This window comes from Hemitrygon akajei, chromosome 11 (genome assembly GCF_048418815.1).
Source record: "Hemitrygon akajei chromosome 11, sHemAka1.3, whole genome shotgun sequence".
NCBI lineage: Eukaryota > Metazoa > Chordata > Chondrichthyes > Myliobatiformes > Dasyatidae > Hemitrygon > Hemitrygon akajei.
In genome coordinates this window covers 32,638,727-32,782,905 of record NC_133134.1, presented here as the reverse complement: position 1 = coordinate 32,782,905, position 144,179 = coordinate 32,638,727, and the positions used below count along the sequence as shown (strand labels likewise).

The 144,179-nt window shown below is 41.1% G+C and overlaps 1 protein-coding gene across 1 annotated transcript; it reads right to left on the bottom strand.

Moving 5' to 3' along the window:
• Positions 1-31,951: 31,951 nt before the first annotated feature.
• On the bottom strand, positions 31,952-120,864 carry LOC140735085 (transmembrane protein 114). Its single transcript, XM_073059883.1, has 4 exons — positions 120,434-120,864; positions 120,146-120,226; positions 106,317-106,454; positions 31,952-33,875 (listed from the first exon to the last, which is right to left on the bottom strand). The coding sequence occupies exons 1-4, from the start codon at positions 120,615-120,617 to the stop codon at positions 33,646-33,648; spliced, it is 633 nt and encodes a 210-aa protein (XP_072915984.1). The 5' UTR covers positions 120,618-120,864; the 3' UTR covers positions 31,952-33,645.
• Between the last annotated feature and the right edge of the window lie 23,315 nt (positions 120,865-144,179).

Here is a 144,179-nt window from a genome sequence, read left to right as displayed (position 1 = left end):
TGCCTGTGCAACGTGACAGTGAGTATAGGAATAGAATGAGGTGGAGGATAAATGCGTGGCTGAGGGATTGGAGCAGGGGGAAGGGATTCAGATTTCTGGATCATTAGGACCTCTTTTGGGGGCAGATTTGACCTGTACAAAAAGGATGGGTTGCACCTGAATCCTAGAGGGATCAATATCCTGGTGGGAAGGTTTGTTAAGGCTATCGGGCAGAGTTTAAACTTGGATTGTTGGGGGGATGGGAACCAAACTGAAGAGACGGAGGAAGAGGCGGTTGGCTCACAAATAGAGAAAGCTTGGAGACAGTGGGAGAGGGAGGATAAGCAGGTGATAGAGAAGGGACGCGCTCAGACTGATGATTTGCGATGTGTCTATTTTAATACAAGGAATATTATGAACAAAGCGGTTGAGCTTAAAACGTGAATCAGTACTTGGGGCTATGATGTTGTGGCCATTACAGAGACTAGAATGGCTCGGGGCAGGAATGGTTATTTCGCTTCAATAGAAATTCAATAGAATTTAAGAGACGCGATGTAATGATGCAACTCTATAAAACTCTGGTTAGGCCACACTTGGAGTACTGTGTCCAGTTCTGGTTGCCTCACTATAGGAAGAATGTGGAAGCATTGGAAAGGGTACAGAGGAGATTTACCAGGATGCTGCCTGGTTTAGATAGTATGGATTAAGATCAGAGATTAAGGGAGCTAGGGCTTTACTCTTTGGAGAGAAGGAGGATGAGAGGAGACATGATAGAAGTGTACAAGATATTAAGAGGAATAGACAGAGTGGACAGCCAGCGCCTCTTCCCCAGGGCACTAATGCTCAGTACAAGAGGACGCGGCTTTAAGGTAAGGGGAGGGAAGTTCAAGGGGGATATTAGAGGAAGGTTTTTCACTCAGAGAGTGGTTGGTGCGTGGAATGCACTACCTGAGTCAGTGGTGGAGGCAGATACACTAGTGAAGTTTAAGAGACTACTAGACAGGTATATAGAGGAATTTAAGGTGGGGGTTATATGGGAGGCAGGGTTTGAGGGTCGGCACAACATTGTGGGCTGAAGGGCCTGTAATGTGCTGTACTATTCTATGTTCTATGTTCTAACTAACATCGGCCATCTTAAATTCATTTAAAATAAGTTAGTCATATATTCAAAAAAGGATAAATCCAACCAATTAATGTGTTATGATTGGTGCTAGCCACTTACAAGTCAATAAAAAAGTAAGTAAATATTTGAATATTAAATCCAAAACTATATTAAGTATGAAAGTTTTTCCCATTTCAACGACTCCCAACTAAGGATTAATTGTTCAAATTGCTTGCGAGACGGATTTGAACTCCTTCATGAATCTCTTCTGGAGAGTCAATCCATTTGGGGCAATCAAAAGGTGGAGAGATTCTCAGACCATAGAACCATAGAATATTACACGCACCGGGAAACGCAAAGAAGGACGACAATTATTCTTATAAAGTTCAGCCATCACTTCCCGAAATTTAACTCTTTCAGCATAAACCTCTGGAGCAAAATCTTCAATTATGCAAATGGCTGCCCCATTAAAGATTAGCTTCCCTCGCTTCCTTGCCTCTCGGAGAATCACTTCTTTAGTTGTAAAATAATGCAGGCATAGTATCCGTTGCAAGGTTTCATCTCAGGTGAAGGCAATGGGTGGAGAGAACAATGGGCTCTATCTATCATCAGAGGGGCTTCAAGTATTTCATTAAAAGTGAATGTAACATATCTGTAAAATATTTTAATGGCTCATCACATCCCATATTTTCAGGCAAACCCAGTATGCGTAAATTCATCCTGCATCTTCTACTTTGCAGATCAACTGTTTTCTTCTTAATTCTCGATATTTCTGAAGTAGCGTCATTTATTTTCTTTTCCATAGCCGATATCTTTAATTCTTGTTCTTTAATAACTTGATGCATTGCCTCCTGTTCTCTTTTGATTTTGTTAGTAGTCTTCTTGAGCGCCTCAAATTGGATTTCCCGATTGCCACAAGATTCCTGGACGACGGAAATATTTTTTTCAAACTTCTCATTAGCCTTCACCAAACTATCTATCTTAGTATTCATATCTTCCATTAAAGCGAGCATTCTTTCTGAAGTAAGGACTTCCACTGATTGCTCTGTTGGGTTGGTTTTAGCAACGGTTTTTCCAGCTTTTTTTTAAATCCCTGCCATTGTAATTAAATCGTAAAACCTTCAGTAAAAGTAATAAATCTTCAAACTTTAAACAGATCTAGCAGTGTGAAGTAGGTTATCAAAGTTAGGAGCAGCGCACACATGTCCTACTCCATGGACTGCCGACAGGAGACTCCCCTTTCATCATGGAAATAGTAGGTAATGAGGGTGTGGTGAACTACATATACCTGTCTGGACTGCTCCTGTGGCTCCTCCCACAGACCCCTGCTGACTGCTTCTGTGGCTCCTCCCACAGACCCCTGTATAAAGGCGATTGAGGCCTGATGCCCGGCCTCATTCTCCAGGATGTAGTGTTGTTCATTCTTCCAGTCAATAAAAGCTGATATCTCGCTTCTTACGTCTCAGAGTGAGTTATTGATGGTGCATCAGAGGGCCCATTCCATGCCCAAAAAGATCAGGAGAGAAGGGGCAGGCAGAAATCGAGACGGTGGGGAATTCCCAGGCAGCCAGCATTGCTACGAAACAAAATACGTATCTATCTGGTTCACTGAGAGAAGGACATTGTGATGTACAGAAATGCAGGTATTCCCAGTGGATGGAGTATGGACAGAGACTGAGACCCAAAATGAAACATCCCCACTCCACTGACTGCCTAGAGATGAACAATGAAAGGAAGGGTACGGGTGGGAGGGGAGAGCAAGAGATCTGGAGCAGAAACTGGAAAAGAGATGGTGAAGGGGCAGACAAAGAAGAGAAGAGAACATAGAACATGGTACAACATAGGAACAGGTCCATTGGCCCACATTGAACTCATTAAACGTACCATTAAATGCCTAATTAAACAAACTGCTTCTGCCTTCACAATGACAACATCTCTAGATTCTAAGCACATTCAAGTGTCTAAGAGTCTCTAAAACTAACACACACACACACACACACACACGCACACACACACGCACACACACACACACACACACACACACACACACACACACACACACACACACACACACACACACACACACACACACACACACACACACACACACACACACACACACACACACACACACACACACACACACACCCTCTCCCCGAGTGGGGCTGGAACACCGAATTAAACTATGGGCCATATTAAAGTGACAGTGTCTAATGAGGCTAAATCTCCAGTAAAGAGAACAAACACGAGAGAGGAAATTATCCCATTGCCCACAGACTTAACACCAGAAACATAGAACAGTACAGCACAGTATAGGCCTTCCAGCCACAATGTTGTACCAACCCTTTTAACTTTAACCAAGATTCATCTCACCCTTCTTTCCAACAGTTATCCATTTTTTTCTTTCATCCACGTGCCTAAATACGAATCTCTTAAGTGCCCCTAAAGTATACATAGCTCACTTTACCTTTCCTTATAAGTCATGCCCTCTAATACAGGCAGCATCCTGATAAATCTCTGCACCCACTCTAAAAACCTTCAAATCATTCCTGTAATGAGGCAACTGCAAAATGAATACAATACTCCAAGTGGGTCTAACTAGAGCTTTATAGAACTGCAACATTGCACCACAGCTGTTGAATACATTCTCCTGACTAATGAACACTTTATAGAGCTGCAACACTTCATATATCTTCTTTAACCACCCTATCAACTTGCAACAATGGGGATCTATTGTCATGGACCAAATGTAGTATCAAGACACTTTAATGAGAGCAAGATTTCTCTACTCTCGTACTTAACTCCTCCTGAAATTCGTGTCAACATGTCGTTCTGTTTTCCAAACTGCATGCTCACTCCGCATCTTTATTTTTCATGGTTCATACACAAGGACAGTCAGGTTTCTGAACATCAAGACCTTTCAATCTGTCACCACTTCAAAACTACACTGCCTTTCCCTTTTGTTTTCTATCATGGAAGATAACCCTGTACTTTTCCACATTATATTCCCTCTGTTTCCTCCTTGTCCACTCCCTTCATCTGCCCATATCCCCCGAAGCCCTTCTGCATCCCCTCAACCCACACTGCCGCTTAACTCTGTATCAACTCTTTCTGCAAGTTGTACCTTAGCATGCAGAATTGGGTTATGCAAATTGCTTCATATTGATTCTACTGACTTGTTTAATTGAGAGCACGTGGGGACAAGAAGCAGATCCAAATTTATTAATTCAGTCTAGTAAATTTTGATTCTGTACACAAGTGTAAATAGATAGCTCTCCTTAATTCTTTGTCAGTAACAATTTCCATACTGAAGTGACCTATGAAGCCCAATATCTCTATTGAGCGACAATGGGTTGGGCAACACTGAGAGAGCAAGCCTTTATTGCCACTTAATCAAGAGATTTGCCAAGCAGTGAAGTGAATGGTCTGGAGTCACATAAAGTCCAGAATGAATAGGGAGAGAAAATTCCTTTCTTTAATGGCCCATGAGTTAACCAGATGGCAACCATCAGATTTTAAATTGATTAACTTAATTGAATTTAAATTCATTGCTTTGGCAGGATTTTAACTTGATCAGTAATCTGAGCTTCTGGATTCCATATCTCTCCACCTGATCTACCCAGCTCATTATCACCCTGTTTCTTTCACATTATGCATCCATTCCATCTGCCTGTGACCCATTCCCTCTTTCGTACTGGGCCACCTTCACCCACAACACCCCCTCCCCACAATCACAATGTTTCCGTTCGCCCTCCCAACTCCTTTATTTGGTTCTCTGCTCCACCTTCCTTTCCTATTAAAATCAGTCACCAACCCTCTATCACCTCCACCTCTCACCATCCAGCTTCTGTTGCTGTTTTCACTCTCCCATCCTCCATCTGCCTGTCATCTCTCCTCACTTGCCAGCTCTTGCTCCTCACCTCGAGACTGTCCAACCCACACTGCCCCGCCCTCCATTATTCAGTACAAAAGAAGGGTCACATCACCTGCCCAGTTCCCTCTCCGCATCTGTTGTCTGTTCTGCTGAGTTTTTTTGGTCAGCTTGATTTCTATTTTGCTTCATTTTCCAGCACCTGTGATCTCTTGTGTCAAATCCAGCATTACCCATGTGAATACTTGGAATTAGGAGCAATGAATACAATTCTGTCATCAGAAAGGTGACTGCCTACTCTGCACAATGAACTAATTGTCTTCAAAGTCAGAGTGATCCACGCACTCTTTTATCCAGTACATTAAACTGTGCCTAGTTTGTGTTTTTCTTTTAGAGCATAGAACAGTATAGCACAGTACAAGCCTTCCAACCCACAGTCTTTTAATCTGCTCCGAGTTCAATCTAACCTTTCCCTCCCACATAGCTCTCTATTTTTCTTTCACGCATGTGCCTATATAAGAGTCTCTTAAATATCCCTAATGTATCTGGCTCTACAACCACCCGTAGCAGTACAGTCCACATAGAGGGCTAATATGAGAGGACATAATTTTAAGGTAATTGGAGGAAAGGGTAGTGGGATTACAGGATAGGATTTTTATACCCACCCTGTATAAAAATCCTACCCTGTCATCCCACTGTCCTTTCCTCTAATCGTCTTAAAATTATGTCCTCTCACATTAGCTATTTCCCTCTGGGAAAACTCTGTCTGTTCATTCTATTAATTCCTCTTGTCATCCTGTACAGATCTATAAAATTCACTTCTCATCCTCTTTCACTCAAAAGAGAAAAGTCCTACAGTGTTCAACTTCTCTTCATAAAACACTCTCTAACCCAGGTAGCATCCTGGTAAATCTCCATGTGAAATATTGTGCAGCCAGACAACACAGGAACCACTCAACAGCATTACCTCTGACATCCTCCCCTGCCTTTTATTTTAAAAATATGCTCTCTTCTATTAGCCATTGCTGCTCTGTGAAAAAGGATCTGGTAGCTGTGAGGCTAATATCAACAATGCTGGATGTTGTTTACAATTTAAATTTTAAAATCTAATTACTTCACATGAATTTCATTTCCAAAGCTACGCTGGTGAAATTCTGACTTGTGCTGCATAATTCTAACTGATAAGACAATCTTTTAAACAGCTCCAGGCTGCAGAAGGTCTGTTCAGACTTCCTCCTTCTTCCAAAGCTCTCTCAGTACCACCTCGCTCTCTCAACCAGCCCCAAGCTCCCAGTGCTCCTCTCCCTTCCCTACACCTTCTGTTCTCACCATCATCCCTCACCTTCTGACCTCATGTCCCACCCTCAGAACTCACACTACACTTACCACTTCTTCATCCCTCTTTCCAGCTGAGGCCCCCTTCCTTTCACCTCACTTCTTTATTTTACGTTCCCGTTGCCCTCTCATTTTCCCCCTTCTGATCCTTATCCTTGCGCCAGTCTCTGATGCTGATGAGCAGTCTCCTCTGCAAAGGCCCCACCTTTGTACCTCTGAGCCTATAGCCCACAACATGGCCTGTCATGATGTGAAGTTCTTCCTTCCATTGCCTTTGCTCCATGTGAATTTCTTTGGCAGGAAATTCTCACCAGACCCCAACACCTCCCTCTGCTGATGATCCCCTTCTCACATTTCAAATACTCCCCTTTCTCTTGGACACCCGTGCCCCACCCCCTTCTTCAGCGTTTTACTCTCTCTTGACCTTTTCCTCCCCAGTTCTCTCGTGGGATCAATAAATTCAGCTTCTCCACTACCCTGGCCGGTTCTACCCTTACTCTTTTCAGAGACCAGATGATGGATCTTGAATATCTCTTCTTACTAACCCCTGGATGATAACCCCTCCAACAAACACAAGGTCGTCATTTACCACACTGTCACAGATCTCACCACATCAGGAGATCTCTCTTCCTCAACCTGTAACCTGATAGTTCCTCAAACCCACACTTCCTGCTTCCACCTCTTACCTAGTATCCACAAATAGGACTATCCTGATAGGGCCATTGTTTCTGTCTGATCGTGGCACAGCAAACTTAGCTCTTCATACCTTGACTACATCCTAAGCTCCAGACACACAATGCTGGAGGAACTCAGCAGGTCAGGCAGCATCTACGGAAATGTATAAGTTTTAGGCCGAGACCCTTCTTTAGGACTGGAAAGGAAGAGGAAGGTGCCAGAATAAAAAGGTGGGGAGATGGGAAGGAGGATAGCCAGAAGATGGTAGGTGAAGCCAGGTGGGTGGGAAAGTTCAAAGGATAGAGAAGAAGGAATATGATAGGAGAGGAAAGTGGACTATTGGAGAAAGGAAAGGAGGAGGGGACCCAGGGAGAAGTACTAGACAAATAGGAAGAGGTAAAAGGTCAGACTGGGGAATAGAGGAGGGGATTGGCAAGAATCTGTTTACCAGAAGGAGAAATCAGTGTTCATGCCATCAGGTTGAAGGCAACCCAGATGGACTATAAGGTGTTGCTCCTCTACCCTGAGGGTGGTCTCATCTTTGCACAAGAGGAGGCCATGGACCGACACGTCAGAAGGGGACTCCATCCTCTCTCCCTTTATCCAATTCTTTTGCCCCTATATCCAGGACACTTCGCATGCCCTTGACAATTTAGGCAACTTCTGATTCCCCAGCGCCAACCACTTTATCTTCACTATAGATGTCCAGTGTTTATGCATCTCTCTCTCCCATCAGGAATGTCTAAAAGACCTCCACATCTTTCTACAACAGAGGGTCAAACAATTCCCCTCCACCAACATACTCACCCACATGACCAAACTTATTCTTGCCCTAACCAACATCCGTTTTGATTCCTTTCACTTATTACGAATCGAACGGGTAGCCATGGGCACCTGCATGGTCCCTGGCCCTGCCCGTCTTTTTGCTGGCTACGTGGAGCAGTCTCTGCTCCAAACCATCTCTGGTACAACTCCCCAATTCTTTCTCCATTGCATTGATGAATGCATTGGTGCTGCTTCTTGTACCCATGCAGAATTCATCATTTTTATCACCTTTGCCAACAAATTCCACCCTGCTGTCAAATTTACCTGGACCATTTCTGACACTTCTCTCCCTTTTCTATTTCTCTCTGACTCCACCTCAGGAGAGAAACTCTCCACTGATATTTACTATAAACCTACTGATTCCCAGAGGCATTTAGACTAAACTTCTTCCCTCCTTGTCTCTTGTAAGGATGGCATTCCTTTCTCCCAGTTTCTTAGTCTCCACCACATCGGGTCTCAAGATGAGGCTTTCTGGTCCAGCACATCTTCTGTGGTTGATGGAGCCTGATCTCTTCTTGTTCTTCTCACACCTCACTTTCTCATAGAGGGAGCAGAGACCAAGGGAGCAGCCGGCATAATATCATTCATCAGTTTCGCCAACTGCAACGTGATCCCAGCACCAGCCGTATCTTCCCCTCAACCCTTAACCCTTTCGCAGCGGGCACTCCCTCCACGATTTCTTGGCGTGCTCATTCCTGCACACCAATCCCGTCTGTAAACCCTGCCACTTCCCACTCCCCTTGCAATAGGTGTAACACTTGTCCTTATACCTCCTCCCTCACACTATCTAGGGACCTAAACAGGTTCACATGCATCTCCTTCAAACCTGTCTACTACAATAGCTGCACTCAATGTGGTCTCTATATTGCCAAGATCATGCACAGACTCAGCGACATTTTGCATAACATCAAACCTTAGTCCACGATGGCCAGTTGTAGACCATCTCAACTCCCTCACCCATTCCCACATTGACCTATCCATCCTTGGCCTTTTCTACTGTTAGGATGAAGCCGAACATAAACTGGAATGAACAACCACTTTCTATTCCACCTGGGCAGTCTGTAACCCGATGCCAGAAATATTGAGATTTCCAACTTTAGGTAACTCTCTCCTTTTCATTTTTTCACTCCCTCCATCAAGTCTTCATTTCCCTCCCCTCTCCCTCTCTTTGTGATCCCCCTGTCTCACTCTCCCCCAGCCTCACTGCACCCATCTTCAACCCCTTCCCTCTCCTGGCTGCATGGACCCCCTTCGCACTGGGTTTAGCTCCCATCCATCCTGCTATCTGGTTGCAACTGTCGTTCACTCTTTCCAATTATTCCCATTCTCTTCTCATCGCATTACTTATCTAAATGCAATTCTGGTAGTGCTTTGCATTCCTGCTTATCTCCTTCCAGCAGCTGTCTCTCCTTCTCTGACCTTGCTCCATCTGTTTATTTTTTCCTCTTTCTCTTTGTCTGCCTCAATCTGTCATCCACTGTCTTCCTCCTCAACCCTCACACACCCCTCCTCTACCAGATACTACCTGTCAAATCATCTTCCACCCCTCCTCAGTACCGTATCAAATCAATCAGCCATTGTGCTTGCTGCATGCATATGTAACAGTTGCCACATCCCTTTATATTGACCGTCTCTCCGCTCCACTCTCAGTCCTGATGCGGGGTTTTGATGCAAAATGCCAACAATTTCTTTCTTCCTACAGGTGCTGTGTGACCTGCTGAGTTCCACCTGCACATTCACCCTGCACAACCTCAACCCACCCATATATTTTCCTGTCTGCCCTTCCTCTTGCTGCCACCATTCAAACAATTGGATGTGCAAGGATAGAAACTTCGAAGCACAAAAAAAAAATGCTAAATTTGGTTCAGTTATGGAATGGGTCATTAGAATCTCCGGGATCTTCAATCATCAGAGTTCAACCAAAAACTGAGTAGTGCAATTAGATTGAACAGTCAGAGTGCAGCTTCCACCCTATGATTTATTATCACCAAGGGATATCTTCAAGCCCATTTGTTGTTCTGAAATAATTAAGTTACTTGTCTTTAATCAGTGTTTGTGCTGCATCTTTTAAGAAGCTGACAAAAGTTGAAAAATGAGTACATTAAAAACAAACCATTGGGCAAGGTTGATACACTGAAAGTTCAATTTGCAGCAATCCATTTTGTAAGTGAAATTACCTGTGAAATAAATAAAAATATATTTTCATGCTGTAAATCTTTACTAAAAAAACTTACCTTTAAGTTGTAAAGCATCATATCTATCACAGAAAAGCAAAAAGCTATCACCGCTACAATTGTTCAGTAGTTCAATTTAATATCAGAGATTGTACAGAGAACAATTTGAAATCCTTATTTTTCATAGACAACCATGAAATAGAAGAAAACAGCCCCAAAGACTGAATGGGAGAAAATGATAGCACCCCAAAGCCCCCTTCCCCACGGACAAGCAGCGGCAATAAAAAGCATTAACCTTCCCCCTACTTGCTCCAGCAAAAGCACCAGCCCCCACCACCCACCATGCAAGCAATAACAAAGCCCAGAGAGAACATGATCTAGAGTCCATCAAAAATTACTGTCCATCCCAACACTTTGACATCTCAGACAAGCTCTTTCTCTTTCATTAGCAAAGGAGACAGAGATATCGCTCCTGTAACTGGCCAGAGGGAGACTAACAGCTTGCCGTTTCGATGTTACAATCTGCAGCGTCACTCACTCGAGTTTCCCTGACTCGAGGGCCTTCTTTCATCAGCAGCATACACTGCTATCTCGATGTTTCACTCTCCCACAACACTGGTGAGGTATCAGGTGGCCCACAGAGGTACACACCTTCCAGGCTGCACCTGGAGGTATTGAAAACGTCAGGCTGCTCAGCAAGCTCCGAGAGCAAGAACCTACCAGCATGAAGAACCGCAGTTTGAATGCAGCTGTAGATCATGGGCTCAAACAGGAACCCAGCCATCTTGAAAAGGAAATAAAAGAAACATTAAAAGAGAAGAATTAAACTGTTTCACCACTTTGACCACTACAACTCTCACATGCCCCAACTATTTCCTGTCACATCCTCTTCATAAGGCTCATTGTAACCTATTGCAGCTAGTATAGGTTATGCAAACAACACACACACAATGCTGGAGGAACTCAGCAGGCCAGGCAGCAACTACGGAAAGAGTACAGTTGACGTTTCAGGCCGCAACCCTTCGGCAGAACTGGAGAAAAATGGCTGAGGGGTAGATTTAAAAGGTGGGGGGAAGGGAGAGAGAACCACCAGGTGATAGGAGTGTTAGGCAAAACCTGGAGGCGGAGGGATGAAGTAAAAATCTGGGAAGTTGATTGGTGAGATGAGGTGAGAGAGGGAAAGAGAGTGGGAAATGGAGAAAGGGAGTTGGGGTTGGGGGTTAATACCAGAAGTTTGAGAAATCGATGTTCATACCATCAGTTTGGAGGCTACCTGGATGGAATATAAGGTGTTGTTCCTCCAACCTAAGTGTGGCCTCATCATGACAGTGAAGGAGGCCATGGATGGACATATCGGAATGGGAATGGGAAGTGGAATTAAGATGGGTGGCCACTGGGAGATCCCGCTTGTTTGGGCGGACTGAGTGTAGATGCTCAGTGAAGCGGTCTCCCAATCTACGTTGGGCCTCACCAATATACAGGAGGCCACACCAGGGGCACCAAACACAGTAAATGACTCCAACAGACTCACAAGCAAAGTGTCACCTCACCTGGAAGGACTGTTTAGGGCCCTGAATGGTAGTGAGGGAGGAGGTGTAGGGGCAGGTGTAGCACTTGTTCCACTTGCAAGGACAAGTGGCAGGAGGGAGATCAGTGAGAAGGGATGAATGGACAAAGGAGTCGCACAGAGAACGATCCCTGCAGAAAGCAGAAAGCGGTAGGGAGGGAAAGACGTGCTTGGCGGTAGGATCCCGTTGGAGGTGGTAGAAGTTTCAGAGTCCTGCCAAAGGTTTTCAGCCCAAAATGTCAACTGTATTTTTTCCATAGATGCTGCCTGACCTGCTGTGTTCCTCCATCATCTTGTGTGTGTTGCTCAGATTTCCAGCATCTGCAGATTTTCTCGTGTTATAGGTTATGCAAATGAACATAGCAATAGATTGCAGGGATCGTAAATCAAGAAATGAATTACCAAAGTTGTGTGTTCAGGTACATTGCTTTCCAAACTATAAATCTTGTTAATGGATAATAATTCTAAAGATATTGAGGACAGCATACATACATACATAATACAGTTTCTTGCAGATCCTGAGTGATCAGGTTTGTTTTCAATATCTCGCTACTCAAGGAAGACTTCCCTCAAATATCTACAGAAACTAGTTCTAATGAATGGACCCAGACCCCAATGTGTTAACTCTTTGCTTTCCATGGATGCTGCCCAACCTGCTGTTTTCAGCATTTTCTGTTTATATTTCACACCTATTATAGTTTGAAAAAATCTCAGGATGAGAACAATGCTATGATTGGGCATTTTGAGTCAAAGCTGAGAAAGTTTTCTTTAGGAAGCATAGCACAAGCAAATTCTAACAAACACTTTTTTAAAATCTTCTATGTAAGTTTATCTAATGTCTCCTCAGGTTAATCCTTTTAGCTTTGATACTATTCTAGTAAAGCTGTGCTGAAACCTTCCATCCTTGTTCTGATGGAATGCCTACAACAGAATTGAATACAGGATCAAATGAAGCACATGAGGAGCATAAAAGGATTCAGAAAAGAACTAAAGAAGGGAATTGGAAAAGCCAGAAAGTGCCATGAAAAGCCCTTGGCAAGTAGAATCAGGGTGAATCTCAAGGCATTCTATGCATACATCAAGAGCAAGAGAATAACTAGGGATAGGGTGGGACCACTCGAGCATAAAGGGGGAAACATTTGTTTGGATGCAGATAATGTGAGTGAGATACTAATAAGTACTTTGCTTCGGTATTCACCGAGGAAAAGGATATGGAGGACCAGGAGATCAGTGCTGAGTGTAAGGAGGAGGAAGTGTTGGGCTTTCTAATGAGTATTAAGGTGGATTAGTCCTCGAGGCCTGACGGGATTCACCTCCGATTATTGAAGGAGCCAAGACACAAGATTGTTGGGACCTTGACCAGAATCTTTGTGTTGTCTCTAGCCACAGTCAAGGTCACAAAGGGAAAATAAGGGAAAATCCTGGGAACTATAGATTGGTGAGTCTCACGTCAGTTGTTGGGAAATTGCTGCAGAAAATTCTTATGGGTAGGATATATGAGCATTTGTAAACCCATGGCCTAATTAGGAAGAATAAGCATGGCTTTGTGAGGGGTAGGTGGTGTCTTACCAACTTGATTGAGTTTTTTGACAAGGTGACAAAAAAGTTTCATGAGGGGCAGTGGATGTTGTCTACATGGATTTTAGTAATGGGTTTGACAAAGTCCCTCACGGGAGACTAATCCAGAAGAATACGATGCACGGGGTCCACTGCGAATTGACTGTTTGGATTCAGAACTGGCTTACGTATAGAAGACAAAGGGTAGTGGTTGAAAGAACTTATTCAAGTTGGAGGTCTATAATTAGTGGAGTTCTGCAGGGATCTGTACTGGGACCTCTGCTATTTGTAATACATATAAATGACCTGGATGAAAATGTATCTGGGTGGGTTTGTATCTTTGTGGATGATAACCAACGTAAAGTTGAGATGTGTTGGTGGCAGCCTGCAAGTGTTGCCACACATTCCAGCACCCCTTTTGATTCTCCTAGAGTAGGAGTGATTTGCAGTTATCGATGAACTTAACAGCATGATTTTGGAAAATAAATGTTGCCCTGGTGAGAGAGAAAATAATCAGAATCAGACTCAGCTTAAAATGACTGGCATATGTCATGAAATTAATTGTTTTGCTGTAGCACTGCAGTGCAATACATGTTAATGAAAAAACTACAAATTACAGTAAGTATATATATAATTGAATTCATTAAGTAATGCAAAAAGAGAGCAATAAAAAGAATAAAAATAGTGAGGCAGTGTACGTGTGTTCATTGCCCTTTCAGAAATCTGATGGTGGAGGGCCATGATTTGGGCCCAGCAGTGGTTTAGGAACATTTGACGCGCACCCCAAAACTGGTTCACGTGCGACAAGGAAGGGAACCTTCTCGTGATGTTAGGGTGGTTTTGTAGGCCATCTGGTCAACCAGTTATAATATCCTTCTTTCATGTTAACTCTTTCTTTGTGCTTTTTGTAGTGATTCATGTGCTTTGCTCCAACAGCCATTCTCTCACTGATTTGGTAAACGTGAAGTGTCCCAGCATTTTTCCCTCCAGAGGTTGTCAGTCAGTTCTGAGAATCGATCAAGCTCATCTTGAATATGGAAGCGAAGGCAAGATTGTATAGGGGCTGCTGCTTCTCTGGCTACCCTTCCTGACCAATTCTCACTGCATATCAACTGATGTCCTCTGTTGTTTTACTTTTATTGGTTGCTTTGCTATAAGATAATGATATTCACAGGTGTCAGTTTTACATGTTTGAAATCTGTCCTTGTTGTAAGAAGATAAGTCGAATTCAGTGTCATGTTGGGCACTGGCTACGACTGAACCCAGGTGCGGAGCAAAGACAGACTCCCATGTAGAGATGGAAACAAAAGTTTATACATAGGAATTCCAGCAGAACATTACAACCAGGCAACACTGTAAGACGAATCATTCTCAACACAAAGTCCACCCCTACAGATAAGCACAAATCTGGAGTCTGCTTTAAGCAATCACAGAGCGCGGAAAATCCATGCCAGTCAAAATAAACCTGACAAGATTAAACAAAAAGCACAAGAGCTTAACACCTCTAGTTAAGACAACAATTACTGAATACAGGTCCTCAAGAAACCTAAAAGCCCAATTCTTTATGGCTCACCACAGAGGCCCACAGGGCTCAAGGCATTCAGTGTGTTTACAATGGACATGTGACTGCCTAGACCAGGGGTGGTGAACCTTTTTGAGAGAGTGTGCCTAAATTGGCAATAATCTTCTAAAAAATTCCCTTGCATGTTATTGATCAAGTATCAAAGTACATCCACTGTTTGTCACCATACTGTATACTACATTCAGCTTCATTTTCTTGCAGGCATTTACAGAAAATAAAGAAACAATAGAATTTACGAAAAACTATATATAAACAAAGACTGACAAACAATCAATGTGCAAAAGAAGACAAGTTATGCAAATAAACAAACAAATAAATAATAATGAGAACATGAATTGTAGAGTCCATGAAAGTGAATTAGTAAAAACTTAAGTAATGAATTATGGACATTTGTAAGTAAAAAGAAAGAATCATGTTATTATTTTGGTGTATTATTTATTGTTTTACTATTAATAAAAGCATAACAGAAACAGATTGAAATAAATGAGGGTTTTTGAAAACCTGTTCAAAACTATTAATTGTAATATTTTTAAAAAGAGCATAATTTTTCAATAGCATTTGGGAGGGTACAGAACCGAGGGGGGTGTATCTGGGACACCAGGTAGCACCGTTGAGCCCTCTAGAGACGTCGTGGGCTTATCAACGAAATGCCAAAGGAGGGTGCCCACCTGATGACCCCGATGACGTAGCTACCCTTCTCGTCACCACTCCAAGCCTATTGCCAACATCGAGAGTGCCGACTTATCATAGGGATTGAAACATCAAGTCCTATTAGCTCTACTAATAGTGTGGGACTTCATATATAAGAAATGTGAATGTGAAATTACAAGCTTTGGTGAATGTTCATAAAAGATGAAGGAAGGGAAAAGAAGCACACTTTACTGTCAGTGAGACCTTTGTTATTGCACTAGTGATGACAAATATTTTACATCCAACTTGTTCTTTTGAGAGCCATGCATTTAGCACTAGTTTCATCAGTAAGTCTACTCCTATAATTAAATAGTTCATCACTGAAAACAATGACTTACATGACTATTCATGAGGGCACTGAACTACAGACAATATTTACCTTTATTATCACTGAATATCTAATGTTCACTCACAAAGGACTGAAAACAAAGTTTAAGCAGCGTGAAGCCAATGCCAACAGGCCCTACAGTTTATTATCCAAATATTGATGTGCACACCAGGTCTGAGGGGATTGCAAAACACATCACCCAACGTCACTTGTTCTCACAACTATCAAGCTGGTGAAAGTATCTGGCTGCTCTCTGGTTATAAAACAGTATTCACTGCTTCATTTGGTAGTAAAGATGACCATTGGGTATCCTTTTATTATGGGTGGGGTTTAAAGAATTGAGAAGTGGCACTGCATGCTGTATGCCAACATATTTTGCACATGTCATCTCAGGCACATGTGCCATAAGTTCTATACTCCTGGTTTAGACAAAGTCGTACAGTCATTCAGCACAGAAAATGTCCCTTCCATCTATGCTAACCAAGATTCCCACCAAACTTAGTCCTATTTGGCCCCTATTTCTTTACACCTTTCTTATTCATGTACCCTTCCAAGCACCTTTTCAGTGTTGTTAATGTACCGACCTCAACCGCTTCCTCTGGCAGGTCATTCCATATACACAATATTCCATATGAACCATAGATGGCACACCAGTTTGTACAAAATGGTTTAATTGGGAAAGTTAATGATATGACCATGCTGGTAAAAACTGTCTTATGTCACAAGATCACAAGACAAAGGAGCAGAAGTAGGCCATTCGGCCCATCGTGTCTGCTCCGCCACTCCGCCATGAGCTAAACTATTCTCCCATCTAGTTCCAATTTCCCGCTTTTCCCCAAATCCCTTGATACCCTGACTTCCACCTCTGTTAATATAGTTCCTTTCCTGATTTTGAATGCATCAGAACTTAAGAGCTAATTAAGCATTTTAGAAATAGGTATCGAGGTTGTAATTTTGAATATGTGACAGCCAATTTGTCCTTGGCACAATGCTACAAATAACCTTGGGTTAATGTCTAAATCAATTGTTGGTGTTTGCTGGAGATATAAATTGTCTTGATGAATGCATAACTGGTTCAGATCTCATCCAGAATATTTATCACCTGCAATACTAGAATGTACTCTTCATACTGCACACTAGTTTCTGACTTACTTTCTTGAATTCCTGATACAGAGCTTTATAGAACATTACAGCACAGTGCAGGCTCTTCAGGCCACAGTGTTGTACCGACCTTTTAACATACTCTAATATCAATCTAACCCTTCTCTCCAACATAACCCTCCATTTTTCAATCATCTGTCTACCCATCTAATGCATCTGCCTCCACCACCACCGCAACACTGTGTTCCACACACCCACCACTCTCTGTGTAAAAAACTTAACTCTGACATCCCGCCATGCTTTCCTCCAAACATCTTAAAATTATGCCCTCTCATATTAGCCATTTTTGCCCTAAAAGTGTCTGACTATCCACTTCATCAATGCCACTTACCATTTCATACACCTCTATCAAGTTATAGCTTATTCTCCTTCACTCCAAAGAAAACAGCCCTAGTTTTCTCAGCCTATGCTGATAATATATGCTCTCTATTCTGGGCTGCATCCTGGTAAACCTTGCCTGCACTTTCCCTGAAGCTTCCCCATCCTTCCTGTAATGAGGTGACCGGAAGGGTACACAGATGTAAGCCACATCCTCCTGACTCAGAGGTAAGAATGCTACCTCCAACCCAAGGATCATGTTGAAAAGTGCAAGGTCTCCCCAACCTCCCACACCCACCCCAGACCTATTCTATCCCACATCTGACGGCTTATCCACCCAATAGTACAAAATGATCTGAGTTACATTTTTTAGCAGCAAAGATAATTAAATTAATTCATAAAGTTAATTACTTTACTATTAAGTGCCTGAAAAGGAACAAGTCAATCATTATCTTATCACCCAGCTCTTGGTTCCTTTGTAATTGTCTTCAAAGATTAAAAAAATCCAAATCCAAATATTTGAAGTATGCTCATAGCTTTGCCTTTGATCCCCATCCCTGCATCAATATCATTGTAACTTTAGTGTTCTGCCTTTATCTATAAGCGTCCTTTAAAATGAACTAGTCTTCCAGTTCCAACAATACACATATTTCCTTTATCTCTGTTCTATCGCCATTTCAGCCCCGGAAACCTTCAGATGGTCCCATGCTGTCGTGCAACATCTAGTATTGGATGAGTTACAATTTCATCCAGTTTAATAACAGAAGAGCCACATCAAAAAATCCAAATCTACATCACAATTTACTGTTCCATCAAAATAGTTAACATTTCAGATATAGGACCCTTCATCAAAGCTGTTATATGGAGAAAACAAGCTTGTTTTACATAGCAGGGAAGGTGGGGAGGGGTGACTGGTAGAACAGAGGGAATGTCTCTGGAGGGGTCAGACCAAATAACCCAATATAACGGTTAAGTAGCAGTTAAAATCAGATTATTCCTTTTTTTGTGTGTAATGTCCTGCTCATGGTAAGATCATGGGATATTCCCAGCAAGCCAAATGATACAAGAAAAATGGAAAAATGATGATAGGCAGAAATGTCCATTTGGTGCCAAGGCTGGTGGTGGAACGAGATTTGCAGAAAATTGGTAAATCTTTCAGCAAGCTGGTGGCACGTTTCAATGCAGCAGGCTCTAGGGGACCAACCAAAGGGTTTTTTTGTTGTTAAGGGTGTTTCTTACGATCACAAGACAATGCTGGACTCCAAGAACTTCAGTACTCTAAATCTACCCTATCAGGGAGCTGTTTGTTGATTGGAGTAGCCGGACTGGGTTTCGGCGGAGTCAGCCAGGGTGCCAGAGGAGCTGTCCTGGGAGTTGGAGGAGCTGGCTTGAGAGCAGACCGTGTTGCTGCCGCTACTCGAAGGCATCAGATTTGGGGCACGAAGGCGGCATGGAGTGTAACCATAGGTGATTGTATTGGATGTTTTTCTTGTGATTGCAAGACCCTGTTGAACATTGTTCCCCTTTTTTGGTGGGTGACAGGTGATGGGGAAGCTGCATAGCCTCAGTTGTAGTGAGGACTATGCCTAAAGCCATGGGCTTGCCTGCTGCTGCAGTCCTGGAGAGGAAACGCCAGAGGCTGTGCAAAGTGGTGTCCATGCTCTGTTGGGGCTGGCCTCTCCCACTAGTGAGGCCCTCTAGTGTTCAAATGGCAGAATGACAGACTGGATTGCAGCGCGGGGAACCGTACTATCAATCTGCGGGACATGTCAGTCAGGGTCTTGCGCTACATATGTGTTTTTTTTTTTGCATGACTATGTTTTTTTGCTTGTTATTTTGAACGTGCTGTGTACGTTCTGCACCTTGGTCCCAGGAATGCTGCTTCATTCGGCTTCATTGATGTATGGTTGAATGAAAATTAAACTTGAATTTGAGCATTCGGCATTGAGACATGAAGGCTGCAGTGTGCTCAGAGAGAAAGTGAGGTTTTGTTTCTCAATCCCGCATTGTACTTCCCTGTACAGGAATCAAAATCAGAATCACAATCAGGTTTATTATCACTGACATACACATATAATGAAATGTGCTGTTTTGCAGCAGCAATTCAGTGCTATACATAAATATATTATAAATTATAATAAGAAATATATAAAAATTAAATAAGCTGTGCAAAAAGAGAGCAAAAAAAGTGTTCGTGGACTCATTGTTCATTCAGAAAAATGTTGGCGGAGAGCAAGAAGCTGTTCTTAAAATGGAGCTCTTGTATCTTCAGGCTCCAATGTCTCCTCCCCGATGGTAGTAATTAATGGAGGGTAGGTCCTGGGTGGCGGTTGTCCTTAATGATGGATACCACCTTTTGGAAGATATTCTCAATGGTGGGTAAGTTAGTGCCTATGAAGGAGGCCACAGCGAAAAAAGTCAGAGTGGGTGTTCGATGGTGAATTAAAGTTATAGGCAAGCAGAAGATAAGTTTGAACACAAGTGCTCTGCAAAGCAATCCTCAATTTGCATCTGATTTCTCCAAAGTAAAGGAGGCCACACTGCACATATCAAACTGCTGAGCACTGGACCAGAAGAAGTGCAAGTGAACGGCTGCTTCTCCTGGGAAGTCTGGATGGTGAGAGGGAAGATGTGAAAGAACAGGTGCTGTACCTCATGCGACTGCACAGGAATATGCCCTAAGGCAGGGAGTGGTAGAGCAGACCAGGGAGTCATGAAGGGAGTGAGTCCTTCAAAGTGCTGTCAGGAGAGGGGAGGAGGACCTGTGTCCAGTGGTGGAATGTTTTCAGAGCTGGCAGACGATAACAAAAGATAAGTTGTTGAGTGAGGAGATTGCACACCTGTTCTTGCTCTGTCCAGGATAGGAGCGGATGAGAACCGAGATGCAAGTAATAGTTGAGGTCTGGTTAAAGGCAATGTCAACTATGGTAGAGGAGAAGCCATGGTTCTGCCAAGTACTATTAGGCTAGAGGTGTATTGTGGTGATTGAGTGTATTGAAGATATCAAGGCCGTTACACTGGCCAAGATATCCTGCACTCTGATGCTCCTGAAGTAAGATCACTGGTTTGTTTCACAATCAGAACAGATAACCTCTTCTTCCTTCGTGTTCGGGAGGATGCTTATTTCAATGCTTCATTGCATATGCATATCTCTGTGACTGATAGCCTCCCAGTGAATCCAGCAATTTAATAGAATGACTGCTGTAGGCAACCAACGTGAAATGAGTCAGACCCAAAAGTATGAAGCTCTTTTTATGTACTATATCAGCCTGTTGGAGGCGAAGTTGGAGGAGGCATTTGAATAGACACAAAGATTGAAAATTACTTTCTTGTTTTTAGAGAAGGACAAAAGAAAATATGCAATAAAGGCACAAAAAATCTTGAAAGACACTGAGAAGTGAGGACATGTATGATTTTAAACTCAGTTCTTCTGTTTTTTGTCCAGGCTTGATTCCTTCTCTTTGATTTTGGATGTCTGTTCGATATATTGGACCCTGGCTGCATGGTGTTTGTATTAATAGTTTGTTTTCTGCACATCAGCTAATTTCTACCATTCAGTTCTGGGAAAATGGAGTTGATTGAGGGCAAATACTTGCATAAAAGCAATTTTGTTGGAAGCAAAAGAATAAAGTGAAAAGTAGAAAATGTTAATCCAATAAAAACAGAAATTAAACATATAAAGACATGAACTATAGGCAGATTTGTTAACCAGGGTTAAATGTGTAAAGAATTATTGAATAATATTTATACTCATGATTGGATATTTGTTTAAGTTCAACTTTATTGTCATGGGTATTTAGACATGGGGGATGAATGCCATGAAAATGAGTTTCTTATAGCAGTGCATTACAAAAATTGTTGCTTCAAATGTCAGTTAATCACTGCAGCCATCACAGCTGCAGATTTTAACATTAAAGGATGAAAAAGGGAATATTTTAATGTTCCAGTAGAAGTTGGTTTCAAAATGTCATCATATTCCAGCACTATCATATGACAATTATGCATTTGATGCCACTGACTCAAATTTGGTGTTGAGTAAAAATAACACACAATGCACACATTCAGCTCTACAGACCGCAAGCAGATTTCTTCCCTGGAATGTTCCCACTGCTATCTATAACTGACGGATACTGATCTGTGGAAGACTGTAAACTGGATGAAACAGCCTTAGGAATGTTAGCCAGCATTCTTTTGTCTCTGAAAAGGAAGAATATGGTTATCTACTCTTCCATCACAACCTACCAACCTGACAAATTCATAAGCTCAAGTGATGTGGTAGAATTTATTGTGAAACTGATGGTTTCAAAGAGGCATTGCCCAAAGGTACACAAGATATATACAAAATTTAATACAGAATAGTCAAGTTATTCTTATCTTCATGAGCAAAACCAGAGAGATGCCAAGCCAAAAGGATGTATAATGTATATGTTGTGAGGCATAATGGAGGCAGTAATTATCCTTTAAACTGGCATCCATGAAAATTCAGTGTGATGGTATTGGGTTTTCTATCTGCAAAGTTCTGAACTCAAAGGAGATCTTAAGCCCTATTCAATATAGATAGGTATGTGTACCCTCACTAAAAGGAGGTTATTATATAGCTACCTACTCCTCCAAGGCGAGATATTGTCATTGTTTACTCCACAGTGAGTTTAGCTACTAATAACTACTAATTGAGCCATAAGTTCCCCTCTCCCTAACAAGCTTCCAGCTAATGAAGTAGGTTAAAGGCAGTTCAGTTATTTTTAGTGATATGCATTAAACTTAGATATAATTCTTAAAACACACTTAATCTTTTCTATCTTACAAAAGATTTCCAAATTACAAACAATTTCTAAAACAAAAAGGATTTACAAAACACAGGTACAATTCCTATAAGCTAAAAAGACATAGCAACAAGTTACAGACAAAAATGTCCTTCACTGAAAATGAAGATAGAAAAATGGATTCAAGCCACACTGTCTTTCTGTCATTCTTCTTCTCGTTCTTTGACCATTCCTAATAAGTTTGTCTATCCTCTAATGCTTATACTGCTTCTTAGCTACTTTGTAACATGACACACACGTGATATTTTTCAGACTCCTTTTCCTACAGATGGTCTAAAATCTGGGAACAGATATCCTAGACACACAAAATTAATACTGTGAGGGCTGAATGCCTGAGTACACAAGTGTCCCAACTATTGATAGAAACATAGAAAACCTACAGCATGATACAAGTCCTCCCTTCGACCCACAATGCTGCGCTGAACATGTCCTTACCTTAGAAATTATCTAGGGTTACCCATAGCCCTCTATTTTTCTGAGCTCCATTGACCTATCCAGGAGTGTCTTAAAAGACCCTATTGTATCCACCTCCACCAACGTCGCTGGCAGCCCATTCCACGCACTCACCACTCTCTGCATAAAAAACCTACCCCTGACATCTCCTCTGTACCTACTTCCAAGCACCTTAAAACTATGCCCTCTTGTTCTAGTCAACTGGGTCAACTATTTGAGGTGCTAAGTGATAGCATTAGACTGGCCTGCAAGATTCCTTGGAACTAAATAACTTAGCCAGTGTTGTCTGGTTTGTTGGAGGCCTAATTAACATAACCCCGTTCTATGGCGCTGCATCTTTTGAGCATCCAGTCCCATGCTGTGTGCCAGCAGTCTGTGCTCCATAGACAATACTGTTTGTTTTCAAAGCTGGCCTTTTATCTTCAGACTGATTATTGTTTGCCATTTGCATTAAGAACTGAAGACTGTTTGTTGTTTATAACAAGAAACTGAGCAAAGAATACTGTTTTTTTAATTTAGAGTTACAACATGGAATAGGCCCTTCCAGCACTCTGAGCTGCGCCACCAATAGCCCACCTGTTATGCATTTAATATTTCAGTAACATTTGAGTAATGTTGTAAATATTATCTTTGCTTAAACAATCTTTGTTGTTTACATAATGCATTGTGAGTTATATGTAAAAGTACGTGAATGGCATCCACCATCACGCCACCACGTCATAAGTGGGTGCCTCGCTAAAAGTAAAATGAACAACATACACAGGTTATCCTGGCTCCAAGTGTTCTCTCAAACTTTTTAATGTTTTGGAGTTGAATGAAATAGCCAATGGAAAGTGAATGCCAGTTTTGCTGAGTGTAGTTAGTGGAAATGCATACAGTTTGCTTCAAAGTTTAACTACTCCAACCAAACCAGCCAAAATGAGCCTTGCTGATATCGAGAAAGTAATGTTGGAACATTAAGAACTGAAGCCATTGTTGACTGCAGAAGGCTTTAGGTTTCGTAAGTGGAATCAAAAGGAAGGGGATTCCATTTCAGCTTACATGGCTGAAGGGAAGAGATCGTCTGAGCATTTTCATTTCTGTGATGGGTTTAATGGCTTAATGCTGTAGTCACAAATTGATCAAAGTTGCAGTGTCAGATGGAGGCCTGCCTGGCTGAACAAATCGTGTTACCACGGTGGCCGAATCTCACATACACCTGACCAAGGCAGGTTTAAAGGTGAAACCTGTAGAAAATACAACAAAATTGGACATATACAAAGAGCATATCAGGCAGACAAACGGACTGTACAGGGAAGAGAAAAAGATAAAAAGTCAAGTTAAGGTTTCAAAAGGAGCACTAATCTGCATGCTGTTGATGAAAAATCTGATCACGTCAAGAGTGACCCAGGACTGAGTAACCTTGAGGTTTACAATGTGAAAATGAACAACAGACCAGCAAAATGGCTTACTCCAAAAATGAACAGCAAAGTACTTAAAATGGAATTGGACACTGGCTCAGCTGTTCCAGTCATTCCACACAACAGGTTTCAATGGCATTTCAAAGGTACTAAATTGTGCCTGCTGATATCCAACTGAGAACTTATAATGAAGAAAAGTTAACCCCTGTGAGGTTATTCGTAATGGTGAAATACAACCACCATCTAGCCACATTGGGCTTATATGTGGATAAAAACAGGAGTGCCAGATCATGGGGGCATGATTGGCTGAGGCAACTATAACTTGATTGGAGATCTGTCCCCACCAGTTGCATGCCACAGCCCCTGCAAGAGAGTCAACTGAAAGTGAATCAAGACAGGTACTGAGTGATGCCACAGGAATGGCATTGGAAAACTCAAACATAGTAAGGGTGAAATAGTATTAAATGAAAATGCTACATCCAAAGTTTACAAAGCCCATCTGGTTCCTTACACCATTACATGATAAAATAGCCAGTGAGTTAGATTACATGGAAGGTGAAGGAATTCTTTCCAAGGTTGGGTGGAGCCCATGGACAACACCAGTTGTCCCAAATCACCAAGGAGAAGGGGTCTGTCAGGATCTGTGGTGATATTAAGGATACCATCAACCCAGTACTGACAGTTGAAAAAAACCCTCCGCCAAGATAGTGGATATCTTTACAAAACATTCTGGAGGGAAACACTTCAGCAAGGTGGACTTAGCTGAGGCCTACCTACAGATGCAGATGGAAGAAAAGTCCGAAGTGTTTCTCATTATAAACACTCACAAAGAGCTTTATCACCATAATAGGCTTAATTCTGGAGTAACATCTGCACCTGCACTCTGGCAGAAAGCTATGGATCAGGTGCTGAAAAACTGCCCATATACTCAGTGTCACCTGGATGACATCATTGTTGCCAATAAGGATGACAACAACTCCAAAATCTCAAGACAGTGTTAAAAAGATGTGAAGATTACGGGCTTACAGCAAGTCACAACAAATGTGAATTCTTTAAACTAAGCATCACTTGCTGTGGTTACACTATTGACGCTCAAGATTTTGACAAGTGTGCTGAGAAAATCCAAGCAGTGGGGAATGTCCAAGACCAAAAAATGTGTCACAATTGTCATCCTTTTTAGAATTCATCGATTACTGTAACAGATTCCTGCCAAACCGGGTAACAGTGCACCACCACCTGAACTCATTGCTACAGACAAAAGAATGGTGACATTAGACACTGTACTCACGCATCATGATCCATATCATCCAGTGAAGCTTGACCGTGGTGCCTTCTCCATATGTTATGAGTGAATTAAGTGTACGCCCAATGCCTTTACATAATATTCTCTTGCCACTGCATGAAAAATTATGCACAGGTTGACAGAGAGGCCTTCGGTCTCGTTTGGGGTATAAAATGTTTGAACCAGTACTTGTATGAGAGTTAGTTAACCTTCATTACTGATCATCAACCACTAATGTCTATTTTCAATCCACAGCAGGGTGTTCCACTAACAATGGCAGCAGGAATGCAGCGATGGACTCTGTTTCTTGGAGGACACAATGCTTAGATCGAAGTTAAGAGGGCAACTAATCACGGAAATGCTGATGGACTATCCTGCTTACCTTTGGAAAAGAAAATGCCTGAAAAATTTGCAAAAGAAGACATTCCTCTTGATGTATTCTTCCTAATGAAAATCAGAAGTCTCTCTATTATGGCAGAGATGATCCAAAGGGAAACCAAAAAGGTCCCTATTCTGTCTCAGATCTACATGGCCTATAAAAATGGCTGGAATGTGCAGCAGAAACTCCAGCTCCCCCGTTTTTTCCAGCGCCGGGATGAACGCATTTTACGAAGGTTGCCTTATGTGGGGATCGAGAGTCGTTGTACCATTCAAGCTGAGAGCTAAAGAGTTGGAGGAGCTACATGCTGGTCAAGATGAAAGCTTTGGCTCAAAGCTTTGTCTGGTAGTCTGGGGTAGATCAGCAGATCGAGCAGCTTGCCAGGCACTGTTCAGAATGCCAACACGTCCTGAAGAAAGGTGCCCAGGGTTGTCAGAAGCACAGCTTGCAATCGCAGAGTCAACTCCAACATGGAGGAGGACCCAGAACCTGAGATCGTTTCCCAGCCAGAAGTCTCACCCCCAGCCTTGTCAGAAAAGAAGTCCTCAGCAGCAATTAAGTCTTTAGGCCTGAATGGGACAATTTAAAATTCACTATGCTGTGGACGTCTATACAGTAGTTTTATTGTTAGTATACTGTATGTATGGAATGCATCACAACTTACAGTATATACAGATATATATCTGTATATTTTGTAAATTGAAATGCATTCCAGATTGCATTGGAATTTAGAGCTAAGCAGGGAGGAGTGATGTGTATTTATTATCTCAATAATATTTGAGTAATATTGTAAACATATTGTTTGATTAAGCATTCATTGTTCACATAATGCATTGAGGATTATCTTTAAAAGGACGTGAATGGCATACGTCATTATGCCATTGCATTGTGAGTGGGTGTCTCGCTAAAAGTAAAGCTAAGAAAAATTAATCCCAGCTCCACGTTTGTCTTTCATTTAGTGTCTATGTTTTGGAGTTACAAAACATAACACCACGCATTGAACCCTAACCTAATAACATGACAATTTACAATGATCAATTAACCCACTAAGCAATGCGCCTTTGGAGTGTGGGAGGAAACTGGAGCATCTGGAGGAAACCCGTGCAGTCATGGCGAGAACGTACAAACTCCTTACAGATGACATCAGTATTAAAGTCTGAACTCCAATGCCCCAAGCTGCAATACCGTCACGCTAACTGCTACACTCCATGGCACCCTGGCTGGAGATTTAACTTCCTCAAAAGCAGATCTTTGATCCCTGGAAGTTTCAGCTGCTTTGCTAGAAAGCTGAGCTTTGCAAACAGGCCCTCAAGGCCCTGGACAGTGAATGTCTATCGCAGCAGAATCCCTGAAAAAAGATGATTCCGGAGCCTGGCGGTGCCTTCTGCAACCTAAGCATCAAGAAGCAAAGCATTATCAACTTCTTGTTCAAAGCACAAAATAACACGATTGAAAATGTTCCATAGAGTGGCTGGTGTTGAAAATGTTCTGTGGGATGGTCGGTGCTGTAATTTTTCCAGTGCATTTGAAATTATTGTTCCTCTGGGAATTTCCATCAATACTTGTTATTAGGGATGCATTATGTTATGCACAGCTACAGAAGGGAACACAAGAGACAAAAGGCACAAGAGGTAGATTTTTTCAGCCACTCATCCTATGCTACCGGTATATTCAGCAGAATATCAGAAAACACATTTATATATGTAAGCCCTTGTATAGAGTGAAACTACCCTGAAAAAAAATTCACCAGTCATGTTCATCTGCCAAAAACTTGTTTATAGTAATACTGAATAGCATTGCAATACAAAGTAGTCCAGATTTCTGCCAAATCACATAAGACAATCTATACTCATCAGCTGGCAGTGTCTTTCCTTCAGAAACAAGACAACATCATTGCCAAAGTATAATAATGAAATCCTTAGAGCTTGATACCCTGTAGATCAGATGATTAATATGCCTTTGATGGTGAATAAAATTCTCATCAATACTAGAATCAAGTAGTGTCTGCTGTTTCTTCTGCCTTTGTGTGTGTTCCCTAGTTTGCAAACAATAATTGATTGTAATTATCAGCTAGGCACTCCATCAACCCTGTGGCTTACGTAAATCAAAAAAGCTTTCATTTTCTAATATGAAGCTGGTCAATTATCATCAGAAGGCACTTCCTGTGCTACCTTAATGTGCAGCTGTGATTTAATAGCAACTAAGAGGTACTCACTGCCCCTCATTTAAAATCGCAAGGTGACAGGTGTCAAAAATAAAATTTCTTGGAAATTATGAAACTGACATTAGCAGATACAGGTTACAATAAACCAACCTTCCATTGTTAACTTTATCTCCAAGGTAGTGAAATATTTCTTCCAGTAGAAGTACGAGTAACATTTTTAGGGGAAGCGTTATTTAACACAGGCAAATGGAACTATATCTGATAGGTAAACTGGTCAGTATGGACAAGATGGGCTGAAAAGTCTTATTCTGGGTTGTATGGCTCTAATAGCAATACAAGCAAAAAATGCAGGAATTGCTCAACAGGTTAGGCAGCATCTGTAGAGCCGGAGTTAACATTTCATTAAAGAGCACCATCTCAGAACATTAACTCTGTTTCTCATTCCACAGATGCTGTCGATCCTGAGTACCCCCTGCATTTTCTAATTTTTGTTGTTTCAGAGTTCTATGTTGTACAGTACATCATGTACTTCATTTATTTGTCGCTTATTTGTTATTATTATTTCTTTCTTTCTTTCTTTCTTTCTTTCTTTCTTTCTGTGTTTGCATAGCTTGTACACATCTTTTGTTGAAAGCCCAAGTTGGTGCAGTCTTCCATTGATTCTGTTATTGTCATTATTCTATGGATTTTTTGAGTGTGCCCAAAGGAAAATGAATCTCAGGATTGTATATGGTAAGATACACATAATAAATTTACTTTGTACTTTGAGTTTTGCTTTTACATTGCTGACTGGAAATTAAATGCAATGCTTTATTTTATGTTTTTTTATGTTTTATTGAGTACGTCTGAAAGTTCCACTTTCTACTTTACCACACAAAACATGGCGCAGGTCACAAATTAGTATACAATCCATGTCCAATGCAACTTGCAGGAATACATGCAAACACGAGGAAATCTGCAGATGCTGGAAATTCAAACAACAACACACACAAAATGCTTGTAGAGCTCTTACTATCTTTCCTTTCGGTTAGTCCTGACGAAGGGTCTCGGCCTGAAACATCGACAGCGCCTCTCCCTATAGATGCTGCCTATCCTGCTGTGTTCTACCAGCATCTTGTGTGTGTTGTTGTTGGAATACATGCAAATTGGCTTTAACACAGCTTTCCAGTTATGTCATCCCACTCTGCATTAGCAAATTTACTTCCCCTCTTTTTGCAGCCCATTGCAGCTCATAATTGAGATCAGTATAAATAGCACAAAGTCAATATGAACTTGATAGTCTTTATCTTTTTTATACTCCGCAGAATATCATCAGACAAAAACATTTGACTGCTCTGACTGTTACTTTACTATAAGCAGCACAGTAGTGTAGTGGTTAGTAGTTAGCTTCATGTTAATACAAAGCCAATGAGCCGGGTTCAATTCCACCACTGTCTCTAAGGAGTTTGCATGTTCTCCCCATGACCATGTTGGTTTCCTCCGAATGTTCTGATTTCCTCCCACAGTCTGAAGAAATCAGGGTGTGGTAAACTATGTATACCTGTCTGGACATGCCCCTCTGCTGACTGCTCCTGTGGCTCCTCCCACAGACGCCTGTATAAAGGCGATTGGAGGCACTGCTCCCCCCCCCTCAGTCTCCGAGATGTCGTGCTCCCTTTTGCTGCTAATGAAAGCCTATCGTTCACCTCCCGTCTTCGAGAGTTATTGATGGTGCATCATTTTTTTTAGCAGCAATTTTAAAACATGGAGAGCATTTTACGACCCGACAGATTGGATCTCGACCCACAATCCCAGGAAGCCGGCGACACTTTCGAACTCTGGCTAGCATGCTTCGAATCGTACCTGGAGGAGATTCATGTGACCGACCCTACCACGATGTGCAGGGTTCTCCTCTCCAGAGTCAGTGCAAGGGTCTACTCCATGATCAGAGACCAAACGGACTACCAGGGTGCGATGGATGCCCTCAAAAGACAGTACCTGCAGCCGGTGAACACCGTCTATGCAAGACATCGCTCAGCGACACGGCGGCAGCTGGCCGGAGAGTTGAGCGCTGAGTTTGTCCGGGCCCTACAGACACTCATGCGGGCCAGCGATTGCAGGAGGCTGACGGCGGAACAGCATGCGGAGCTCCTAGAAAGGGACGCCTTCGTTATGGGGATCAGGTCAGTGTACGTGCGCCAGCGGCTGCTGGAACGCGCCGATCTTACCTTACATTCGGCGATCGAGCTGGCCGACATGCTGGAGGCCACTCTGCACAATGCTGACGCTGTCCAGGCGCGCGATCTCCCGCCGGCCTCATGGACGCTGCAGACCCCGCCACCCACCGGCGAATCGACCTCAGCTGCTGCCAGTCGCGAGTCCGTGAAGTCCCCGCAACCCACCGGCGAGTCGACCATGGCTGCTGCCAGTCACAAGTCCGCACAGTGTTACTTCTGCAGACTTGAAAAGCACCCCCGAAAACGCTGCCCAGCCCAAGAAGCTACCTGCTCCAGCTGCGGAAAGAAGGCCCTGAAATTCGGCACTCCACAGTGGAGAAAGAAGCCCAGGCCATAGTGGAAGCTATTTGGCACTGGCGGCACTATCTCACCAGCAAAAGGTTCACCTTGCTGACCGACCAGCGCTCAGTTGCGTTCATGTTCAGCAACCAACAGCAGGGTAAAATCAAAAATGATAAAATTTTGAGGTGGAGAATAGAACTCTCCACCTACAACTATGACATCCTGTACTGGCCTGGAAGGCTCAATGAGCCCCCTGATGCCCTATCACGGGGAGCATGTGCCAGCGCGCAGCTCGATCAGCTATACGCCCTCCATGCAGATCTTTGCCACCCGCGGGTCACCCGATTTTACCATTTTGTAAAACCCAGAACCTGCCTTACTCCCTTGAGGACATCAGGACGATGACCAGGGACTGCCAAGTCTGCGCTGAGTGCAAACCGCACTTCTACCGTCCTGAAGAGGCACACCTTATCAAGGCCACCCGCCCCTTTGAGCAACTGAGTGTTGACTTTAAGGGCCCCCTTCCCTCCACTGACCGCAATGTCTACTTGCTCAACATCATCGACGAGTACTCGCAGTTCCCCTTTGCCATCCCCTGCCCCGATAGCACTGCCACGTCCGTCATAAAAGCCCTGCGCCAGCTCTTCACTCTGTTCGGATATCCCTGCTATATCCACATTGATAGAGGGTCCTCGTTTATGAGTGACGAGCTGCGCCAGTACCTGCTGGCTAGGGGCATTGCTACTAGTAGGACCATGAGCTATAATCCCCGGGGGAATGGACAGGTGGAGACTGAGAATGCCACGGTGTGGAAGGCCACACTTTTAGCCCTTAGGTCAAAGGGATTGCCGGTCTCTCGATGGCAGGAGGTCCTCCCCGAGGCACTCCACTCCATCCGCTCCCTGTTATGCACGTCCACCAATGCCATCCCTCATGAGCGACTCTTTTCTTTTCCCAGGAAGTCTGCCACTGGGACCACCCTACCAGCTTGGCTGACGTCCCCAGGGCCAGTGCTGCTCCAGAAACATGCGAGGAGCAATAAATACTCCCCGCTGGTCAAGAGTGTTCACCTACTTTATGCGAACCCCCAGTATGCCTACGTGGTCTTACCTGATGGGCAGGAGGACACGGTCTCTGTCCGTGACCTGGTGCCCGCAGGAGCACCAGACCCCTACCCCGAACACTCCACGGTGACTATGAACCCCGTACCCACCAATGTATATACCCATGAGACACCATGCACGCCAAGCCCTACACAGACACCTCATGACACTCCCATACCGGGTGCCACGCACACGCATGAGGGATTACTGATGCCTAACGGGCTGGCACCTCAAGTCAGGCCGGAGCCAGCACAACCACCGTCACCGGTGCAATCACCACCGGCACTGGTGTAATCAGTCTCTGTCTTTCTACTGGTCCCCACCCTATCACAGACACTCCCGTTGTTCTTGACACCTCTCCCCATATCTGTAACTTAAATCAAGTTTCATTTCTTATTTTTCTTGGTTTGAATGAAGGATCATTGACTTGAAATGTTGACTCACTTTCCCTCTTCACAGATGTTACCTAACCTGCTGAGTATTTCTTATATAATTTACTTAATGAGCATTTTAACAAATAAATTAATAATATTTTCAATGCTTAATACTTTTCCTCTAGGATGAATGCATCTTGGGATGACCAATGATTTTATGACAATACTGCACCCTCTTCTTAAAATCAAGTTGTCAATGTCTTGCACCATTTGACTTAATAATGTAAGGTTTTCACAAGGAGTCACAATTATTTATTCTTTTGAATGTTGATGTATTACAACTGGTCAGAACATTATTTATCATAAGCAATAAAATGTGAACCCAAAAGACTGTTTCTTCAACATTTTGTACATACAAACCACAAGTGCCTCTACACTGTTCTAAACATCAAATGGCAAGTATTAACATATAATAAAATAAATCAAATAATGAAATATTATTGTGTTCCAAGTAATCCCAATTTGTCTACAGCAAACTATTCACTTTCTTTTCTGTACTTACTAGAACATTAACTAGATGGCTTTCACCAATGGCTCAGCATTTTTGCACAATGAGCTGCTGAATCACAGTCAGCAGAAAGATCATAGACTGGATCAGCTGCTGTGGTAAGCTAAATCAGCACAATAGGAAACTGATGTGGATCAGAATGAATTAGAGAGCAGAGAGACAGTCTTAATCCTTCATAAAATCCTGTCAGAGTTGTGTATGTGATGACAGCATGGTGGTTATGACTCTCCATGGTTTAATTAGCCAGTCTTTGTCCCTCTCAGAGCTCTCAATAAACACTGAAAATTTGAGCAAGATGTTGAAAGGTAACAGCTGTGTATGGAACAAAATCCATGGAGGTAATAGAAAAGTATTGATGCAAACACAAAAAAAAGAATTGATTAGCTTTAATTATCAGATCAATTTTGAATGAAATGTGTGTTTATCTCTAACATTCTTGCAGTCAACTACTTAAGAGTTGATTACCATTTCCTCAGGCCGTTTAAAATCTTTAAAGAAGGGATTATTCAAAAATAAAAGCTTTGTATTTATATATGAACTTGCACTTCTCTAAAGGGTTTTGAAGTCTGACTAGTATTAATGTAGTAAAAGAACAAGATCTGCACATAGGAATCTCTCCACAAACAGCAAAGTAATAATAATTATTGTTTAGGATGCTGGATATTAAAGCAAGGGTGTTGGATCTATTATATTTACCCAAGAGAAAAAGCAGGGCCTCGTTTTAACTCTAATCAGCCTTTCTAAACTCCTTCATATAAAATAATCATTATATAGATCCTTAATTCCAGCTTTTGGGCTGGTCTTTGAGCTCCCTTAACACCCCAATTCTAAAACAGGGGCGTTATCAGCTGACTAACAGCTAAATCCTAGTCAAGCTTGGATTGTGATATTCAGTCTAATTAACCTTATGCCCTAGTAAATACTGCTAGCTATAGACACGTAAGATTGCTTATATAGCTCAAAAATCTTTTGTGACTTGGTATTTTTTATTTAACAATAAACAACTGTATTTACAACAGAATGGAGTAACAGTAAAAGTTGTTCTCTGTACAAAAGAAAATCCTTATCATTTGACCTGAAATTTCAAGAATGTTTCTCTCAAAGTCATCACACATAAAGCAGCTACAGTAATCTTTTTCAGCTGGAAGTTCTATTTGCAAAGACATTTTGATCTCATTAGCAGAAACACGGCATCTACTAAGCAGCATTGAAAAGCAGAGTGTTCTCATTTTTAAAAAAATCAGCTACTAATATTTATTTCCAAACTTTTAGCATTGAAACTATTTGTAAACAATACTGATTTTGAGAGAATTACATTTAGGTGGGTTCGCCAGATTTGCATGGTTTCTATATCAGTTATTTTCGGAGACTGCTCTTGCTTTCCTTTGTTTCACCTCAGTTCTGAGCTCCAGCAAACCATGAACATATTAATTAGCTTTATGGTGATTCTTCGTGACTTTCCTTCATGCCTGTCCATTTTGCAGCCAGTATGAATGCAACACCTGTGAACGCCTCAGCGGTGAGTGAGATCCACGCCAGAGCCAAGGACCATCCAAACCCGATGTTAATATCTTCCAGTATGTCATTTCCAGACAGGTTGACGGCTTCCTTGAACGCTGCTGCAGAATACCCGACGTACACACTGATTCCAGCAAGTGTTACCAAGGCTAGGTGAAGCAGAAAGTGAGATACCTTCATTAGATACAGCCACAATTATGATCTCTGTAGTCATTCTTCCTGGCTATGCCTTTTTCAGAATATTGATCATGCAACATTTACTAATGTGATATCATATTTATAAAAGAAATAATAAATAAATAAATTCTGTGCTAAACGATGTGGAAAAACAAGCAATTCACAGAGGCACAAGGAACTACAGATGGCCGAATCTGAAGCAAATGAAACCAACTGCTGGAGGAATTCAGAGGGTCAAGTAGCTACTGTAAAAGGAAATGGACAGCTCTACTACCATCTTTATCCTTTTGTTGTCTTTGTCTCCACCAATCTCCTCTCAGCCTCCCAACCTCCCTGTAACTTTTTTCCATCTTATCTTCCCCCACATGACTCTATCTGCCAATCATTCCTCCTTACCTCATCACCTTTATTCACTTATCACTTGCGAGCTCTTGCTCCACTCCCTCCTCTGCATCTCTTTATACTGGCTATCTTCCCCTAATCTTCCAGTCCAGATGAAGGGTCTTGACCTAAAGTGTCAATGTGCCAACCGTCCATTTCCCTCTGACAATGCTGTCTGAACCATTCCATTCCTTCAGAAGTTCACTGCTTGAAACATTTCTTGTAAACTGGTTACTTAGAGTCAGAACCAGTTTGCATTTTCATTTCGAGGAAGGACAATGGTCAGGAGCCTGATCAGTTGCAGTTCGGCAGTAGCGTTGGCTAGAAGCCTAAGCTTTCCTCAGGGATGTCATGCTCTCAGCAAGGTGGCATTGTTGAGCAGGTGCTGGAAGTCATCCTCGATCACTTTTGGAGGAGGACATTCAGTTTGCATGTGCCAACATTTAAACAAATACTTGGCAACAAAAAGGAAGCATGCTTCAGGAAGGAAGGAGGATTTTTCTGTGGAATCCTCCATTGCATGGTGTCCTATGCAAAATAAGAGGAAAAAAACCTTAATCCCCAGAGGCTTACTAGAATTATTGGCAAAACTAATTTCTTGAGATATTGCTGTTCATTCAGATAACAAATTCAACCAAAAAGCAGCATGCCATTTCACTATGGTTTCCAACATCTGGTAAACTCATCAATGGGTGAACAGAAGACTACCACGCAGGCAACCTAATAATTTTATAATGTGGGGATGATCTGGGAAGTAACAGAGGAGGAACCTCAGTTAAGTAAAGTATTGTAAGCACCCTGAATGTCATTCTAATATAACTGTGAGCTGTGAAGGTTTCTGATTAGAGGAAGTCAACAAGAATGTGTGGGAAGTGGGAATCGAGAATTGTTCAGGAAGTTGGACTCCACAATAACTTCTTAAATGTAAGAAAGGAATCAAATGAACAGTGAAGTAACTTGACCTGTTCTATAGCAAACTGATTGAAGTTGTTTGCAAAGCAAAGTTTGTGGCTGTGATTTTGTGCCAGCCAGTGATTTTACTGCAGCTGGGAAATAATAACATGCAAATCAGAGTGAGCAGCATGACTGCAAATGAAACACTGTAAAGAATGAAACCACACAATCTGTGCTGAGGTCTGGCTGCTTTGCAATGTAAATATTTCTGACACCAAATCCGTGGGCTGGTGTGTGTTTGCTTTAAGAAAGGGACAGAGAAAAAAAACCTAAATAAAATGTCTTTAGAGAAATACATTAATAAAATATGATGATAATAGATAAATAGATAAGTGGAATAACAAAAGAGGATAATGACAGGAAATGGAAATAAATGGCAAGAGAATTGGGATAGAATTAGTTCATAATATAATCCATAATAATGTAAGTCATGCTGAACTAATGTAAGCTGAGCTGTTTGAATGGTCAGTCAAATGGTTTATTGCTGCTCAATGTGAAATGTAAGCATGGGACCATATATCATTTTAATCTCGTATTTTAAAAGTATGACACAAAATTAGAATGGTATGATTGCTAAATTTGCTAATAACAAAAATATACTGTATACCTGGTAAAAGGAATATATAACATGAGGAAATGTGAAATGTACCATTTTATCAGGAAAACTTTAAAAAAGCAAACTATCTAGATGATGAGAGATTGCAGAGCTTTGAGATGCAAAGTGATCTGGATTATGATAGCAAAAGGCCAATAGCAAGTACAGTAAAATCTGAACAAATCTAATGTTCCAAACATGGAACTTGTTCAATGGATCCCAGAAACTGCATAGACCATATTTACATAAATACAAATGCTATGAATATCCAGTATGATGCAATAAGTAACAGTTTGATACTCTTAAAAAATACTTCAATATGTACTGATCATATAACTATGCCATTTGGTATGATCTCTGGAAAGCCATCTCACAGGTGCAGTGGAGATTCCAGACTAGACTGGAATCAACAAGGGATGCTTGACAAGGGTTTGAATGCCATAACCTCCTACAAAATTAAATCTTGTAACACAGGAGACAGCAGAGCTTCACTTACAGATGAGCTCAATGCCTTCTATGCTTGCTTTGACTTCCAGAACAGGGAGGAACCATCACCCACCCCCATGTCTCCTGATGATGCTTTGGACTCAGTATCATGCAGGCTTTCTTCAAGAGAGTATATCCAAGGAAAGCATCAGTCCAGAGTACCTGGTCAAATACTGAAGATCTGTGCTGATGTATTCAAGGTTATCTTCAACATCTTGCTCCAGCAGTGCGTGGTACCCACCTGCTTCAAGCCGGTTTCAATTAAACCAGTGCCAAAGTAGAGCACGGTAACCTGTCTAAATGACTATCACCCAGTAGCACTTGCATCCACAGTGATGAAGTGTATTCAGAGGCTGGTGTGGAAGCATATCAGCTCCTGTCTGAGTGGCAACTTTGATCTGCTCCAATTTGCCAAAGGAAGCAACAGGTCTGGAGCAGATGCCATCTCATTGGCTCTTCATGCAACCTTGGAACATCTAGAGAGCAAAGATGTATACATCAGGGTTCTCTTTATCGGATAGAGCTCAGCATTCAATACCATTATCCCCTTAAAATCAATTAGAAAACACCAAGACCTGGGCCTCAATACCCCCTTGTGTAATTAGATCCTGGATTTCCTCACTTGCAGACAGACCCCAGTCAGTTGGGATTGGCAAAATCATCTCCTCCACAATCTTCTTCAGCACAGGAGCACCACAGGGATGTGTTCTTAGCGACCTTCTCTACTCGCTTTACAGCTATGGCTGTGTAGCTAAGAACAGCTCCAACACCATATACAAGTTTGCTGATGACACCACTGTCGTGGGCCGCATCAAAGGCAGTGATGAATTGAAAATTTATTGAAAATTTAGCTGAGTGGTGTCATGAAAACAGCCTTTCACACAATGTCAGCAAGACAAAGGAACTGACTGTAGATTTAAGGAGAGGGAAACCAGAGGTCCACAAGCCAGTACTCACTGGAAGATTAGAGGTAACTTTAAATTCCAGGGTGTCACTATCTCAGTTGACCTGTCCTGGACCCATCTTATAAATATAATTGCAAAGAAAGCACGACAGCACCTCTACTTCCTCAGGAGTCTGCAGAGATTCGGCTGACATCTAGACCCTTGGCAAACTTCTAGAGATGTGTGGTGGAAAGTGTGCTGATTGGCTGCATTGGGAACATCAATGCCTTTGAGCAGAAAATCCTACAAAAGGAAGTGGATTCAACCCAGTACATCACGGGTAAAGTCCTCTCAACCACTAAGCACATCTACATGAAACATTGCTGTAGAAAAGCAACATCCATCATCAAAGATCCTCACTAACCAGGCCATGCTCTATTTTCCTTGTTTCCATCAGGTAGAAGGTACTGGTGGATCAGGACTCACACCACCAGGTTCAAGAACAGTTACTACCCCTCAACCATCAGGCTGTTGAACAAAAGGGGATACTACACTCATTCTATTTCTGGTGTTCCCAGTAAACATTGATCCAGTTTACTGTTCTATAGATTTGCTAGGTATGACCCCAGGAAAAAGAATCTCAGGGTTGTATGTGGTGACTTGTATGTACTCTGATAATAAATTTAACTTTGAACTTTTGAACTTTGAACTTTTTGTATCATGCTAGTAACTGCTATTTTCTGGTTTAGTGGTAACTACTAACTACCAGCTGCCGTGGATAGTGAGGAAAGCCAGAAACCAGAAGGGTCTCGTCCCAAAACTGTTCATTCATTTCCACAGATGCAACCTAACCTTGTGAGTTCCTCTAGCATTTTGTGTGCGTTGCTCAGAAACCAGTCAATCACTTCTGTCAGAATGCAGTCAATCAAAAGTAAGCTCTGCTTATTTAGACAAGCTGAAGCATACAGGTCACCCATTAAGCAACCAGTATTGATAGGAATGCTAGATGGAAGAACGTCATTTGTTGTAGAGTAATCACTAAAAAACCAGGAGTAAGGAAAATGAACAAGGTCATTGATCGATCCATTAGTATTTTTTAGTGATCATTCTAAACAAGATTTTCTGAATGAGAACATTTAATCTTGGCAAAACCACAGGTTCTCAACAGATATTGTTTCAATTTTGTTTTTTTTTATTCTGGAAGGGAAGGGAAGCCAATACTAACCATATGGTTTTCTTTTTCAAAATTTACTGTGTTTGCTAACAGGAGATCTTGTTAATTTTTATTACATTGTTAAATTTCTACAATTTGTTATACGCAAAATTTAAGGGGTTTTTGTGCATCAAGTAATTAGGAAAGAATGTTATCATTTATTGCTGGGAAATTTAAATGAAGTAGAAATGTTATTTGTGTTCAAATGTGGTTGCCTCATTATAGGAAGGATATGGAAATATTAGAGAGGATGTAAAGGAGATTTTACTAGGATGCCGCCTGGATTAGAGGACATGTCTTATGAGGAAAGGTTGAGCAAGTTAGGACTTTTCCCCTTGGAGGCAACGGTGCAGGTATATAAGATCATGAGAGCCATTGATAGAGTGGACACCCAACACATTTTTCCCAGGGAGCCAATGCCTGATATCAGAAGATATCCATTGAAGGTAACTGGAGGACATTTAAGGGAGATGTCAGAGGTATGCTTTTTACACAGAGAGTGGAATGCACAGCTGGGGGTTGTGGCAGTCGCTGATACAATAGGGACATTTAAAAGGCTCTTAGATAGGCAGATGGATGAAAGAAAAATGGAGGGTTATGGACTGTATTAGATTGATCGTGAGTGGGTAAAAGGTCAGCATAACACTGCGGGCCAAAGAGCTATACTTTGCTGTACGTTCTGCGTTATGCTTCAGTTAAAAGGGTCAATGATGAAACCACATCTGGAGTGCTGTGTACAGTATTTGCTCTCATTATAACAATATTAATGAATTGGGAGCATTTTAGAGAAGATTTATTGGACTATTCCCTTGATTTGGTGGGCTGTCTCGTGAGGAAAGGCTGTACCAGCTGGGTTTATATCCCAAATGGTAACTTAGAAGAGCAAGAGAGAGAGAGAGAGAGAGCTTGATTATAAGATCCTACTGGTTTTTGCAGGGTGATTGTAAAGAGGATATTTCCTCTCGTAGGAGAATCTGGAACTAGGCATCACTATTTTATAAATGAGGAAGTGCCCTTTTAAAACATCATGATGCAATTTTACTTTCTTACAAAGTAGGTCATGTATCTTTGTAACTACCTTCCTCGAAGGGCAGTAGAAGCAGTCTTCTAATCTTTTCTTCAAGATAGAGAGGGATGAGCACTTACAAAGTGATGAAAGGTTAATATGGATATACAGCAGAGTGAATTTGAGATGGTTTGAACAGATTGTTATTTACTCCTGTGTTTGGTTCATAGGTTTGAATACATAAATGGGAATGATAACAAAAAATACTGATGAACATTCATTGAAACATTCAGTAGTAATGAGGGCTAACTAGAGTTTGGAACATAGATAAATGCAAAATCCTGCAAATCTGAAATAAAGAAAAAAGACTTAAAATTCTGGGGAGAAAAAATTAATATTTCATGCTGATTGTAATAAATTTAAGCATTAACACAGAATATTACAGCACAGTACAGGCACATGATATTGTGCCGAATTTTTAACATACTTTAAGAACAATCTAACCCTTCCCTCCTACATAACTCTCCATTTTTCTGTCATTCATGTGCCTATCTAAGGGTTCTTTAAACATCCCTAATGTATCTGCATCTACCACCACACCTGATATCACACATTCACTATATATTGCAGAAACAGAGAGAAAGGGAATATCATCACAGGTCCTTGATAGAGTGAAGGTGGAAATGACCCTAATGACCAAAAGAATGATGGTGCAAGGTATTTGGAAGTGATCATGGGAGAAGGAAATACTGTGACTATTAGTACACCTGTTCGTCAAAGCAAATATCTAATCAGCCAATCACCTGGCAGAAACTCAATGTATAAAAGAATGCAGACATGGTCAAGAGGCTCATTTGTTGTTCAGACCAAACATTAGAATGGGAAAGAAATGTGGTCTAATTGACTTTGACCGTAGAATGCTTGATAATGCCATACGGGACTGTCTCAGAAACAGTTGGTCTTCTGAGATTTTCATGCACTACAGTCTCTAGGGTTTAAAGAGAATGGTGCGAAAAACAAAAAGGAAACATCCAGTAAGTGGCAGTCCTGTGGACAAAAATGCCTTGTTAATGAGGGAAGATAAAGGAGAATGGTCAGACTGGTTCAAGCTGACAGGAAGGCGACAGTAACTCAAATAACCATGCATTACAACAGTGGTGTGCACAAGAGCATCTCCGAATGCACAACGCGTCGAACCTTGAAGTGGATGGGTTACGGTAGCAGAAGACCACAAATGTACATTCAGCGTCCACCTTATCAGGTACAGGAGGTGGCTAATAAAGTGGCCACTGAATGTAAATAAAAGATGGATCGAGAGCAGACATAATAGCTGCAGGAGTATTATTATCAACAGCCACAACTCGACTAAAATAGAAGCAGCACTTTTCATCTGTAACTGTTGAACTCATTGTTGGGTGTCGAAGCTATAATGTGCCTAAATGAAAGATGAAGTGAGGTTCTCTGAGGTTTTTATGATGAGCTTTACTTGAACTATGCTGGAGTCTAAGGATAGAGAGATCAGACTCAGAATAGGATAGAGAAATAAAATAAGAACAACTCAAATTTCATTCAACATTAACTGCCTGTACCCTCCACAGTCTTGGTCAGGAGAATTATATTTATTTAAAGACATTTCTGTTGTTGTTTGTTAAGACTTTATTAATAGGTCTCAATGACAATACCAACTAGCAATTCTACTCATGAATATTACTTATATTCTGCTGATTTGACGATATTTATCACATTATTTGTCCGATAGTTTTCTTTGATTGTTTGAAAATGAGAGGAACCAAAAGAGAAATTATTGAGGGTGAGAGCTAGTTCCAGCAGATGAAGGAGCCTCCAGCCTGGTAATTTCTCCCTCCACCCAATTCTCTCTGCCTCCACTCCCCATCTGGATTCCCTCTTAAACACTTCCCTTCACCTCACCTGGCCATTACTTCCCTCTTGCGCTTCTCCTCCTTCCCTGTCTCCCATAGTTCACTGTCGTCTCCTGTTAGATTGCTGTTTCTACAGCCCTTTACCGCATCCACCTATTGTATCACATCCCAACTTCTTACTTCATCCTCCTCTCCTACTTACCCACCTTCCTCCTCACCTGGTCTCACCTATCAGCTGCCAGTTTGTACTCTTTCCCCTCCTCCCATCTTCTGGTTTCTTCCACTTTCCTTTCTAGTCCTGATGAAGGGTCTTGGCCCAAAACATTGACAGTTTATTGCACTCCATAGATACTGCCTCATCTGATGAGTTCCTCCAGCATTTTGTGTGTGTCCCTAAAGGAAATGGATGACTGCAAATACGTATACATTAGTTGCATTTGATCATATAGGAGAAAGTAGGATTTATCTTCTAGCCATCTCCCACCCTGCATGCTCTAAAAACATAACACCATCCAAACTCAACCAATTTGTGCGTGGAATGGGCTGCTGGTGACGGTGATGAGAGCAGATATGATAGGGTCTTTTAAGAGACTCCTGGACAGATATATGCTCAGAAAAATAGAGGCCTATGGATAACCCCAGGTAAGGACATGTTCGGCACAATTTTGTGGGCCAAAGGGCCTGTACTGCGCTGTAGGTTTTCTATTTTTCTCTGTTTCTAATTTGTATATTTGCACATAACAAACCTGGCTTACCAAATGGTTCTGAACCTAGCATCATCGTGACTTTTAAATTCTTTTAGCTTCAAGATCTAGAAGTTTAATTTTCATCTCTGTAATTGACTTCAATTAAAAAAACTTCTGGGATTTCAGTGTTACTTCAAATCTAATGATCTCATTAGCATCCCTGATTTTCATCACTCAGGCATATCTTTGGCTCCCTAGCTAATGACTTCTAGCTACAAACCCACGAGACCCAATAAATGAATTATCCATCGCAGAAATTGAAGGCAGAGGAAACGATTCTAGTTCACTCCTTGTTTCTGTCATTCCTCTTGATGTTCCTTAACCATTCCTAATAAACCTGACTTCTCTCTATGTTTGTAATGTTCTTTTGCCACTTAGGTGACTTCACACACAGATGTTTTTTTCTTCAGACACCTTTTTACACCAACGGTCTAAAAGCATCAGGAGACACAGTTCCCAGATACCCACAATTAATGCTGTGAAGCTGAAAGAACTACTGACAATTAACATATCAGCTATTTGATGTGCTAAGTGATAATATCAATCTGGTCTGCAAGCTTCCTTGAACTCAATCAATTAGCCAGCATGTCTGGTTTGAAAGAAGCCAGATTAAATAACCCCATTTTCCAACACTGCAATACTTGAGGAGTCAGTTCAGGTGCTCTGGGTCAGCAACTGCTCTGCTAACAGAACTTTCCTTTTAACTTCAGACTGATTACTGCTAGTTATTTACATCAATAACTTAAGACTGGCTCCAGTTTACAACAAGAAGATAAACAAAGAATATTGGTTGGAAGTTTATCTTACTCTAAACTCTTTTACCTCCAGAAGTTTCTACCGCCATGTTAGAAAGCTGAGCTTGGAAAAAAAGAAAGGCCCCCTGCCTATGAGGACATGCAGCAGTTTCCCAGCTGGTGACAGTGTGGAAACAGTCACCGGCCCCACCCTGAAGTTCCTCCAAACAAGTCAAACTATGATTCACTGTGTAACTCAATTCAAACAAATTAAGTGCAATTATCAGCTTTCAGAAAGCTAATTAATGTCTGGCATTCACAGGTTATTCAATATCTCTTTTTATATAGCCTTAATGAATTCAAACATCCTCCCAGCACAGCATTTAATTATCACAACTGATTCAATTCTGTAAGTGTACAGGTGTGCAGTGCCTAATGGAAGGAGCAATCCTCCTTTCTGGTTCCATTTATTTGGCACGTTATAGCACTTGCCCTACCTTGGGATAATCAGTGTAGCTTATTAAACTCATAGATTCTATCTAAACCCACAACCCACAATTAAGCTGCTCCTGTACACAAAACCAGTGCAAAATGAGCCTTCTCCCACTTCTTCACAGTTCTAGATGTTATTATGAATCTCTTCCCAGCATCTCTCCCTGCATAAATACAGAGATTGTAACTATTCCACAGTGCAAGTGCTGACAGAGAGACCAATTCCCTAAAATGCTAATCACAAAACAAGATTTTCAATGAACTCTTTTTAAAGTCACAAAATGAACTTCAAAATAACAATTTTCCTCAATGTATTGATGTAGAAAAGAATCTCTTGTTGCTTCTTGAAATCATCTTACTCCTTAATACAGATTATGTAGGTCTTATGTAGGTCAAAATACACTGTAAATAGTTCATTACCACATTACACACAAATTGGATTTTCCAATTGCTTTCATGTCCAATATTACAAGTACTATTTTATGGTCTATAAATAATTTCCAACAATATTTACTTCCTTTTGTTATTTCTTAGCTTAACCTAAATTGATTCAACTTCTTCATCACCAAGTTCATTTCTCTCTACTGTACTGATCTCCTCCCTTTTTAACAGTGTTACACTGCCCACTTTTTTTTTCAACTGTCTTTCTTAAATATTAAATATCCTGGAATATTTAAATCCCAGCTTTGATTACCCTGCAATCAAATCTCCATTATGCAAAAAAAGAACATACTCTTTTACATCTTTGTGAACATCCTCTGGATGTTCATTTTCTAAGATGAGGGACCCAAAACTGTTCACGTCACTCAAGGTGAGGCATCACCAGTGCCTTGTAAAGCCTCAGCATCACATCCTTGCTCTTGTATTCTAGGCATCTTGAAATGAATGCTAACATGGTATTTGCCTTCCTCACCACCGATTCAACCTGCAAGTTAACCTTTAGGTTGTTCTTCACAAGGTCTCCAAAGTCACTTTGCATCTCAGATTTTTTGGATATTCTCCTTGTTTAGAAAATAGTCTGCACATTTATTTCTACTACCAAAGTGCATGACCATGAATTTTCCAACATTGTATTTTATTTGCCACTTTCTTACCCATTCTTCTAATCTGTCTAAGTCCTTCTGCAGCCTGCTTGTTTCCTCAACACTACCTGCCCCTCCACCAGTCTTCGTATCATCTGCAAACTTGGCAACAAAACCATCTATTCCATCATCTAAATCATTTATATACAGCATAAAAAGAAGTGGTCCCAACTCCAACCCCTGCAGAACACCACTAGTCACTGGCAGCCAACAGGAAAAGGATCCTTTTATTTCCACTCACCACCTCCTACCAATCAGCCAATTCTTTAACCACATTAGTAACTTCCTTGTAATACCTCCGACTCTTAACTTGGTAAGCAGCCTCATGTGTGACACCTTGTCAAAGGCCTTCTGAAAGTCCAAATATACAACATCCACTACATCGCCTTTATCTATCCAACTTGTAATCTCCTCTAAGAATTCCCACAGGTTCATCAGGCAGGATATGCCCTGAAGGAACAATGCTAACTTTGTACTATCTTGACCTGTATCTTGTCCTGTGATGGTGAAGTACTCCATCACCTCATCCTAAACAATTGACTCTAACATCTTCCCAACCACTGATGTCAGGCTAACTGGTCTATAATTTCCTTTCTGCTGCCTTCCTCCTTTCTTAAAGAGTGGAGTGACATTTGCAATTTTCCAGTCCTCTGGCACCATGCCAGAGTCCAATGATTTTTTTTTCCAGAAGGGCCCATTCTGTGCTGTATTTCAATAACTAAATAATAAATAAAAATGTGACTGAACATTTCAATCACTTCAATTTTCAATCTGTGATTTCAAACTGCATGGCTAAATTTCTTTAAGATGTTCTTGTGGGTATTTTTTGGTTTCTGTTAAAGCAAGTACATGTTTATTGGTTTAACAAAGTTCAAGCAAGCATCAGAATCACAATTCAATATCACAAAGGACATCATTAAAGATTGATTCAGTAGATGTGTGATTTTCTGCCCTGTGCACACAATATCAAAGTGAAGTAAGCAGTCTAAATAACATCGGGTTAGCTCAGCCTGAATGCTGGTGACTAAAGGATTGTATCAACCTTCATATTCCTAGATAAGTTCTGAATAAACTTTTAATTTTAGTATTCATAGCTGCACTGAGGAATTGTAAGTAAAATGCTCATTTTCTCAAACAACCAGATGTGACATGACTAAGTTTCAAAGAAAAACATATTGTTTGGTGATTAACAAGGATTATCTGACAGCATGATGAATGTATTATTGAGATATATAAAGACATCAACAACAAAAAATAATCTAAGTGCCAGTGTGTTCGTATTCTAAGTAGGAAGATGATGCTCCATGTAATATCTGACTTGAATATATGACAGTCCATATAATATTTGATCACAGTTCTAAACAACAGTGTTACAACTGTCAGGACAAATTATATTTGACATGTACAGTATGTATAGAGAGGAGTACAGGATTGCAAACTAATAAGTGTCTGGAAGGTCACTGAATTGATACCAAAGAAAGACTTTAGAATCTGCCATCAGAAAATTCATGGAGCCACAGGAGACTGCTGATGCTGGAATTTGGACTGACAAACTATCTGCTAAAGAGAGGAAAGGACCTGCTGATATTTTGGGTCAAAACCCTGCATCACGATCTGATTTATAAATCAATATTCAGTATATTTCTTGGCTTCACACCATTGAACCACAAAAGGAGCAATGCATACATTTTGGAGAAAGGTTAGCAGAAGGCAAAATTAATCATCTTAACCATGAATGATGAATCTGAGACAACACTGAACATTCAAATGAGAGCTGCACAAACTCCTGATTCCACTGGTGGAACAAATGATAAGAAAGCAGAACACAAACATTTATAAAATATCTACATGAGAAATGGAATTGGCAAGGCCACAGATCAAGTGCTGATAAATAGGATCGTGATCAGTACAAATGGGTACTCAATGATTGCAATAATGCGGTGGGTAAAAAGGCTTGTTTCTATGTTCTATATCTCTATATTTCCACTAAAATAGGAGACAATTCAGGAAGCAGTTTTCCACATAAAACTTGGAAAGTTAGAACTCTAACCCTGAAGAACTGTGGACACAGCCTGTAGAGCTTTCAAAACCAAGCTCTTTAAGTAAAACATCATCAGATAAGATGTAAAACCAGGTAGATGGAATCAGGCTAATATAATTGAATAGTGAAGTGAGCTTGATCGTTTGAATGGGCTACTCCTGTTCCTATATTCCCAACAGCTTAGCACCAAGGAAGTGAGGATATATATTTTTCTAATCAAATTCAAATTATAAAATGATCTGAGTTTATGGTCTTAAATGCATGTGAAATTAAGCCATGATAATCCAGAACACCATAATTCTAATCATGAAATGTACTGGATTGCATAAATATAATTATGTTAAGTATATTCCAGTTAAAATGGAGAATTTTCACAGATGAATTTCCCCCAATGTTTTGATAAGGATCACCAAATCTACTGAACATTATTACTTCTATTGTGTGAAGATGATTGTTTCAATATTAATGCCTCAAGCACTTCAGAATTTTTCAAAGAAATGTGCACAGAAGCATGAGCCAAAAGTGCAATTATGGGCATCCTCTATACTAGCTTTCTGTTTGCACACTTCCAGAAAGGGTGAGGTTACAAAACCCCTTAGATTGTCTCCAATTAAGTTCTAAATCCAAACCACATAAACCACCATATGATAAGGTAATAGAGTATTAAACTGCTGTGATATCATGATATAAAGACTATGGTTGGATGCCTCTAATTCTGAAGCGATTCAATCTTTTCCAAACATCACAAACTTCTCTGAAGTTGCTGGCATTCCTTGATCATCTCACATCACAGAACATGCAGTCAGTGGGGAGCCTATTTTGAAAATACCACTTTTTGCTGATGCAGTTAAGTTTAATCAAAAAGTAACACCTTGCATGAACTGTACTTTCTCGCTCTGATTTTTCCAAACAGAAACATTTATGATCAGTAAATTAAGTTTACAGTACAGAACAGAAACGGAAATTTATGATGTATTAACATCAGATTTGTGGGGCTCCAACTGTAGAGCAGAGCTCACAGGTAAGAGGGTGATATGTCAGTCGCTGTAATAAGGCATCCAGTTTCCCACCAACTGATTTGTTCTCATAACCAATGTAGATCCAATAACACTCATGGTCTTATTTTAATATATGAACATATCTTTGAAAAGATTTCCATCTCAAATCTTATGAATGTAGCCTTATGAATGAAGATACATCCTGCTTTATAATCACCCCAAAATCATCCTTTTAAAATTGTTGAACCATATAAACTATTATACTAAAGGTCTGCCAGCAAGTGCAACACCTCCACCCTCATTACCATTCAGGGCCCCAAACAATTCTTCTAGGTGAGGCGACACATGACCTGTGAGTCTGTTGGGTTCCCATACTGTGTCCAGTGCTCCTGGTGTAGCCTCCTCTATATCAGTGAGACCTGATATCGACTGAGAGACTGCTTCACTGAGCACCTATGTTCTGTCTGTCAGAAATAATGGGGTCTCCCAGTGGCCACCCATTTTAATTCCAATTGCCATTCCCATTCTGATATGGCTATCCATGGCCTCCTCTACTGTCGCGATGAGGCCATTGTTGTTCCTCAGGTTGGAGGAACACCTCCTTATATTCCATCCGTGTAGCCTCCAACCTGATGGCATGAACATCAATTTTTCAAACTTCTAGTAATGCCCCCACCTTCACCATTCCCCATCCCCTTTTCCCCTCTCACCTATCTCCTTGCCTCCCATCATCTCCCTCTGGTGCTCCTTCCCCATTTTCTTTCTTCCATTGCCTTCTGTCCTCTCCTATTAGATTCCCTTTCTCCAGCCATGTACCTCTTTCACCAATCACTTCCCAGCTCTTTACTTCATCCCTCCCCTTCCCAGTTTCACCTATCACTGTGTTTCACCCTCTCCTTCCCCCACCAGTTAACTCTACTCCTCATCTTTTCGCCTCCAGACCTGCTGAAGGGTCTCAGCCCAAAACATCGACTGTACCCTTTTCCACAGAGGCTGCCTGGCCTGCTGAGTTCCTCCAGCGTTTTGTGTGTGATACTAAAAAAGTCATATACTTTGAAACAGAAAAATGGAATTTGTGTACTTGAATGCAATATTCTTTGCCTGATATAAAAAATAAATATATACCATGGAAATTTCCCGAAATGTGTAAGAGGCAACATTTTCATTATCTTGCTTTGCCATCTTTTCCATATTTACACACATAAGAAACTGGAGCAGGAGCTCAAGCCTACTCTACCATTCAACGGGATCTTCTACCTTATTTAAATTTTCCTGCACAATCCCCATTATCTATTGATCTCTGATCTAAATGAACTCAATAAGTGAGTCTCCACATCCCTTCAAAACTGTACACCCCACAGATTCTGTATCCTCTGAATGAAGCAATTGTTCCTCACTTTGGTCCAAAGTAGACTACTCCTTATCACCTCTATAATTCCTCAGCCAGGGTTCCCTTAAGGAACGTAGTAAGTTTCAATAAAATCTCAAAGTGAAATTCAAGTTCAGTTTATTGTCATTCAACCATACACATGTATACCACCAAATAAAACAACGTTCCTCCAGGCCAAGGTGCAGAACACAGTACATTTAACTCACAAACACAGCACATACTGTAGGTAGTACAGTAAGCCTCCACTGGTTGGGATCGATCATGGATGTCGCATCCTAGCTAGTATACACAAGCCAGGGCAGTACGCTATGGAGAGCAAGCTGTTGACCGAGCATCAGGCTCTCCCTCTCCACACAGCTGACGAGTCCAAAGGAACGGCAGAAAGGCGGATAGTTTGGCAGCAGTGGCATCACAGGGGTTGCCAGTCAGTTCGAGCTCAATGTAGGACTGCCTTAGGGACTCCTGCTCTGGATTATTCCCTCAGAGTTTACTTCCAAAGCCTTCTCCTTGAGTGAGTATAGCCTCAAGACCGTGGAGGTTTGAAATCAGAGTTTTCCTTTTCCAGATGAGCCGCCAACTACAGCTGATGAACCCCATATTTTCGAAGCAGCTGGTTTTAAGGTGGCAGAAACTTAATTTTGCCCCTTCTCTTATCGGTAGAAATGATTCCACCAGACTTGATAGCTAAGTTACAGGTGAAGGACAGGAATGCACACAAAACGCTAGAGGAACTCAGCAGGCCAGGCAGCATCTGCGGAAAAGAGTACACAGTTGACGTCGAGTGTTTACTCTTTTCTATAGATGCCACCTGGCCTGCTGCGTTTTCTCCAGCATTTTGTGTGTGTTGGTTTAGATGTCCAGCATCTGCAGATTTCTCATGTTCGTGAAGGACCTGGACTTGGTCGTCAGAGGCTATTTGAGATGCATGCCATTGGGAGTGTTTTATAGGTAGTGGGAGCTTATCCCCATCACCACCTCCCTCCACCCCTGGATATGACAACCTTAAGGGACTGACACATAAGTACTATTACTACCTATAAACTAACAAATAATAAGGTGCACTTACGACACAAGTTAAAAGGTAAACAGCATAATTCTCCTAGCACTTCATACGTAATGAGACCTAGGTGGTGGCTGGCAGTTTATCAGTTTTATGGCCTGGGGAGTAAGCTGTTTCCCATCCTAACATCCTTTCCCAAACTTTCATCCATATGTTCGTGGTCTGCTGCTGCTGTTGCTGATCTGTTAACATTTAACATGTTGTACATTCAGAGATGTTCTTTTGCACATCGCTGTTGTAATGTATGGTTACTTGAGTTACTGTCACCTCCCTGTCAGCTTGAACCAGTCTGGCGATTCCACTCTGACCTCTCTCATTAACAAGGTGTTCTGCCCACAGAACTGTCACATACTGGATGTTTTTGTGTTTTTCACATCATTCTATGTTAAACTCTAGAGACTATTGTGCATGGCAGTCCCAGGAGATGAGTAGTTTCTGAGATACACAAAGCACCCCATCTGGCACCAACAATCACTCCACAGTTAAAGTTCCTTAGATAACATTTCTTCCCTATTCTGATGTTTATTCTGAACAGCAACTGAATCTCTTGACTATGTCTGCATGCTTTAATACATTGAGCTGCTGCCACATGATTGGCTGATTAGATATTTGCATTAATGAACATGTGTACAGGTGTACCTAGTAAAGTGTCCACTGAGCGTATACATAAGTTAGTTCAATCATTTTGATATTAGTGTAAAGAACACAGAACTATTCTCCTCATCCTTTCCTCATACAAGTTCACAATCCAAGAAACAATCTTATGAATCTTCACTGCATTTCCTGGGCAAATACCTAATTTCTTAGGTAAGAAGACAAAAATTGTACATAATTTCCCAGATGCAGTCTTATCTAAAACCTATCATTGTTGTCATCCCTCCGAATGCCTGTAATCAAATCATTCCATAGTAAAGCCCAACTGTATTGGAGGGGTCATGACTGTTAAGTGACAGCACGGCCCATTACCTGGTCGAAGGACATGCCACCTACCAATCAAGGTTTGATCCCTCCTCACCCATCAATGCACACCTAACCATTGGCCCCGTTAATTAGCCTTGTACTTGGCCTTGGGCAATTGGCCTTTGTAATCAGCTTAACTCGGCTGGCACCGAGCCATTGGCTTCCCTGTGAATTACCTAGGCTGGACTCATCAGCCCTGCTGCACTATAAAGGAAGCCACATGTGCTTGACCCCCTTCTCTTTTTGCCATCCAAGGGATCAGCCTGCTTCACTCCAGGCTGAGAACCATATTAGTGAGTTGTGCATTGAATAGGGTCAGGAACGTTAGTTATTGTCCCTAAAGGCAGAGAGCCGTGCCCACACAGAGTCAAGGGTTGGCGGGTATCGTATTGAGAGAGAGAGAGAGAGAGAGAGAGAGAGAGAGAGAGAGAGAGAGAGAGAGAGAGAGAGAGAGAGAGAGAGAGTGTGTGTGTGTGTGTGTGTGTGTGTGTGTGTGTGTGTGTGTGTGTGTGTGTGTACTTTGTTCCCATGTGATTTTATTAATTGTCCACTTGTGTTTTATTGCTGATCCAACTACTGTAAATTGTGCGCATGTGTGTGTTGCTTCAGTTGCCATTACTCAGGTTTCCCTCTGTAAATAAAATTCTGTACTACCAAGGCTGCGTGTCCAGAGTCCTTGTCCGTGAGACCGATCGAATCTGTTTCCTCACTTACAACACCAACACACAATTTGCCTTCCTAATCACTGTTACAGCTACGTTTTTGTTTTCAGAAACTTGTGAACAAGCATACCTATTTTGCTTTGAACATAACCACCACCCGGTCTCTCATCATTTAAGAAATACAATGTTTCTCTGCTGCTTCTTCTTAATAGCAGAGTTTCTTAGAGGTTACAGTACTATAGATGGCATCTAAATGCCTGCACCATACATGAAAAGAAAGGTTGTGTACTGGTCAGTGTATCTGACCACTAAAGCTCTTAGCTGTTATCAAAAGGCCAATTTATTAAGCAACATTTCTTACATTATACTTGCACAAAAGCATGCTTAATATCCATTGCTTTTAACTTTCCCATCTTAAGACTTATAATGAGGGATCAGTGTCAGCGTGTAAAGACTTTTTGGGAACCTTCATTTTAGCTTGGGTGTTTATTGGTGAATGGCCTTTAGCTCAAATGGAACAACGTTCTTTTGTGCGTTTACTGAAGCCTCTAAATCATAACATCAAAAATAGCAATGTGGCCTACATATTTCAGTTTTCTCATTGTGAGAAAATAACATCCATTACTGCTACAGCCATTATATGTCTTCTACAGCAAAGTACAGGCTTTTAAGCACAACTGAAGAGGCAGCTTTTATGTTTCCCTGATAAATGTGTAATTGGCCAACTCTTTGGACAAACCTACCCTGTGCTGGTGGTCTATTCATACTTAAGGAATGAACAGTTATTGAAAAGTTCAACAGGTGAACTACCATAGATCATAATGATGTATACGTCAGGATGTCCTTCATTGACTACAGCTCAGCATTCAATGCTATCATCCCCTCAAAACTAGTCATTAAGCTCCAAGACCTAGGCCTTGATATCACCATGTGCAAATGGATCATCGATTTCCTCACTGCAGACCCCAGTCAGTACAGATTGGCAATAACAACTCCACCATCATCATCAGGACAGGTGCACCATAAGGCTGCATAATTTTCCCCCTGCTCTGCTCGCTTTACTCTTATGACCATGTGGCTAAGCTCAGCTCCAGTACCATATTTCAATTTGCTGACGACATTATAGTTGTTGATCAAATCAAATGTGGTGACAAATCGACATATGGTGGTGGGGGAGATGGAAAATTTGTGTATTTATTGAGATACAGTGCAGAGTAGGCCCCCCTGGCCTTTCAATACACTGCCCAGAGGAAACCCACATGGTCACTGGGAGAATTCCTTATAGACAGCGGCACAAAATGAACCTGGGTCACTGGTACTGTAAAACGTTGTGCTAACCACTACACTACCATGTCGCATTTGGTTGAACGGTGCCACGACAATGATCTATCACACAACATCAGCAAAACTAAATAACTGATTATTGATTGCAGGAAGAAGAAACTGGAGGTGCATGAGCCCATCCTCATTAGCACATCAGAGGTGGAGAGGGTCACCTCTCCCTGGCATTATTATATCAGGGGATCTGTCTTAGGATCAGCACATCAGTGCCATCACAAAGAAGGCATGACAGCACCTCTGCTTTCTTAAAAGTTTTCACCGATTCAGCATGTCACCTAAAACGTTGACAAACTTCTATAGACGCACAGAGTAACGGTGGAAAGTATCTTGACTGGTTGCATCATGGCCTGGCATGTAAACACCGATGCCCAAGGATGGAAAAGTCTACAGAAATTGATGGATATGGCCCAGTCTATCACAGGCAAAGCCTTCCCTACTATTAAGCAATTCTACAAGGAGCACTGACAGAAGAAAGCAGCGTACATCATTAATGAAGCCCCACCATCCAGGCCATGCTCTCTTCTTGCTGCTGCCATCAGGAAGAAGGTACAGGTGGAACCTTAGGGCCCACACCATCAGATTCAGGAACAGTTATTAACTATCAATCATTGGGCTCCTGAACTAGCATAGATATCTACATCCCACAATTCTGAACTTACTGAACAACCTCTGAACTCACTTTCAGGGACTCTACAACTCATGTTGTCAGTATTATTTGTCCATCTGCCTACCTACTTATTTATTTGAACAGTTTGTCTTCTTTTGTGCATTGGTTGTTCGTCAGTCTTTGTGTGATTTTCATTGATTCTATTTTACTGTGAATGCCTGCAAGAAAATGAATCTCAAAGTAGTATATGGTGACAATAACTGTGATATAAATTTACTTTGAAAGGTCATAGGGCATGCCTGAAGCTGGAGAAGCTGAAGATGAGATAAGAAGTTCTCAGAGAGTCAGGAAACCCTAAACTAGGCTGGCGGAAGATGCACCTGAGAAACAGAGCATTATATCTATTCCCGTGTTGAGATATGCTACTTCCATTTACTAATGGATAGGGGGTCCTGAAATCACGAAATTCAGAAGTTACAAATTCATGAGGACATGACTATTGCTGGCGGGGGGAGAGTGTAATACCCAGGTTAAGATTTATACTGCTGTGCTGTAGGCATTTCGTTTCAGCAGTTTTCTGCAAAATCAGTGTGTCCTGATGGTAGGATGTTTTGGTCTTGACTAGATATAAGAGCCCTACTGTTCTGTTTAGGAATGTTGTGTCAGCCAATCAGGGTGGTGAACTTGGGAGAAAGTTCTTGAGAGAGTGGAACAGAGAGTTTTGGTGACAGACAGTGAGGATCATAGCTCATTTTGGCAGGAGCTGTGGGAAGACAGGAAAGAAGATGATTGAGAATGTCATGGGAAGGAACCTCTCCATTGCACAAAGTGCTTTGTGCAGATTAATGGCTCCAAGCAGAAACGGCCATTACTTCCAAGAGGAAGCCCATTTGTTCAAGATGGATTTTGAGTGAAGTTTGGAATATGGTTCTCTTTCCTACCAACTGTCTGATAAAGCTGAAATTTGTAAATATGCTTTCTTTATGAATTTAAGCAGTGTATGATTCGTTATATTTTGCCGTCCAACAATTGTGTATGGGCAGTATTTACACTGCATTCACTCAAATCAAGGTTTCTTTAACTGGAACATCACAACATTGCTGATTGATTGAATACCAAATCATATCAACCCTAGATTTCTATTGTTTATGGAAGATGGCCTTTTCACCACCAAGTCCCATGACTGTTAGCAGAGCAGCCTATTAAACCAAGTTTGCATACGAGCCCAGTGCGGGGGTTACATTAATGTGGTTTTACAGATAGGCAACACTCCCTGTTGTGTGAAATGAACACTGTTTCTCAGCTTGGATTACTTAAAGCAAAGCACTGGAGACAAAGGGGATCATTTAAAGTTAGTTGTTTATCTGGTACTTCAATGATCTTAGAACCTCAGAATTAATTTCTCTTCAATATTTCAATGCTGTCTTATTTGCATTTCAAATTTTGTTGTCTGAAATAGCTTTGACAATTTGCAATTGTTTATCAGTTGCACAAATTAATCCTGAACACGTGATCATTAAAGTGAGGCTTTTGAGACATCCCAATTGCTATTTACATTGTTCAGGAGATGTTGTAGGAGTCAGCACCCGTATTAAATGCCAAATCCTTCATAATGATTGTAACTAGGACAAACCCATAAGTGAATGCATGAAGGATGGGGGCATTCTTTTAATGCAGGTTACGCAATATAAAAGGCTGAAAGACAAATATTAAAAGCTGGACAATTTTCCTTCAAAATTTTGACAAGACATGAAACAGGTTAATTGTAAATTGTCTTTGTCAATGAAAGTATCACAAATCCAATCCAATGCAACAAAATGGCTGATATCTATGTGAGGAAGCAATAGAGTTGAAAGTCACAAGAAGTATATAAGTACTGATCATATAGTATAAACCGATTTAATCCCTCTATATTACGCAGCAATGTCTCTCAAAAGGAAGAGCCTCAGGACTTCTCCTTAATTAGTTATTGTTTGGGATCGATGTGCCACACTAAGGTCCAAGGTCTATTTCCTGCTCCTAAACTTCCCTTGTGAAGTTTGTGATAGCCGGCTTCTAGATCTGTTGCAATCCTTCTAGCCAAGGTTGTCTCATAATGTTGCTAGACAGGGTGCTCCATTAATGAGATCCAGTGACAATGAAGGGGCGGTGGTATACTTTAAGTAAAGAGAGTGAGAGATTTCAAGGAGAACTTGCAGATGGTGATGTTTCCATTTACCCACTGCCCTTGTCCTATTTGGTGATAGAGGCCATGTTGAAAAATCCTAAGCAAATAACTGCATAGCGTTTTGTAAATGGTGCACATTTCAGCCATGGTGCACTGGTGACAAAGGGAATGAATGGTTACTCTTTTGGATGAAGATAGGCTTTTTTATCCAGGAATACGTTGAGCTTCTTTAGGGTTATTGGAACTAAACGCTTGCAGGCAAACAAAGTGTATTCTTTCACACTCCTGTATTATGTTGAGCTTGGTGGAAAGGTTTTGGGATGCCAGTAGTGATCCCAGGATATTGTTAATACAGGACCAGGCAATGACAGTACCATTGAATATCAAGGGAAGATTGTTGAAGACATGCTTGTATTTAACTTTCTTTGGAGATTTTAATATGTTCAGAAAAAATGTTTATCTGACACTTGTGGTACAAATATTATTTATCAATTATCAGCCTTGGTGACTATTAACCAGTTTTTTCAATTTTTATTAATACTAGACTTGAGTGAACATTGAAACAGCACACAAAATGCCAGAGGCAGAATCTATGGAGAGAAGTGGACAATAGAAATTTCAGATTGACCAAAACTTCAACTGTCCATTTTTCTCCATAGATGCTGCCTGACCTGTTGAATTCCTCCAGCGCTTTGTTTGTCACTCCAGGTTCCAGCATGTGCAGTCCCTTGTGTCTCCATCAGGAGAACGTAGTTTTGCTGTCAAGGCCATTCACTTTCACCTTAACTCTGTGAAAAGGCCTGGAGCTGGTCTGAGCATTGCTGAGCAGGCTCCACTTGATCGTACTGTAAAACCTCCCAATGATTTACTGATGATTAAATGGTTGGTAATTAGCTGGATTGAATTTGACCTGCTTTTTGTGAACAGCAAATGCGCAAGCAACTTTCCACATTGCTGGGTAGATGCCAGTGTGTGACTGTTCTTAATACACCAGATTCCTCAAGTTCCTGCCAGTAACCCTAGGAGCACTCTCTTTGCTGCAGGGAATCATTGGAATAGCCAGAGCAAAATGAACAGCGGGCTGTGTGCTTGACCACTTTGAGGCTGGCTGCTGAATTCTCAACTATATGTCAGAGTCCGGAAACTATGAAGAATTCAACTTATTGGGGATGGAGCAAAGAGGGCTAACAAATCGCAGAACGTGTGTGTGTGTGTGTGTGTGTGTGTGTGTGTGTGTGTGTGTGTGTGTGTGTGTGTGTGTGTGTGTGTGTGTGTGTGTGTGTGTGTGTGTGTGTGTGTGTGTGTGTGTGTGTGTGTGTGTGTGTGTGTGTGTGTGTGTGTGTGTGTGTGATGTAAGCACATACATCTATATTCATCCTTTCTCTCCCAAAATGGTCAGAAGTCTGAACATACCAGCAACGCAATTCGTCTAAACCCCAGCCCTCTGCCATATAAAAATGTTACAATGAGGCCTTTCAGATTTGTAGTGTTCACCTAATTTAGCACCAAACTTGATAAATATATTCACTTATATTGTTGGTGTCCTTTGGCTTTGAAATACTCTCTTGCAGAGAAAAGAGGTTATAACTGGCAAATTGCTGGTACAAATGCATTCTTCATACACAAAGTTCACAAAAGAATGGGGAATGAAAAGGATGACTATGTAGTAGATTTTCATGATACAAAACTAATCAAATTCTTCTAAGAATGTCAGTAGACAAGCACCTTTAGAAGCAACACACACAAAATGTTGGTGGAACGCAGCAGGCCAGGCAGCGTCTATAGGAAGAAGTACAGTCGATGTTTCGGGCTGAGACCCTTTGTCAGGACTAACGGAAAAACGAGATAGTAAGAGATTTGAAAGTGGGAGGGGGAGAGGGAGACCCAAAATGATAGGAGAAGACAGGAGGGGGAGGGATGAAGCTAAGAGCTGGGAAGTTCATTGGCAAAAGGGATACACAGCTGGAGAAGGGAGAGTATCATAGGACAGAAGGCCTTGTAAGAAAGAAAGGGGAGGGAAGCACCAGAGGAAGATGGAGAACAGGCAAGGAGTTATTGTGAGAGCGAAAGAGAGAGAAAAAGGAAAGAAAAAAGTACTTTACTTTATTGTCACCAAACAATTGATACTAGAGCATACAATCATCACAGCGATATTTGATTCTGCGCTTCGTGCTCCCTGAAATACAAGTCGAATTAAATATAATAAAAAATTAAATTATAAATCATAATTAGAAAATAGAAAAGGGAAAGTAAGGAAGTGCAAGTCAGGTCCGGATATTTGGAAGGTACGGCCCAGATCCGGGTCAGGATCTGTTCAGCAGTCTTATCACAGTTGGAAAGAAGCTGTTCCAAAATCTGGCCATACAAATCTTCATGCTCCTGAACCTTCTCCCGGAGGGAAGAGGGACAAAAAGTGTGTTGGCTGGGTGGGTCGTGTCCTTGATTATCCTGGCAGCACTGCTCCGACAGCGTGCGGTGTAAAGTGAGTCCAAGGATGGAAGATTGGTTTGTGTGATGTGCCGGGCTATATTCACGATCTCCTGCAGCTTCTTCTGGTCTTGGACAGGACAACTTCCATACCAGGTTGTGATGCACTCTAGAAGAATGCTTTCTACGGTGCACCTATAAAAATTAGTGAGGGTTTTAGGGGACAGGTCAAATTCCTTCAGCTTTCTCAGGGAGTAAAGGCGCTGGTGGGCCTTCTTGGCAGTGGACTCTGCTTTGTTAGACCAAGTCAGGTCATGGATGATATTCACCCTGAGGAACTTAAAGCTTTTGACCTGTTCCACCTGCGCACCACCGATGTAGATGGGGTCATACGGTCTGCTACTCCTTCTGAAGTCAACAACCAATTCCTTCGTCTTGCTGATGTTGAGGGATAGGTTATTGTCTTCGCACCATGCCACCAGGTTCTTAATTTCCTCTCTGTACTCAGACTCATCATTACCCAAGATACGGCCTACAATTGTAGTGTCATCAGCAAACTTATATATTTTCGATGGAAACTTGGCTACACAATCATGGGTGTACAGTGAGTACAGCAGGGGGCTGAGTACAAAGCCTTGTGGGGCACCGGTGCTCAGAGTGATTGTAGAGGAGAGCTTGTCCCCTATTTTTACAGCCTGGGTCCTGTCTGTGAGGAAGTTGAAGACCCAGCTGCAGATCTGAGTGCTAAGACCCAGGTTCTGGAGCTTAGGAATCAATTTATTTGGAATGATGGTATTAAAGGCAGAGCTGTAGTCAATGAAAATGAGCCTTACATATACGTCTTTATTCTCCAGGTGTTCTAAGGAGGAATGTAGTGCCAGAGAAATGGCATCTGCCATTGACCTGTTGCTCCAGTAGGTGAATTGCAAAGCATCAAAGTTGACCGGTAGGTTAAAATAAAAATAAATAAATAAATACATACATACATAAATAAATAGATAGATAGATAGATAGATAGATGAATAAATAGATAGACAGATAAATAAATAAATAAATAAATAAATAAATAAATAAATAAATAAATAAATAAATAAATAGATAAATTGATAAATAAATAAATAAATAAATAAATAAATAGGGATGGGGCAAGAAGGGGAGGGGAGGAAGCAAAGTGCCTTTTGAAAAACTCTTTGGTGCAGTTGAGAGTGAACTCAAATAGAATGTTAGGACCAATAATGAGAGTCATGATGTGAGTTGAGCTGTTTGACAAGGTGGCTCATAGACAAGTGAATAGTTAATAATTGCATTTTTTCACAAGTTGTTCAAAACTCAGATTGTCATTGTGTGAAATGCAAAATCAAGGACGAACTTAATCATCAATTTTTAAATCTACCAGCATTGGATAGAGTCTGATTAGGAGTCAGCGAGGCTTTGTGCATGAAAAGTTCTGCCTGACAAACCTTTTAGAATTCTTTGAAAAGGGACCCAAAAAAGGTTGATGAGGGCAGTATAGTGAATGTTGTCTATTTGGACTTTAGCAAGGTCTTTGACAAGGTCCCACATGGTAGGCTAGTCTGGAAGGTCAGCTTCCTTGGAATACGAGGAGAGCTAGCTGGATGGATTCAAAATTAGCTGAGAGATAAAAAACAGGTTGTTGAAGGTTGTTTCTCAGATTGGAGGCTGGTAAGTAGTGCTGGGACCCTTTTTATTAATTATTAATATCACTGATTTGGACACGAATGCACAACACTTGATCGGTAAAGCTGCAAATGACTTTGTAGCCTTGCAAGTTCAGGTTATTGCCATCGTGGCCTTGACTGGGAATTCCTAGGAAGGTTGACTCATTCTTTATACAGGGAGCTTCACAATGAAATATCAATCTATTGGGGAACTTCAAGCTGGAAACACTCAATCTCCTACTTTGACAGTCCTACATAGTTGCCCATCATCTGTCTACCCCAGCCACCAAGAGAATGCACATTTAACTATGATCAATTTTGCTCTAGAATGAATGCATCTTGATTTGCTTAGTTCTGATGTTTTTGATTATTTAGGAGCAAAATATTGAGATGTTCTGTGTGTTAATGATGATAATGTGGGAAATCCATGACACAAAAGATTCTGAGCTAATCTTCGCTTGTTTTCACCTTTGTGTGATCGGGGGACAGGTCATCACGTTGTGAATCTCGGTTGCCCTTTTAAGTTGGTGTGGTGCTGCCTTCAAGGCCCACTGTTCTGGTGTGGAAACAGTTCCAACAAAGTGAAGATTGAAGGAAGGGGAAGATTGTAGGATGCTGAGTCTACTTTTCTGAAATATCTAGGCAAAAGGCATCCTTCCCATTCCAAATCTTACAGATTGAAGACTCTGTTTGTGAGGGAAGAAGATTTCTTGAGGTACTGGCACTCATTTAGAAAGCAGCATATAATGAAGGTATCACAATGTAGAGCTGCATACAAGGCTGCTGTTGTTCATAGTGCTATCAATTGGTTGCTTCAAGAAAAATGAGATAGAGCATTGGTCATTGCCTTTGAGGTTGCAAGCAGAGAGGCAAATAGAGAGCTTTGTTAGAGCTTTGGGAACTTCTGAGTTGTGATCACTCTTTTTCTGATGGATGAGCAGCTTTGTGAAGTCCCTCACAATGGCAACCACTACCTCTGACATGCTTCAGGTGCCACAATAATGAAGTGACTGTTTCAAGTAGTTTTCTGGTCCATTGTAATCCCCAGAAGGTTTTTGTTGTTGGAGTGTGCAATCATAATACACTGAATGTCAAAGGGAAGCTGGAGGAGCTCCCCGCTGGTAGATAATTTATTTTCTCCCCTTGCTGCATTACTTTAAGCTTATTTTACCAGCAAGGTTCCTTTAAAGCACGGCCACTGGCATAATATTAGGAAAAGCCAGTAACCAATTCACCAGAGCAATGCTCCACAATAAGATAGAGTTTTGTTGAGTTTGAGGAGATATAAATGTTGTGCAGATATCTCTATATTTTGCGATGTCCCTATAATGACTAAAAAAAGGCATTAAGGGTTCTAATGAAGGATCATTTACCAGAAAAGTTTTTTAATGGCAACAATTATGAAAATATTTTCATCTGCAGAACAAGGACACCTGATAAAATTCAGCTTCAGCAAAATGAAACTAAATACTAATGTATCAATTGTTTCATTCAATGAATAACATAATTAGGGTAACCAGGTGCTGAAGGCAGTGGCAGAAAATATCTTTTCGGCCATTAACAACAGTAAGCACCTCTGCCAATCCAGAAAGCCCATAGCCTTTGTCAAAGCTGCAGACCAATCACAGCCTCAGCACTGATCGCCAGCAGGGTTTCTCGCCACAGCGTCTGACTGGCAACTGAAAGTCGACCTTGGCAAGCAATTACAGTTCCCTGACTTCATTACATAGTCACCATTGAGGCTTGACATGGTCATTCAGTCAGAAACCTCAATGTTGGAGATCATGGTACAATTGACAGTGCTATGGGAAGACTGGATTGAAGAGACATTTGGGTGTAAGAAAGGCATATACCAGGAGCTGGTAGAACAATACCAGAGATGGGTGGACGGCCGAAGTGAGCCTGTAGAGGTGGGGTGTAGAGGTTTTGCTGGCTGCTCACTCTGCAGGCCCTACTCTCTCCTTGGTATTACAGGGGCTGCAAAGAAAAGAGCCATCAGGACCATCACAGAGGCTGCTGATGGAGCCACCAGATGACTTTGGATCAAGAGGTGTGACCAATGGACTGTTGCTGCTGGGACACAAGCCAGGGCCTGATCAACCCTGGCTGGGTTGCCAGGGCGAGGGAGCCTGATGTTGAAAGATCCGAAACACCCAATAACCCCAAGTTACATCACTGATGATGTTTCAGCACATTCTAGGATGTATCTCAGTTTCACGTTAAATATTTCATTTGAATAGTATTAATAACATAAGCTAAGTAAAATCCTTTACAAAATTAACAAGTAAACTATTTTAATCTTGGCTTTTCTTCAAAGAAAATTGAATTTGTCCTTTATTCCCATTGAACAATTTTTATGTAAGTCCTATATCTTTCCAACAGAATTACAATGGCCAATAGAGTAATGCACCATTAGCATCAGCTTTAGAGTGCAAATAAAACAGCCTGAAATGTATTTTAGAAAATAGAAAGTTACTGTAACATTCTCCTCCTCTTAGACATAGATATTGAGGATGACTTGCTTCCACTGTCATTTTGTAAATATTGAGTTGGTTTATGGGGCCAATGTAGAGATTGTAGACTCATTCACCGATGGGGCATACAATGGGGAGCTGGCCCATTCTTTCAGGTGCATACACAAGGTCTTAGGTTGCTTCTGATACATTGCCTTAAGGTTCATAGTTGACACTGTTTTAGCCTGTTACTGACCAGACATTCCTAGGAGTCAGAGAGAAAATTGCACAATTTCTTCAAGAAGGATTTGAGCACATTCTTGAATCTTTCTTCTGTCGGTTGGGAAATGCCTTCCCATGACGGAGTTCAAAACAGAATGTACATTTCAGAAGTTTGTTGTCAGTTATATAAAAGAAGTAGCCTGCTTGCTGTAGTCAAATGTAGGAACAACGGTGGGGCCTTGCTGCCTGCTCTTAATGCCAAGGAACTGTTCTTCAAATCCCACTGTAAACTTTATCCATCTGATGCATAGTGGACATAAATCTCAACGAAAAAATGCAAGAAGCAGAATCAAATATTGTGTACACAGCATTCTTCAATCTCACCAAAGCCTTTGATGTCTTGAATCAGGAAGGATTGTGGATACTTCCTTAAATGTAGATTCCAATAGAAATGTGTCCTCACCTTAAACTGGCTCTCCAGTAGCATACGTATGAACTAATCTCAGTGGATTGGTGTCAAACAAATCTGCATTATTCCTCCAACACTTTTCTAAACCTTCTTCCAACAATATTCCACAATACCGTGTGACAAATTTCCTTGGTAGTGGAGCTACTCTTCGGAATTGATAGGAAGTTATTAAACCTACCATAACTACAATCCAGAAGCAAGGTCACCTAAACCTCAATCGATGAGTTTCAGTACAAAAGTGTGTCTATTTATACCTGGAGAATGAGTTCTAAGCCATCATTGATTTATTCATTGAAGCTTACAAAAGAATGAGCTTTACAATCGACATTCACAAAATCAAAGTCCACTACTAACTTACCCCTACTGTACCACATAAAAAATAACCATGGACTACATGCAACCCATTGCTTGGAAGCCACCTCTCAGTGAAGGTGGGCATTGATGGTGAAATTCACCAATGCCTTCAATGCACTTGCACGGCCTTTGGTCAACTGAGGGAAAAGCTATTTTGTTTCAGTGTTATTCCAAACATTACTCTACTAACAAAAGTTGCAAATTCTAGGGTGATTATTGTCTCTAACTTTACAAATACAAAGACAATTTGTCTCTCATTCACTTTATTTCCAGTTTTTTTAAATAGATACTTATTTTCCTTTTCCTATCATTTGCATGTCTTAGGTTTCCCACTAGATCATTATGGAATAATAGACCTGCTGAGTTCCTCTAGCACTTAATATGTATCACTCAAGAATTCCAGCGTCTGCAGAATCTCTTGTGTTTACTATGGAATTGATTACTTCATTAATGAAGCAATCTTTTCCACAATTTACATACAGCTTCTTTTCGACCCTCTTCTGTTTTAATTGACCATACAAATCTGTACTTCCTAATTCAACATGATGGATCTGATTGATCTGATTTTATAAAAGGTACTAAGAATTTTCTTATTAACTAAAGGAACCTGTTCAGTGATCCAAGAACACCCTCAATATATAAACTGGGTTATCCTGATATCTCCAGATTATCCTGATCGAATAAATGTCAGATTGTGATACTGAAAAAGGTTGCTACTTTTTTGATGACACAAATGGCAACCTATTACTTGGTTGGAAACCAGAAATAAGACCATAAGACCATAAGACATAGGAGCAGAATTAGGATAGTCAGCCCATTGGATCTACTCCGCCATTCCATCATGGCTGATCTCGGATCCCACTCAACCCCATTCATCTGCCTTCTTGCTATATCCTTTGATGCCCTGACCAATCAGGAAATGATCAACTTCCGCCTTAAATATACCCACGGACTTGGCCTCCACCGCAGTCTGTGGAAGAGCATTCCAGAGATTCACTATTCATTGGGTAAAAAAATTTCTCCTTGTCACTTTTCTAAAAGGTCGCCCCTCAATTTTGAGTCTGGGCCCTCTAGTTCTGGATACCCCCGCCATAGGAACATCCTCTCCAATTCCACCCTATCTAGTCCCCCACATTCTTCTAAATTTCAGCGAGTACAAGCCCAAAGCTGCCAAACGCTCCTCATATGTTAACCCCTTCATTCCTGACATCATCCTCGTGAACCTCCTCTGAACTCTTTACAATGACAACACATTCTTTCTGAGGTATGGGCCCCAAAACTGTTGATAATACTCTGTGTGCCCTGACTAGTGTCTTATAAAGGCGTAGCATTACTTTTTTGCTTTTATATTCTATTCCCCTTGAAATGAATGCCAACATTTCATTTGCCTTCATGACCACAGACTCAACCTGCAAATTAACCTTCTGAGAGTCTTGCACGGGGACTTCTAAGTTCCTCTGCACCTCTGGCGTTTGAATTTTGTCCCTATTTAAATAATAGTCTGCACTACTGTTCCTTTTATCAAAACATGTTATTGCACATTTCCCAACATTGTATTCCATCTGCCATTTCTCTGCCATTCTTCCAATTTGTCTAAGTCCTGCAGTGATCAAACTACCCTACCTACCTCTTCACCTATCTTCATATCATCCACAAACTTTCCCACAAAGCCATTAATTCCATTATCTATTTCATTGACAAACAATGTGAAAAGTAGTGGTCCCAATACTGACCCCTGAGGAACATTACTAGTCACTGGCAGCCAACCAGAAAAGGCCCCCTTTATTCCTACTTGCTGCCTCCTGTCTGTCAGCCATTCCTCTATCCATGCCAGTATCTTTCTTGTAACACCATAGGATTTTATCTTGTTAAGCAGTCTTATGTGGCACCCTTACAAATGTCTTCTGAAAATAAAAGTAAATGAAATGCATTTACCTCTCCTTTGTCCACCCTGCTTGTCATTTCTTCAAAGAACTCTAATAGATTTGTCAGGCAAGATTTTCCTTAATAGAAACCATACTGACTTTGACCTGTTTTATCATTAGTCTCCAAGTACCACAAAACCTTATCCCTAATAATAGACTCCAACACTTTCCCAACCACTAGGGTTAGGCTAACTGGTCTATAATTCCCTTTATTTTTAGCTTCCTCCCTTCTTAAAAGGTGGTGTGACATTTTCAGTTCCCTAGTCCTCCATGCCAGAATCAAGTGTTTCTTGAAAGATCATGACCAATGCATCTGTTATCTTTTCAGCAACCTCTCTCAGGACTCTGGGATGTAGTCCATCTGGCTCAAGTGACTTATTCACCTTAAGAGCTTTGGGTTTGCCAAACACCTTTTCCTTTGTAATAACAATGGCACTCACTCCTACTCCCTGACACTTCAAGACTTCTGGCACACTGCTAGTGTCTTCCACAGTGGAGACTGATGCAAAGTACCCATTAAGTTCATCTGCCATTTCTTTGTCTGTCCATTACTACCTCACCAGCATCATTTTCCAATGGTCCAATGTCAACTCTCACTTCCCTTTTACTCATTATATAACTGGAAAAACTTTTGCTATCCTGCTTTATATTATTGGCTAGTTTTGCTCTCATAATTCATCTTTTCCCTTCTTATAGCTTTTTAGTTGCTTTTTATTGGATTTCCCACTTTCCCACTTACATTTGCTGCCTTATATGCCCTTTCCGTAGCTTTTATGCAGTCTTTAACTGCCCGTGTCAGCTACAGTTGCCTACCCCTGCCATTTGAGAATAACCTCTTCTGTGGAACATATCTATCCTGCGCCTTGTGAAATATTCCCAGAAATTTCAGCAGCCTCTGCTCTGCTGTCATCCCCGCCAGTATCCTCCTCCAGTCCACATGGGCAAGCTCCTCAGTAATTCCCTTTATTCCATTATGATACTGATACATGTGATTTATTCTTCTCCCTCAGAAATTACAGTATGGATTCAATTATAGTATGATCACTGCTTCCTAAGGGTTCCTTTATGTTAAGCTCACAATTAAATCTGGGTTATTATACAACATCCAATCTAAGATAGCCTTTCCCTGAGTAGGCTCAAGCTCAAGCTACTCTAAAAAGCCATCTCCCAAGGATTCAACAAATTCCCTCTCTTGTGATCCAACACCAACCTGATTTTCCCAATCTCCTTGCATATTGAAGACCCCCATTACAATTGTGTCAATACCCTTATTACATGCCTTTTCCAGCTTCTACTGCAATCTCAACTCCACATCTTGGCTACTATTTGGACACTATTATATATGATTCCCATAATGTGTGTTTTTTTTACCCTTACAGTTTCTTAACTCCACCCACAAAGATTCAACATTCTCTGACCTTAGGTCACCCCTTTCTAAATATGTAATTCCATCTCTTACCAACAAAGCTATACCATCCACTATGCCTTCCTGCCTGTCCTTTCAATACAAAGAATGTCCTTTGATGTTAAGCTCCCAACTATGGCCTTCATTCAGCCATGACCCAGTGATGCCCAAAACATCATACCTGTAATTGCTCCCACAAGTTCATCCACCTTATTCCAAGTGCTACACACATTTAAATTCAGCATCTTCAGTCCTGCATTCTTCGCCCTTTGGAATTTTGCCTCTGTGATTCAATTTAACTCTTTACTCTGTCCGCAGTTGTACACAAATCTTTCTGTATTTTTAGCAGAAAAATACCATCCGTCTCATTAGACCAATGAACTCTAAGACTTACGTCTGTGCTGGGCCACTGGCTGTTTTGGAATAAAAAGCATTCAGCAGAAGACTGAAATGAACAGGAGGCAACTTGCTTTACAGTAGGATAGAGGCAGTTGGGAGCCCATTATCAAATCAATGGGGGATCTGGCCATAATGTTTTCCTGGTGGTGCTCCAGTTCATCTTTACTCCTGCCATCCGGATCATTTAAGTATTACAGGTGGGCTCTCACATGCTTCTCCAAAAAAGGGGGCTATTTACTGGAGAGCTACTTTTTATATACAACCACCCTGCAGTGCTTTTGGTTCCTCAAAATTCTGGGAGAGAGAACAAATTAAAGGCAGACTCTAGTTTAAACATAAAAATAAGTTGGCAAAAATTGAAAATCATATTGTGATGCATCACATTGTATTGTGTTGCAAATGCCACAAGTCTGATTTCATTTCAAAATAAGTGATCAATTTTCAGCAGGCTTGTTTTCTGCATCAATGATCATGATGGACATAAAAGATCCATTGTTTGGTGAATGAGGAAATAGAAGAATTGGATCTTATCTCTTACTCAAGGATTATATTGGACAACTATCATCTGTGGCATTTAATATGATAAATAATAATATTAATAACATTTGTAGGACACTTTTCATCAAAATGATATCGTTCAAAGTGCTTTGCATTGGGATAAAGTACAAACATAAAAATAAAAGACAAAATTATGTTAGCTAAACGCAAGGTTAAATAAGTAGGTTTTGAGCTGGTGTTTAAAAGTGTCAGCTGAGTCTGCATCCCTTATAGTTTTAGGTACTGAGTTCCACAGTTTAAGAACATATTTTAAAAGTGCTGACTTGCAAATTTCATTTGAGGGGAATTGTTTAAATTTAAGAGGCTGTCGAAAGAAGACCCAAGAGTTCAAGCAGGAATATAAAATGAAAGTGATTCTGTGATGTACTCCATTCCCAGATCATTGAGAGCCATTAAAACTAGTAAGAGAATTTTAAAATCAGTTTTAAAAGATATAGAAAGTCAATGCAGAATAGCTAGAATAGGAGAAACATGCTCCCTCATCCTGGTGGTAGTTAAAAGTCTAGCAGCAGTGTTCTGTGTGTGTTGTAATTCATTAATAGATTGATTTGGAAGGCCAGTAAAAAGTGCATTGTAATAATCCAGTCTTTTTGATATAAAGATATGAATTAGTTTTACAGCATCATTATGTTACAGAAACGGATGTAAATTTGCAATATTTAAGTGTAGAAATGCTGCTCTCGTCACTTTCTTTATGTGGAATTTAATATTCAAATTGGAATCAAGGGTAGCACCAAGGCTTATGATGTCTGATTTTACTAGGAGAGCCAAGTTTCCAAGTTTATCAAGGAGTTTACCTCTTTTGACTTTGAGGCTGTTGTGTATTTAATATTTCTATATATTTGAGTAATGTAAATTTATTGTTTGATTAAATAGTCTTTCATTATGGGTTATATGTATGAAATATGTCATTACGCCACCACAGCATAAGTGCACGTTTCACTAAAGTACAAATGAAGTAGACATGCATCTCCTCGTCTCCCATGTTTTTCTTCCAAGTTTTATGTTTTGGAGTTACAAAGTGATAGGATAAGTTTTAAACAAACCTGAGAAGACTACCTGCCTGTTGAAGCGCAAGTCTTTTTTTTTTCGCTTTGCAAGAGGAGAGAGACATCTGAATTTTTTTTTTAAAATGAGTGCAGCATGATTTTTTTCTTGAGAAGTGCAGTGAAAAGGTCGAGTTAAAAAAAAGACAGAAAACAGATGAGATTCACAGGTCTATAAATAGTGAGTACCAGATGATAAACAATAATAAATAAATAAATAGCTGAACAGCTGGCTATATCAGAAATATAGACGCCTTTGATTGCACAATAGATAACTTGCTGTTGTATACTTAGTGAAATGAGTAGTATTTTAAAGCAACTGGAACAGCCAATGAGAAACAACTGCCAGTTTTGCTGAACATACACAAGACAACACAATTTGCTTAGAAGTTTGACTGTTCCAACCAAATAAGCGGAAATAAACTTTGCTGGTATCATGAAAGTAATGAAGGAACATTTAGAACAGAAACCATTATTGATTGCAGAATGCTTTAGGTTTTTTAAGCAGAATCAAAAGGAAGGGGACACCATTTTAGGTTACGTGGCTGACTTGAAAAAGTTGTCTGAGCATTGTCCATTCTGTGATGGGCTTAATGATGCTCTGAGAGGTTGTTCTGTTTGTAGAGTCATATAATAAAGCATTCAGAAATGACTCCTAACTGAGGCATTCGAGAGTGAAAGTGAGTGTAAACAAAATTGCAGTGTCCAGATGGAGGCCTGCCTGGCTGAACAAATTGTACCAACATTGTGCCAGGGGCTCACATACACCAAATCAATGCAGATTTAAAGCTGAAACTCACAAAAGATGCAACAAAATAGGACAAATCCAAAGAGAATGTTGAACAGACAAAAATAAATGGACTGCACATGGAAGAGAAAAGGATAAAAAGTCAGGTTGCAGTTTCAAAAAGAGCACTAATCTGCATGCTGTTGATGAAATATCTGATAATGATGAGAGTGACACAAGTTGGATAACCTTGAGATTTACAAAGAGAAAACTAATAGATGAGCAATATGGATTATAGCAGAAGTTAACGGCAAATTAATCAAAATGGAATTGGACACTGGCTCGGCTGCTTTAGTCATTCCACAAAGTGAATTTGAGTGGCATTTCAAAGATATTGATCTGAAGCCTGCAGATATCCAATGAAGAACTTAGACCAGAGAAAAGATAACTCCTGTGGAAATGACATTCATAACAGTGAAATACAACAACCAACTAGCCACATGGGGCTTATACGTGGCAAAAAAATCAGAAAGTTCAGCATTTTGTGGGGTGTGATTGGCTGAGACTTGAGTGAAGATCCATCACCATTTGCATGCCACATCCCCTGCAACAGAATTAACTGAAAGTGATTTAAGAAAGGTCCTGGATGTTCAAGCAGTGTTCAAGGTTGGCACTGGAAAACTCAAACACATCAAGTGCAGAATAGTATTAAATGAAAATGCTGCATCAAAGTTTTACAAAGCCCATACATTGATAAAGTAGCCAATGCGCTAGGTTACATGGAGGCTGAAGGAATTCTTTACAAGGTTGAGTGGAGCCCATGGGCAACATCAATTGTCCCAATAAACAAGGAGAATGGGTCTGTCAGGATCTGTGGTGATATTAAGGACACCATCAATCCAGTACTAAAAGTAGGTCAATATCCTTTGTCCAGGATAGTGGATATCTTTGCAAAACATTTTGGAGGGAAACTCTTCAGCAAAACGGACTTGGCTGAGGCCTACCTACAGACATTGATGGAAGAAAAGTCCAAAGTGTTTCTCATTATAAACACTCAGAAATGGCTTTATCACCATAATAGGCTTATTTGTGAAGCAGCATCTGCACCTGCACTCTGGCAGAAAGTTATGGAGCAGGTGCTGCAAGGCAGTCCAGGTACTCAGGGTTATCTGGATGATATCATTACCTGTAAGGGTGACAAGGAACATCTCCAAAATCTCAAGATAGCGTTGAAAAGGTTAGAAGATTATGGGCTCAGAAAATGACACAAGTGTGACTTCTTTAAACCAAGCATCGCTCTCAGTAGTCATACCATCAACACACAAGAACTACTCAAGTGTGCTGAGAAAATTCCAGCAGCGGTGGATACCCCACAGCCAAAGAATGTGTCACAGTTGTAGTCCTCTTTTGTTTTTCTTTTCAATTATTGTTACAGGTTCCTGCTAGACTGGCACTGTGCTTCTTCCTTTGAACTCATTACTGCAGATTGAGAAGAAATGGCAATGGACAAGTGGCAGAGTGGGGTGGTTTTTAAAAAGCTAATGGAATGGTGATGTCAGAGATTGTAGACACACATCATGATTCACATCATCCACTGAAGCTTGCCCATGATGCCCTGCCTTAAGGTATAAGTGCAGTCATGTGACATGTTGTTAGTGATAGATGTGAATGCCTTTGCATCACGTTCCCTTACCGCTGTAAAGAAAAATTATGCAGATTGACAAGGAGGATTTGAGTCTGGTGTAGGGTGTAAAACCTTTCTACAAGTACTTGGGTGGGAGAGAGTTTGCCCTCACTACTGATCATCAACCTCTGGTGTCCATTTTCGATTCACAGAAGGGAGTTCCATTAACAGCAGCAGCATGAGTGCTGAGCTGGGCTTTGTTTCTTGAAGGACACAATTACAAGATTAAATTCAAGAGGACAACTAATCATGGAAATGCTGATGGATTGTCCTGTTTACCCTTGGAAAAGAAAATACCTAAAACATTTACAAAAGAGGACACTTTTGCAAATCTCCCTAATGCAAATCAAAGTCTCCCTATTATAACAGAGATGATCCAAAGGGAAACCAGAGAAGTCCCCATACTGTCTCGGGTCTATATTGTAACCCAAAATGGCCTGAATGTTCAGCAGAAATTCCAGAAATGACCAGAGCTGGGATGAACTTGCCCTTGACAGACATTGGCTTATGTGGGGAATTGAGAGCTTTGTACCTTCCAAGCTGAGAGCTAAAGTGCAGGAGGAGCTAAAGGCCGGTCATTTAGGTACGGACAGGATGAAAGAGTTGGCTCAAAGCTTTGACTGATGGCCTGGTCTAGACAAGACAATTTAAAATTTACTATGCTATAGGTGTCTATATAGTAGGTGTACTATACAGTTAAATTTGAGTAATATTGCAAATATGTTTGATTAAGCATCCTTTTTTGTTTACATAATTCATTACAGTTTATATGTACAAAGTATATGAGTGGCATACATCATTACGTCACCACGTCATAAACGTCTACCTCACTAAAGTAAAAACAAAGCAGACACACATCTCCCAGTCTCCTGTGCTTGATTCTTTGGAATTACAAAACGTAACAGGGACGAACTAGAAGTATTTCAGTTCTAGGAAATTATTGTTCATCCATTTGCTCATTGCAGTTATACCAGAAGTCTGAGAAGATACGGTGCTATCATCATCAGGCTCACCCAACACATACAACAGTGTGTCATCTACATAACTGTGGAAACCAAGTTTATGCTCCCTATTGATGTCACTTAAGAGGAGCATGTGTAAGAGGAAGATTAAGGGTCGCAGCCAGCTTCCCTGAGTAACACCGAAATGCACATTGAATCCCTCAGGGATTTTCTCTTATTTTGTCACTGGGGTTTTGCTTCATCGTGCTGAATCCCGGTCAAATCAACCCTGCTCCACAGCGTCATCCATCCTATTGGGTGGCAGATCAAGAATGAAAAGGTTCATACAGGCAGACATGAATGAAGGTTGATACGGATGCTGTTGGCACAGGAAACAATTTTTGTAGAAAGAACTGAGGCTCGACAATTGAATTAATTCAAACCTTTAATCTGGGCAATTAGAAGCAGATTCATGACCGTACCAGCGTCAGCACTCAGATGTTCAACACCCAGCCGCTGCCATAAACACAGTATGCAAGCTGATAAGAGGAGAGCTTGCCAGCTGATTTACATTCTTCCTCATCCTACTTAATTACCCAGGAGCTCGGGCATCATATGATCTGATAGCTTATTTTTCATCAGGTAAGTGAACCATATTGTCTGCTGTTAATACCATCATCAGAAGCCCCCTGTGATTTAGGTGACAGATTCTCATCTCTGTGCATGGCATAGATGGCCAGCCCAATGATCCTGGCACTTTATTATTTAAGTAGTTAGCTGGTCAGCCACTGGGGAGAGCTAAAAATATCAGGACTATTTAAACCAGCATATTTCCAACAAGAAAAAAGCAGTATAATGAACAATAAATAGCAAGGAAATGAACAAGATAAAGTCTTTAAGATTCAGAACTCCCAAATGAAGGATGTAAATGATGACACTTCCCCTCACTGCCGCTAAATTGGCTAGAGCTGTTTCAATGAGTCGCGGGATCATAGCCAGACCACACAGAAACAAGCCATTCAGCTCACCGAGTCCCTGCACCAAACAACCATTTGCACACTAATCTTCCCCTATTCAATTATATTCTCCCCAGATTCACATTTTACAGATGTACCGTGGGGAGCGTTCTAACTGGCTGCATCATCGTCTGGAATGGGGGCAGGAGGCCACGGCACAGAATCGAACTTTGGAAATTCAATTTGGTTCAGAATGCTGTTGTTGTTGCTCTCTTCTATCGCTTATGTGATTTATGTTGTGTTCTTTTTCTCTCTCTCTCTGGGCACTGAGGTGTTGGTCTTATTTTTTCAAATTGGGTTCTTTTGTGTTCCTTGCTTCGCAATTGCCTGTAAACAAGCGAATCTCAAGGCTGTATAATTTATACATTCTTTGACAATAAATGCACTTTGAAGCTTTGGAACTTTGAAATAAGCTACTGAAAGTTGTAAATTCGATCAGCTCTGTCATGGGCATCTAGAACATCTTCAAGGAGCTATGAGTTCTAGTTTGAGTGACGCCTTCCAAAGGCGGCATCCATCGTTAAGGAACCCCATAATCCAGGATATGCCTTCTTCTCAATGCTACCATCAGGGAGGAGGTCCTGGAGCCTGAAGGCTCACACTCAATGATTCAGGAATAGCTTCCTCCCATCTGCCATCGGATTTCTGACTCAACATTGAACCCATGAACACAACCTCACTACTTTGGTCACAACGATTATTCATGAATCCATGATTTAAAGAACAGATAAGCATGAATTAATCCATCTCTGGCATTAGTGATGACTGCCTACAGGTTCTATGGACTAGATGGGCTGAAAGGCCTGTTTCTGTGTTGTAGAGCTCTATAACTCTATGACTATGACAATCTGTTCAAAAAGCACAAATAATCAACTTTTGCATCATGCCCAATTTGAATCCTAAAGCAAGACAACAGTGGAATGAAAATCCCCTCATTAAGACTATATTATTTAAAGGGTATGCTTTAAAGTTTCAGCCTAGATTTTCAGCTCAAGACTCCGCAGTGGCACTTGATACAAAATCCTTCCAATTCTGAGATGAGAGTACAGGCAAATGAGGCACAGCTGGTGTTGTATGGCTAATGTTGTATGTTAACGATCTTGGGTATTCTGCTATAATTTAATCTGATTTCAGATTAAAACAGAAACTAGCAGGCCACATGTAGAAATTGTAATCTGACTGTTTAGATATGTCCATGAAACAGACAATTAACGCACACATATAAGCACACTTAATATTCTTAAAGATTATTAGGAAGCCTCCTATATCTGCCTCCCCACCCTATACATACTGAGATACTATATACACCCTATATAGGCTGAGAATATGCCTGGAGCTGCCAAAATTCTAACAGCATATAGCAACAGAAACTTAAAAGTGCTGAGGAAATTTCTATTCACCTTAATGGGAAATTAAATCTGTAATTAGTCATTCCAATTTTTCCCCAAACCTGTTTCTGAACCCATTCCAAATCCTGTGTCACTGAAAAAAAATGTCAATAATTGAGTTGAAAATAAGATGTGAGCATAAATATCCTTCCAAGAAGGTTGGTGAGTTTTCACAGGAACTGGAGATTCCTACAATTTCCTACAATGCAGTGTCTTTGTCTATCAAGATTTCTTCAGCTTTCATGTTATTTAGAAATGTCTTCTATTAGCCAAGTCATTTTCCTCATTCTTATGTGAACCCTAATTCTATCAGGATAAGATCACATCCTACCTGGCAATTTCGCAAAGAAGGAGACATGTAGAGAGCAATCCCTGCGGAAAGCAGAGACGGGACGGCAGAGGGAAAGATATGTTTAGCAGCAGGATCCATTGAAGATGGCTGAAGTTACAGAGAATGATGTGCGGGATGTGGAGGCCCATGGAGTTGTAGGTAAGAACCAAGGGAACTCAATCCCTGTTATGGCAGTGGGAAGACGGGGTGAGGTTGGATGTCTGGGAAATTGAGGAGATGGGGGTGAGGGTAGCATCAATAGTGGAAGGAGAGAAACCTGTTCTTTCCCTCCCCCAACCCCACTCTCCACATCCCTCAGCCTGAAACACTTATTCCTCTCCATAGATACTGCCTGACCTGCTGAATTCCTCCAGTATTTTATGTGTGTGTCTCTCGATTTTCAGCATCTGCAGAATCTCTTCTGTTTATGATTGGCTGCAGATTACTCATTTGGCAGCTGCAACAGACGGTATCAAGGGAATGAGATGCAATTATCATAATAAACTGGACCTCCTCCTGTGCTATTGGGCAGATGGCCAGGCAATCGCGTCACCTACGCAACCCCTGATAAAGTGAAATGGGTAAACAGGAGATTAGTTTCCCACAAACAGCAGAATTATTTATTAATAAGTGACAGCCATCAGTTAATGAAACTAATTTACCATCTGCGCAGTTTGGGAAAAAATGCTTGTACTAATATGATATAATATCATTTTGAGCCTAGCAAGCCTCAGACTAGTAACCAATATATTTATTCTTCAAGACTCCAGCAAAGTATTTGAGATAACAAATTTTAATCTTAACGTTCCATAAAAACTCAGGATGCAGAACCGCTCCGCTCTCCCTATCATCCTCAACACAGGTGCCCCTAGAGCTGTATGGTGAGTCCACTGCTGTACTCTCTGCTCACATATGACTACAGGGCCAAATACCTGAGTACCCCGGTAATCACATTGTAAGCTAGCTAATGACAGAACAAAGGTGGGGCTCATCAGCAACAACATTGAGAAGACCTATAGAGAGGAGGTGGAAGAGCTCAAGGCCTGGTACCAGGCAATAACCTCTTCCTCAATGTCAGCAAGATAAAGGGGATAGTTATTGACTTCAGGAGAACTCACACCATTCACACCTCTCTTTACACTGCCAGCACAGTAGAAGGAACTGCGAGCAGTTTCAAAATTCCTGGGACGGCACATCTGGCACAACCTCTCATGGTCCCAGAACACACTCTACACAGTCAAGAAAGCTCACCAAGGCATCTCCTTTCTGAGGAGACTGAGGAGAGGTGAACTGTCCACATCTATACTCAGACCTTCTACAGATGCACAGTTGAAAGCATCCTAACAAGCTGCATCATTGCATGGGACAGAATATGCACTGTGGCAGACAGGATGGCTCTGCAACTGGTGGTCAAAACTGCCCAACACATCACTGGCACCGGCCTACCCCCCATCGAGGTCATATATACTGAAAAATGCCAGTAAAAGGCCAGCAGTATCATAAAGCTTCCCACCCATCCTGCTGTTGGGCTGTTTATCCCACTTGTATCAGGCAGGAGGCTATGTAACATCCACATCAGGACAACCAGACTCAAAAACAGTTACATTCCCCAAACAGTAAGGCTGATCAACACCTCCACCCAGTAAATATGTAAGATAGCTTTTATATATATATAAAAGCTATCTTACGTATTTATATTTATTGTGTTTTTGTATTATTGTTTTCTTTATCTGATTGTGATTTTTGTGTGCTGCATCGAATCCAGAGTTACAATTATTTTGTTCTCCTTACACTCGTGTACTGGAAATGGTATTAAAGAATCTTGAATCTTTAAACCTAGTTGATTTTTCAGATGGGGTCCCATTCTTCATCGTTGTTCATGAATGCCATGTAAACAATGCTGCTGAAAGGCGCTGGTTCGATCATCACATCACACTCTTCCTTATCTTCTTAGTTATTTTCAGAGTAGCAATGATCTTTTAAAGGCATAATTTGTCTTCTATTCAATTTTCATTCTGCCTTTAAGGCAGTGTTGCAGATCCACCACCTATTTTTAATTCCATTAATTCTTAATAACATAGAGTGAGCAGATGTACAACGTGCAGAAGACCGCAAAGTTACTGGCCATCAGCTCTGTAAAGTTATTCAGGAATATAAGCTTATACCATGTCTTGTAGCTTCTTTTAATGCTTATGTTTAACTCTTGGATAAGACTATATAAGCTAATATGATGTACCCTAAACTCACGCTATCACTATCGTTGCTTTTCTTGCATTTTGCTCCCTCACACTTTCTCAATTTTATTGATGCAAAAGGCATTGCTTTCCTGAAATTTTCTCTGTTGCCCCTTCTAAACCTCTAAACTCCAATATGTTATTCTACTGCCTAACTCCCTGACTTTACTGTACTAGAATTAAAACTCATGCAAAATTGTCCTAGTTTAGTTCAGTCATTCCAAGACCCTCAGTCATGTGGAGCTCCTTCCCACCCGGAAGCATTCCGCTTCTGAAACTAAAGTTCAGTAGATATTCTAATCAACTCATTGTAATCTATCATGTGTCTTCCATCAGTTGCCTAAATCAGAAGAAAATCCCATTGAGAACAACAATTCGCTTTGACCCTAATTTGCTTAATTGGCTTTGTTGTTTGAAAAATACTCATGAATGTAATGTAGAGCAAAGTTTAAATCAGGAATTTAACAGAAAATATTTGAAATACTTATATTTCATACCAAATAGTTTACAGCAGTTGTAAGTAGAACCCAATGATTCTACTTGCCAAGTTTCACAGTGGTCATTTCAGATGTGCATATAACTACATTTATGCCCACATTGGTAAATTGCGCATATAGCTATTTAGACACACATTTGTTAAGAACTAAATACATGCAGCTATTTATAATCAAATTTTCAGCTTTTAAAGTCTGACTCTGGCATCTGACTCTCCAGGATATATTATAGGAGAGTTAGTTACTATAGCAACCTTCTGATAGCATCCATTCCTTATGCCTAGGGGTATATATGAAAAATAGATGCTTATGGTTTGGAACAAAGGAAAAGATGAAGCATTGAATGCAAGACAAAAAATTAAAGCAATTGAACATAAGGGCATGAACATCAAAGATTATTAGAAATTTTGAAGGAACAATGATCAATTGAACATTAGGTAAATGACTCATTTACTTCCTTTGAAGAAATTTCAGTCATCCAAACACAGCACGAATTCAAAGTAAATCAGAGTAGTTAGTGTCAGAATTGAGTAAGTTTTTGTCAGGGTCCGGTCCGGTCCGGAATCCGCGTTCTGGGTCTCAATCCGGTCCGAGGGCTCCGGACTCCGGGTCCTGCAGTTGCCCCTCCCATCACCCGTGAACTAGTTAGGACCCTCCTGGCTCAAGGAGGCACACCTGTGACTCATTGAGCTGCAGGTGTTTATAAGGGGCCTTGGGACTGGGACCAGGCAGGTGGTCGTTTTGTTCTGTTTCCTGTTTCTCCGCCGGCTCTGAACTCTTCTCTGCATTCTGTTATCCTGCCCGGGCTCAGATCTACTCCTCATCGTGCTTCTCTGCCCCGTACCAGTACTGCCAGGTTGGTCCGCTCCCCCACCTTTCTTCCCATGCGCTGGTCCCGCTTCTCCGCTCGTTTGTTTTGTTCGCACGGTCGCACTGTCTGCTGGCCTTTCCTGATTTTCCTGTTATCATGGCTGTTGTGTTGGTCACCCTAGACCTATGCCCATTCCTACCCCTTGCCTCCGTCGGGTGGATCTGGCCGACCTGCCGCTGCCCGGCAGGGGTTCTGCCCCGTCTTCCTCTTCCGCCCGAACCCTGGGATTGTACCCCGCACCCACCTAGGGGTCCGCGTCGTGCCCAGGCCTCCGGTGTTTCCGCCTGGGAGGCGGCCCTACCCGGGACATATGCAGCCCGCCCAGGGAGGGCTCTCCTCTGCCCCGTCCTCCTCTTCTGCCCGAACCCTGGGATTGTGCCCTACACCCGCCTAGGGGTCCGCGTCGTGCCCAGGCCTTCGGTGTTTCCGCCTGGGAGGGCGGCCCTACCCGGGACATATGCGGCCCGCCCAGGGAGGGCTCTCCTCTGCCCCGTCCTCCTCTTCCACCCGAACCCTGGGATTGTGCCCTGCACCCGCCTAGGGGTTCGCGTCTTGCCCAGTCCTCCAGTGTTTCTGCCTGGGAGGCAGCCCTGCCTGGGATATATGCCCAGGGAGGGCTCTCCACCAGCTTATCTAGCTACCTAGACCTGTCTGCCTGCCTGCCTGAACCCCGGGGACCTGTCTGCCTGCCTGCCTGAACCCCGGGAGCCTGTCTACCTGAACTCGAACTCCGGGAGCCCGCTCCGCTCTGCTTGCCGGAACTCCGGGAGCCCGCTCCGCTCTGCCTGCCCGACACTCTATCGACCTGAACCCCAGCTCTACCCTTAAATGCCATGGCATCCCCATCCTGTCCTCCCCCTAGTACTTCAGTGCCTGTGTCCTGCGTTTGGGTCCATCCGGCCTCATTCCTGACAGTTTTCTACAGACCATTTCTACAGATGTACCATGGAAAGCATTCTAACTGGTTGCATCACTGTCTGGTATGGAGAGGCCACTGCAAAGGATTGGTAAAAACAAACTCAACCAACTCCATTATTGGCACCAGTCTCCCCAGCATCAGTGAGATCTCCAAAAGGCAATGCTTCAAAAAAGTGGCAAAGAACATTAAGGACCTCATCACCCAGGACGTGCCCTCTTCTCATTGCTACCATCAAGAAGGATGTACAGGAGCCTGAAAACATATGCTCAACATTTTAGAAACAGTTTCTCCTCCTTTGCCATCAGATTTATGAATGGAATTTGTTCTGAATGTACACTACCTCACTACCTTTTTCTGTCACTTTCTGGGACACGTATATAGATTTTTATTACATATTACAATGTACTGCCCTCAAAAAACAACAAACTTCATGACATATGCCTGTAATATTAAACCTAATTCTGTTTCTGATTCTGTCTCTATTGGAAAACAGATCTCCTCACTTGCACGACAGCACCGGGGCGAAAATAAAAGGACGTTTGAGGGTAAAAAAATTGCAAGTACAGTCAAGAACAGGAACCAAATGCCCAGATGAGTAATTTATCCATGACACTGAGGAACTGGTGTCGGAAGACACACACAGAAAGTAACCATATAACCATATAACAATTACAGCACGGAAACAGGCCATTTCAGCCCTTCTAGTCCGTGCCGAACGCTTACTCTCACCTTGTCCCACCACCCTGCACTCAGCCCATAACCCTCCATTCCTTTCCTGTCCATATACAGGAAAGTAGCCTTGCCAAGATTCAAGAATCAAGATAACGTATAGTCATTTTTCAGTATACAACTGTAAAGAAGAACAAAATGATTGTTACTGCAGATCCAATGCAGCATATAAGCATAAAGAACACAATAAAAACACATTACTGTAAATGTATAAGATTAGCGTGTATACATAGACTGATTGTATGTACATAAAGTGATGCTAGGTACACGAGTGTCTGTACGCAAGATGACTCTGACAGGAAATGATAAAGTAGTGGTGGTGTGGGGTGTAGTGGCATGGGTAATGGGTGGAGGTGTTGATCAGCCTGAAGGCTTGGGGAAGTAACTGGTTTTGAGTCTGGTGGTCTTGGCATAAATTCTGAATAGCCTCTTCCCTGATGAGAGGGGACAAACAGTCCATGGGCAAGGTCTCAACTACCTGTAGTAGAGCCACCTTGCCCACTGCAGTGATACAGCACACCACACAATGAAGGAGCATGTCAGGATGCTCTCAAATGCACATCTGTAGAAAGTCATGAGTACTAAGTACAATACATAGTTCAGTTCTAGAAACATAGAAAACCAACAGCACAATACAGGCCCTTCAGGCCACAAAGCTGTGCCGAACATGTCCTTACCTTAGAAATTACCTAGGGTTACCCATAGCCTTCTATTTTTCTAAGCTCCACGTACCTATCCAGGAGTCTCTTAAAAGACCCTATTGTATCCACCTCCACTACTGTCATCACCAGCCCATTCCATGCACTCTCTGCATAAAAAATTTACCATTTCAACTCTAGGAAAAGGCCTCTGACTATCCATACAATCAATGCATCTCATCATCTTATACATCTCTATCAAGTCACCTCTCATCCTCTGTCGCTCCATGGAGAAAAGGCTGGGTTCACTCAACCTATTCTCATAAGGCATGCTCCCCAATCCAGACAACATCCTTGTAAATCTCCTCTGCACCCTTTCTATGATTTCCACATCCTTCCTGTAGTGAGGCAACCAGAATTGAGCACAGTACTCCAAGTGGGGTCTGACCAGGGCCCTATATAGCTGCAACATTACCTCTCAGCTCCTAAACTCAATCCTACGATTGCAGTAGGCCAAAGCACAGTATGCCTTGTTAACCACAGAGTCAACCTGTGTAGCAGCTTTGAGTGTCCTATGTATTCGGACCCCAAGATCCCTCTGATGCTCCACACTGCCAAGTATCTTACCATTAGTACCATTAACTCTACCATCATATTTGACCTACCAAAATGAACCACCTCACACTTATCTGGGTTGAACTCCATATGCCACTTCTCAGCCCAGTTTTGCAACCTATCAATGTCCCGCTGTAACCTCTGACAGCCTTCCACACTATCCACAACACCCCCAACCTTTGTGTCATCAGCAGATTTACTAACCCAACCCTCCACTTTCTCATCCAGGTCATTCATAGAAATCATGAGGAGTAGGGGTCCCAGAACAGGTCCCTGAGGTACATCACTGATCACTGACCTTCATGCAGAATATGCAGTTCTCCATGCAGTTCTCTTCAGCCTCCTCAGAAAGTACAGGCTGAATTAACCAACTGCTGTGTTTGTGCATTACTGAATTTCATCATCAATGCCTGCCTTTGGCAAGAAGTGATTACCACGATAATGGGAAGCACTCTATATTTTCTGTTGTACCCCTGTGGACATTTACAATGTGATGCAGCAGGGACAGGGTTATACAGTACATGTGATGGCCCCCCTTTCATATGCTTCAGTGAAATCATCGGCAAGGGCTAGGAGCTCAGACCCCAAGCATTCACAAATGCAAGTTTCTCCAGCTGCCCTCTGACCAACTTGAACACCCACTTCAATATTGCATTTCCAAAGATGTAACACTGCTAACTAAATATGAATATAAATACACCGGAAAAATCCTGCAACCAGGCAGACTGATCTGTACAGTATTTTTTATTGTTTCTTTGCTTCTTGGAGATTATTCACATATCAACTTATCACAGTGAAAATGTATCTCCAGTATTGACTGTACTGAAATATTCCACATAAATCTATTCAATAAGTTAGTGATGATAGGAAGGAAAGACAAAGCAGGGATTTGTCTTCTAAATGCAGCAGTTGGGTTTATATGTTAATGGCAAGCAGTGAAAGGTTTTACAACTGTGAATAAAAGACTGAATTAGATTACAAATAAACACATGTCATTAGGTCCAATTTTAAAACCATTAAATAAGGAATGAGGGTATTACGCATCAGTTTTAAAACTAACATCAAATTGTATTCAAACACTTCATATTTTCTGTCAAATTTACGCACCTTATGGCACTGTCATTAAAGTGTAAAATGAAAGCAAAACATTAGCCAGCCATGCCAAGATTAAAATAACTTCGTAAGGATGGAAGCTCACTGTTAACATCCATTGTGTGTCAAATAACTGCTCGATTGTCCAGACTAATTAAAGGAAGGTAAGTTAAAGGAAATTATGGCTAGTTGATTTATACACCTGACATGAAATCTTTGAGACCCATGAAAGAAAGTGTGGAGTCTTACTCCTGCAGGTAAGAAGCTGCCTAGAGAGTTATAACTTGATTACAAAATAGTTTTCTCTTTGCATTAATGTATCCTGCTGTGTAGCAACCTATTGATATTTTATTCAGCAATCTGCTTTCTTTTCTGCCCTATCTTTAAATTAGATGAAATTATTGTCTATTAAACCCAAAGCATGTAATATTCCAGTTACCCTGGTAACCAAACTATCTATACAATTCCAGTGAGTTTCAGCATGAGTGGACAAGACTCAATCCATGCCAACTGCCAAGAGGAGCCCAGGATATTTCTGAATCAATATCGGACATTAAAAGGCAAAGCTTATGAAGTATTGCTCTTATAGAATAAAAATGCTATCAAGACAGACTATTTTGTTTTAACAAATCTGAATTTTTAGCAATGTTGCTTAAGCTCTATTGCAAATATCTAGCACTTGAGATTATAAAAGGTGATGCATTCAAAAATCATGCCTGCCTTTGGCTAAGTATCACCCAGTCGCTCAAATGGAATTGAAGTTACTCTGCTCAAATTGAATATTTTCCAGTATACTCCAGTCTTTCCTGATTAAAAAGGAAGATGTTTATGGACTTTGAAGGCCACCATCTCACAATCTCCACTTCACAATGGGAGAATGGGTAGAATACCCATTTAAATTAATTGCAATCAACAGCAGGAAAACATAGTGTTTTCTTAAAATTTGCAAATAGTTATGATTTGCAATGTTGAAATAAAATGGAAAATGTAGAAAATATTCAACAGGTCAAGCAGCATCGTTGAAAACAGGAACAAAAATTTCTCATAAAGAACACAAGGAGGTTGGAAAAACAAGTTAAAGAGAACAGTGAGTGTTGGAAAAGACAAGGAGGATGGTTGTAATAGATAAATTACAAAGAGGTAAAGAGAAACTGCAGATACTGACTGAGATAGGGTGCTGAAGACTTGTTACTTGCCAGTGACTTGTCCCAAAGTTGTATAAATAAAGGAAGATAAATAATGATAATTGAGTGAAAAAGAAACAAATAAAACTTACTGATATTGTGAAAGAGAGAATATTATAGTTGCTAGAAATCTAAATTAACACAGAATGCTACAGGCCAGACTGCATCAGGTGGAGAGAAAAGCTGGACTAACATTTCAAATTGATGACTTTTCATCAGAATTGGCAAGCTCTATCAAACCTGAAATGCTGGTTATCTGAATTTGTCAGTCATTATTGAGTCTGGGGAGCTGTGAAGCGTCTAGTAAGAATATACAGTATATCTTGTAAATGCTTATTGGAGACAAATTCATTGTATCCACCAGATTAGAATTGGATTGCCCCCTTCATATAAAAAAATTGTATAGCTGCAGTCAGTAACTAGGGAGATTAATAATCAACCCTTAACCACAGGAGATTTTGCAGATGCTGGAAATTTTGAGCAACACATGCAAAATGTTCGAGGAACTCAACAAGTCAGTAGCACCAATGAAGGGGAGTAAACAGTCAACACTTCAGGCCAAGACACTTCATCAAGACTGGAAAGGAAGGGGCAAAAACCAGAATAAGAATGTGGGGACAGGGGAAGAAGTACTAGCCGGCAAGTGAAAGGTGAGACCAGCTGAAGGGGAAGGTGGGTGGGGAAGGAGGGATGAAATAAGAAGCAGGGAGGGGAAGAGTAGGAGAGGTAAAGGGCTGAAGAAGAAGGAATCTGATAGAAGAGAAGAGTGGACCCTGGGAGAAAGGGTGATGGGCAGGTGAGGAGAAAAGAAGAGGTGGGAGTGTAGCTAGAATGAGGGATGGAAAAAGAGAGATGAAGGGAGAGGTGAGAAATGACGTGAAGTTAGAGAATTTGATGTTCATGCCATCAGGTTAGAAGCAATAAAGTGTATCTAATTGACAATGATCCTCTGAAAGCCAGCAGATAAGATGGATTAAAACAGCTTCATCCTAAACTGTTTGACTCAGCAGCACTTGCAATCTAATTTTCCAAAATCACACTCCTGCTAGGATTATCCTTGAAGAAATTATTGGTACCATCCCTGTTATGTTTCATTCATTACAATTCATTGGCAAAATGTTATGAAAAACCCATCTACAATTTCCCAATATATGTTCGCTGCAGGCTAGATATCAACTGCACTCATTTGAGTGAGCACAAGTGCATGAAGCCACACCAGTTAATGCTGAGAAGATATTGTATACTGTATACTCCTAGAGACAGAAGACATTAGCTAGGGACAAGGGTGAAATTTAAAAAGACTAATGGCTGTTATTCTCCTTTAACATCATCACAATATCATGAAGATTTTAATTTCACAGCCTGCTGTCTAAGTATTAGATTTAAAAAAACTCTCATAAGGATAATAACAAGAGTCATTGATTATAATAGAGCATTAAAAGCAGAGATAGTTTAGAAAGGGAGACAGGAAAAACCAAGTAAAAACACTCTAGCTAGTTTAATTTACTTGTGGAAATATTATTGGAATCCATTTCAAGGGACAGGGTAAACAGATTAGAAAGCATCAATTAAACAGGAAAACTCATTGTGCATTTGTTGATAGAAAGTCACACCTGTTTTCTTGACTGAATTATTTGAGGAAGAAACAGGGCTGGATGATGGTTATGTTCTTGATGTAGTCAACATCAAAAGTAGTCTTGGGCAGGGGTCACCAATCATTTTTGCACCGCGGACCGGCCGCCGGGGGTGGTGTGGGGATGTTAATCGCGACCGGAATGTAGGTGATAAGTCAACGATGAGTCACTTATAAGTGGCTAATACAGTCAATTCCGTTTCTAAAAGGGTTTACCTAACGAATTTAATATTAAACACACAGCGCATATTTTCCTTGTGCAGTCGCACGCAACGCACTACTAAAGAAAAACATGGAGGCAGAGAGAGCTGAACTCAGAATGCCTTTACTGATTTAAAATCGCGCGCTTAAATCTACCCCCCCAATGGGCCCCTGCGACCCGCGGGGCAGACGTGACGTCAGACTGTCCCCGGAAGGTCTGCCCCGAGCGGGTAGTTCCAAACATCCTACCACGTGTCCACCTGCGGCTCCCGATGGCGGTTCAAGTCCCGCGTGTGCGGGCCACCACACTCACATGAATATAGTGATGTCAATTATAAGTCACTTATAAGTCAATAGCATCATAACATTTTAAGTAACGTTTGGATATTAAATACACAGCGCATATTTTCCTCGTATGAACATATAAAATCATTGCAACACACCAATATCGCTGAATCAGTGGGAGACCTGGGCCTGTTTCCCTGCAACAAGATGGTCCCTTTGAGGGGTGATGGGAGACAGCAATACTTGAAGGGGGTTCCTTATGTCCAATCAATTCCGCAATTCAGTTTTCATGGCTCTCAGCACTTGTTTCTGTCCCTCTTGCTCACGTTTTTTTCCACTCAAAAAACTCAACGCGTTTGTCTTTAAGTGCAGTGTGCCGAAGCAGTTTTCATTGCCTCATTAAATAGCCTCCGGGCCTGAACTCCAGCCTTCGACCCCCGCCTGCCACCAGACGCCTTGGCCATGTATGGCTGGTCGTAGGTGGGGTGAGAGGACAAGGTGAGGACCAGAGGTCCCCATGCCAGGGTCGCGGCAGTCGCAGTCCAGAGAGAGCGACCAACCGAGTGAGGAGTGCAACAGGGTGCGTGCCCGCCCCCCCCCCCCCCCCGTAGGTAGGTAGGTAGGATCTATCGGCCGACAAAAGTTTGTCTCGAGGGACGACTTTCAGTAGATCACAGCAAGGTAGCTGCTCTGCTACTTACGAAACCCTGAGCCCAAATTAAGTCATCTGAGAATATTTTAGCACCGGGTTCCCCACGAACATTTGGTGTGTTAAACTGGTTTAGAGGCGACGCCCATCTGTCCGCGCTCCAGGCCAGTAGCAACGGCACTTCTCACCAGCCACACTAGGCGGCCGGTTACCCGAGGCCAACCAGTGACCCCTGGCGCAAGGATATCATTGTGTTTAGGCGACTGATGACCTCACGTGCATTCAAGGTCAACAGTGGGCATGACAGGGAATGAGGAAAGGTGCAGCTGACTCATATCGTTTCATGTCATTTCATATCGCCAAATCATATTGTTTCCTCGCGGCCCAGTAGCACATGCTTTGCATCCCAGTACCGGTCCGCAATCTGGTGGTTGGGGACCACTGGCCTAGGGGTCCTGAAGAAGGGTCTCAGCCTGAAACATTGACTGTTTATTCATTTCCATAGATGCTGCCTGACTTGCTAAGCTCCTCCAGCATTTCATGTGTGTTGCTACATGTGGCACAGCAGCATAGCAATTGCTGTACTGCATTACATCGCCAGTGACTCAGGTACAATTCCATTGCTGTCCATAAGGAGTTTATACATTCTTCCCGTGACCACGTGGGTTTCCTCACACATTCCGAAGATGTACGATTAGGGTCAGTAAGTTGTGGGCATGCTATGTTGGTGCTGGAAGCATGGCGATATTTACAGGCTGCCTCCCACATGTCCTTGGACTGCGTTGGTCGTTGATGCAAACAACACATTTCACTGCATGTTTTAATGTTTCAATGCATGCAACAAATAAAACAAATCTAATCTAATCTGCATTGGATACAATAAAAATGATCCACTAGCTCAAAGAACTAGTCCTAAAATTCTATTGAATTGCACAATGTTTTTATATGGTATGCAAAAGGATTCTCTTAAAAGCCTGTCACTATATGTAGTCAAGTACTTGACCATACTTGATCTTCAATTAGCAACTAAGACAGGGCAGGGTTCAGAAGTGTGCGTAGGGGAACACATTTGATCTAGTAATCATAATTCTGTTAGTTTCAAGATAATTATGAGTGTAGGTGAGAAGAATAGATTCTAAATATGAAAAAGGTTAACTTTGATGGTGTCAGAAAGGATCTGACAGGTGTGGATTGGGATAGGTTGCTTTATGGCAAAGAGATGCTTGTTGAGTGGGAGGTGTTCAAAAATGAAATGTTGAGAGCGCAGAGTTTGTACGTTCCTATCAGAATTAAAGGCAAGGCAAATAGGTTTAGGGAATCTTGGTTTTCAAGGGATACTGAGGCCCTGGTTAAGAAGAAGGAGGAGGTACATAGCAGGTGTAGGCAGCAAGGAAGAAATGAGGTGATTAAGGAGTATAACAAATGCAAGAAAATCCTTAAGAGGGAAGTCAAGAGACTTAAAAGAATGCATGATGTTGTTCTGGCAGACAAGGTGATGGTCGCTTGTTGTGTGTGATGATACGGTGTTTCATTGGTTATGGATCTGAAGGTGGCTGCGGAGCCCAAGTCTTGAGTGGCAGGTTCTTTGGCAGTGTGGATAGGGAAACAATCTTAAGTCAGCTGGAGCAGTTTCTGTTGCAGCTTTCCATCACTCTCAGGCTGCACGATGCCTCTTCTCAAAATTGTCATGAGCAGGTCTTTCCAAGGCATACCATCCAGTCCATTTGTGTGCATATTGTTCCAACTGCTTTGGAGTAAGTCCAGCACATGCAATATTAGCTCTCATGCAATACTTAAACCTCTTGTGAACTCTACCTTGGTTCCTCTTGCTCAGAGACAGTATGCCATACAGTAGCCGTTTGAGGATTCTGGACTCCTCCGTGCATATGACATGTACTGTCCATCAAAGCTGGGCTTTCAGGACCATGGCATCAATGCTTGTGGTCTCCGCTCTGTCAAGGACTTCCAGGTTTGTGACTCAGTCTTGCTAGCGGGTGCCTAGGTTCAACATTAAGCTATGAATTTGGAAAGGCTCTAGCTGTCTAAGGGATGGCCTCTGTAAACAATCCATGTTTCACAGACATTAAAGACAAGGACAGCATTGTACACCTTGAGCTCTGTGGGTAGTTGAATGCTGCGCTGGTTCTACATGCATGAACACAGGTGGCCAATGTTCTGACTGGCTTTGAAAATACTGGCAGCGATTTCCTTGTCCAGGGAGCCATCGCTAGAGACAATGCTGCCAAGATACCTGAAATCCTCTACTGTATTCCATTTTGCTCCGTCAATGGTGATGGAAGGAGGGGCAACAGCAGATCCAGGAGTGAAATAGGACTTCCATTTTTAACAGACAAAAGGCTTCTAAAGATATATTAAGAGCAAAAGAATACCAAGGTCCAAAATCGGTCCATTTGAAGATCAGCATGGCCATTTATGCATGGAACCAAAAGGGTTGGAAAAGATCTTTACCAGATTTTTTTTGCATCTTAGGAAATGAACACAGAATCTATAGAACTGAAGCAAAGCAGAACTGAGGTAATGGACCATATCCAGATTACAGAAGAGTAAGTATTTGTTGCTTTGAGGCAGATAAGTGACCAGGGTCTAACATGGTGCCCCTTGTACCTTGTGCAAGGCTAGTGCAGAAATTGCAAGGGGCCCCAGCAGAAGTATAAAGAACATTCTTAGCCATGGGTGAGGTGGCAGAGGACTGGAGGATAGCTGGTGTTGTTCTGTTGCTTAAAAAAAAGTTCTAAGAATAAGCCAGGAAATTATGCCATTGAACCTGATGTTAGTATTGAATGGAATATTGGAAGGTATTGTAAGTGATGTTCCTTAAGGTTGTCAGAGCCAGGACTGGTAGTGTGGATTACTACCTATTAAATGCTTCCAATGGCATGTGTCTCAAATATTTTCAGACAACCAAGACCAGCTCCTGGCCTTTAAATGTGACTTATTTAAGAAGTCCAGCAGAATTCTTTCTACTGAAAGGAGAAGGGGCAAAGGTAGGTTATTGATCCCTTAAAATCAGACCCTTTGGGCAAATGGGTCCCGTCAGCAGTGCTTGGCAGCTCATCCAGAAGAAAGAGAACTCTGATCTCAAACCTCTGCTGCCTTGTGGCTATACCCTCTCGTGAGGAAGGCTTCAGGAATAAACCCGGAGGGAAATATCCAGAGCCAGAGAGCCTAAGGCAGCCCGACATTGTGTTCAATGCTGACTGGCCACTTCTGCAACACCACCTGCACTAAACTCGATCATTGTCTGCCATTCATTTGGATTCATCAGCTGTACGGAGAGGGAAAGCCTGCTTCATGGCACCAGCTTGCGCTTCATATCGTACGGCCCTGGTTTGCATGCCAGCTTGCATATTACGTAGACAGCTGGGATGCAGCATCTGTAGTCAACCCTGATGAATGGAGTGAAAACATATAAGCATTTGGATTAGACATGAATGTTAGCGATAGTCAATCTGGCTTTGTGCATAGTAGGTCATGTCTAATCAACCTCCTTTCAAGGAGATTACAAAAAAGTTGATAAAGGGAAGGCAGTGAACTACGTGGACTCTCACAAGACGTTTGACAAAGTCTGCATGGAAATCTGGTCCAGAAGGTTTAGTCACTTGGCATTCAAGATGAAGTAATAAAATGGATTCAACTTTGTCTTTGCAGGAGAGGCCAGAGAGTGGTAGTAGATGGTTGCCCGTCAGACTGGGGGCCTGGGACTAATGATGTGCCAATGGGATCGGTGCTGGGTCTGTTGTTATTTGTCATCTACATTAATGACTTGGATGATAACACGGTAAACTGGATTGGCAAATTTGCAGATAACACAAAGTAGGGGATAGCGAGGAAGGTCATCAAAACTTGCAGCAGGATTTGGACCAGCTGGGAAAAAATGCCTGGAAAAAAAAAGGCAGATGGAATTTAACACAAACAAGTGTAAGAAATTGCACTTTAGAAGGCCAAACTAGGGTAGGAATTGTGAAAGGTAGGGCACTGATGAGAGCAATAGAACAAAGGCACTTATAATACTTTGAAAATGGCATCACAAGTAGAAAGGGTCTGTAAAGGAATTGATTTTTATAGTTCTTTGTTTTCTATGTTAATTTTCACAGTTTCACTATTACCTTAGACTCTTACTTAATGCTGTATGCTGTCTTCACTCCCCTGCATTCACCTGCATTGTCTATTTCAAGGACCTATGAGCAATATGTCAAGGCCCATCTCTCCATCAGCATTCCTGAATACACCAGCAATTTATTATATATGTATCTGACATCCCAAAATACATTACCTCACACTTGACTGAATTAAATTCTTGCTTTTGACTTCCAGTTATGTGAACGTTTATTTTTATTCAGAGGTACAGCATAGTGTAGCCGCCCCAATGAGCTACACTGTCCAGAACACCTCCCATTTAACCACAGCCTAATCACAGGACAATTCTTACATTGACTAATTAACCCACGGTTCCTAAGGTTGTCATAGCCGGGGTGGTAGCGGGGATAAGCTCCCACTGCCCATAAAGTGCTCCAAATGGGGTTGCGTCTCTAACAGCCTCTGACAACTAAGTCCAACCCTTGGCCTTCACGTGGGGCTTAGCTACTGGACTCGGCTGAACTGTTTCTGCTGACACGAGAAGGGGCAAAGGTGAACGACTGGCGCCCCAAAACCAGTTGCTTTGGGCAGGTGGGGCTTGTCAGCCTCGGACGGCAGCCTGCCCAGGAGAAGGAACACTCTGATTTTAAAGCTCTGCTGCCTTGCGGCCATATCCACCCATGGGAAAGGCATCAGGAGTAAACCCTGAGGAAGAAATCCGGAGTAGGGTCCCTAAAGCAGTTTGCTGTTGTTTACAACTTCACTCTGGCAACCTCAGCAACGACACTGGTGCCAAGCTGTATCCGCACTTCCCCTTCCCTTGGACTACATCAGTGACGTGGAGAGGGGGAACCCGCTGCATGGGCAACAGCCGGTTCTTCAAATCTTCCTGCCCAGGCCTGCACTCTGGAGAGGACACAGTCCACCAGAGGCACAAACCCATGATCCCCTGGGATTGAAGCTGCCTACTACCAATTAACCTACTAACAGTTATGTCTTTGGATTCCGACAGGAAACCGGAACACCTGGAGGAAACCCATGTGCTCACAGGGTCAATGCACAAACCTTTTAAAGAGGACGCCAGTATTGAACTCTGAACTCCAGTGCCGAGTTGTAATCATGTCATGTTAACAGCTATGCTACAGTGGCACCCCTAAACATAATGGCATCTATCCTGTCAAGTCACTTTCGGATCCCCTTGTTCTTCTAAATTCCATGAAATTCAGACTCAAACTATCTAGCTTCTCTTAGTTGGACAACTCACTCTTCCAAGTAATTAACCTGGTGAACCTCCTTTAGAATGCCTCTACTGCTACTATATCCTTTTTTTAGGTGTGGGTCCAAAGCTGTGCATAATATTCCAGGCATAGCCTCTTCAATATCCTGTAGAACTGTGATGAAATCTCCCTATGCTTAAACTCCAGCCCATTTGCAATAATGGGCAAATACCACTTGCCTTCTGAACTATTTGTTGAACCTGCCTGTATCTTTTTGTGATTCATGCATGAACATGTGATTCACTCATTTTGATTTTCTCTCCATTTAGATAATAACCCATTATTTTTCTTACTGAAGTTCATGACCTCACATTTCCCCGTATTAAAATCCATTTGCCAAGTGTTTATCTGATCTATGCCTCTACATCCTGTTGCAGAATCACAATATCCTCAGTACAATGTGCTCTTCCACTTAGTTTTGAATCAATTGCAAACTTGAAAACATTAGTAAACGATTGAGGTCCAAGAACAGATCCTTGGGGTATACCTCTCATTTACCTCTTTCCAGTCCGAAGAGGAATCATTTATTGTAACTCTTTGTTTTATGTGTTAGTTTTCACAGTTTCACCAATACTAATCAATAAGCTCCAAGACCTTGGCCTCAGTACCTCTTTGTGCAGTTGGATCCTGGATTACCTTATTTGTAGGCCCCAGTCAGTTCAGATTGGCAACTCTACTCACTTTACACCCATGACTATGTGGCTAAGACCAGCTCCAATGCTTTATTCAAGTTTGCTGATGACACCATCGTTGTGGGCCGATTATAAGGTGGTGATGAATCATTATACAAGACAGAGATTGAAAATTTGGCTGAGTGGTATCATAACAACCTCTCACTCAATGTCAGCAAGACTAAGGAACTGTTTATAGATTTCAGGAGAGGGAAACCAGAGGTTCATGACCCATTCCTCACGCAGGATCAGAGGGGGAGAGGGTAAGCAACTTTAAATTCGTGGATGTTACTATTTCAGAAGACCTGTCCTGGACCCATCACAGAAGTGCAATTGCAAAGAAAGCATGGCAGCACCTCTACTTCCTTAGGAGTCTGTGGAGATTGGGCATGACATCTAAAATTTTGACAAACTGCTATAGGTGTGTTGTGGAGAGTATATTGACTGGCTACATCATGGTCTGATATGGAAACACCAATGCCTTTGAATGGAAAATCCTACAAAAAGCAGTGGATCACTGGTAAAGCCCTCCGAACATTGTCATAGGAAAACAGCATCCATCATCAGAGACTCACCACCCTGTTTAGATAGATAGATAGATAGATAGATAGATAGATAGATAGATAGATAGATACTTTATTCATCCCCATGGGGAAATTCAACTTTTTTCCAATGTCCCATACACTTGTTGTAGCAAAACTAATTACATACAATACTTAACTCAGTAAAAAAATATGATATGCATCTAAATCACTATCTCAAAAAGCATTAATAATAGCTTTTAAAAAGTTCTTAAGTCCTGGCGGTAGAATTGTAAAGCCTAATGGCATTGGGGAGTATTGACCTCTTCATCCTGTCTGAGGAGCATTGCATCGATAGTAACCTGTCGCTGAAACTGCTTCTCTGTCTCTGGATGGTGCTATGTAGAGGATATTCAGAGTTATCCATAATTGACCGTAGCCTACTCAGCGCCCTTCGCTCAGCTACCGATGTTAAACTCTCCAGTACTTTGCCCACGACAGAGCCCGCCTTCCTTACCAGCTTATTAAGACGTGAGGCGTCCCTCTTCTTAATGCTTCCTCCCCAACACGCCACCACAAAGAAGAGGGCGCTCTCCACAACTGACCTATAGAACATCTTCAGCATCTCACTACAGACATTGAATAACGCCAACCTTCTTAGGAAGTACAGTCGACTCTGTGCCTTCCTGCACAAGGCATCTGTGTTGGCAGTCCAGTCTAGCTTCTCGTCTAACTGTCCACCACCATCTCCTTGGTCTTGGTGATATTGAGACGCAGGTAGTTTGAGTTGCACCATATCACAAAGTCCTGTATCAGTTTCCTATTCTCCTCCTCCTGTCCATTCCTGACACACCCCACTATGGCCGTGTCATCAGTGAACTTCTGCACATGGCAGGACTCCGAGTTATATTGGAAGTCTGATGTGTACAGGGTGAACAGGACCGGAGAGAGTACGGTTCCCTGCGGCGCCCCTGTGCTGCTTACCACCGTGTCAGACCTACAGTCTCCCAACCGCACATACTGAGGTCTATCTGTCAAGTAGTCCACTATCCAATCCACCATGTGAGAGTCTACTCCCATCTCCGTTAGTTTGTGCCTTAAGATCTTGGGCTGGATGGTGTTAAAGGCACTAGAGAAGTCAAGGAATGTAATCCTCACAGCACAACTGACCCCATCTAGGTGAGAGGTGCTCTCTTCTTGCTGCTACCATCAGGTAGAAGCAACAAAAGCCTCGAGACTCACACAACCAGGTTCATGAATAGTTACTACCCCTCAACCATCAGGCTTTTAAATCAAAGGGGATAACTACACTCATTCTATATCTGGTGTTCCCACAACTGATGGTCTTAATTTAAACACTCTTTATCTTGTTATTTCATGTTTCCATTATTGATATTTATTTATATTTGTATTTGCACAGTTTGTTGTCTTCTATGCACTAATTGATCTTTCATTGATCCTGCTATAGTCACTGTTCTATAGATTTGCTGAGTATTCCTACAGGAAAATAAATCTCAGGGTTGTATATGGTGACATATATGTACTTGATTATAAAATTTACTTTGAACTTTGAAATTTGAATCCAGGCTCTTAATTAAAGCACCAGTCTCTTATGTCACATCTCAGCAAATGCCCTTTAGATAGCTCAATATGTTATTTCCCCAGATTCCTTTCAATAAATTGTCCCTTATCACTTTCTTAAAGATTTCAATTAAATTCATACTTAACATTTACTTTTCATGTAATCATATTGCCTAGCTTATGATAGGAGGAGCTATGAAAAATTGCATCCAAGGCTTTTGCAAATCCAGGCAACTTCTTCTGGGGGGGGTGGGGAGGAGAACAGAGAGAAACAGAGAGAGAGAGAGGGGGGTGGGGGGTAGGAGGAGAGAGAGAGGGGGGAGGAGAGAGAGAGGGAGGGAGGAAGACAGGGAGAGAGGGGAGGAGGAGAGAAAGGGGAGGAGCAGGGTGAGAGAGGGAGAGGAGGAGAGAGAGGGGGAGGAGGAGGGGTGAGGAGAGGGTTAGAGAGGGGTAGAAGAAGAGAGAGAGTGAGAGAGGGGGAAGAGGAGAGAGAGAGAGGGGAGGAGGAGGAGAGAGAGAGGAGGAGGAGAGGGATAGAGGGGGAAGAGGAGATAAAGAGAGTGAGAGAGAGGGGGAGGAAGAGAGGGGGAAGAGGAGAGATAGAGAGGAATAAAAAGGAACAGAGGCAACTAGGAACTAGGAAATGCCAACACTTGCGACCTTCCCTCCAAAGCACACGTATCTTGAAAGCTTATCAGAGTTGCTGACTCAAAATGCTGGACTTGCCTGTTGAACAGCTCTGAAAAAATAACTCCAACAAAAGCCACAGTAATCTATGAAGCTGGTTCAATCTGCCTCCTCAAGCGTAATAAAATATTGGTAATAAGTGTTGGCCTTACACTGACATCACATAACAGACTTGAAAACAGAAGCTGAAAATGCATTAATGGTCAAATATTAAGAAAAAATGTAATATGCTGGTAACATGGAAATGTGGCCTGTGAAGTACATATTTTCAGAGTTCAAAGGTGAGTTAAATTGCCTTCTGACTTGAATAATTCAGACAAATTTGCAATCATAGGAATGAGTAAATACATTTTCTATGAAATTCTGTCCATTCAATGCATTCAATCCAAGGACACTTAGTCCTTACAAAGTTTTGAATCTGGTTCAAAATCTGTACCTGGTGCTACGCAATGAGCCTGAACAGATGACTAACCTCTCACTTTCACATGGTGAGCAGTTAGGGAACAGTGATCACAGCTCATTAAGTTTTAAGGTCACTATGATAAGGATTACCATTAACCTTGAGGGACAGTATTAAATTGGAGCAGGGCAAATTTTGAGAGCATTAGGCAAGAACTAGGGAGATTTAATTGGGAATGGCTGTTTTTGGGCAAGTCCACATCTGACATGTGGTAGAGTTTAAAGACCAACTGCACTTAGAACAGGGACAATATGCTCCAGTCAGAGGGAAGGACAAGGATGGCAAGGTGAGAGAACTTTGGACTTTATGAAAGGTAACGAATTTAGTAAAGAAGAGAAAGGAAAAGTATATAAAGCTTAAGAAGGTAGAATCAAACATAGCCCTTGAGGATTATAAAGAAACCAGGGAATTAGAAAAGCCAGGAGGGGCCATGAAAAGCCCTTGGCAAGTAGGATTAAAGAGAATCCCAAGGCATTCTCTATATCCTGTACATCAGGAGTATAGGAGCCATGTATCTGTTTTCCATCTGCATTGTGCTGTGCATTTATGATAGTTTGTCACATGGATAGGCGGGTGGTAAAGCGAAGAGTTCAAATATCCACTGCATGGAGCAAGAAGGTAACTAGGAAGAGGATAGGAACACTCAAAGATAAAGGAACATTTGCTTGCAGGGGAAGTGGGTGAAATCCTTAATAAGTATTTATATCGGTAATTATCAAGGAGAAAAACGTGGAGGATAGAGAGATCAGTGTTGACAGTGCTGACTAGGGCATTTGGAAGTAAAGGAGGAAGTAGTGTGCATCTCTTAAAGAGCATTAAGGTGGATGAGTCATGTAGGATCGATGGTGAATTGGCTGTTTGGATTCAGAACTGGTTTGTCCATAGAAGACAGAGGGTAAGAAGAAGAAGAAAGCCTTTAACTCCGAGTGGAGTCATCGGGACGCCATCATGACAGCTTTTTTTAGCAGGCTTTCTTATTTTTACAAGGCCAAGTTGCTAGCTCGACGCTCAACCCAGCACGGATGGAAAGCGTGCAAGGGAGTTGGCTGGATTCGAACTCGGGAGCCTTTGCTCCAAAGTCCAGCACTGATGCCACTACACCACCAGCCGGCCAACAGAGGGTAATGGTTGAAGAGAATTATTCTAGCTGGAGGTCTGTAATTAGTGGTGTTCATCAGGGAACTGTACTAGGATCTCTGCTGTTTGTGATGTACGTAAATTATCTGGCTCAAAATGAAGATACGTGGGTTAGTACGTTTGAAGATGAAATGAAGATTGGTGGTGAAGATTGGTAGCATAGATGATTGACAAAGAATACAATGGGATATAGGCCAGTTGCAAATATGGACAGAGAAATGGCAGATGAAGTTTAACCCAGCCAACTGTGAAGCATTGCAATTTGAAATGTCAAATGTAAAGAGACAGTACACTATTAAGGGCAAGACCTTTAACACTGCTGAGGAGCAGAGGAATCTTAGTTCATAATTCCTTGAAAGTAGCTACACAGGTCGATAGGGTGGTTAAGAAGGCATATGCATGCTTGACTTTATTGGTTGAGGCATTGAATTTAAAAGTCAGGAAGTTATGTTGCAGCTTTATCAAACTCTAGTTAGTCTGGAGTATAGCATATTGTTCTGGTCACCCCTTTATGGGAAGGATACTGAGGCTTTGCAGAGAGTGCAGAAGCGGTAACACAGGATGCTGTCTGGATTAGAAGGCACATGCTATAACTAGACACCGGCACTCAGTCCTCCAGCAGTGGCAGGATCTCCCTGTGGCCACACACTTCAATTCCACAGACCACTCCCACTCCAACATGTCTGTCCATGGCCTCCTCTACCGTCAAGATGAGGCCACGTGCAGGTCGATGGAGCAATACCTTATCTCCCGCCTGGGTAGCCTCCTACCTGCCGGCATGAACATCCAACTCACAGACCTCCATTGATACCTCTGCCCCCCCCCCTTACCCCCATCCTTATCTATTATTTCAGTCTGGTTCTCTTTCTTTCTCTTTTTTCCCCCCTCACTATAATCTCCCCCCAGCCCTACCTTTCTTTCTCTTTTATTTCCCATAATTCTCCACCTTCCCCCAGCCCATTTCCCTCCAACCTATCACTTCCCAGCTCTCTACTTTATCCCTCCCCCCACTTCTTATCCCCCCTTGACCATCCCATGTTACCTCACTCCTGATGAAGGGTTTCAGCCCAAAACGTCGTTGCTATCTGGCCTGCTAAGTTCTGCCAGCATTTTGTGTTTTTATTTACCAATTTAATTTGGATTAGCAATTATGATCCTGGACAAACAATGCCTCAACTGTAGTCTCTCATGAATGAAACTCATTCCTAGCAATATTAGATTTCTCCTGGCAAACTGCTGATGTTGCAATTGACAGATGATGTGAAAACCATGTCTCTTTTTGCTGCCGATTGCTGAACGATCCACAGGCATCATTGGCAGCAAAGCTCCAATGCATGAGTGACACACTAGCAGAAAAATGCCCAGAAATATCACTTCCATTTTGTTTGGTGGGGTCTTAGATAGCTTAGTCACTACCTTCATGTTCCTGTCTCACAAGTAGAAAGACCTATCATGGAAACTTTAGTATTCATTTGACCCTGGAGGATATAAGCTCCCAACAGTGTGTGCATATTCCTGATATCGGGAGCACAAGTATTGATTTCTTGGGAGGGGAGAGGTGAGTTTCTCCACCTGCACTGATGTCAAGATCATTCCTGTTATGTTTTGTAACTCCAAAAACTAATCGAAAGAAAATCACGGTGTCGTGTATTTAATATTTCAGTATCTTTGAGTTATCTTGTTTCATTAAGCACTCTTTGTTGTTTATATAATTCATTATGGCTATATGTAAAAATACTTGAATTGCAAACATCACAAAGTTACCATATGATACGTGCATGCCTTGTTCAAAGTAAAGAATGAAGTTAGACTCCTGTGTCTTCCTTAAATTTAGTTTAATGTGTTGAAGTTACAACACATAATAGAGGGGACAAGGTATTTTTAAAACAAACCCGAGACAGCTACTGACATGTTGAAGTGCAGTGAAGAATTGCAAGTAAAAACTGCACTCTAGCACAGAAAGAGACTGTCGAGTTAAAAAAAAAAAGCAGTAAATGAAAGTAGCATGTTAATCAGGCATTTACTTGTGAAATGTGGTTTGGTTTTAAGCTAGAAAAGAGTTCAAAAAGCTTCAGGAAAATTGCAAGCATTTGGCTTTTCAGAGTATAAATCTACTGAACAGGCCTTAAGGTTATTGCATGAACTTCAAGTTGGAAACAAAAAGCTGCTTGTAAAAGTAGATGCAAAGTCTAAAGTCCAGCTTGGACGAACGGAAGGCCAAAAAGAAAACATTCAACAGAGATACGAAAACAGAAGATTCGTCAGATAATGTTGAGGATGAGGAATCCAAGAGGAGACATCAAATCATAAAGGAAGCAATATAAGTATTAATAGGAGAATACTCCAGTGAACTAAATGCACCTTCCCAAGATTGAGATGCACATCCTAGAAAGAAGTAAAAGAAAGAAGATGACGTAAATGCTATGGAAATGGAAGAGAATAAACGAGACTTAATTTCTCAAGAAATTAGCAAATTCCAAGATACTCACAAGAAACTGGAAGAAAAAGGAAGGTGAGAAAAAGAAAGACAAGAAGTTAAAAAGGAGAGAAACAAGGATCAAAGTAGATCCAGAGAAAAACACCAAGTAAAGGAAAAGAAAGGTGTCCAGAGTTGTCAGAACCACTTTCTGTAGTATCAGAGTCAACTCCTACAACCACCACGAAGGAAGCCCCAGAATCTGAGATTGCCAAGCAGAGAGATCCCCCTTGTCAGGAAAGACATTATCCCACAGAACACCTCCACAGCAATTAAATCTTTAGGCCTGAATGGGACGATTTAAAACGTATTATGCTGTGAATGTCTAAATAGTAGTTGTATTATATAGTATACTGTGTACATAGTTGAGATGGATTCTATATTGAGTCGGAGTTTATAGCTAAGAAGGGAGGGGTGCTGTGTATTTAATATTTCAGTAATATTTGAGTAATCTTGTAAATATATTGTTTGATTAAGCATTCTTTTTTGTTTATATGATTCATTATGGTTATATGTAAAAATACATGAATTGTATTCGTCGTGACCCTTCCACGTGATATGTACACGCCTAGCTTAAAATAAAGAACAAAGTTAGACTTGCATTTTGGACTCCCATGTCTTCCTTTAAATTACTTTAATATTTTAAAGTTGAAAAACAGAACACACAGGAGCTTGGGATAATGCGTCTACTCCATTTTCAATTTAGTGAGGTGCACCCTTTTGATGAAGTTGTATAATGGCATTTGCCATTCACATAATTTTACATATAACCCATAATGAATTATGGAAACAACAAAGATTGCTTAATCAAATGATATGTTTACAATATTACTCAAATATTACTGATATATTAAATACATAACAACTCCGATTTCCCTAAGCCAAACTAATTTTCACTTAGGTATCAGAAACTCGGAGTCAAAATTAAATTCCGATGTTTGCTTCTGATAAAAGGAAGATTAAACATAACCTGCCATTATTATGCCATGGTGATTGGCATGCTCAAATTAAATGAAACTGCACAGTTTTATTCCAGATTTTCAGAATTTAAACAGGGACTGGAAGGTTGGATGTGCTTTTTTCTCCAAAGTATGGATCAGAGGAGGGGTAGTTTTCCACATGGGCTCCTCAAGGAATTTTTTATGCCAAACATCCAAATGTAAAGCCCTATCAATCACACATCCCATTTCTTCTAATTGCCAACAAAGACTTCCTTCCTCTTCTCATTTGCACCCATCCCCAACTTCCAGTTTCCTGCCTGATTGCATCAGCCCCCATCCTCACTAATTAACTGATTAGAGGCCCTCCATTGATCGGGTCAACCATGGATGTTGCTGTCCACATGATACACAAGCCAGTGTAGTACAACATGGAGAGCAAGCTGTTGCCCATGCAGCAGGCTCCCCATTTTCACACAGCTGATGAATCCAAAGGAACAACAGAGACCGATACAGTTTGGCACCAGCAGCATTTCAGGAGAAGACAGTCAGCATTGACCTCAATGTAGGACTGCCTTAGGGACTCCAGTCCTAGATTTTTCCTCAGGGTTTAATCCTGAAGCCCTCCCCATGAGTATAGCTGCAAGGAAGTAGAGGTCTTAAATCAGAGTTTTCCTTCTCCTAGGTGAGTTGCCAACCATGGCTGACAAGCCTCAACTGCCCAAAGCAACTACTAAGTATTTTTAAGTCACCAGTAACCCACCTTTGCTCTTTCTCCTGTCAGTAGAAACAGTTTTGCTGAGCCACACGTGGAGGCCAGGAGTTGAACTTTGTTGTCAGAGAATATTTGAGATGCACGCCATTGGGAACATTTAATAGATGGTGGGAGCTTGTCCCCATTACCACCTCTGGCTCTAACAACCTTAAGGAAACTTACCTGATTACCTGATTAACAATTTTCACCACTGTTTGATCGCTTCCTGATTGGTGAAGCACTCTAATTTCCCAAATACTCTTTGTATCCCTATGAAACCAGAATTATTATAAAATCTGAGGAGAAAAGAATAACAATAGCTGAATACTTAGTCCATTTGTAGGATTGATTTTGGTCAAATTACTAGGAAGCACAATTTGAATTTACAGTGCAACTTTGACAAGAAAATCCAAGGCACATAACTTTTAAAAAATTAATTGTCTCCAAATCAAATTTGTAGGTTTGGTTTGAAACTGTAAACGACCCAATATAAAGTGGTCAGATCTAGAATTCAAAAAGTTGCATGGGGGATTGGCATGTCCAAATTTTAAATTGTATCACTGGGCATTTGTTTTTAAAAGTCTTAGCTATTGGATGGAGGAGGATAAAGTTTCGTCATGGAAAAATATAGAACAAGAGCTAGCACTAATAAGGTTGAAGGACTTATAGGTATGTCTACCAAAAAATGTGATTTGTATCACAGTCCAATTTTAACCCATATGCTACAAGTGTTTAGAGCAGTAGAAAAATTCCTAAAATTTAAAAGCACGTTGTGCAAATCTTCTCCATTATGGAACAATAATCATCTTCTATCTGGGGGAAAACCATTCACTAACAGAACTTGGGAGGATAAAGGTATTATTACTCTTCAAGATATTAATGGGGCAACCACTATCCTTAGCTTTCAAGAACTGGTATCTCAATATAATATTGATAAACTCTCTCTTTTCTTCTACTTTAGAGTAAGATCAGCTTGTAAAGCCTACGGGGTTCCCTGGGGGTCAGATTTAAAGGACCATCCCATTTTAAGTTGGATACAGAGTGCTCCACGATGGATAGGGTCAGATATCTATGATAAATTAAACTCCCAGAAAAATATATGCCCACATCAGGAATGAAAGCCTGGGATAGGGACATATCTGAAGTGGGACAAGACTTAGACAGGGATGCGATTTGGGATAAAGCTGCCGGTGCTTCGAAAAACCCAAATCATCAGTATATATACTTGAAATTTTGTCATAGAACATATTTAACACCGAGAATTAGACATCAAATGGGACTGGTTCCTGACCCATATTGCTCATTTTGCCCCCACAGAAACATTGGCTCTTTTATATATATTGTATTGAAATGTCCAGTGGTTTTTGGTTTGTGGGGGAAGGTTATCAGTACTCATACAGAACTAATGGGGGTACAATTACCAATGGACCCCACTGTACATCTTCTAAATGATGACTCCCACCTTTCCCTTACGGAAAAAACACGCAAAGTGGGGCTGGCAGGCCTGACTGCAGCTAAGAGGATTGTAGCCCAGCGTTGGAAACCTCCCCATGATATTTCAAGTACTCACTGGTTTAGGAGCTTTTTGGACATTTCTTAGCTGGAACTATCATCAGCAAGAGTAAATGATGTACGACCAAACACAATCTTAATGTGGACAAATGTGATATCTAACTTAAAAGATCTTCTATTAAAATAGGAATGCTCTGTCTGTGTATGCACTACTATTCAGTTGGTTGGTGGAGGGGAGAGGGATGGGGGGTGGAGAGGGGGGAGGGGTGGAGAGGGGGTGGGGATGAGGAAGAGGATGAGGGGTGGAGGAGGGTTGGTGATGAAGGTTGGGGGGTGGCTGGGTTAAACAGTCAAAATGTAATCGGCAACTGGTTGTATTGAATGTAATTTGTTGGTGTTGCAATAAAAATTAGTGATAAAAAAATACATAGGTTCGGGAAGGGACCATCCTCAATTTAGTCAGAAGGTCCCCTTGCGTACAAATTAACTTCCTGGATGCATGCTGTTCCTGCACCAACCATCTGCACAACCATCTATAATTCATTTGCATCCAAACTCCTGGATGCATGCTGTTCCTGCACCAACCATCTGCACAACCATCTATAATTCATTTGCATCCAAACTCTCTGAAGATAACAAGATGTAAAAATTGCTCACTTTAAGGATAAAACTTTTTGCTCACTTTTTGAAAAATATCCTTTCTTTCTAACAAATTAAGTATTCATATTTATATGCATACCTCAGTTCCTTTCCCAGTGACCTAATTTGTCTAGGTCCCTTTGCAACCCCTTTGCAATCTCTTTAAAGCACTTTTTTTTTCAGTTGAGACTGATCGCTGATCCTTAGAACAGATATTTACAAACTGTCATCATAAAAGTAAACAACATATTTTTGTTTGCTATCCTTTCAGCAATCTTCTACCCATGCTAATTTTTTTTTTCGAAGTAATTGTAGTCCTTATTGTTCAGATGTTTGTACAAGAATATTTCACCCATGGAAGACTTTATTAAGCATGCTGAAAGTTTCAGATTTCTTCATAAACTAAATGACATTTTAATGAATCAAAAGAGAAGGTTGCTGAAGAGAATGCAGTTGATGCCATCTAGCTAGTGTCCCACATAAATGGCGGAACTGAGGCCCATGAAATTAAAAGATCAGAAGTACAAATATGTTAATAATGGGAGTGCACAGTAAAATTTCCAAATTTACATATTACTTAAGCTTGGAAGTGTATTTAAGAGATTCAGATTCAGATGCATATATTTATGTACATCAAAGCCTACAGCAAAATGTGTTACTTGCATTAACAACCTACACAATGTAAGGTTACGTTGGGGACAGCCTGCAAGTGTCACCACACATTCCGGCGCCAGGGGAATAGGAAGAGGAAGTTAAAAGTAAAAAAGACCTGGACAAGCTGGTTGAATGGGCAGAATAATGAGAAACAATATGCAATATAGAGCAGTGTGAATTGATGCACTATGACAGAAAGAATAAGTGATAGTAGAGACTAACTGTCATAGTGAAGAAACTGAGAATCTTGGGTGTTACACATAAAAATACTTGTAAATGGAACAATACTTTGAAAGTACATGCATAGGATATTGGGATTCAATACTCAAGGCAGAGTACAAAGGTTATCAAATCATGTTGAACATAGTGTATAAAACAGCCCACAGCTGGTGTTTTGCATTTATTCTATGCTTAGAGATGCTACATAGAAGATGAACTAGAATAGTTCACTGGATGAGGGAATTTTAGAATATTTAGAATTGTGAAATTAGGTTGTTTTCCTTGTTGAAAATTACATTGAGACAGATGTCATGACAGATGTCATGATTGATGTAAATATGATCAACGTCATCAGATGTTCAAGGGTCAAGAGAGGTAAAGGGACAAGGGAGATGGAAGGAAGCTTTTAATTTTTAACTTAGTAAATGGTTATGGAACTTACTGGCTTCAGGGAAGGTTGGAACAGAATTACACAGTAGCTTCAAAGGGAATTGGAAAGGCTCTTGAAGGGGCTCTGGGGAAGGAAAAGAGGAATGGAACTGATAGCTTTGCTCAAATAGAAGTCAGCATTAAATTGGTAGGTCAATTATCCTCCTCAAATGCTATAACAATTCCATGAGTCCTAACAACACACACAAAATGCTGCAGGAACTCAGCAGGCCCGCATCTATGGAAAAGTGTGCAGTTGACGTTTGCCTGGCCTGCTGAAGTACTCCAGCATTTTGTGTGTGTTGCTTGGATTTCCAACATCTGCAGATTTTCTCTTGTCCATGATACCTTAATTAACTTGGCTTCACGTGGTTGCTACAGGACAGTATAGAGGTAAGGTAAGGAACTCCATTATAGGCATATTGAGGACCTTGGGGTTTGGGTTGGTAGAGAGTGCCATGTTGGTTGGAATAGGGGAGAAGCCATTTTTAAAGATGTTCCATCTCAATTCCATGGATAGAAATGGAACCAAAACAACAAGCTCCCTAAACTGGATACCAGTAAGACTGGAAAAAAACTATGAATTTTGAATGTTTCAAGATGGTTGAAGCATACAATGGGAGACATTTTATGACTTATATTATTGACTTTGTTGATTGTGCAGCAGGCTGATTGAGAAGACTCAACCAAAGATAATGGAAACTCTTCTTGAAGCCAGAAACACATCTTAGGAAAGGAAATGAAGTTAAAGGTTAAGTAGTCACAAAGAAATACAGAGAGATCAAAGGCATCTTTTGCCGCAGAAGAGTAATGGTGTTATTTTGGAAGGAGATGGTAGAAATGCCCAAGGGAAAGGAGACTATTTTGGAGATCAGTTTTACCTTGCACAATTCAGTCAGGATGAAGACAGGGATGTGCTTGAGCCATGAAAACGCATGGGATCAAGTAGTTAAAGAGAGATGAAATTCACAGCAAGGTAAAGGCAATCTGGAGATGGTCAAGCATTGGTTAATGGTGAAGCTGAATATTTGACCTGGCTAATAATGGCAAAGAAGGGCTATTGTTCCTCATGCTTACATGAGCTGAGAGTGGGCAAAGCAGAGAATAATAGTTTTGGAACTTTATTTGCAATGCAGTAAAAAAAAATGAATGTGTCATGTTTATTCTCCAGAAATAACCAAATGCTTTAGTGGAGGTGAATGAGGACCCAATCTGGATGATGAATGCTTAATCTCGCAATCCCTTAAATTGAAGAAGCAAAGAGGAAGCTAAATGAGAAAAAGAGGACAAAAGTGATAAGGGGACCAAAGTAAATGAACAAATTTTGAATAATGAACTCCAAAGGAAGGCAATTAATCATCTAAAAGTCCTGTTGTAAGATGTTTGATGCAGTTTTCTAAACATCTAAATACAAAAAATCTTAATTTAGAAGAAGGTACTGGACAGTGAGGACTACAATGAAGTGATCAAGGTTATTGTTTATTCCTCTTGTGGTGCATCAGGCAGCAACCTTGCTGTTTCTTTAGCATTTGCCTGTTTTTTATGAATTTGAGTTGCTAGCTGGACGCTCAACCCAGCACTGCAAGGAGCACGCCAGATTCAAACCCGGGACCATTCACCTCAAAGTCTGGTGGTGATGCTACTCCTCCACCAGCCAGCTCTACTGCTATGTTTTCCATTAATGACAGAGCAAGTTTATATTTGTCTTTACTCATGAACATAGGGGTACAGAGACTCCTGAAGTGGAAAGCTGAGAAGAGTGACTATAAACGTGAGTAGAAAAGATTTAGATTTAGTTTAGAGTAGATTTAGAAAGGATAAGAAAATAGTGACTACAGAGGTCAGAATCCAAAGGATAAAGATATAGGATTAGTAAATGTGTTAGCCTCTGGTTTGTATATATTGTAGCACTGAATTTGTAATAAAGATTTTTTTTTAAAAAAAGAAGATATAGGATTAGAGATCAAAAGGCTGTGGATTCACTCCATGCAAAGGCTGAGGTGGTTCTAAAGGAAAACTCCAGGCTTGAAGATGTGAGGGGGAAGTGGCATGGGGAGGAAATCACAAAATTAAATAAACCAAGTATGAGATAGCAAGTTCAGATTAGTCTTACCTCCAAAAAGAAAGAGAATTCCAGTCAGTAGCAGTAAGGAATTGGCTCGAACTAAAATACTGATAAACCCAGCTATTCCACCAAAAATCATCAGGATGAGACTGAGCGGAAGCAGAATCACAAATGCTCCATGTAGGTCTGTAAGAAAAAGAAAAATCAGATCCACTTCAGCCAAAGAGAATAAGCAAACTACATTTCTGGAAATTAGGAAATAATCAAGTACTTTCAGTAATTATGGTTCCATTACAAATTAAAGAACAATACTGAATTTGGAGCACAAATTAAATCATCTTTAGTCAGAGACCAACTGTAAACAATTAATGTATATGTAACAATTAAAGTGATGCACGCAAAATTCTGGATGAACTCTGCCTGTCAGGCAGCATCTATGGAGAAGAATAAGGAATCAGTGTGTCAAGCTGGGACCCTTCATCAAAGTGACAGGAAGGTGAATTTGGTACCTTATGATGTTTAAGAACTTCTGAAGATCAAAAATAATCACACCACAGCATGTCCAGCATGGTGTAATATCCTCTTACACCTTTCAAGCTCACCATGTGAAATCGCCCAGATGTTAAGAAATTCCTGCCATTCTGCACACCAGTTAAAACTTTTCCAGAGTTGTCCTTCCGTTCCTTCTGTTGAAAATGGGGCCCTTTTCTCTTCTTTCTCGTGGTTCTCAGCCTTTCTCAAGCCTTCCAGTGCTTATTGAATTCTATTGTAATTTTGACATATTTTTGGGGAATATACATAACTGCTCTATCTTATGCTTGACGTATTTTTGTGTGCCAAGGGTGAATGGTTACTCTTTCGATGAAAAACCTGCTCTAATGATATCTTCAGTTGAGCAGAAAGCGACAGCAATTGTAGAAACTATAACATAATAATAGAACTTCTCTGTTAAATTCCACTCCGTTTAAAGAATATAGCATGTAAATGAGTTAGATCATTTTATACTGGTATTATGTCATTGTATTGCTATCATTGCCATATTCAATATTTGTTTATAATAATTATAAAATCCAAACCCAAATTGTTCACAACTCTTAAGTACACAATCAGCATGGGGGTTGCATGTCAAACCCAGAAGAAAAAAGATTTGCTTTATTTGTCACATGTACATCAAAACATACAGTGCTATGAATCTCAGGGTTGTATATGATGACATATATGTACTCAGATAATAAATTTACTTTCAACTTTGAAATGTTTGCTTCAAATCAAATTAGCTGGGATTGTGCTGGGCAAGTGTCGCCACACCTCCAGTGTCAACATAGCATGCCCACAGCTCATTAACCTCACTGTGTGTCTTTGGAGTGTGAGAGGAAGCAGGAACACCTCGGGGGCATGCCACACAATCACAGGGAGAACATACAAATTCCTTACAGACAGTGCTGGAAATCGAACACCGATCTTACTGCAGGTGCTATAAAGCAATATACTAACCGCTACGCTACTGTGCCACTTCTTTACGATAGTTTAGACAAATATGGGAAGGATAATACAATGGTATAATATATCAGTATAAAATGAACTAACCCACTTGCTACATTCCTTGTATGGGCCCTTTGTTTAACATGGTGCAAGTTAGCAGGGATGTGCCATTAATGGTTTCTGGTGTCTACAATTGTTGTCTGCTTTATTTTCAGCTTGAACATATCACTGGAACAGTTTTATTATAATAAGGGTAGCCATTCACTCTTGGCACACAAAATTCTGTCAAACATGAGACAGAGCAATTCTGTAGATTCACAAAAGTGGCATCAAAATTACAATTTAATTCAATAAATTCAAAATTACAATACAACCCAACAAATTATTCTAGTTTCTCCTTCTAGTTTACCAAACCTGAATATAAAAATCAGCAAATCAACATCCAATAAAACTAATTCTGAATCCACCGATGCTGTAAGATATTTGACCTGTTACTCTTCAGCTAATATTACTCCTTTAACTGCGCTGTCAAATAAATGAATTCTTCAGAAAATGAATTGCTTTTGCCCTTCAGTTTGAACTTAACTCTATGATCCAATCAAGCAATCAACTGCAAATGCCAAAATAATTTGTGTTATGTATGGATTCCAATTGTTCTTCGTGTGCACAAAAAGCAAGTCCATGTTCACAAAGGAAATTAGGAATCTGATAACTGTTACATTATGCTTAAGGACATCTCTTTGGTGATGACATTCTGAGTGAGATTGCCATTTTACTATTTCTACCACTGTTCCTGCTGCCTATGCATGCTGTGACAACACCATCTCATACTTCCAAAGATGTGGATTTCTCTGATACTCCCATATGGATCAAACATCTATTTTAAATGAATACTTAAGGGAAAAAAAAGACAGAAAGGAGATAGGAAACAATAGACACTTTCAATAGATGTTAATTAAGTAACACAAAATGCTGGCAGAACTCAGCAGGCCAGACAGCATCTATGGGAGGAGGTAATAACGATGTTTCGGGCCGAAACCCTTCATCAGGAGTGAAGTAACATGGGATGGTTGAGGGGGGGATAAGAAGTGGGGGGAGGGATAAAGTAGAGAGCTGGGAAGTGATAGGCTGGAGGGAAATGGGCTAGGGGGAAGGTGGAGAATTATGGGAAAGAAAAGAGAAAGAAAGGTAGGGCTGGGGGGAGAGATTATAGTGAGGGGGGAAAGAGAGAGAAAGAGAACCAGACTAAAATAATTAGCCTCCTTCCTGCCGGCATGAACATCCAACTCACTGACCTCCGTTGATACCCCTGCCCCCCACCCTTACCCCCTTATCTAAGACATCTTCAAGGTGCAGTGCCTTAAAAAGGCAGCCTCCACCATTAAGGATCCCCACGACCCAGGACATGCCCACTTCACATTGTTACAGTCAGGAAGGAGGTGCAGAAGGCTGAAGACAAAACACTCAGCAATTTAGGAACACCTCCCTCCCCTCTGCCATCTGATTTCTGAATGGACAGTAAACCCATGAACACTACCTCACTACATTTTTTTTTGCATGACTTATTTTAACTTAACTATTTTATATATACACACACTTAATGTAACTCAGCTTTTTTTGTTCTCTATACATATTTATCATATATTTCATTGTCCTGCTGCCACAAGGTTAACAAACTTCATGACAGATGCCAGTGTGGTGAACTACATATACCTGTCTGGACACGCCCTCCCCCCCACCCCCGCTGACTGCTCCTGTGGCTCCTCCCACAGACCCCCTGCTGACTGCTCCTGTGGCTCCTCCCACTGACCCCTGCTGACTCCTCCTGTGGCTCCTCCCACTGACCCCCCCCTGCTGACTGCTCCTGTGGCTCCTCCCACTGACCCCTGTATAAAGGCGATTGGAGGCACTGCTCCTCCCTCAGTCTCCAGGATGTTGTGTGGTGGTCTCTTGCTGCTAATCGTGGTCTCTTGCAGCTAATAAAAGCCTATCGTTCGCCTCTCGTCTCCAAGAGTTATTGATGGTGCATCAGCCGGTGATATTAAACCTGATTTTGATTAAACCTGATTTGATTCTCCTTGGCAGCTCTATGCTGTATTTTTTCTCCTTGAACTGTTTCTTACTACAGCTTCTTTTTCCCTGGGATTGATGGGTCCACACAGGCCCAGATGTTTATTTATCCCCAGGTAACTCAAAAGAGATTGTGGGATGAGGGGAAAGTGGATCAGGATATGAAAGCTTACGCCGCACCAGTCACCTACTGAGATAGTTGCATGTGTAACAGAAAGCACAAATCTCCTCCAAGTTACACATCTAAAACAAGCAGAAGTGACATCTGCTAGTCTTTTGTTGCTGATGGCAATTGTTTGGGATTTCAACAAGAAATATTTATATTCATGCTTCCAGGCGATATGCTTGCCAAGCATGGATGGCTGACAATAAAGGGAAGTTATGGGATATGCATTTATATGCTAAGGTAGTGATAAGCTTGAGAATGTTGACTGGAGCATATAAATGTTAGCTAGGCATCATGATTAATAGGCTGGAAGGAAATCTCACCACACAACCTGATCTCTGATCCACAAATGCAAAATAAGTTTCAGAGTTGGGATTGTTCCATGAGTTCATTTGCTTTGACTGTATCTTTGAAATCACTATACTTCTTTTGAGCACTACATTCGGGTTGTAATGGCTTAAGTACTGCTATAAGCATGTTAACCCCTTCCAACCAATGGATAGCTGTTTAGCTTCCTGGGCCCACAACTCTTCTTCCTTCAACTCTTCCTATCAAGACACTTAGTGTTCACAGCTCTGCCAAAAACTCCAGATGTCTATCTTATTATTGTTCTGCCATACAATACTCTCAAAGCACCTAAAACAATATTGATCATTAACTTCTAATGCCAACTCTGTTTCTCTCTCCACAGATGCTGTCTGACCTGAGCAATATTCCCAACACTTCCTGTTTTCTGATACTGTCGGGGTCCGGTCCGGAGCCACCTTCCGGGTTTTGCTCCGGTCCACGGACTCCGGACTCCGGGCCTTGCAGCCAGCCCTCCTGTCACACGGAGCCATTGGATCATCTTGGCTTAAGGAGGTACACCCTGCTTCTCTCCTGTGCGCTGGTCCTGCAGTTCTGCCTTATTTGCCTTGCTTGCACTGCCATGCTGTCGGTTGCCTTTCCCAATTTATTGGTGTATCACGGTATTCCTGCTGTTCACCTTGGACTCAGCTTCCTTCTGATCCCTTGCCTCTGTTGGGGAGGTCTGACTGGACTGCTGCTGCCTGGTGGGGGTTCTGCCCCTTCCTACCTGTTGCCTCTGTTGGGCAGGTCTGGCTGAACTGCTGCTGCCTGGTGGGGGTTCTGCCCCTTCCTACCTGTTGCCTCTGTTGGGCAGGTCTGGCTGAACTGCTGCTGCCTGGTGGGGGTTCTGCCCTTTCCACCTATTGCTCCCTAAGGGTTGTGCCCTGCACCTGCCCAGGTGTCTGTGACTGGCCTAGGCCTCTGTGTTTTCTGCCTGGGACCCATGTGGCCCACCCTAAGGACTCCTACCCTTTCCTCCCCTTGTTTCCCATGGGTTGTGCCCTGCACCTGCCTAGGCTTCTGTGTTTCCACCTGGGAGCCAGCCCTGCCTGGGATCCATGCGGCCCACCATGAGGAATCCTCCTGCCCTGCCTTGCCCGAACTCTGGGATCCTCCTGCTTTACCCCCTCACATGCCATGGCATCCCCATCCTGTCTACCCCTAGTACTTCAGTGTCTGCGTCCTGCATTTGGGTCCAATCCTGCCCTTGTTCCTGACAGATGCCAATCAAAAGCAATGAGCACCTTCTCAGGAGGTGCAGTCATGACTTTAACCGGCTGGTGTTAACTTCAAGTTGTTGGGAGCAACTTCCAAAATTACTCTCCACTGTAAAGCACCGATAGAATGTGGTTGGTACCAATATGATGTAATTGTGATTTGAGATGTGGGTTACTTGTGTATCATCACTCCAGTGCAGATGTTCTAGATCAATCCAATTTTTCTGAATCTCCAAAGCTGTTGCTACTAACTGATGTTGCAGCAAAATACCAATTTGTTTTTTTATTTTCTCCATTGGACATCCAGTATACAGTTCATTTTGATTTTTGCTTGTGGTTGTCTTCTTCTAATAAGCTCACCTTTCCAAAGATTTCCCCACCACTGTTGTTATTAAAACAATTCTATATCATTTCCACCAATATTTTACATGAATTACTTCTAGGAAGAATTTCCTGTTACTAGTCATTTGTTCAAACTAAAGGTCTTTTTATAAAAAAATACTTCCCCTATACCATTTATAGACTTCTGTACCTAGCTATTCCAGATTGTAACCTCACCCCACCCCCAGGACATTTGTCTATTTGTCTTTGGTCACTGGCACTGAACCCATAAAAGAGTATTGACAATTGGTTGTACTCTGCTCTGCCACCTGTATTTATGTCAATACACTAAACATCAGGAAGGGAATAAAATTAATATTCTCTCACCAATGACCAAAGACAAATTTTGTATCTTATGACTCTCCAGAATTACTGTATGTGGGTAATCAGATTCATGATTAAACCAGGACAGTCTGAACTTTAATAATCATGTGTTTTTTGAATTAATTTTTCATAATACGGCTCTGTATATCTGATGAACTGATAGCATCTATCCTGAAGTTTATGATCCAACTACACTTCTACAGCCTGTGAAATCCTCACACTAATTCTTTTACTGTGTAGTTACTTAGCTATGTAACTCAATCAAATTGGTTGAGCTAATGACAAGGCTTGAAGGTAACTCATCGGAAAACAAGGCTCTTTAGAACTGTCTCATATATAACCCCAATGGTTCAATTACAAAACATAGAAAACATACAGCACAATACAAGCCCTTCGGCCCACAAAGCTGTGCTGAACATGTCCCTACCTTAGAACTACATAGGCTTTACCCATAGCCCTCTATTTTTCTAAGCTCCGTGTAGCCATCCAGGAGTCTCTTAAAAGACCCTATCGTTTCTGCCTCCACCACCTTCACACAAAGATTCAATATTTTGTTCAGACAGGAGAAAACTTCCAGTTCATGTTCCACTGCATTCAGCAAATATGTTCAGTCCGGCAAAGAACAAAAGAGTCTACTTAATTGGACATAAAAGTGCAAATTTTCATCAGTTCCCTGTCAGAGATATCTGACTAAGATATACATAACTTGTCAGAAATAAAAATACCATATTACCTTTTCCAAACATTGAGTAATAAACTACTGGAAGAACCTTCAGTGTCTCCACAAAATGTCATCTATCCACAGATAGCACCTGACTCAGTGAACTCCTCCAGCAGTCTGTTGCTCCTGATTCCAGCATCTGCAGTCCCTTCCATCTCTGGATGATTTCATATTATGGACCATATGCAGGAAGGTGGAGTTACGTTTGGTATAGTCATGGTGGCATGATCTTGTGGTGTACCATTCTGTATTCTGTCTTCATTATTTTATTCTTGTTGATATTTAAATTCCACATTGATGTGTGCTAGTTACTTGGGCTTACAACACAGTGCAAATTTATGAACATGAATCAAGACCATCCTTTCTTCATAACTAAGATACAGATGAAATCAATATCATCCTGATGTATGAATAACATTCATCATTTTAACCATAAGAGGTAGCATAGGGTCAGGTAGTGTTGAATCATTGTGGATAGATCTAAGAAACGGCAAAGGTAAAAAGACCCTGATGGGAGTTGTATACAGACCCCCAAACAGTAGTAAGGATGTGGTCTTAAAAAGTACAATGGGAGACAGAAAATGTATGATGAAAGGGCAATATTGTAATAGTCGGGGGAGGGGGGGGATTTCAATATACAGGTACGATTGGAAAAATGAGGTTGATGCTGGATCCCAAGAGGAGGAATTTCTGGAATGCCTTTGAGATGGCTTTTTTTAGAGCAGCTCACGGTTGAGCCCACTAGGGGATCAGCTATTCTGGATTTGTTGTTGTATAATGAACCGGAATTGATTAGAGAGCTTAAGGTAAAAGAACCCTTAGGGGAAGTGGCGATAATATGATCAAATTCACCATGAAATTCAAGAAGGAGAAGCTAAAGTCAGATGTATCAGTATCACAGTGGAGTAAAGTGAATTACAGAGGCATGAGAGAGGGGTTGGCCAGAACTGATTGGAAAAGAACTTTGGCAGTGTTATGATCCCAGCCCCCTCCTTCCTGAGAATTGCAAGATCGCTATTAATTCGGGTCTTGGACCCAGGAAATGAGAGAGAATCCTCAGAAAGACAACGCAATGGATTTGACCATTGTTTCTTGGAGACACCTTTGTGGATTGCGACCCCATGCTACGTGCCAGCTCTCAGGGCTACGTGTACACCCTCGGGCAATGTGGGGTGGGGATTGTATCACCCCACCTTGATTAACATCTACAACCCTGCAAGTCAAGATAAAAGAAGGGCTGCAGGGGGCAGTCCCCTAGCGACGCACCAGAAGGAGACACCATCGCTCATCGCTCCCGTGATAACAGGAAGCTATTCGGAAGCCACGTGTGGTCCGTTTCCCCTGGCCTGGGGAACGGGTGGCTGATAACACCGAAAAGGACTTCAAACTGACAACGGGGAACCCACGTTCCCGATTCAACGGTTTGCGTCCAAAAAGACTGGCAAGTTTCTTTTCTCACCAAAAATCTCTCTCTCTCTCCAACAAGTGAAACCCAGCGGTCCCCAAAAGGCTAAAGCCTGCATGAGCTTGAGAGACTTTTATATTTCTATTGGACAACATTTTACCCCTAGACAAAGCAATAGAGCTATTTCTTATTGATAATTATTACTATACCCGCGCTTTAGATTGAGTATTGACGTCGTATATTATCTGAATGTTTGTATTAACCTTACTTTTGTGCCCCTTTATAAATAAAAACGTTTAAAAATAGTACCCTCAGACTTCAACGGACCTCTCTATCTTTGCTGGTAAGTGACCCAGTTACGGGGTTCATAACAGCAGGGATGATGGCAAAGCAGCAATGCCTGGAATTTCTGGAAGAAATTTGGAAGGTACTGGATCCCAAAGAGGAAGGAATATTCTAAAGGCAAGATGACACAGCCATGACTAACAAGAGAAGACAAAGCCTACGTAAAAGCCAAAGAGAGGGCATATAATAGAGCAAAAAAATTAGTGGGAAGTTAAAGGATTGGGAAGCTTTTAAAAACCAACAGGAGGCAACTAAAAAGTCATTAAGATGGTAAAGTAGGAATATGGAAGTATGCTAGCCAGTAATATTAAAGAAGATACCAAAAAATTCTTCAGATACATAAAGTATAAAAGAGAGACAAAAATGGATATCAGACTGCTGGAAAACAATGCTGGAGAGTTGGTAATGAGGAACAATGAAATGACGAATGAATTGACTGAGAATTTTGTATTAGTTTTCACTGTGGAAGACACTAGCAGTATGCTGGAAATTCCAGGTGTCAGGGCCCATGAAGTGATTGAAGTTATCATTACTAGAGAGAAGGTACTTGGGAAACTGAAAGGTCTGAAGGTAGATAAGTCCACTGGACCAGATGGTGTACACACCATCATGAAGAGGTGGCTGAAGAGATTGTGGAGGCATTAGTAATCACTTTCAAGAATCACTAGATTCTGGAATGGTTCCAGAAGAATGGGAAATTGCAAATGTCACTCCATTCCTTAAGAAAGAGAGGCAAAATGAAGGAAATTATAGGCCAGTTAGTCTGACCTCAGTGGTTGGGAAGAAGTTGGAGTCAATTGTTAAGAATGTGTTTTGGGGTACTTAGATGCTCATGATAAAATAGGCGGTAGTCAGCATGGTTTCCTCAGGGGAAAATCTTGCCTGACAAATCTTTTGGAATTCTTTGAAGAAATAACAAGCAGGATAGACAAAGGAGGGACTGTTGATGTTGTGTACTTGGATTTTCAGAAGGCCTTTGACAAGGTGCCACACATAAGGCTGCTTAACAAGTTATGAGCCCATGGAAAGATTCCAGCATGGATAAAGCAGTGACTAATTAACAGAGGCAAAGAGTGGGAATAAAGGGAGCACTTTTCTGGTTGGCTGCCGTTGACCAGTGGTGTTCCACAGGGGTCTGTGTTGGAACCAATTATTTTTGCAATATATGTCAATGATTTGTATGACCCAATTGATAGCTTTTTTACAAAGTTTGTAGATGATACAAAGATAGGTGGAGGGCAGGTAGTTTTGAGGAAGTAGAGAAGCTACAGAAAGACTTAGACAAATTAGGAGCATGGGTAAAGAAGTAGCAAATGGGAATTATATGGCCATTTACTTTGGTAGAAGAAATGAAGTGTTGACCATTTTCTAAACGGAGAGAAAATACAAATATCTGAGGTGCATGAGAGTCCTTGTGCAGCATTCCGTAAAGGTTAATTTGTAGGTGAGTCTGTGGTGAGGAAGGCAAATGCAATGTTACAATTCATTTTAAGAGGACTAGAATATAAAAACAAGGATGTGGTATTGAGACTTCATAAAGCACTGGTGAGGTCTCATTTGGGATATTGTGAACAGTTTTGGTCTCCTCTTAATTAAGGATGTGCTGAAGCTGAGGAGGGTTCAAAGGAGGTTCAAGAAAATGATTCCAGGATTAAACAGCTTGACATATGAAGAGCATTTGATAGCTCCGGGCCTGCACTCACTGGTAATCAGGGGAATGGGGGAAGACCCAATTGAAACCTATCAAATAGTGAAAGGCCCTGATAGAATGGATATGGAGAAGATGTTTCCTTTTGTCAGAGAATCTAAGACCAGAGAACACAGTCTCCAAATTGAGGGGCATCCTTTTAGAACACTAATGAGAAGGAATTCATTTAGCCAGAGAGAGTAGTGAATCTGGGAAATTCATTGCCATGGAAGCCAAGTCGTTATGTATATTTAAGGCAGAGGTTGATAGATTTTTGATTGGTCAGGGCATGAAGGGATACGGAGAGAAGGCAGCAGATAGGGGCCGAGATGAAAAATGGATCAGCCATGATGAAATGGCAGAGCAGACTTGATTGTCCCACCATTCAATTAGATCATGACAATCCTATGCCTTAAGTGCACTTTTCCACTGATTCCTTTAACTTTCTATGTCCAAAAATGTATTGATCACAGCCTTGAATATGCTAATTGACTGAGTGTTCACAGGGCAACAAGGTAAAAGAATTCCAAAGATTTACCAGTTATTTAAAGAAATGTATCCTTATCATGAACCTAACTGGATAACACTCATTCTGAGATAATAACTCATTCTCCTTTGAGTGGAAGTAGTCTTATTTCATCTACCTTGTCAATCCCTCCAGTGATCTTCATAATATACATGAAAAACATTAGAAATTCATTGTTGATTTGCCTGTAGAGGCAGTCCCCCAGTTTACCACAGGGTTTTATTTCCAAGAACTGTTAATAATCCAAACTAATCAATAGTCACAAATGAACAAAAACAGTGTGTGGCACGGGATCTCAGAAACTGGGCCATGAGCGAACATAGGTAAAACAGCCACCTGTAATCCTCAATGTCTCAGAGAGCGTGTAGGTGTGTCCACTCAGTGCCCTCAGCTCAGGGAAGGTGAGAGTGCGGAGAGAAGCACATAGAACCATTCCCACTCAGCAAAATGCATCTGCAGCCTCCCCTCCACAACTCCCCCCCCCCCACAAGCAAACATAAAATTCATCCTGCCGGTCCAAGCAGGGCTCTAGGCATGCAGCATTGAAGGTACACCAGTATTGATGGTCAGAGAAGAGAAGTTGTTGTTACCAATCCTCACTGATCAAGGTGTGTACTAATGAAGAAGTTGAGGATTCATTTGCAAAGTTAGTCACAGAGCCCAGGCCTTGAGGCTTGATGATAAATTAGAGGGGTTGATTTTGTTGAATGCTGTAGTTAATGAACAGCAGCCTGAAGATTCTCAGCCTGAAACATTGACTGTTTATTCTTTTCCATAGATGCTGCCTGACCTGCTAAGTCCCTCGAGCATTTTGTGTGTGTATCCTAACGTGTTTTCCCAATGTCCAGATGGTGCAGTGTGAAGAGCCAGAGAAATCACATCTGCTATTTACCTGTTGTGGCGGTAGGCAAGTTGGAGATGATCCAGGTCATCTTTGAGTTAGAAATTGATTTGTGCCATAACCAACCTCTCAAAGCAGTTCATTATGGCTTATGTAAATGGTACTGGATGCTAGTCAACATGGCAGATCACCCCACTTGTCTTGGGCACTGGTACAATAGATGCTTTTTTTGAAGTAGTTGGAAACCTCAAATCACTGAACCAACATTCTCTTCTTATAAAATCAGTTTTTGGACCAGTTTGATGACCCGTAGTATCCTTGGATCCCTACAAGACTCAGCCCATTTAAGTTTTTCAGCTTCTCACAATTTAGATAAAAGTGTGGTGCTCTGGTGGCGTGGTCGACAGCTTGCCCCAGCATTCCTAATAGTGTTACTTATTGTTCTTGTTTTAAAAAGCGTTCGTGGTATACATGTTCAGTAGAATTATGGTGAGATTTTCAAGTTCACTGATTTTAGCTCAGGTTATACAGTTGTTCACTTGTGTGGTTGTGTGTCATCCTGATTGCAACTGGGTTGTGTAATAATCACCTCTCCCATCTGTATGTGACTGAGTTAGTTTGCACCGAGCTATGGCACTCTGTCTGTTGTTGTACTGGTTGCAAAAAAAAAATGGCAGTTGGGATAAATGAGCTCTTCTCGCCTGTCATCAAGCACCGAATGCTCACCATAATACTATGATTTACCTTTAGTAAAACGTGAATGGCCCTAAACTTTCTGCACATTAAGCTCCATTTGCAGAAGTTTTATGCACTCATTTAAGCTCCTCATATTCCACTATACCTCTCCTATCTATATACCACCTAATTTGGATATAAGTTCCTGTTTCTTCACTTCAGTGATTTGTAAATTTCTCATTATATGATCCATACAAATCCATAAGGACACCACTACCCAATTTGAAGAAGACCTGAATTCAATCACTGTTTGAATTTGATCTTGTCAATTTGAGCGTGCATCCTTTATTATAATACTCTCACCTCCTACCTCCTAACCAATTCCCTATTCTTATCAAAAGTCCATACACCATTAATATGTTCTAATCTCTTATTTGGTATCTTTTGGAATGCCTTTGAAGTTATCAGTCCAAGAGACTTGTCAATCTTCAATCTCATTATGTCCTCTCTTACATTCTTACTATGTTATAATAAGATTAATGGCAGACTCTCATTATTTTCCCAAACACTGGAATCCTCAATTTTCCCATTCGTTCCTCGCCTAGCTATTTTTAAAAATGAGGCCAGGTGAAGACAGAGTTATGAATAGATTTGCAGTTACCAATAAATGCTTGCAAGTATCAACATGTGTTCTGATGGGTGTCAGCAAATCTATTCATAACCATATCTCTAGGAGGTTCAATGGATGAGGTCCAAGACATTAACTGTTCTCTTTTCATGGGTGTTGCCTGACCTGCTGGATGTCGCCAGAAAGTTTCTGCTTCCATTCCCAGATAGGCTGAAGAGCCTGTTTCAGTGCTCTAGTGTTCTATGACTCTGTGCTGCGGATCTCCAACATCCACAGCTTTTGATTTCTGTTTTTTTTCTTAGGAGGTTAGATGTTAAGTATGGCACTGTTTGCCTGTTGGGATAGTAGATTGGTCATTTCAAACTTAACTGATAATTCTGACCTCTTCTAATAACTTCACAAACCTACATGAGCTACTATATGATCTTTACTCTCACCATCAAACAAATTACTTCCTAAAATGCAAGTACATTTAAGGAAAGGGGATGATTACTGCTACCTGCATTTTTTCTTGGACCAGCTGACAAACTTAATGCATCAGAGAAGCCTGAGACATCATACAATAGTCTAAGATAGTTTATTCTTTTGTAGCAGGTTTAGTCTTTGGAGCAGTATGTTCTGCACGTCTGAGGTCCAGTCCTCCAACAGATACTGAAGTTGGAATATGTCATCCGCTCTATTATGCCACATTGCCAAATGTTAGCCTCCCAGTTTAAATAAGTTTTCACTCCAAATGACTGTTAAACAGCTAGCTTCCTTTCTTTTGTAATCTAATTTACTTCACTCAGTTCTCATGAGAACTGTTGGCAGTCTTCTCATGATGCTTCTTTCACATTCCCGGCTAGAACAAACTCAATCAAGTCAGGCTTGCTAACTTGTCGCTCACTTTTTTCTGCCCTGACAGCCAGAGGTAAGGATGCGAATACTTCTCAGTTATTATTGCTTCGCGTTTAAAATTGTGGTTAATAGCATTCACGGCATTTAGTTAGAGCTGGAGGAGACGCGTTGCTCTGCGCAAGGTTTAACTAATCATGGTCACCGGAAGAGGTAAAAATACTTACTTAAAATCTGTCTCTGCGAGGTTGTCAAGTTTGCCTTTCCTCTCCAGAACGGATTCATTAAATCGAAGCATTTACTTTCAACTGCAAGCAAAAAGACAAAACCCGCTGTAAAGTGAAACATAGATTTCTTTAAATAAGTAAATTGTTATTCAAGAAAATTAATCAAAACAGCGGTTTGACAGCCATATGAATTATTAAAAATATCACATTACTGCATTGAAAGAATCGTTGATAATAATACAGACAGTATAGCACGATACTCATGTTTGTACTATTTAATGGTCTTACATTTGCAAGTTCTCCAAAGCCCAGAATGGGAGCTGAGGTGATGGGTAGAATTGGAAAATGTTTCCAGTTTTGAGGCATCGATTATGTACCAGAAATCTGTCCCAATTGCGACCACCAGAAACACAAAGCTTACTGCGCCGGTCAAAGCAACAAATGCTGAGAGAAACCTGAACGTTAACTTCATTATTAATGACCAGTCACCGGGGTGACTAAACTCAGACAACTCGCGGGCTTGTTGCACAGTCCAGAAAATCCAAAACGATGCTATCTGCCACCCCTGGCCGTTTCGGCGCGAATACAGCGAATTCTCAGCGCTGGATGCTCTTTGTGTTTATTTTCTTCCGCTATTCGCCACGCTATAGAGATGTCAGACGCATCTCCCTGAAACTGCTGTGGTGTGTGTGTGTGTGTATGCTCATCCCTCGCGAACAAAGCCCGGCAATCTAGCCCTGCATTTGCCTTTACCACCACTTAATGATGCCCTTGCATACGTTCCATTATGTAAGGACCTAACTCCTTACGAGTCTGAAGTTAACATCCTTGTGAGGGGAGTGTGGGGGGAAATAACAAAAGTGAAGTTAAAAGAACCGAAGCAAAGCTTTGCGCGCGTTCCTCAGAGAGTGCAGTGGGGTTGCAGCACAAACAAAATACCTGAGGAACTCCAGTCAGGCAGCGTCCGCGGAGAGGAATAAGCTGTCATCGTTTCGAACCGAGACCCTTCATCGGGACTTTGAATTCATTGTGGATCATAAAACAAAGAGATTGCAACCACATTTCTCCTAATTCTGATGATTTATATGTATTGAAATGTACCTTTCGAAACAACATGGGGCTGAGGGTATTGACCTGGGGCTTCTGTACCTCCTTCCTGATGACAGGAGGGAGAAGAGAGAATGGCCTTGATGTTGGATACTGCTTTCCTCAGACAGTGCTCCTTATACATGTGTTCAATGGTGGGTTTTTTTTAATCCCTGTGACGGACTGAGCTGTATCCAATACTCTTTACAGGCTTTTCCGATCTTGGGCACTGGTGTTTCCATACCAGGTCATGATGCAACCAGTTACGATGCTCTCCACTGCACGTCTATAGAAGTCTATCAAAATCACAATCAGGTTTATTATCACCGGCATGTGTCGTGAAGTTTGTTAACATAGCAGTAGCAATTCAATGAATACATAATATAGAAGAGGGAAAATAAATAAATAAATCAATTACAGTATACATATATTGAATAGATTTAAAATAGTGCAAAACATAAATAATATATATTAAAAAGGGAGTTAGTGTTCACGGGTTCAATGTCCATTTAGGAATCGGGTGGCAGAGGGGAAGAAGCTGTTCCTGAATCACTGACTGTGTGCCTTCAGGCTTTTGTACCTCCTACCTGATGGTAACAGCGAGAAAAGGGCATGCCCTGGGTGCTGGAGGTCCTTAATAATGGACGCTGCCTTTCTGAGACACCACTCCTTGTAGGCTAGTACCCAAGATGGAGCTGACTAAACTTACAACCCTCTGCAGCTTCTTTCGGTCCTTTGCAGTAGCCCCCTCCCCCCAACCCACCCGCATAGCAGACACTGATGCAGCCTGTCAGAATGCTCTCCATGGTACATCTATATACGTTTTTGAGCGTATTTGTTGACATACAAAATCTCCTCAAACTCCTAATGAAGCATAGTCGTTGTCTTGCCTTCTTGATACTGCATCGATATGTTGGGAACAGGTTTGATCCTCAGAGATCTTGAATCCCAGGAACTTGAAACTGTTCACTCTCTCCACTTCTGATCCCTCTATGAGGATTGGTATGTGTTCCTTCGTCTTACCCTTCCTGAAGTCCACAATCATCTCTTTCATCTTACTGATACTGAGTGCCAGGTTGATGCTGTGGCACCACTCCACTAGTTGGTATACTCCTGTATGCACTCTCTTCTCTATGAGATTCTGCCAACAATTGCTGTATCATCAGTAAAATTATAGATGGTATTTGAGCTATGCCTAGCCACGCAATCATGGGTATGAAGAGAGTAGAGCCGTGGGCTAAACACACATCCCTGAGGTGCACCAGTGTTGATAATCAGCAAGGAGGAGATATTATCATCAAACCACGCAGATTGTGGTCTTCCCATTAGGAAGTCAAGGATCCAATTGCAGAGGGAGGTACAGAGGCCCAAGTTCTGTAGCTTCTCAATCAGGATTGTGGGAATGATATATTGAATCTGCGCAAATTTCTAAGGATGTAGAGGTGTTGTCGTGTGTTCTTTGTAATGAATGGCACTTAACAATATGTGCTGGTCCCAGGCCAGATTCTCTGGAATGACGAAAGGGGCTGTCAATGTTAGGGTTTCAAGGGAGCCCTGGGCCAACTGTGAATAAACTCTAGTTGCCAGGCATGAGTCAGACCTGAGTCAGATATGAGTCAATATTATTAAGACTACTGTACATACACCAAGTAGACTACAATAAAACTTGTGTACCTTCTGGAAAAAAAAACATAATTGATATGAATCAGTAGAATTTGGATTGTTATAGAAAGTAGAATAACCATAATGAAATATTTCACAAAAACCTAATGCTTGTATGATTTTCACTTAACAGCAGCACTGCATAATAGTGTGATTTTTTTTCTACATTAAATGAGTAAAATTATAGTGCAGACCAATGACATTTAGCTTTCATAGCTTCACGGGTTCTTTTCAATGATAAAATTGTTTCTGTGAAGACTGGAGAATTGAAACCTTTTCATTGCTCTCTGTAGCAATTTTATCTTCCTTTGTGCCTTCGTATCATGATTAGCTATTGACTTCTTAGGTCAGTTTCATTTTTTCTTAAATTTATCTGACCTTGCAACCTAAGTATGGTATGCTTTCTATTGGTTGTCATGTTAAGCTTATCCTTGGAGAGTTAAAACTGACATTATTAAATTCATTAATTCAACTCAAAACTAAAAAATATGCCCATCTCTTTGGACATTTCCAACATTTTACAATTGCTTTTCAGGACTATCAAGATTTTTTTTATAGCCTTTTGATTTCAGAGAACCAAACCTAATCGTCATTTCTCCAGCTGGGGCTGTGACAGGGCATCCATAATGCAGCCCTGGCAGTCCCTCTGAAGCTGCTGCCAAAACCATTCACTGATTGAAGCACACTATTGTGCCATTCAGTGAAACTTACTGCCCATTACACCTCTTGTGTTTAGGGCAGCAATGAAAGTCCACCATCTCTGCCAGTCAAGGATTTTTCATTGTTGTTTCTGTAACAATATTTTTTACCACTCTAGCTTGTTAGCCCTGAGCTGAACGCCCAAATCTGAAGGACCGGTAGACCACTCTTAGTCTGGCCTCTACCCTTTGACCTGTTTGGCATGGGTGACCCTACCAAGAGCAAAGAACAAGGCCTTGACTCCATTCAACTTAGCTCTCCGGGTCACTGAGGCACGCAAGCCTCCGAACCCTACTGTGACGCGAGACTTGGAAGAGAATGGAAAAGACCCAAGTGCTGGAGTATCTAAGACTAGAATCAGGACATGATATGAGACTGAAAAGAAGACAGGTTTCTCAGCTATACATTAGATGAATATCCAATGTCGAACTAATGATGGAGGACCAAACCTCAGTTCAGATGCTATTTAAATATTAAAATTCTGTCACCAAAACATGGCTGCCAATTAATAAGGAGGGCCTGAATCTTTAAAGAGGCTGCTCCAGCTGTCCATATTCCAGAGCTGTAAAGTGTCTAAATCCTGGATGCGTGTCATAACACCTATGACAAGGTTGTGGTCAATGAAAGGATCCACAATTTTGGACTATGTGTGCGAGAAGAGGAAGAAATGGATCATCTCAAGCCAAGCCCATCATACTTTGACATATGGATGGACCAAGGGTGCAGCTAATAGAACTGTTGCCTTGCAGTTCTAGTGACCATCTTCAATCCTTAACCCTAGTGTTATTTATGTGATATTTGCATATTATCCTTGTGAACCATGAGAGTTCCTCTCAGGTTTTCATGCCACATTCCTGCTAGTTTTTTTAAAAATTGCTGCTTGGACCACCCATTGCTCTGAGCAAGAAATTTTTACTCAGCCTGAAAACTGCACAGCACTTTAAACATTTTTTATTTATAATATGCATGCTATGAATATTTAGAACGAAAATTGAAAAATCACAAACTTTTGATTCATTTATTGACTGAAGGGTATAATGAAATACGGTGCAACATAAAAATAAGAGTGGCTGCATTGCCAAATAATGTTGTTTTTGTGAAAAAAATATTGGCTGGGAAAAATATTAGCTAATCTTCAAATATATCCATAGACCCAAACAATCCTTTGTCAAAAGTAAGGTAACAATCTTGAGCTTAATTATGAAATCCCACTTCCAGTTATGTTATGAATTATAGTGACAAATTAGCACACTGTACATTAACAATCAAACATACATTTGTTAGAAAGTATGGTTGGTAATTGATAATTGATTATCAACTGTTTGTTTCATGTGAAATATATTTTTACTAAGTAATTTTTTTGTGAATATCCAAAGAAAAGTTTGTTCCCAAAGATACTTTAGAAGATTCTGGATGGTACAAACATTGGCCTTGAAGGTGAGAAAGAAAACTGCAGATTCCAGGCAAATGGAATTCCATCTGATGGAACAAGGTGTTCCATTCAGAAATCTTCACACCTCTTCGGATAGAATTCTATTGTACTACCTAACATCTGCCACTTCTAGCATCATAAACCAGAGTGGGAGGTGGGGGGAAAAGTAATAATTATAAGTCACAAAGGTTGGTTATAAGGAGAGTAACTTTAATTATAGCTAATAAAGTGTAAAAAGTGAAAATATACAGTTTCCAGGAGAAAGTGTTAATTAAACTGAAGATCGTAAGGCAGATAGATCACTTAATTAAGAGGATACAGATTTCTTTTTCCTTTAGTGGCCAAGGTATAGTATAAGAAGTAAGGAGGCTATGATACAATGATAGATTGACCACAGCTAGGATACTGGATATAGTTGTGAAGTCTATGTAACAGAAATAATGTGACATTCTACTAGGATTTACTGGAAAGGTACATGGTGGGGACTGATTATTTTAAGACCTAAAATAAACTGTGAGATTTGGAAATTATTTGGAAGATGTGTTGCTCAGGTGGTTGGTGGTTGGGTTGAGTTGTTTCCCAGTCTTGGCAATTTACTTGCAAGCATTTTGTCACCATGCGAGGAGACATCATCAGTGAGCTGTTGATTGCAGTATGTCCTCCGAATTCTTGGCCTTTATATACTTTTAAATCGGGGTGGTTTCACAAGTGAGACAGAATCCAGAGTTCCCCTGACAACAGCAATAATCAAAGTGGCAGCTAAGAGTCATGAGCCCTAAAATCTTTGTAGAAGTTTTTTTGACTTGCTACATTGTATTTTGTGCAGTATATTTGTGCTTTCTATTTTATCAAATTAAATTAGGCTTAAGTTACTTTATTGTGCTTGTACGCTTATTACCACATCTCCTGGACACTGGAATAGTTTGGATCTCATCAACCCAGCCCATTACATACAGGTATCCCCATTGTCGGTGATAACTTGAGGAGCAGAAGGGTCAAGAAATTGTGTGTAGCAGTGGATGTGGTATATATGGATTTATTAAGGTGTTTGACCTTCCCATTGGCTTCCCATTGGTAGACTCATTGGTAGACTCATAAATGTCATGAGGAATTTTGATCCAATAAAACTTGGTTGCATGGATTTGGAATTGGCTTGCCCATAGAAGGCAGGAGATTGTAGTAGATGAAGTTTATTCTGCCTGGAGGTCAGTGACTAGTGGTGTTCTACAGAGATCTGTTCTTGGATCCTGCTCTTTGTGGTTTTTATAAATGACTTGTATGAGGAAGCGGAGGAGTGTGTTAGTATGTTTGTAGATAACTCTAAGGTTGGTGGTGACTTGTGTTGCAGTTGTTGCAGATTAAAATGAGATATATAAAGGATGCAGTATTGGGTGGAGATGTGGCAGATGGAGTTCAAATCTGGAAAAATGTGCACTGACATACTTTGGAAGATTACACTTGAAGGCAGACTGCAAGTTTAATGGCAGGATTCTTAACAGCGAGGAGGAATAGAGTCCTTGAGGTCAAAATTCATAGATCTAGTAACTGATTACAAAACTAGAAGGCATAGATACAAGATAAAAGGGGAGAGATTGAAGAGACCTAGGAGGTAACTTCCATACACAAAGATCTGTGAATACCTAGAATGAGCCACTTGAGAAATAGAAGAGGCAATTGGATAAATATATAGAGGGGAAAGGCTTGGAGGGTTATGGGACAAACACAGGCAATGGAGACTAGCCGGAAGGATGCTATGGTCAGCATAGACTGGTTGGGCTGAAGGGCCTGTTTCTAAGCTGTATTATTCTATGACCATGGTTCCTAGTCATGGTTTTCAACTAGTTCCATTTGCCTCCATTTGGCCCATATCCCTGTAAACCCCACCTATCCACTTACTTATCCAAATGTCCTGTAAATGTTATTATTCTGCTTAAATAATACAAAGGGGCAAAGATTTAAGATATTATGCAATGGGATAAGATGCAGAGAAATTTTTCCATCCCTTGAATGGAAAATTTTTTCCTCATCTAGACTCCAAATGACTTACCAAGTAATGTTGATTTTATAATTTCAATTTAGAAAATGTTGTAATGTATATCATACAGCACAATCAGATTTTGCATACTATAAAGATATATCCTCCAAACCTAGCTGGTTTGAGGTGTGGATCCAAATATCGCTGCTGAAACTTGTGATTGAATCAGAAACTGCACCATATTTAAAAGTACCCAGATGAATACATCTTCTGAAACATACAATTGATGAACAGCTGGCAAGTGCAATTAGTCTCAAAAGTCACTCTAAGCTGATACAGGTTTTATGAGCCAAATTACCTAATCTGGTGTTAACAGTTCATTGATTTGTTTTAATACTCCCAGTCTGGGATATGCAGTAATGTATATAATACAGAGCAATTAGGGTATTATAGCATTAAGACTCATCCTCATAATCCATTGTGATTCATTCATCATAAGTGAATTTATGAATAATTCACTTAAAAAAAAGATGAGTCTGTGCTCCCTTTAGCAAATTCTGTCTCTTCATCTTGATATTTGTTTCAGTTTACAACCTTGAAAAACTTACTGGGAAGACTTAAAATGAGCAATACTTGCTCCAGGGTGACAAAAGGTCCCAGCAAGGAGTGAACAATATGGTAAGAGAAAAAAATGTGGAACATGCAAGAGCAAAATAATTGAAAGACTAATCAGGTGTTTTTGAAATAGAGGAAGCAGAGTAAATGTTGTTTCTACTTACAAAAACTACAGACCCTACAAAGCCCAATCCCTTCTCACCATTGAGCATGCCTACAAGGAGCACTGACGCAGGAAAGCAGCATTGATCATCAAGGACTGCCACCAACCAGGTCATGCACTCTTTTCACTGCAGATATCGGGAAATAGGTAGAAGAGCATTAGGTTCCACCCCACCAGGTTCAGGAATCATTCGTAGCCCTAAACCATCAGGTTCCTGAATCAACGTGGGTAACTATAAATTCACTCACTTGAACACTAAACTGATTCCACAACCTATGGACTCACTTTCAAGACTTCTACAATTCATGTTCTCAGAACTGTTTATTTATTTATCCATCCATCCATCTATCTATCTACAGTATCTATTTATTTATTTGCACATTTTATCTTCTTTTGCACATTGTTCTTTCCAGTTTTTGTGTGTAGTTTTTCACCGATACTATTGCTTTTTTCTGTTCTACTATGAATGCCAGCAAGAAATGAATCTTAGGGTGATACATGTACTTTGATAATAAATTTACTGTACTTGGAGCTTTGAACTTGAATATAAGTGCATTGCTTTATCTATTTGAACAATATGGTGTCATCGTTTAGGTAGAAGAGGAAAATTTACATGACAGTCTGGTACTTACATTTGTTATTATTGACAGGTAAGACTTGTAAAATAGAAATATGATTATTGTGAAACAGAAATAACAAAATTATAGCTGAAGATATATACTTTAATCTTGTTTCTAGCTGCACGACTGCAACATGAAAACCATTGCTTTTTACGGATATTTAAATCAAATGGTATACACGAGGAGCAGTGGCGATTTACCAACATGCTCAGAAAGCTATCATTGAAATAATCAACACAAATGCACTGCAGAGAAGCATTTTATGTTAAGAAAACATTTTCAGTAAACAACAAAAGTGAAAGTGCAACAGATGCAGTTCAACTTAAATTACAGAATATTTCAGTATATATTAATCGTTCTCCAGAGAAAATCAAGAAATCTGGATTGAAATAAAGTTTGTTCTTAATATAACTATTTTTTGACCAAACTTGAATTTCAGCTCCAGGCATTGCTGTTACTGAAGCAATGTCTCTGCGCATTACTAAAGATCCCAAAACAGTCTAAACAATTCAGTGAAACAATATAAGAAGGCCAAACTGCTCCATTCTTTAAGCTTCACTTTGCAACAAGCCTTCCTAGCTGATTTATTTACCTGTGGAGCTGAGTAGTTAAACAGGATATTATGGCATTCCCAGAAATAACTTCTGGAATATTAATTAGTCCATAATGTATACCAACTGTGTTTGTCACATCAATCAACATTACCAAAAACACATTAAGTGTTATCATCTTATTGTGTTCAGGATCTTGCTGTGTACACAATGACATTAAGTTACTCAGTGCATGGGAAGTAATTTGTGATATCCTGAGAATGAGACAGGCATAATAAAAGTGTATTTTTTCTGCTGACTGAATCTTCTTAAAATTGCTTCAATGCTGGTAGCCTGTTCTGAATAGCACCAATCACATGCTGTCCACAGACAATCTGAGATGATAGATACCCTTGTTATTGAAGCTGCTGCAGTTCTTTCTCTCTTCAAAAAAAAATTAAAACCATTTCTGTGATATCTGGTTTAATGAGGAGATCCAAGCAAAAAGGGTGGAGGAATGAAATAAAACTGAAAGAAATAAGCTGGAACATCAGAACCAACTGGTAAATTCACTGCTCATATACTGCACATCCTAATGATATGAATATCCACAATATGAGAAAAATAGGGGCAGGAATAGGCCATCAGAGTGCTTAAGCTTTCTCCACAATTCACTATGATCGTGACTAATCAACACAGGCTGATTAACTCCTTCTCGGTACCAGTGCTCCATGACCCTAAATTACTTGATCTTTCTATTTCTAAATCTAAAAATCTGGTCTCCATCACCCTCTGGGAGCAGAGAATTCCAGATACTTACCTCCCTTTTGAGTAGAAATTTAGAACAAACTCAGTGGATTTAGATCAACAGTTGGCTTCTCAACCAATCAGTTGAAGTTGAATTGAAGCCCAGATGATGTCATTGGTTACTGATTACTTTTATCCATCACCTGGTCATCTTAGTTGAAATGGTAATCATAAGATTGAAGTACATTAAGTAGTCTCATTTCCACCAAAAGGATTCTATATGAATTAAGAACAAAACGAAACTATGTGGTCCATTGAGCCTGCTTCACCATTTGATAAGATCATTGCAGATCTTGCTGCAAACTCTATCCTCTTGCCTACCTCTGCAATTTTGACCCTTTTGCTAGTCAAAAATCTAACTAACTCTGTTATTCAAATATATGCAGAGACTCTACTTCCAGTGCCATTTAAGGAATAGGATTCCAAAGACTCACAGCCCTTTCAGAGATAAAAATCATTTCATATTGTCATATATGAGCATAGTGACCTCCAGCTCTAGATTCAGTACCTTGGTCTTGAAAACCCGTGTAGGTAAAACAAGACAGTAACTGAGTACATGTTTTTTTAAATAAATGTTATATGTTGCATCAAGCAGTACTTGAAGGGGAAATAATATTTACCTATTTATCTTGTAATGCAATATTGACTTTTCACATAAACTATGAAAACTGAGATGATTAATTGTAAGTGAATGAACTAAAGTCTATGACAATTGCTTTTGCTTTGGTAAATAAAAAAGACCTGATTTATTTCATCTGCAATAAGTTAACAATGAGATTAGGAATAGAATGTGTGAAATAATGAGGGTAGGATTAGGATGTATGAGGGCCGGTGAGAATAGGATCCAATGAATGTCTGGCTAAAATAGTGGCACAGAGAGCATGGTGGATCATTGGGGAAAGGTCACTTCATAAACTGTAGAAAAGGGATGGGAAACACCTCAGCTTGAGGGGAACCAACATCCTTGAGGACAGGTTTGCTAGAGCTGTTGGGAGGGTTTAATCTATGTAAGCAGGAGGATGGGAAGCAGATTGATGGGTGAGATGATGGAGAAGTTGGTATGAAGGCAGAGTATGAGGCTAAGGAAATAGTTACCCCTTCACTGGACCCCCTGCAGTTCGCGTATCGTCCCAGCCGCTCAACAGACGACACCATTGCCACCACCCTCCACCTGGCCCTCACCCACCTGGACAAAAAAGACACGTACACTTGAATGCTGTTCATAGACTTCAGTTCAGCATTCAACACAATCATTCCTCAGCACCTGATTGAAAAGCTGAAACTGCTGGACCTGAACACCTCCCTCTGCAACTGGATCCTAGACTTCCTGACTGGGAGACCTCAGTCAATCTGGGTCGGGAGCAGCATCTCCAACACCATCACACTGAGCACGGTGGCCCCCCAGGGCTGTGTGCTCAATCCACTGCTGTTCACTCTGCTGACCCACGACTGTGCAGCTATACACAGCTCAAATCACATCCTCAAGTTTGCCTATGACACGACCATGGTGGGTCTCATCAGCAAGAACAACGAGTCAGTATACAGAGAGGAGGTGCAGTGGCTAACGGACTGGTGCAGAGCCAACAACCTGTCTCTGAATGTGAACAAAACAAAAGAGATGGTTGTTGACTTCAGGAGAGCATGGAGTGACCACTCTCTGTTGAACATTGACGGCTCCTCCATTGAGATCGTTAACAGCACCAAATTTCTTGGTGTTCACCTGGTGGTGGATCTCACCTGGTCCCTCAACACCAGCTCCATAGCCAAGAAAGCCCAGCAGCATCTCTACTTTCTGCGAAGACTGAGAAAAGTCCATCTCCCACCCTCCATCCTCACCACATTCTACAAAGGTTGTATTGAGAGTATCCTGAGCAGCTGCATCACTGCCTGGTTCGGAAATTGCACCATCTCGGATCACAAGACCCTGCAGCGGATAGTGAGGTCAGTTGTGAAGATCATTGGGGTCTCTCTTCCCGCCATTACAGAAATTTACACTACACACTGCACCCGCAAAGCTAACAGCATTGTGAAGGACCCCACGCACCCTCATACAAACTCTTCTCCCTCCTGCCATCTGGCAAAAGGTACCGAAGCATTTGGGCTCTCACGACCAGACTATGTAACAGTTTCTTCTCCCAAGCCATCAGACTCCTCAATACCCAGAGACTAGACTGACATCTACATCATTTATTATTATATTGAAATTTGTCCTCTACTGTGCCTATTGTCTTGTTTGTTATTAATTAATTAATTAATTGATTGATTATTGTACTGCCGTGCACTGTTTTGTGCACTTTATGTAGTCCTGTGTAGGTCTGTAATCTAGTGTATTTTTTGTGTTGTTTTACGTAGTCTAGTGTAGCCTTGAGTTGCATCACATAGTCTAGTGTAGTTTTGTGTTGTTTCATGTAGCACCAGGGTCCTGGAGGAATGTTGTTTTGTTTTTACTGTGTACTGTACCAGCAGTTTATGGCCGAAATGACAATAAAAAGTGACTTGACTTGACTTATGAGCAACCAGGAAATTGCTGAGGATTTCACCATATAATTTGCATCAGTTTTTACAATAGGTATTGTGAACATTTCAGTACTAAGAATAAAGAGCAATTAACTACTGCTACCAATTCTGGATAATTGGCATAAAGCAAACAATGGGGCTAAAGGCTGATAAGTCCTCAGATTCTGATGGTTTACATCCTAACATTTTAACATCCTAGGAAGTAGTAGCTGAAGGGATGGTGGATACATAATCATACAAAAACCTTCAGATTGAGATTCAAAATGGTAACTATAGGCTAGTTAGCCTAATAACTATTATTAGTATAATTTTATAATCAGTTATTAAGGAAGTAATGGCAGAATATTTGAAAAATAAGAATGAACTTAATCAAGCAGACTCAATGTGGCTTCATGATGGGAAATCATGACTGACAAATTTATGAAACCTTAGCCAAAGTAGACAGAGGGATATCAGTAGATGGAATACTGTATATTTGGGTCTTCAAAGGCATTTGCCAAGTTGCCACACAGAGTTAAGAGCTCATATAACGGCGTGAATTTTAGATTGACAGCCTTTAGCTAGTAAAATTCCACAGGGTTTAGTGCTGGGAACATAGCTGTTCACAATATTCATTATTTTGAACAGGGAAGCACTGTAAATGTACTGCAGCCAGATCTGCAGATGCTAATTAGAGTAGGTGCAATGATAAACTGTGAGGAGGAAACACACAGTTTACCAAGAGATATTGATAGATTCAATGAGTTGGCAAAATAATAGCAAGTTATATATAAAATGGATATGTGAAGTTGCTCATTTTGAATGGAAAAGGTAAGATTAAGCAAATAATTTTTAAATAAAAATTGCTGAAACTGTAGGGGATGAAACAGAGAAAGCTAGCACACAAGTACAGTGGTTAGGTAAGTGGGAAGGCTAATGAAATGCTAGCTTTTTTACCAAGGGGACTGGAATATAAAAGTTTGTATTTTTTTCTGTAAATGTGAAAGTCACCATTTGTAACTCAACTGGAGTACTATGAACAGTCTAGCCTCCTGTATATATTATCAGAGGAGTCAGTTCAGGGAAGGCTCACTAGGGTACAGGGATTCTGGGTAGGAGCAATTATCTTATCAGAAAAAGCTGAATAGTTTGGGTCTGTGATCTTTGGAACATTGAAATACAGAAGATTCTTATGGGATTTAATGGATTAAATGTCAATAAAAGGTTTTCTTTTGTGGAAATCCAAGTCAAGAGGATTGAGTACTGTATCTGAATGAGAGGACTCTCATTATAGACCGAGATGAAGAAGAATTATTCCTTCAGGGAGTTGTGATTTTTTTGGAATACCTTGCTCAGAAAGTTGAATCACAAACAAGGGAAAATCTACAGATGCTGGAAATCAAAGTAATACACACAAAATGCTGAAGGAACTCAGCAGGCCAGGCAGCATCTATGCAAAAGAGTATACAGTCGACGTTTCAGACCAAGACCCTTCACCAGGACTGGTGAAGGGTCTCATCCCAAAGCGATGGCTGTTTACTCTTCTTCAATTCCTGAAAATACTGAAGACTAAGGTAGATTTATATTCAGTAAATGTATCAAGGATAAAGAGAGAAGGCAGAAAAGCGGACGATGAATGCTGAATCAGGCAGGGTCTTAGTGAATGCCAAATCATCATTGGGGAGGGGAGTGGTAAAAGAACTACTTTTGTTCTTATTTCTTCTGCTCAGAGTTAACCAGTATTAACTACGTTTGGTTATGTTACTATCCCAGTTGAATTGCTGGATGTGTTTTAATAAAATTTGGTTCATATGAAACCTTCCATAGCTTGGAGAAATCTTTGGGGAAAGTAATTTCAGATGATCCAACCTTACTTGAAGATAAGCATTATATTCACTTTACTATTGAGAAATTAATTTGTTCTCAAAATCTGATTTTGTGAGATTTCCTATCTGTCCACTTTAGCTCATTAAGATTAATTCTGTACATTCTTGTTAAATCACATATCAATTTGTGCAATTATAAATAAAGATCCAATCTTATGATTTTTTTCTTAAAGTAAACTAGTAATGGATTTTGCTTCAAAACTTCATTACAGAAAATGCACACCTATAGTGAATTTCTACTTAAAATTAAAGGGAAAATTACCATATTAATGGACTTCAAATTTTGAAGTGGAAGGATGAATTTGTGTAATTCACTAATGTAGTGTTAACAGTACAGAGAAGGCTAACATTCACAGTCTGTCTTTTCTTCATTTATTTATTTATTTATTCATTCATTCATAAATGATGGGCTTCATTACCCAGACTAGCAGTTATAGTACATCCTTTATTGCCCCAAACTGAGTCATTTGAAAGGCCACTGTCAGTCTAAGGTCAAACAGGGACCCAACAATGCAAAGACAGCAGATTTCCTTCCTAAAGGGCTTTTCCACCAATGATACTTTCCAGATGTACTTATGTTTTAATTTAAACTCTCCATCTGTCTAAATGGGATTTGAATCATGCTTGTAGATCAATAGATATGAATCTAGTAACTTAACTAACATCACACACAAAATGCTGGTGGAACACAGCAGGCCAGGCAGCATCTATAGGGAGAAGCACTGTCGACATTTCGGGCCGAGACCCTTCATCTTTGTGAGTCCTGATGAAGGGTCTCAGCCCGAAACATCGACAGTGCTTCTCCCTATAGATGCTGCCTGGCCTGTTGTGTTCCACCAGCAGTTTGTGTGTGTTGTTTGAATTTCCCACATCTGCAGATTTCCTTGTGTTTGCAACTTAACTAACATGCCTATTGTACCCTACAGCCTTTAAGAAAATGCTGGCAATGTATTATCATGACTGCTGAAGTCCTCTCACACAGCTGCTGAGAAGGATGTCTAGGATTTTGACAGATCAACACAGAAATACTGATGTACGACCAAATATTCTGGTATTCCTATTTGACTTCTACCCTTGTTCTTTCAGGTGATAGAGGTCACAGGTTTAGAAGGTGCTTTTGAAGCATCAGCATGGTGTTACTGAGCATTTTGTAGATTGCACATACTCTAGTCTCATGATGCTGTTGGACGAACTGATCATTTAATAAAGTGGATGGGAAACATTGATAATTGATCAGATAGTTGGAAATGGAATGGACCAGGATACACAAGAAAATCTCCTTCCAGAGACAGTTAGCGTCTAAGAACTACTGGGACCTTTCTTTGTGTAATCCAAGTCCAGCAACTAAGGGGTATTTACCCTAACTCCCATTCATTCATATTTTTCTAGCCTCATCATTTTGAATCAAAAATCAACTGAGGTCTGGAGCTGGCTCTCTGGTATCAACACCTTCCTTCATCTTACTACTGACAGATTGAACTGAGGAGATCATAATTAGCAAGATTATTTTACACTGCTTTATTTCAGTCTGGTTATATCTTGACAATTTTCCAGTTTTTTCAGTAGATACCAGCTACACTGGGACTAAAAGTATTTGGCTTGTGGCTTGTCCAGTTCTGGGGCATATTGCTTGGTCCCATGGCTTTTGCAGCATTCATTGCAGTCAGCTCTCATTTGCTGTTGCCTGAAGTGAATCAAATTGTCTGAAGACTTATCTCCGCAATAATTGACTTCAAGCAGAGATTGTATATTGGTAGCTGGCTAAATAGGGGTACAGATTCTTCAGCCTTGAATTTCACACTGAAGTGTTAGGCTCCCACATCACTGAAGATCATAGTGTTCTTGGAAGTGAGTTATTTACCCACTGTTTTTCATATTTGATTATGGAAAGAATGCAGAGCTTTGATAGATTGGTTGGACAGATAGACTGATTGCCTGCCTGTAAGATGTACTATTTCCAACATTTTTCAAGCACATACACCTGAAAGGGTTGATTATTATGGATGCCAGTTGCTGCTTCTACTCTCATTGTTGAACTATGGCATTACCCTAGCTTGCTGAGAATGTTAATTCGAGAATACACAGATTTATAAGGTAGGATACAACCTTGTGCTGTTGGATCTCTGTGGAATACAATGTAGATGAAACAGCATCTTCACTGGACTACAATTTCAAATGAAATCTTCTTGCTCACTCCACTTCGATATCATTGCCTTCCACTCTTAAATTTCTTTCCACATACGCATTATTCCAATCATGCTCACTCCCATCAGCCTGGCAATTTCATATGGTCCATCTACTATCTGACTGCCAGCCAATCTCTGATCACTATAAATGAACTTCAATAACCTCCTCATGATATTTCAAGTACTCACTGGGTTCAGAGCTTTTAGGACATTGCTAAACCTGGAATTATCATCAGCAAGAGTAAATGATGCACAACCAAACACAATCTTAATGTGGACAAATTTGTTATCTAACTTAAAAGATCTTCTGTTAAAATAGGAATGCTCTGTCTGTGTATTCACTATTATTCAGTTGGTTGATGGAGGGAAGAGGGGTGGTGGGGGAGAGAAAGGGGTGGAGGGGGAGGGATGGAGAGGGGGCTGGGGATGATGGTGGGCTGGGTTAAACAGTCAATATGTAATTGGCAACTGGTTGTATTGAATGTAATTTATTGGTGTTGCAATAAAAATTAGTGATAAAAAATAAATGAACTATCTTGGGAAATGAATTGCAGCATACTCTATCATATAATACATGTAATGTTTTCATATATGTTTAAAGAATCACTGCTGTAGTTGAGTCTGTAAGCAAGATATGCAGTATTATTATTTGCTTAAGGCCTGCATCAGCTCCATAGATGTTAAGCTGCCAATGGAGATCTTGCAGCACAAGGTTGTGTCCTACCTTATAATGTTGCGTATGCTCGAATTAAAATTCTCAGCAAACTAGGGTAATGCCATAGTCCGACAAGGAGTGAGGAAGGGGAGCACCAATTAATTGTTTAGCATGGTGTGGACCATTGAAAAGTGAGGCTGTATGTAGAGCAGCAATGAAACAATTGCCAACTCCACAACTGCTGACTTATCACAGAACTCCTGACTTATTACAGAACTCCTGTTCAAAGTGTTCCTGTGAGTAAACAGCAAACGTGAGAGCTTCCACATAAAGGCACTGCTTTCTGCTTGCAGTAGAGGAATCATGTACTGCATGACTGGTGTAATCATTAAGTACAATCCTGAAGCTTGATGAGTGTCAACCCCACTGAAGTTTGAGCCCAATTTCCCATTGGGTGCTTTTTCATCCAGAAGCAATTGGTAGCACAATCTACTCTGTATAAAACCATTTTTATGCACAATTCATAAATAAAAAAGGCTTGCATTAATGTACACTTTTGAGGCTGCAATTTCTCTAATGCCTGACTGATACTTAACATAGTTTTGCCTATTCCATTGTATTGACAGCCTTATCACAGAACTTACAAATGGTCTGCATATTTAAAACCTTTGATATATACTCCAGTAATCATAATTTAAGATAGTCTAAAATTTACTCTTGAATTATACTATACACATTTCCTACACTAACTTAATTTATTTAACTTAGATTTTATGATAATGATCCAGGTAGCCAATGCTTTGTTCCTTACGATGTAATTCACATCTCTCATTTAATGGACCTTAAATCTGTAGCAACTGACTGTATTACAGATTATGTAGAAAAAGAGAGAGCAGCTTTATCTCTCTCTGGGAAATTTGCACAATAAATGGGATTTAGGATCAGGAGGATGGGTTAAGAACCTTGTGCTCCTCTCTTACTTCCCTCACACGCACAAATGAAATGTTTCAGAATCTATGGATTTACATAAATCCCTGAGCTCAACTCTTACCTTCAAGTTCTTTCAGAATTTCTGGGAGGAAAAATATGAAAATGGTTACCTGATTAAAGCTGAATGCTGTAATATGTTTTCCTGACTTCCAGTATTTCAATCATGAATAGCAGAATGCCGATAGGTTAGGTTCCACAAGGAGCCAGATGATGAGAGATTCAAGTCTTTCTTCATGTGTTTCTGACCTTTGATTCATGTATCAATACATTATTCAAACTTCAGGAGCTTCAAAAGCCATTAGTATTGATATCTTCATGAGAGGGTCACAAACATTTATTCTCTAAAGAACGCTAGCATTAATTGAAAATTCCTGACTCTCAGGAGGTTTTCAATGTGAAAAAATATACAGCTTTAGGCATAATACGATCAAGCTTTACTGTGGTATGAAGGAATAACTGCAATCGAGTTAGAAATTGTTTTTTTTAGTGTTACAGCTATATTCATGTGGAGATGCATTTTGACATCAGAAGAAATGTGTCTCCTCTCTGCCCACTCATCATCAACAACCTTACAATTAGCAACATTTCAACTCAGCTTCCTGGGCATCATTATTTTGTAGGGCCTCACGTAGGATGACCATATCTCCCTCGTTAACAAAAAGGCTCGGCAGAGGTTGTACTCAGGGCAGTTGATAAAAGTCCATCTTCATTGGAACATACTGGTGCAATTCTGTCACCATAGAGAGCATCCTCACATCGGGCATTACTGCCTGGTTTGGTGCAGCATCCTCTCTCAATATATGACACCTACAGCAAACTGTCAGGTCAGCAGAAGAGGTCATTGGCTGCTGTCTACCATCACTGCAGGACTTGTATGTGTTCATGACAAAGGAGTGGAGAGGAAAAATCATTGTGAACCCATTCTGCGCCACCCCACCCCCCCCCCCCCAACATCCAATCCCTCCCTCTATTACCTTGTCACTGCACTGCATTGTAGTCACTTTAAACCACTTTTTACAATACTGTTTACATTCCAAATAACATATTGGTATTTATGTATTTGGGCACATTCTATTCCATATCCTTCCTTTAACCTCTAACTTTCTTTTTATATGATTCATTACTCTTTATAATTGTTGAATGTTGTTGTTAGATATTGCATGTCACATGCTGACCAACACATCACAGCAAATTACTAATACATGCATGTAAATGTACTGTGTAGGGTGAATAAAGTTGATCCTTGAGTATACAGTATATTCTTTTTCTCTTGAGAGTAAAACAATAAATATTGCCCCAAATGGTAGTACTTCTAGGAAGATAGCATGTCATAATATTTCATAAACCATAGCAGAGAATTAGAAACTATTCTACCTATAGATAACAACCAGTTATGTGATTCTAACATTTAAGTAACCAATCCACACCTCATGTTTGGGGTGGCTACCAAATCTATTATTCACAAATCTATGAAAAGATATGAGTGTGATCTAGATGGGTTCATTTCCTGGTCCATTTATTTTCATTGACGTCTGACCCTTCCATTTTTCTCACCGCTGCCTATAAGGAGTTTGTACATTCTCCCCGTGACTGTATGGATTTCCTATGGGTGCTCTGGTTCTCTGGTACATTCTAAAGACGTACAGTTAGGGTTGGTAAGTTGTAGGCAAGGCTGCGCTGGTAGTGGAGGCATGGCGACACTTACAGGCAGCCCAGCACAATCCTCGCTGAGCAGTTAGCTGCTACAGCTCAGGGTGTTCTGGAATTCAGTTCCAGCGCTGTTCTGGAAGGAGCCGCTAACGTTTTCCACATGGAGTGCATGGGTTTTCCCCAGCTGCTCTGTTTTCATCCCACAGTCCAAGTACGGACCAGCGAGGTGAAATGGCCATTGTAAATTGTCCCGTGGTTAGGTTAGGGTTAATCAGGGTTGTGCAGTTGCTGGGGCAGCGTGGTTCAAAGGACTGGATGGGCTTACTCTGTGTGTAGCAATAAATAAATAGATTGAATTGACTTTGAATTGAATTGAATTTATTTCTTTAATCCTTCACATATATGAGGAGTAAAAGTCTTTATGTTACATCTCTGTCTAAATGTGCAATGAGCAATTTATAGTAATTTGTAATAAGTAGTATGGACAGCCAATATAGCAATTGTATCAGCATGAATTAATCAATCTGATAGCCTAGTGGAAGAAGCTATCCCAGAGCCTGTTGGTCTTGGCTTTTATGCTGCGGTACCGTTTCCCGGATGGTAGCAGCTGGAACGGTTTGTCGTTGGAGTGACTCAGGTCCCCAATGATCTGTCGGGCCCTTTTTACACACCTATCTTTGCAAATGCCCTGAATAGTGGGAAGTTCACACCTACAGATGCGCTGGGCTGTCGGCACCACGCTCCGTAGAGTCCTGCGATTGAGGGAAGTACAGTTCGTATACCAGGCAGTGATGCAGCCAGTCAAGATGCTCTCAATCCAAGAAGATTATGATAAAGGAATGGCCATTCACCCTAATGTATGCCAACTGATTTATCTGGCACAATCTCACATTCCAGCTCTTGAACCACAGTTTACAAGTTGCAACACAAAAATACACTTCAAATATGAAAGGAAAAACAGAGCCAAAGTTTCTTCAATATTTCAAGATTTTTTTTTGATTTTAGAATTCCAAACTCTGTTTTTTGATTGTCACTTCACATACAAGATCCTTGCATTGTAAAGGGCTAATCTTTATGCTTGCTAAATATCTCATCGCTGTGCCTTTGAATGTAACAGGACTGGCTGCAGGAACCTTGATAACACTGTGGGAACATTACATTTAGGTGAATACAGGGGTGGGATTCGTGAAAAGCGGTGACAAGTGATGATTTGTTTTGGTTCCAGCATTTCACATCAGTGGAAGGAAGATAAAAGTAGAGTGGCTGAGAGTAGTTCCTCACAGCCTCACCAGTGGGTTTGTTATAAATGGCGCTATGGATCAGCCAACAGAATGGAAGGTGTACTGCAATGAGAGGGGCTTGTGCACACCTAGATAAGCATTTAAATGCTTGCTCTGCTCTGTCCTAATAAATATAGTTTTGAGTACATAATTATTGTTTGTGTTTTTCTGCCTATCCGAGCCAATCCAAGGACCTTTTGCTGTACCGTAACATTTTGGCCCAGTTAGAAAAGGATCTGGCGGGTGTGATAAAAATCAAAAATGTTTGCAAAAATGTTTAGAAGAGTAAGAAGGAAGTCTCTCCCTCCAAAGAATACCGAATCCCAGGGTGGACCACTAACTCTGTGAACTCTGGTAGCCTTGCCAATTTGCTGTTGGACCACAGTGCACCAATGGATTGGCTAAACAAGCTGGACACCCAAGAAGTAATTCTGTGTTCATACAAAAGGGGCTTGGGTTCCTGATCAAGAGAAGGAGCCAGAAAGAGGCCCTTTGGCTGCTAGCAGCCATTATCAAATGTCAACACGAGACAATCTCTTGGAAAGAGACGGAACAAGGGAACCATGAGGTGGAGGTATTGAATCAGTGTTGCATAATCATGGCAGAAGTTGCCCGGACTGAGCAGACTTGGGCTGGGAAAATGGGGGTAAAGGGTGTCAACATTGCCTGCTGTCTGGCCAAGGACTGGTAGCAAAATATGACCTAAAAGGCTAATTCTCTCATGAAACAACAGTGGTTGGCCTCATCAGTAACAATGACGAGTCGGCAAACAGAGAGCAGGTAGAGAGGCTTGTCGAATGGTGTGGGAACAACAACCTGAGTCTCAATGTGTACAAGACAACCATGAATCCACTACCGGGTCCAGCTCAGACTGCATCATGAAGTTCAAGACAAAAGAGGTGATTCTGCACTTCAGGAAAGGCAGGTTGACCACTCTCCATTCCACATCAATGGCTCTGCAGTAGAGAGAGCAAAGAGCACAAAGTTCCTTGGTGTGCACATAATGTACAACCTAACTTGGACCTTCAACAGCTCTTCATTTGTCAAGGAGGTAGAGCGGCATTTCACATTTTCTGAGGAGCTTGAGGCATACAAGGCTCCCCTTCACCATTCTAACGAATTTCTACAGGAACACCATCAAGAGTGTCCTTTCTGGCTGCATCATTGTGTAGTATGGAAGCTGCAAATCATCAGACCGCAAGACCCTACAGAGGATAGTAAAAACTGCCAAGAGGATGACTGAGGTCTGCCTCTCCCCACCCCGCCATTCGTGACATTCACCAGGATCATAGTACACAAGGGCTCAAAGTATTGTTGAGGATCCATCCCACGTTCTCTTTGAACCACTACCGTCAGCAAGGAGGAACAGGAGCATTGGGACTAGAACTGCCAGACTGGGAAACAGCTTCTTCCCTCAGGCTGTGAGACTAATGAATACCCTGCCACCTCTCCACCGAGGTCTCATCACTAGGACAGCGAGCTGTTTCCTGTTTACTTTTTTGTTTACTGTTTACCTGTGCTGTGCTGCTGAAGAAAAGCACACTCGCCAAAAAATCGTCACAAAGACGACAACACCGGAGGACAGCGCCTTCAAGTGCAGGCGCTGCAGCCGAGATTGTCACTCCTGGGTGGGCCTCTACAGCCACAACAGTCGCTGCTCTACCAACACAGACTGAAGCAAGACTTTCCAGGCACAGATCCATGGTCTCGAGACTAACAGATGCCATTATGCTACATGCACCTTGAATTGTATTTTATTATCTTATTTGTGGTAATATTTTGTTTTATGTGCTGTGTGTGATATATGTTTCGCAGGTGGTCTGTGGTCCGGAGGAACGTTGTTTCATTTGGTTGTGTATATGTACAGACAGACAACATAAAAGATAAACTTAAACTTGAACATTGAAATAGCCAAAGTGGCAGCTTTTGAACACATGTCTTACAAACAGTTTGATAGATTGGGCATCTATACACAAAAATGGGGCAAATATTTAGATTTCCTGGGGGGAAATAGTGGTGAATGTAGTGGTAAAGCATATTGTTGAATGAAAGTCTTTTCTGTTATTAGAGGTCTAATAGACACACTTGGTTTTTACATTGAAATTTATTTCTGCTGTGTTTGTTATTATTTTATGGATAATTTTACATTTTGTAAGCTATGGTTTACATAATTTTAACACTGACTCGAGGGTTTGCGGAAAAATTTCTTGAAGTAAAATTTGAAAAAAAAAACAAACTTGAACATTGAATGCAATACCATGATCTGAGAATAATGGCTATTGCCGTTACAATGGGCAGGTTCTGATAGAGATTAGCTTATGAACCTCTATGCACCTTAATGGTACAGCACAGTGTGGCACTACTACGGTGGAAATATACTGTTTAGGGGTAGGTTTATTTCCCACGTTGTGTGGCACATACTGGGTGTGCAGCTCCCAGGCCTGCTCTTGGCTGTCCACAGGTTGATCTGGCTGCTGCCACCGAGGGTATGTTGTGTTGTATGTGTACCACACGATCTGGCTGATCTCCTGAACCACAAGCTGAAATGTCAGATAAGTGGTGTCATGGAGGCTGAGCAGTTCTGGATGACAGCTTTTCCTCCATATGGTATTGTCCAGTTATCAAGGAAGGTCAGTCCTAATGGCCTCAGCCAGATAGAATAATGTTGGATTACATCCTAGCAAAGGAAGGAGGTACCTGTGCCATAATAGGCCAGGAATGTTATATACTATATACATCCCTGCTGATATCTATTATACTAGAAAACATAATAGACTTGGCTGACCATATACAACAGTCAATAGATAAGATACATAATGTAGGATGTCAGTTCCATAACTATTACACCCCAGCAGGGAGTTGGTGGCCCTTTGAAGTGCCAGGAGGATAGTGGGCTTCTGCAGTGCACTGGGGTTTACTATAGATATTTTGCTTTTATGTTTCATGAAAGGTCTCACCTGAAACGTCAATTGTTTACTAATTTCCATAAATGCTGCCTGATATGTGGAGTTCCTCCAGCTTCTGTGTGCGTTGCTTTGATTTCCAGCATCTGCAGATTTTCCTTTGTTTTTGTAATGCCTGGTTAATATTCCTATTGCTACATGGTAGGTAATCCATTTTAGCAGTTTTCTGCAAAAGCAGTGTGTCCTGCTGGTAGAATGTTTTGGTTTCTGTCAGGATGCTGGAGCAGGGATCCAATCGCAGACCCAGTACTGTGCACACAGTGATATTAATTAAGTAACAAATTTCAAGGTGCAAACAAAGTCAGTGTGAAAGCTCAGGCAGAGATCAGAACATCCAGA

Coding starts and splice junctions, on each gene's coding strand:
- LOC140735085 (XM_073059883.1), bottom strand. CDS start 120,617: ATGAAGTTAACGTTCAGGTTTCTCTCAGCATTTGTTGCTTTGACCGGC. Junction 120,227..120,433: donor GCTTTGGAGAACTTGCAAAT/GTAAGACCATTA, acceptor TTTTGCTTGCAG/TTGAAAGTAAATGCTTCGAT. Junction 106,455..120,145: donor CTCGCAGAGACAGATTTTAA/GTAAGTATTTTT, acceptor TTTTTCTTACAG/ACCTACATGGAGCATTTGTG.